Below are 144,179 nucleotides of genomic sequence, written 5' to 3' on the forward strand. Positions count from 1 at the left end.
GGATATCCGCCATGTTCTCTTAGGTCAAATAGGTCAAATCGCTAATTAACCAATCAAAAAGCTGGATGATGCCAACGTGTTCAAATTACCATAGCTTATTTAAATATGTTAATGTTATTGAACGCAGTGCGAAGAGATTGATGTTGTAGTACGATATTTTGGCTTGGATTTTGATGCGAAAACGGCATGATTTTTTTTTAAATAAAAAAATTAGTTGTTTTTAAAAAATAAACTGGTCATCTGAAGAATAATTTAACATTGTTCACAGTGATAACAGCTCATTCTCGAAAGGAAGCTTACCCGCTCACGCTAGTCACGATAAAAATCATACACGTGTACTCTTGAATAGACAGACGTCAATGACTACGGTAAAACTTAGACTCTATTTTAGCCGGCAGGATTGATTGAAATGTCCGAAAAATGACGCCAAAATACACCTTAAAAGTCCCATTTTATTTTCTTAAATCCCACTTTATTTTTTAATCCAAGGGCGAATTTACGGCAGAATTTGGTCCCTCAAATAAGGGACACGTGAGCTTTGATTCTAACCGGATACATTGCACTGGGTCGGGGAGATAGTTTGCTAAACTTCCATGTATCTTTTGTCCAATGGGTACCTGTACTTCGAACATTCGCAAGTTTTCCTAGGTAGTGCGAGACAGCTTTTTCTTTTGACCTATTAGTTTTGTGCTGACCTCTTCTGCGCGTCTTGATGTTTTGTTTTGCTTGTCATAATACTCACTGATTGATGACTTTGTTTAGATTTTGAGTTACAACTCGGCCACGACTCTAAAAACATGTCACATTTCTAACGCCAATTATTTAAAACCGGTCGAAATTTTGGAGTTTTTACGGTACTTTAGATATCAGTGTGAAAGCTTAAAATTGGTTAATTATGCAAATTAGGTAATTAATATGTACAGATTGTAACCCACAATTATTCAGGTCTGTCTATTGTCCTACAGCATCCATGTACATTCATTGATATGTGATGTATAGTACCTGAGATATCAGTGTGAAAGTTGGTTAATTATGCAAATTAGGTGATTAATATGCACAAATATTTACCGGAAACTAATTGGGTCTGCATAATTCTAGATTCATTGAAATGTAAATGATTAGTACTTTAGATATCAGTAGAAAAGCTGAAAATTAATTATGCAAATTAGGTAATTAATATGCACAATTATTTACCCTAAAACTAATCAGGTCTCTGCATAGTCCTAAAGGATCTATGTACCAAGTTTCATTGAAATGCGATGATTAGTACTTGAGATACCCATGGAAAAGCTGAAAATTAACTAATTATGCAAATTAGGTGATTAATATGCACAAATATTTATCGAAAACAATCAATCTCTGCATAGTCCTTGAGTATGTAAGTACCAAGTTTCATTGAAATGTAATGCTAACTACTTATATCAAATGCTGAAAATTAATTAATTATGCAAATTAGGTAATTAATATGTACTGATATTACCATAAAAACTATCAGGTCTGTGCAGTGTCGTATGACATCTATGTACCAAGTTTCATTTGAAATGTGATGATTAGTACTTGAGATATCAGTGGAAAAACCGAAAATTGACTAATCATTATGCAAATTAGGTAATTAGTATCCACGGATTATTACCAAAAACTAATCAAAACCTAGCATTAGTTCAGAGCATCTATGTACCAAGTTTCATCAAAATCCAATGAGTGGTTCTTTTGATATCAGTGGAACAGTCATAGAACAGCTAAAAATTAGCTAATTATCATGCAAATTAGGTAATTAACGAGCATGGATTTTTACCAAAACCTAATCAAATCTGCGCATTGGCCCAGAGCATCTATGCACCAAGTTTCATCAAAAACCGATGTATGGTTCTTGAGATAGCAGTGGAACAGTCGGACACACATACACACACATACACACATACACACATACACACATACAGACACACTAACTGCAAAGACTCCCATTTTGTGCTTCGCACATGGGAGTCAAAAATGGCAACTTTCACTTTTGTGCAGATGAACGAGTACAAACTGAGACATTACCAAGCTATAAAAAGGTTAACAAAATAAGTACTGTAAAATGAGTAATTTTCACTGGGTTTAAATTTCGCTGATTTACCTCTTCAGGCATATTCAGTGGGTTTTGAATTCACGGTTTTATCATTTAGATAATGTGTTCTATGCTAAATTTTACATATTCACTAGGTTTTAATTTATCGCATTTTCTAGTCGGTGAAATAAGCCAAAATAAAACCCAGTGAATAATTAACCCCTTTATGGTAAGTCAATTAACACCTCTTTCATATGCAAATCAGTCAGAACACTAAAAAATGTTCTGGGAAAATTCATATACCTCATATACCATACACCTCTGTAAAAACTATGTTCTTTTATTGTGTTCAGGGTTTCCTCTATAATTTTACTTATCGGTACTCTTTTTTAGAACAAAAGCATTCTTTATCTTCATAAATATTCATAAATTTTAATATCAGTTGTATCAAACCAGCCAATTAACAAGCAAGGTGCAAATTAACATCATTTGAAAATGTTTCAATGTTATACAATCAGCCAATAAGAATCGCTCGTTTCAGTTCAAATTGGGAATTTATGAATATTTATAAAGATGAAATGCATGCTTTTGTTGCGCCTAAAGTACTGTAAAATACTTTATCTCGCTTGCAACTTATTTTCGCTGACGGAATGTGATTCAGTTGAAATAAAATCCACCAATGTACCTTTTTTCCTATATTTTATATTCAATCAGTGAAAATAAAATCTATAAAAAAAATTTCCAGCTAAAATAAAGTATTTTACAGTACTACATTTTAGCTTGCCACCTGTGTGACTACCTTTATAGAAAGATCACCATCTGTCTAGAGTGACAATTAAGAGTAATTGACAAAACACAAAGAAGTCAGTATAGTACAAAGATTGAAGTTTGAATCACTGTTTTTAGATGAAAAATATATTTAAAATGGTCGCCTCACCATTCCAATTGGGAATGCAATTGCTGCCAAAAACCAATCCCGAAATCTGCAAAGTCTTCTTCCAAATTTACTTCGTTTGTTACATGACAAAACCAAATCAGTTAAAATGCACAGCCCAAAATAGAATGTCTGGAAATTCTGAAATAGAAAAGACAAGACATGAATGTCACAGTCCTTGTTATTTAATTATAAAATACTCATGTTAAAATAATACATGGAACATCTGCAAAAAGGTGAATTAATATGTACTCTATGTGGGTACAACTCATCATAAAGTAATTTCCCTTAATCTAGTATTGTAGGTACTAATAACTGAAAACTTCCATTGATACAAGTGCATCCAAACAGTCTCATACATGCTCAAGAAACTGCATTCATAAATATGAGTAAACATTTATGTATTTTTAATAACTTGACTTCTTTGTTAATTCAGGTCTTTGTATATTACCAGGACCTGTTATTTTTCAGTATTACCACTATAATTCCCATCCCAATGTAGCCCTGACACCCCTTTACCGTTTCCACTGAGATTTGTAATGGTATAACACATTTATCCAGTAGCCATGACAACTGAAGCCATATTTAGACCACATGTGTCATTGTGCCTGGCCAAAATTCATAAATATAACTGCAAAGTGTTTTCACTGATCTTCAACTTTGAGATCTGGTATTTCTGTGATGGCTCTTAATAATGGATGCTATTTTTACAGTTTAAAGATAAAATATACAACAACATTTCCGACCATTTTTTACAAGATTTTGTTTTCATGTAAAACCAAACAAAAATCAAAGAAAGCTTAGAAAGAACTCCCATGTGCTGAGAGTATTGGAGACACATTAAATATAATTCGAAATTACTTAGCTGAAAACTAATTATGCAAATCAGAAAATTAATATGACCAGATTTGAGTGTAAAACTAATGAGGTCTGCGCAATGTAACAGAACCAAAAAATTATGAATTATTATGCTTATTAGGGAATTAATATGAACAGATTTTTACCCCAAACTAATTAGGTTTGTACATTGTCCTAGAGCATCTTTGTACTAAGTTTCATTGAAATGGAATAATTAACACCGCGAAAACTCCAAAATTTCGACCCCTCTAAAAATTTGACCGCCTATTTATTTGCCGGGTTTCGGTGTTTTATTTACCTCCAAATTTTCGACTCCACTAAAAATTGCCGACTCATTCTTATTCGAAAATTGCGACCAGTTTTAGTTTTCCCCCAAACGAAAAAAAAACCGATGTGAGCGTTCAAACGGGACCTTCCTCAAAGGCATGAATCCGGGTTTCTGATTGACTGAGAGATTTTTATTTTATTGGTAACGAAAATATATTCTAAATAAACGAAGTTTCAAATAAAAACGAACACAAAAATCTCGGCATGCTGCGTTTCTGAATTGTTGATTATTACTGTACTCAGTAGTGATTATAATAATGTACACAAAATAAATTTGTTGAATGGTTATGAAATACAAATAAAAGTCAACTTAGTTTCATCGTAAGCGAATGATTCCGGTCTCGTATAAACGTTTGATGCTGTAGGATATCCGCCATGTTCTCTTAGGTCAAATAGGTCAAATCGCTAATTAACCAATCAAAAAGCTGGATGATGCGAAAACGGCATGATTTTTTTTAAATAAAAAAATTAGTTGTTTTTAAAAAATAAACTGGTCATCTGAAGAATAATTTAACATTGTTCACAGTGATAACAGCTCATTCTCGAAAGGAAGCTTACCCGCTCACGCTAGTCACGATAAAAATCATACACGTGTACTCTTGAATAGACAGACGTCAATGACTACGGTAAAACTTAGACTCTATTTTAGCCGGCAGGATTGATTGAAATGTCCGAAAAATGACGCCAAAATACACCTTAAAAGTCCCATTTTATTTTCTTAAATCCCATTATATTTTTTAATCCAAGGGCGAATTTACGGCAGAATTTGGTCCCTCAAATCACCGGTACGGTGCTCAAATAAGGGACACGTGAGCTTTGATTCTAACCGGATACATTGCACTGGGTCGGGGAGATCGTTTGCTAAACTTCCATGTATCTTTTGTCCAATGGGTACCTGTACTTCGAACATTCACAAGTTTTCCTAGGTAGTGCGAGACAGCTTTGTCTTTTGACCTATTAGTTTTGTGCTGACCTCTTCTCCGCGTCTTGATGTTTTGTTTTGCTTGTCATAATACTCACTGATTGATGACTTTGTTTAGATTTTGAGTTACAACTCGGCCACGACCTTTGCTTTTACCGTGAAACATGAGGAAGTTTACGTCAATTGACGGACATTGCATTTTTTAAAAACTAATGAAGCACACTGTCTATCATCCCCATTTTTTTTTGCTGATTTCTATTCTGAAAAATTCGACCGTCCGAAAATGCACCTTAATTTTGACTCTAAAAACACGTCACATTTCTAACACAAATTATTTAAAACCAGTCGAAATTTTGGAGTTTTTACGGTACTTTAGATATCAGTGTGAAAGATTAAAATTGGTTAATTATGCAAATTAGGTAATTAATATGTACAGATTTTAACCCACAATTATTCAGGTCTGTCTATTGTCCTACAGCATCCATGTACATTCATTGATATGTGATGTATAGTACCTGAGATATCAGTGTGAAAGTTGGTTAATTATGCAAATTAGGTGATTAATATGCACAAATATTTACCGGAAACTAATTGGGTCTGCATAATTCTAGATTCATTGAAATATGATGATTAGTACTTTAGATATCAGTAGAAAAGCTGAAAATTAATTATGCAAATTAGGTAATTAATATGCACAATTATTTACCCTAAAACTAATCAGGTCTCTGCATAGTCCTAAAGGATCTATGTACCAAGTTTCATTGAAATGCGATGATTAGTACTTGAGATACCCGTGGAAAAGCTGAAAATTAACTAATTATGCAAATTAGGTGATTAATATGCACAAATATTTATCGAAAACAATCAATCTCTGCATAGTCCTTGAGTATGTAAGTACCAAGTTTCATTGAAATGTAATGCTAACTACTTATATCAAATGCTGAAAATTAATTAATTATGCAAATTAGGTAATTAATATGTACTGATATTACCATAAAAACTATCAGGTCTGTGCAGTGTCGTATGACATCTATGTACCAAGTTTCATTGAAATGTGATGATTAGTACTTGAGATATCAGTGGAAAAACCGAAAATTGACTAATCATTATGCAAATTAGGTAATTAGTATCCACGGATTATTACCAAAAACTAATCAAAACCTAGCATTAGTTCAGAGCATCTATGTACCAAGTTTCATCAAAATCCAATGAGTGGTTGTTTAGATATCAGTGGAACAGTCATGGAACCACTAAAAAATAGCTAATTATCATGCAAATTAGGTAATTAATATGCACGGATTTTTACCAAAAATTAATCAAATCTGCGCATATGTTCAGAGCATCTATGTACCAAGTTTCATCAAAATCCAATGAGTGGTTCTTTAGATATCAGTGGAACAGTCATAGAACAGCTACAAATTAGCTAATTATCATGCAAATTAGGTAATTAACGAGCATGGATTTTTACCAAAACCTAATCAAATCTGCGCATTGGCCCAGAGCATCTATGCACCAAGTTTCATCAAAAACCAATGTATGGTTCTTGAGATAGCAGTGGAACAGTCGGACACACATACACACATACACACATACACACATACACACATACAGACACACTAACTGCAAAGACTCCCATTTTGTGCTTCGCACATGGGAGTCAACCAGACTGTGTTCCATTTCTGTCACTGATGCAGATCAAGGTCATGACGTCACTGAAAACCCTAGCATTACAATCTCAACCAATTATTTATTCTGAGTTGTTCTCTTAGTGTTGTTGGGAGAGGTAATTTATGATGAAAATCGTTAAAAAGACACACTTATGATTTTCAGATCTGGAAAAAAAAATTATGTGCATATGTAACACAGACTTGTTCACAACCTGCTAAGTTTCATTGACATCTGCAGAGTCCCTGGGAAAATGTTATGCTGCGCCTGAAACGGGGACTAAAAAGAGCAAACACAGTAACTCAGAATGTGATGTGGGCAAATGAAATTGGTAAGCTAGCGGTGGTGGTGTGCCATCACAGAACGAGCCATCTCAGCTCTCAATTTCTCTAAAGTTTTATTTATCATTACTTAAAAAAGAAATAACTCAAACGATTTATTACATCCATAAAATATGTGTCGCAGACGAAACGTTCCATATTTTGAATAAGCTCTTGGCATTACTTGCATGATAGGTGTCAGTTTGGTGTAAAGCAAACTTCAGATAGTAGAAGGGAGAGATCTAATCATTGGTGGGCCTGATGCAAACATCAATTACTGTAAAATACTTTATTTTCACTTTTGGGTTATTTTTATTGAATATATTTTCACTGATTTTTGACGAGTTGAATGTAAAATTTGGAAAAAAGGTTTATTCACGGGATTTTATTTTCAATGAACCATCCCTTCAGCAAATATAAATTACAAGGGAAAATAAAGTATTTTCCAGTAACAGGAGAATATCTGAGGTGTGTTTTTTATGGCCGTGGCCAAACAAGAGTCAAACAAAAGCTAAAGTTAGGCCAGGTTCATTCATAGATGAGATTGAACAGATCCCTTCATCACTAACCTGTTTAGATGGTTGGGCTAAATCTTGGCTGAATCTGGGCTTACTACCAGTAGTCCTGTTTTTAGGGCCTGACACTGCTCAAGCCTAACGCATTACACTGACAATTGAGCAGCTTGGCTCCAATAAAATTGTGTTGAGTATTAAAATGAAGTAAATTTCATTTGAGATTATGATTATTACCAGGATCTTAGAATTTATGCAAATTATTTTATTTTGCATTTCATCAGATAGAAAAGGATATGTAAGAGATCACATATTTATATCAAGATTGGTAGAAATCGGTTGACGCATATTTCTGAGAAAATAATGCTGAACAAACACACGAATGGATCCAATCTGATTAAAATTTAGTCTAAATTCATGGCCGCTGGCGTACATGCACTCTAACTGTGCAACTACCTACAAATATGCAAATTTTGTACACTCAGCAATCAGTTAGAGCTTGTGTTGCAGGCCGCATTTTACAATGACATAACCTGTTTTCAGTAAGGTGTACACTGATTGGTTAACAAATCCTGTCAGAGGAAGGCTGGTGAATGCAATTTGCATAGACAGTTGGATAGATTTTATAAGTTTGAGGTGTTGTACTCCGACGATCATTGGGAATGATTCCAAACCATGACGCACAGTCCTGTGTACAGGGTAGAGTCATGGCATCAGGGGCTCCTCATTTGATACAGGAGGGAAGGTTGAAAGATTTTATGAAAAATGACAGTAGTATGATGACAGCATAATGCACAAGAATCGGGAAAATGCGAATAACAAAATTTACATCATGCATAAAGTATGTGAATATTTACACAGACACACAAATCCGGTTACCCCTCAAAAAAAATGGGGGAAGGAGCTAGAAAATCAAGCTGAAACCTTTTGTCAGACATCAAAATTTGCCCCCCCCCCCCAAAAAAAAAACCAACACACACAGAGGAGATAGCGTTTCAGAAAGTCTAGATTTCAACATGTTTAAGCATGACCCTGGACCCCCCTAGTGAGGTCGCGTTTTCCGCGCAAGGTTGGCGAGCAGATCTCGCCCCTCATGCAAAATTTAGTACCGCCGTCTCTGCACTGGGACGATAAACGAGAAACCACTGCGATGAAACTAAAACAACTTCCATCTTGGCCAGATAAAACCTATTTGTCCCACTATTGTCTCATTTGCATCAAAACAGTGTGACTCGAAGGGAAATCCGGAAGTTCAGGGTTAATGAACAATGTTCGCAGTGCAGTTTCGTTGATGTTTGTTGTACCGTAATTGTAACTTACCAGATTCCAGGTCGTCAAAAATTTAGCATTTCCAGCAAAAGTTTGAGGGAGATGGGGTCTGACAAAATTTGATTCGTAAATTTGAGCACATATATAGATAATAAAGAGTGCAATGTTTACGATCATTAGCAGAATGGATGGCGCCATTTTAAAAATCATTAGCATAATTTGAGCACTTCCGTTTCCGCTTCCGATGTTGTGTTGATATGGTTAATACGTTCAGACTCTGAGTTGGTTGCCCAACCAGTCAGCTGGCGTGTGTACGTATTAACGTCAACTCTCAGTGAAAAGGCCATTGTTTTAATATGGATGGACTTTGATTGATCATTAGAAACTGTCGGCATTTTTTTTGGAGGGGGAGGTGCATTCTCCTTCCCAGAGTTCCTTGCGGTTAGATCACCGAAAGTATCTCTGCCACCACACACCGCCATTTTGTGGTGAAACACCACAAGACTTTTACTACGCGTATTATTTGCGTATTTTTGTTATTAGAGGGATCTAGTGTTGATTTATTACTACTGGAAAACAAGTTTTAAAATAAATGCACTGTCAAGGGTGAAATAGTTATAATTTCAGAAGAAAATAATTTCATGCGGCGGAATAACGGTTGCTAAGGTGTTAGTCGGTTCATCAAGCTGACGGCCCTGTCGATCGCTAGGCGAAGACATATGAAGAAAGGAAAGCACTTCGTGGTATTGACAGCGAACACGTTCTATTGCCACTCGGTTTGTGCTAAGGAAAGTAAAAGTATGAGCTTCTCACTGAAAACAGCCAAAATCCACAAACAACGCGCACGCTTTCGTTGGGTTCGAAAATCGAACACCTGCATTGCAATGGTTTGGTGCGCGTTTTTGAAAGTCGTACCACTGTGATGCATTGACCAATCAACGACAAGCATAAGATCGCGTGGTGGCAGAGATATATTCGTGATAGAACTCTGCCTGGGGAGATTGGGGGAGGTGGTCACCCAGAAAACAAAACAACACACACGTTTGATAGAAGAGAGATAACAGCAAAATATTCATCATTACGAATATTAAAAAAAAAAATTATTTACACAAAAAAAAAACTTTCTATCTTCGGGTATTTACATTCCAGCGTACTAGACATAATATACTGTGAACGTATTATTTATTCGGCTATTTTTCACTAAAAAAAAATGAATTCCGTGTATTAGCTATACCGGACTGGGCAAAATTTTGCTTGTTGTTAGAGATGTAGTTGTAAAATACGTCACGTATAGCTTTTATGGGGACCTCAATCGGAAGACACGTATCCGGGGGGGGGGGTTTATAGAACTTGCCTAATGGGGACGTGCCCCTAAAATGGGTCTCGTTTTTTTTGAATTTTAGGTATAAGTTTCGGTCTTATTTCTGGTCAAGACAAGATTTTTTCCGATTTAGTATACTTATGGGTCCGTATATAAGCGAATATCTCCACCTCAGATTCCGGCCTCAGATCCATATATACATCAACCCGGAAATTAAACAAGGCAATCAACATTTAAACGGAGATTTAACACGGAGTAGAAGAGGGCGCGCATTCTTCAGTGAAACCTGCTTCTATTGGAGATGCTCTTCTAATAGAGCAAATATTTGCAATAAACAGAAATGGTACTTTGGCATAAATATGGGTATAGATTTTGTCACTATCAAGGTATAAAAATGGTCACACTTTTGAGCACTCAGGGGCATCTCTCAACCCAGCTATGTATCAACTGCCCCCCCCCCCCGTATGTTGTTAGCAAATTGGTCGCTAAGCAATGACGACAACGACGACCGCTCCCGACATCTCATACCAATACGTAAAACTTCACCATACTGCACTTTTATGGACGAGAATTCCATACAAATATTATATCACTACTGCCTTTGTACTAAGCGTTCGTTTTAGAGTGAATCAACTAGCATTCAATACAACCATAACACATCAAGACAATTGAAGGTTAGGTAACACTTGCCAACTTTTCTAAAATAACATGGACTTTAAAACTGGTACAATTAAACGTCTTCGGTGCCCTAGACCCCTGGATGACCACAAACCATGGTCCTTGTGATACTGACGGCTCATATACTTGACAGTATGAGCAAACCCTCGTACTGATCGATTAACTCGTACTGATCGATTAACAGTAAAGTTCACAAGCCTGGTCGTTAACTTGAACTCGAACTTTGTACAAATGCCAGAAACGTACTTGTGTTGCAAATAAATGTTTCTGTTTCGCTGAATTTAAAGATCGTCACACTAAGGAACCCTGGCGTTTCCAAGTGTCACGCTCATTAGTCCCACTTACCAGGTTCCAGACAGTCAGTATTTTATAACGCCCTCCGAAACTTTGCGGCAATACGCCTGACCGATAGAGCGAGGTGTCGTAACGCAGTGAAACAAAATCTAACCAAAATAAACTGCAATGAAATACAACTTGCGCTCGTGTCATGTCAGCCAATATAGAAGTCAAATATAGGGTATATAGACTGGAATGCATCGGTTTAAAAATAAACTTGTTGTACCCGTTGCTTATACAGTATAAGCTATTTATAGCGATATGTACTGGCTTAAAGCACGTGAGTGTAACATGCGCGACGTATTTCTCCGTTCCGTACTTGAAATAACTGGGGGGAAAAAACAATATTTTGTTTCTTTAATAGTTTCCTTGAAATTCCTTGAGAGAATTTGATCGTATAAGTTGCGCTTTAGTGACGTTGGCAGTCGTCAGAGGGCGCAACTCAGCAACCTTCCCAGGTTAGCCTAATTTTTCGTCCAGGTTACGCAAACCCAAAACACAAGATACATACGTTTTACACGTTTAGGATTCGCGAAATTCTAGGATTCTAGACTGAGATAACGTGGTCGGCCATTTTAAAGACTTACCATGTTCCAGATAGTGAGAAACTTTGCATTCCCACCAAAACTTCGCGGTCCGACAGCTCTCATCATGTCGTCAGCCAGGATTGTCATGTCGTAATAAATACCAAAGGCGTATATGACAAAGATGGAAGTATGGGAAAGAAAACGGAAAATATACTCGGACGCCATGGTGGAAATCACGCTGACCCTCTGAGGTGCAATGTCGATCTGTGCAGGTGATTAAAATATTGTTTTTTCCCGACCTTTGGTCGCTCCATGCGGGTACAATATTTTGACCCGAGCTAATCTATGTAAATTATCTGGTCATTTCTCCAATCTGATCAAAATTCGATTATAGTATAGGCTCAATTTATGTATATTTTTTTTTTCAATTTCCATATTTTATTCATTGTCTAGCTGCATGGCGACTGTTGCTACATCTGAGTGCGTACACTAGACGTAGGGACTTCAACTCGCTTGGCAGATAACACTTACACTCGAGAGGCACTGTAATCGACCCAAAAAAACGCACGCCAGAGGTTTCTCACAGATAGTGTAGCATTTATTTCATAACCGACCCACCACAATGGTCGCAAACTAGCCCGCCAACCCTCCGTCTCCGGCCGGGTTACCAACAATAATACATTTATCTTTATGACATCGCGTGACGACGGTGACGCGCTGCGTGTCGACTATGGCGTTTCTGTAGTATTTAATGAGAAGTTTACATTTCTCCAATTTACCATAGCCATGTCTGAAATATATTGTATGGAGTATATGTATTAGTAGATAAGGAGGAAACGTATGTTATTGACTTAATGTTTCCAAGGAGTGCATTTTCACTTAAACTGTAGAATAAGAATACAACAATAGTGAACCGCGACGCAACCAGCGTAACTGACAAGTACCACATTTGCACATGCGCAAAACAGCAAACACCTTTGGGGTGAATCAAGATGGATGTATGTGGTCAGAACCTACGGGGCAACGAAGTCCGGAACAAGCATTCATCTCTTGACACTTCTCATCACCGATATTGAAAATAATATAATTACAGGCATATTACGTAACAAATGATATTTCAACTCACGATCACAACATTCAGAGTCGTCTATGAATATCTGTTTTTCGTACAGAGAGTTACAGCATGTCCAGTTGAGGGCGGCCACGCAACTTTCCGTCTATTGGCAGCTGGATGTGTGCTGCCGAGATCCGATAGCATATACGACAACAATGGTGTGGAATAGGTAATGCAAAACGAACACCATGTCTGCGACCTACTTGCCTCGATTAACCGCATCCATGACCGCATGATGAAGTTTTTGCTAGACTTTGTTCATTACGTATAAAGTACATTGACACCTACGTACATTATGTAATCTCGTTCCTTGTGATAAAACATTGATATCGTAAATAGATGGGTGCGATCCCAGCTAAAATAGATTTACGTCGTCCATGAAAGGTACTAACGGACGTTAGTACTTTCCATGCTTCGTCTCACCATCTCACGTTTATTTGTTTTCCTTTTGTTGAGTCTGTTGACATGAGTTGTTCGATGGTACTTACATTTTTTTTCTCAATTTTATCATTATTTTGTTCGTATATTTTTAATAATTTTTGGTTCGTCATTATAATATGGTCATTCGTACAGTCATTGTTTAATTTTTTCCAATAATTTCCTGCGCACCCTTTTAAATTTAATGTTTTCAGTCACGGTGAATTTACCTACATAAGTTTCACGAAACATGCCTGCCCAGAATATATTAGGAGTACGTTTTTCTTTACTCTGTGTTCCGTAGTGACTTTCCCCCCTCCCCTCCCTGGGAAATACAGTTCAAAATATTGCCTTTAGAATTCAAACTAAGCGTGAGTGCCACGTGATATGGAGGGGGGGGGTCTTTTATCGACTTACCAGGTTCCAGCTAGTGAGAAATTTTGCATTTCCACAAAAACTAGGGGGTCCGACAATCTTCCTTAAATTGCCAGCTATCGTAGTAGAGTTGTAATGAATCCCGCTAACGTATATGACAACGATGCAAATGTGAACGAGAAGACGCCAAATATACGCCATTCTGAAAACTGACTGTGCCAATTGAACTGAACAGTGAACAGTTCGACCTTTGCCCAAATAACAATACACAGAGGCGGCGGCACGAATTTTAACATGGGGGGGGGGGTCTGCTCACTAACTTTGCGTCGAAGGCGCGACCTTACTATGTGGTCTGGGGGCATCCGCCCTCTCAAACATTTTGAAATATAGACCCTATGAAACGCAATTTCCTGTATTTTGAGGGGCTGACACAAAGGGTTTCAGCGTGATTTTGAGGGGCGACCACCCAACATTTTTTTCGGGCAGTCACCCCTCTGCACCCTGTACCGCCGCCACTGGTACAATCATATACACCGTCGGCGCATCCTCTACTGTATGAGCGCCACCTAGAGCAAAAAAATGAATTGTATGTTAAATCACTAAATATCTAAATTAAAAGCCTCCGTCAGTCTGAACTTGAAAGGCTCTATTTCATATTTGTTAGACGAGTTATCGAGGTATACCCTGACTCGCGATTATCGTTTGTTTAATATTCGAATCATAACGGTGCGACGAATGGGAGAGCAGGAGAGATACAGTGAACAGATTGTTGTGTTGGAGCAAAGACTATAGAGTCTATATAGTCTTTGGTTTGGAGGTATCAACACCGACCCGGCTTATTGTAAACGAAGAAACGAAACGAAACGACCCCTGAGCTGCCAGGAAATTAATATTGATGGGAACGGCGGATTTATATACTTCTCCGCGATCGAGGTGAAAATGACATACATATATTGTTGCTTGTTGGTACACATTCAGAGTGTAGTCAGCATAAACGTCAGTTTATAGCTCCGGCAAAGGGTTAAACAACAACTGCAACGTACTCACCAAATTCCAAAAAGTCAGGAATTGCCAAGCGCCCCCAAATCGGTGCGCACTGGGCATTTTAGGGTTGACATAGGTAGCACGGTACATGTAAGATAAAATGTAAATTACAAACACCGCCAAGTGAATACAAATCAGAGAGGGATTCATCGCAACGGAACCACGGTGGCACGATATTTAAAGCCCAATACACGTACTTCCAGGTTTGTGACCTATGACATGTTGACCTTTGACACGAAAGACAAAAACATTTGAATCACTGATCTGTTTTGAAATCATGATCTTCACGCGAGCACGGTTACTAAAAAAATCTTTTTTAGTAACCGTGACGCGAGGGACCACTCCATCCCGGAACATGCCAGATATATACGGTGGCGCAACACATAGGAATGCAGTTGGGGATTGGGATTTTTTCGTCTTCAAAAGCTCAGATCCGTCCCATTTTATAAATTGGCGTGTCTCAGAATTGCATTTATTATGGGTGGAAATACACGATATGACATCTTATGACATCACATACAACAATTATTATGGCCCTTAACATTTATCGAAATTGTTACATTTGTCTATTAATTCGGAATAAGAAAAAAACAGCAAACTGAAAACCTTATATATATATTTTTTTATATAAATATGTCTTTTTTGAAAAAATAAATAAATAAACAGCACGTTTTCATATCATTTACGATTCCAAAATCGTGTTTGTGCAGCCACCCCACCTCAAAAATGTCAAGAGTTTGTATAACCATTCATAATGCCAGTCTCATTGTCGGTGACCCGAAACAAACGTTCCTTGGCCGGCGAAGATGATGCGCGGCATAGTGCGAGGCATAGTGACGAATAATGCCGTGAAATCGCGCCCTCTAGCGTACATGAGCGAGGCCCCTATAACATTGTATGCATTATTGGTAGTAGGCATTTCCCGGGCACTTTAAAGGGATGATATATAACAGAATTGATAGTTTCTTTTGAACAGGAACGGGTATTTTTATTTCTTTTTCTAGCTCGTTGTTCAAACTTTGACGACGATCATTTTCTTCATGAAAAACCAACCAACTTGAGGATAGTTACACATATTGACATATTGAAACACTTGTTGTTTTTATGCCCAATATACTTTGTGAATTTTTGATCTATACTTACCAGATTCCAAAATGTTATCATTTTCAACTTTCCAAACCCTGATCTAAAACGCTTTCTCAATCTTGGCGACTGTGTGCTAAGATTAATGGAGAGATCGTAATAATACGCATACAGATATACAACGATTACAGTCAGGTGAAACAACAAGGAAGACCAACGAGTCGCCATATTGTCAGAGTCGCTTGAAGGGCACGTGCAGGCAGGGCAAAGGCCATTGATTTCAGTGTAAGCTTATCTGGTTCGGGATCTCCGTATAGAAATCATGTTGGTTGGAAATAAAATTGAACTTTCCGTCTTCTATGCTAAACGACATGACATAAAATGAAAGATGATTTTAAATACGAATAATATGAATTTCGAATTCATGAATAATTCCTACCCAGACTACTACATTTTACCACAGTCCCTCTATAGATAGAGGGACTGTGATTTTACGTTAGAGATGACGTCAAATCGGCAAAACAAATGTTTATATACTGACATCCGAGTTACACCTCAGACAACTAATAAAGTTACTAACTGTCTGAGGTTACACACACTGGTCACACCCGGCGCGAAGTTGCGATAACGGCTTGCATAACTTTCAGTCTCACGTTTATGACGCAATGCTGATGATAATGTGTGGGAAAGCTGGCGTGACCCGGGCCTTGGCCTATAAATAAAGCATGGCAGTCAGAATGGTGTGACTCAAGTCAGCCTGAGTGTGCCGGGCAAAGACGGAAAGTTCTCGTATCTACCCTTCTATCAGCAAATTTTCATTAACACTTAACGCAATCCTAGAAAGAAGGAATGTTTTTACAAATAAAAAAATCAGAAGAAAAAGAACATTGAGAGAAAAGCAAACAAACAAATCCGAAAGAAAGAAAATATGCAATATCGTAACAAGACAGGAAGTAGTCCCAGTTTAAATCCAGGGTCTGTGGAAGCACGGTTACTAAAAACCGTGGTGGAAAGATGCCAGCGGTGACAGTTATGTACTATGCATTCACACGCCGAGAAACGGAAAATTGAAAAGAGGCGCCGGAATTAAAATTTTTCGCATTTCTCATATTGATATATTGATTTATCACATTTATATATTTATTGAATACATTATCATTATTTCTACAATTATGTAGCAAGATATTGAGCAAACGATGTGTGTATTGGATTAGTTAGTGTATAATTAGAATAGTAATAAATACAATACATTGTTGCTTCTTAACGAACTGCCTTGCAATATATGGGAGTACTATAAAATGACAAAACACCCGGCAACGCATCCTACAAGCTTTGGTCCTTTGTATAGGATTTGGTTGGTTCCATAATGAAGTAATGTAGAGTACTTTATTTTCACTTCGAATTTATTTTCGCTGAAATGAAGGAATGATTCAGTGAAAATAAAATCCAGCGAATATACATTTTTTCCCTATATTTTACATTAAACTTGTCAAAAATCAGTGAAAATAAATTCCACACAAAACACCAAAAATGTCTTTTCAGCGAAAATTAATTCCAGCTAAGTAATTCGTATTGTCCCACACTCCCAGTTTCTTGGAAATTTAGGCATTGCTGTAGTTACATGTATTTTAGAGAATTTAGCCTTGCCAGTTTTAGACTGATTATGTTCATCATTGTTGCCAAAAATTGACGTTTACCAAAAACAAGAAATATTTGAAGCAGGTACATTAATTTTCATACATTTATTATTTAGTTTATTTGAAATTTCATTCAAATTAAAATATTCTTTTACCAAATACTAGTATACCCAAATCAGAGAAGGGATGATTTTCAAAAAGTGTTGATGTGAATGGTGGTGCTTTTAATTAACGATTGTAGTAATCAAGGAAATGATGTTCATTTTATGCAAACTAATATACAAATTTACTCATAAATTATGAAACAATCAATTACTTTAATTGCGAGAAACTAAAAGTCATACAAAGTCTGCAACTACTGTTTATTCTGAATGTAAGCATGCCAAACAAAGCACGAATATGTTTTTGACACTGAGAAAAAACAATCAATTCTAAAATACTCACCATGAAACATACTAAAATAACAAAAATAGCAAATCGCATCTATTGTGTCTCCATGGTAACCGAAACCTGGTCTTTCCAAAAATATAATCGATATTTTGTCAGTGTCTGAAGGACAAACTCTTCTAAAAAACAAGTAAATTTGTTCATAAGCTGCTATCTGACAATGAATGATCATTGAAAACATTCCCCTTTCCATGGCAAAAAAGTTTCAAACCTCCAATTTAATCAGGTTATCCTTGCATAAAGGCACACTCCAGGGGATATCTGATCCAGGGCAACACCTGAAAATGTCACGAAAATTCGTCCATAACCGTTGATGATAAATCACTGTGTGTATTTTTTTTAGTTACCTTGCTGACAAACAGATGAGCAAACAAATCAACTAACCAATTCAATGCCAACAAAAAAACATCATATTTTCATTGGTGGAGGTAATTGTCATTATATAAAAACATGCCAAATAGACATTGTTTTTTAATTTTGTTGGTATTTAAAAAAACACCGTTAATCATGAGTTAAACTCATGGTCGGAGCTAGAAGATACATTTGATAATTACAGGTTCCTATAGAGCATGGTTACTAGTATATACTAGTATGTCGTATGGGACTCATATCATGGACACGGTGCGTCGCCCGCTGCGCTTTGGAAGAATGTCGATTACACATTGCAACTTGGTTACAAAATGAGAGCTGAAAAAGATATATAGTTTCTTCTTCAATTCGACGTCTTCTCTGAACCCCCCCTCTCTACCACCACCACCGAGAAGCGAGAAAAGGAGTATAATCCCTCGGGGTTATTTCGGGGTTATAGACGAGTCTGGAAAACGGCTTCACAGTGCGTGACAGGGGTTGTCGTCAAAGAAAATGTTCAAACAAATATAGTTTCCAATAGTTAGCTAACTGAACACCCGTAACGAATGATATTCAAGCTATTTTCGAGTTATCTGTAAAATGGTGGTTTTCAAACTCGGGTACAAGAGAATTTGAGTTTGTTTGTGTTAATAAGTTATTTCCTTTTTGTAATGTATAACTTGGAGTTTGTTTTTCTCCGGGGGAAAAACAAACAAACACACTACTGTTGTTTCGCTGTGATTGTGAAAACGGCTTCCCTGGGCCTGTAAATATTTAAAAGACAGGCTTATTTATTGGACATGGGCCAATTTTAATTTCCGTAATCACAATTGCTTCCTTAAATGCAAGAGATAGTGGTAGACACGAAAATGGCGACACTTGTGTAAACACTAGTACATTGTAAAGAGTGTGTGCTCATCGACCCCTCCAATGATGGATAGCAACGTAATCTTACAACCCCGTAACATTTGTTGATTACTAGGTCAACGTGGGTCAATTACAGCGCCTCATTTGCATAACAATCTTTGAATTTTATGTATCCATCCACGCCCGCGTAAATGACGTGAGTCGCAATAAAATAGTGCAACTGAATTAAAAGTTTAAATACAGAATCGGAACGAATTTGAATATAAATCATGTTGGAATTGTATATGTTTTATTCAGAACTGGAACAGAAACATCATAAATCAATTACATTTATTAAATACTTCCAAAATGCGTGATTGTTAATGCTGTTAAATGATGGAGATTACGAAGTTTCACAATATTTGAAAAAGTGTACTTTTCATTGGTAATCATACAATTAGAAATGAGTCGTCAGATAAATTGAATATTAAAACATAATATAATTAAAAAAATTAGTTTTTTTTTTTAATAATTCAGAATAGAATGGTGAACTTCATAAGTGTGCTTATTTCTCCCAGAATTCTTTAAAAAAATAGCCAAATCAAATAACAAATCAGTATCCTGTTCATTTGTTGTGGCTTTCCCTGGGGGTTGTCCTCGGTGCGGAGTGATACACTGTAGGATCCTCGTGATTGTTACCGGGATATCCGTCTAGCCTCGGTCTGGGGCGTGGTATGGATCCAACTCTACTGACGTCATTACAATACATGGTTTTTGTCTTCGGTAAAACCGTCGAATTTCCACTAATTTCGAGCCAAAACATAACTGGCGTTTTCAACAGAAGACATTTGGAATGTCAAGTTCTTGAAAATCTACGCCTATTGGGTGTGTAACGATAGGATACTCGACACATTGACGGGGAATTCCCAGTGCGTAGCTGCATGTCGTAGCTATGCCACGTCAAAAACAATCCAAACCTAAACGTCTCGAAGGTAGGTCATTTTTCACTCTTTTCCACCCTTTTAAAAGTCCACCTGTGATAGAAACATTTTCGGACATTCAAAAACCGTACCACTGTACCTTTTTTAGATGCCAATGTCGGGCATTTGTTGGGTAAAATTGGGTGAAAACACGAGGAATTTCGGGGAAACACCTCGCTCGGTGTCGTTGGGGTTCCCTCATTATATATTCACAGTTTTTATCTACCAGCTTTCGACAAATTGTGGCCAAAGTGCAGGGTCTCGTGCCCTAATTTCAGTTAATACGACTCAGTTTATAACCCCGTTGCAAGAGTTTGTTATTTTCAGCACGCTGCATTGCCCAAATTCAGCGGCGTAAGGGGAAATCACCAACAGAAATTCGTTGGCCGATTCGGGAAAGCCTTTTTATAAAAAGCCATGCAGGACATACCATTTTACATATCAATGGCGGGGGGCACACCATGCTTAATGGAGGGACATAGTGACGCAGCAATGTTTTCATTTTCTTCAGCGTTTTACAGTAAACACGAGCCTAATTTCAAAGTAATCAAATTAGAAGTACTGAAGTACAGTTATTCAGTCCCAGAAACAAATGTATGCCGCTTATTAGGCTGTTTTGAGAGAAAACGCTTTCGTGATTCGAACTGGGTTTGTTTTGCAATGTTTGGACCTGCGCGTTGCACATACATTACTCATTTCTATAGAAAAGCCCCAAACGGAAATTAATCATCCCCTGAAATATTTTACCTTAAAAAACGAATCTATTTTTGAAGTGATTCGAATAGATTTAATGGCTTACAGTTTTGTAAATACAGATGCATATTATTTGTTTAATGTTTACGTGCAAGACTGGTCTATACAGTGTGAAGAGCAAGTCTTTAAGTTACCGGGCGGACGAGTTTATTTTTGTACTAATATTCTACTTTATACGTGAAATATCGGCCAGACGCCTACGTAGTTGATAAATTACATCTCATTTATTTTTAAAATTAAACTTCTCTTCCGTCTTGCGAGCGTTATCTTATTCTAGGTCACCGCGTTGTTGTTTTGGAAGTACGCGGGGGTGTACATTCAATGGCTGCCATGTTGCACACAAGGAGGCAGAGAGAATCCCGGTTTGTCACCTGTCAATCTCCGTTCAGCGGCTTTTTTGTAATGGCCCGCCCACATCCAGACATACTGAGGGAATCCCATATTCCGCATAACTACTACAGATTGTTTGAATGCCTTTCCACGTTTATGTATGGTTCCACCAAGAAAAAAAATATTGCATTTCTGTTATTGTGTCAGTCAGGGTGGCAGCATACATGTATTTAAAATGTTACTTTGGTCCCCTCCAAAAAAAAAAAAAACATGATGAAAGTCCTTGAAAATTTGTATGCATTATTAATTTAGTTTAAATTTAAATAATATTAACAGAGTTGGTGTAGTATTAAGGGTGCATAATAGTCTTGTCAATAACACCATTTTAATTGCATAAAACATGAGTGCAATACTTAAGATAAGATTTGGGGGTAGGTTAGGAGTAATATACATGTATTGCATGGGGGTTCATTTGTGGTTTGAAATATTGTCAAAATAATAATTACTTACCAGTGTAACAAACTCCACACCCTTGTTGTATACAAACTATGCCTATTTAACTACTTATATTTCAATCACAAAGTTGAAATTTATTCTTCTATAACAACATTTATAATATAATTTTGTTTTGTTTAGTCTAGATTTCTCCATTATGACCTAATAATTAGCCTAGACAAAAAAAAATGTTTGTTGCCACCTATTATGTTGCTGTAACTTGCTATTCAAAAATGACTTCACCAGATGCTGTGATTCATGTGAAAATACTGTTTTTCTTCACACGAATGCTGATTTTGGCAAAAACCTTTCAACCTTGCATGCACGATCACATACAAATAAGCTTGTAGCTGCTGTTACTAAAATATAGTGTGAACTGAGTGCGTGAATCCAAATGATAGAACAGCCACTTAAACCTATACAGTAGTATCAGTACTAGTATACATTTGTATGTACATTCGTATGCAAATCATGTACAATGAAGACACTCCAGGTATGATGACTTCTAAATTCTGGTGGTTTTAAATTCCCAGATGATTAAGTAATATTGTCTGATTATTGTCATTTTATGGCAGTCCTTGAAATAATATTTGCCAGACTTTATTCATTCGTGTTGAATTCATCAAACATTCAGCTGACTGTAATTTAAATAGTATCATACTGACCTGCTTTCTAGCGGTATAAATTTAGCTGAAAATTAATACATGTTACCATGGCAACACTGTTGCTAGTTAAGTATGTCTCCTCCTGTTCATTGTAATACATGGAATTAATTTTCATTTTAACTGGTTTCTATTAAGTTTATTTTCACTGATTTTTGATGAGTTGAATTTAAAATATAGAAAAATACTGTAGAATACTTTATTTTCGCTTGGAATTTATTTTCACTATTTTCGCTGAAGGGATGATTCCGTAAAAATAAAATCCAGCGAATATACTTTTTTTCCTATATTTCACATTCACCTCGTCAAAAATCAGTGAAAATAAATTCCATAAAGAACGCCCATAAAGGCAGCAAAAATAAAGTATTCCACAGTAAGTATTTTCACTGGATTTTATCTTCACTGATTCATCTTTCTCTATCAAAAATAAAGTAGTACAAGCATATACAGTACTCTATTTATCTTGCCTGAAACACCCTGGCATAAGGTATTCTGGATTGCTGTCTGTTCTCACCATTGGTGTTAGTGTCAGTTTCATGAACTTATATTTGCAAATATAAAAAAATATACTATTCTAGAATTTATCTTCTTAGGCCGTAGAGCTAAAAAAAGAGCTCCACTATTTTTCATTTTTATTTTGCATACTATAATTCCAAGTAAGTGTCTGTCCTCACAATAAAGTTTTGGTAAAATGGTTGTGTAGCAGTTTCAAACTTTTAAACATGCATGTGTTTGTTTGTGGAAATCTTGAGCTTCAATTATTCTTTCTACTGAGTAGGACCTATATTTCCTGTTACAAATATTTTTTTCTGATTTAGTCTGATTAACAGGTCTGTGTGTTCGATTGGGGGATCACCAACTATCCAAATTATTTTTGCATAACATAGCATTAGTCTTGGTCGAAAAACGCCAAGTAAAACTAAAAACCAAAATAACAATAAATAAAATGTGGAAAAAAATCACTATAACATTCAACGTAATAGAGTTGGTTAACTTGTTCTATATCAGTGTTCTCCCCGGAAATTTAAACCACTGTGACGGTAAACATTATAAATATGCATAACAATTGCAATCATTTGCATAATTATTTCAAACAGAAATTGTTATGAGTAACATACTCAATTACATACTGCACAATATTATTCACTTACCCCAGTACAAAACTCTTATCGCATTAAGAGTATTACAACTTCACACAAGTTTTTAGCATTTTATCAATTTGATTTGAAAAAAGTCAGCAATGGCACAGTGGAAATAACCCACTGTGCCAGTTTGAATAATGACTGTGGCGGTGTCAGACCTAAGTGGTGGTTAAACAGAGCACTGTTGCATTACCACGCCTCTGAATCATTGTATGCCTTGCAGAAGACTGCATTTTTAATCAAATTACTTGGAGAACACTGAAGATGCTCCTAAGCTGTGAAAATATGGTCTAAATAATGTGTACTGTAAAATGAGTAATTTTCACTGGGTTTAAATTTCGCTGATTTACCATTTCAGGCATATTCAGTGGGTTTTTAAATTCACGGTTCTATCATTTAGGTAATGTGTTCTATGCTAAGCTAAACTTTTACAGTATTTCAAAACGTATGCATCAAAACTGTATGAAATGCTTCCTCAAAACTATGTAAAAGCCATAAATTCAAATGTGTTAAATAATTACACATACTGTAAAGGGGTTAATTGTTCACTGGGTTTTAATTTAGCTTATTTCGCTGACTGGAAAATACGCTAAATTAAAACCCAGTGAATATGTAAAATTTAGCATAGAACATATTATCTAAATGATAAAACCGTGAATTTAAAACCCACTGAATTATGCCTGAAATGGTAAATCAGCGAAATTTAAACCCAGTGAAAATTAGTCATTTTACAGTAATTTACTGATGTTTCATGTCCAGTCAGCATGTCTTGCCATTAATCTTTCTGAATCCTGCCACCTTCTCAGACATGACTACCTACCCATTAATTATTTATATCTCAAGTTAGATGTTTTATCAAGTTAAATGTTTTTTTTACTCCATGAATTTATACAAACAACATTGATCATGTTTTCATAATTAATACTGTTTCTAAAGAGTGGTGGACAAGACATGTTCATGCATATTCAAATTTTATGTAAATGTACATGTATGTGTTGTACATACAATGTACATATGTCACATGGGACTCGCATCATGCACAGCTAGTCGAGTCAATCACTGCCCTTTGAGTATGCAAAGTTGAAATCTACCATGTGATCAGCTAATCCTATAAAATCTGTGCACTGTATACGGTGCATATGATTTGTATGATTTTCATATACTGAATTGATATCATAAGTAATTTTAATTTTCACTACCATTATATTGACAAACCTATATTCATGGATTACTCCATATGAATCGCATCTGGTATATGGCTCTAAATTAGATTCAGTAACTTAAATCCTGTCGTAATTGAATCCTGGGTAAACCTTCGTGTAACACCATATCTACTCCTTTTTCCATATCAAAGACCTCTGGAATGGTCTAGCTGTATGAGCTACTGTAAAATACTTTATTTTAGCTGTAATTAATTTTTGCTGGAAAGACTTTTTAGGTGTTTTGTATTGAATTTATTTTCACTGATTTCTGATGAGTTGAATGTAAAATATAGGAAAAAAGGTATATTGGCTGGATTTCATTTGCACTGAATCATTCCTTCAGCGAAAATTAATTCCAAGCAAAAATAAAGTATTTTACAGTAAGATCTTTCAGAATTGATGCAACATTTTGATTTTGATGTAGTAAACGGTGGACCATTTTAAACTTATCTGTATAGGAAAATTTATCATCACCATTGTCTAGGTGGAAAACAATGTTTACATATACATGTAGATGGAAAAAGCATTAATAACGTGCTCGTACACCTTAAATTGTATTTATTGTATGCAGAATCATTAAAATATGACTTAATTTCAGCATAGAGGCATCTGTCATTTACATCAGCTCAAAATACAGTACAAAGATTGATCCAGAGAAAAAAATCCTGCTTTAAAAAGTAGGAAAATAGTTTAAGCAGTTGCTCGCCAGATTTTCTAATGGTCCCCCTCTAATTCTTGGGAACTGTGTATTATTTAATAAATAAGGGGCTATATAAATTGATAAGAAAACATGTTTTTATTGGTCTTTTTTGTGGTGAAAAAAGAATCAATTGGTATTATAATTTGTTAATGTTTTTGTTATTGCCCCGGTTTCCTGTATCAATATCATATGGCTGGAGCTGTCATCCCTATGTTTGATTGGTTTAGTCCAGGCTTTACAGCTGATTGAATTTCATTGGATTTCTATATTTTTTCTCTGTTTGTTGCTGCAAAAAAAATTGATTTTACTCCATAATTCTGATCATAGTTCCTATTTTTACGAGACCTCCCAAAAAAACGATGAGAGGTACATAACAGGCGTAATGATTTATAAATTAATCTAGTAAAGTAAATTCTGTGAAAAAAGATGTTCATGTAAACCTGCAAGTTTGCTAGAAAGTTATCATCTGTCACTAAATTTTTTATTACCGGTAACTGCTTTTTAAGTTGTGATAATACTGTATCGTCAGTATCTCCCTATACAGCTGAGTTAAAGCAAAGCAGACTCAACTGTACATAGTTTTGTAAACTGATATCTATACTAAGACCTTCAGGGAAAGGCTTAGGAATTGATAGCTTACCTGCATTAAAATTTCCAGACGTTTGGATAAAAAAAGGGGAAAACATCAACTACGAGGCAATTTTTTTTACTAATTTCACGGTATAATTTTTTTTATTCCTAGCACATTTCAAATTCCATAAATAGTTAAGTGCATATGTGAAACTAAAATTCCTACTTCTGCAGTCTTGGATACAAGTTTATATATAATTCTACAATATTTCTTCTTAGTTTTACGTCAGCAGACACGTATGGTTGTCATCAGAGTTTTGTGTCAATCTGTGCCACAGGCAAGGATTGATGCTACTCTTGTTGTTTTCGACTGTGTCTGCCTATATTAACCTCAGAATTTCAGAGTGTTGCAAAATCACTAATTTTCACTGGGTTTAAATTTTGCTGATTTACCAGGCATATTCAGTGGATTTTAAATTCACAGTTTTATCATTTAGATAATGTGTTCTATGCTAAATTTTACATATTCACTAGGTTTTAATTTAGCGCATTTTCCAGTCAGCGAAATAAGCTGAATAATTAACCCTTTTACAGTATATTTATCACATGTATAAAGTGAAACTACAAAGTGTTGAAACTATATAAATATGTCATTGTGCATTCCTATTATGGTGATTTTGTTGGCACCACGATGTTTATATTTCACACGAACATCTTGCATATAATGCGTAGAAATTCTGCTTGTTCATGTTATTTGCACCAATTTGCTAGGATTTATTTTTTAATTTCCACCAATCTTTTGCGGGGTCTGAATAATAGTTCTGAAAATAAACACACTAGCTGCCAACAGGAATAATAATTTTTATGTCACAGTTATTGGACTGTATATAAACCTGGAAGCTCCGGGCAACCTTCAGGTAGCATGTACAATGAACAAAACTCAGCAGTATATGACGTCAAACTATGTGATATGCATTCTTGATGTGTCCTGTATTACGTCACACTGTGAAGACACACACGTTATGCTTGTTGTACATGTACGGACTGATGACTTTTCCTTCGGTTCAGTCTCCACTTTTTTTTTCCTGAAAAAAAAATTGCAATATCAAGCCAAAAAAATAGTGAGAAAAATGTTAACTTTCAGTTAAGCCTAATCTCACAACAAATTGGATTAAAATTACAATGAATCGATAACAAAAGATAGATTAACTTTGTAAACAACATAAGCAATAGTGTCCCATGATTCTTTGGTGCAATCCCTGGGCTTGGAAGTTTCCCCTTTAACCCTTTGAGCAGCATTGTCAACTTTTGGCACCATCCACGAAATATCTCTGTGCCTCTTGCTCCCGACATGAAATCTTGATAAAAGTTGTCAAAAACTAAAAGCCAGATACTGTCTGTATGATTCAAAACTATGTTGAAATTTAAGGAAAATGTTGAGAAATGTGTAAAAATTTTAGCTGTATATTTGGCGGGGAAAATATCTGGCAGTCAAAGATTTAAGATTTAAGATTCAACAAGATGTGTGTGACAACAATTACTCGCAAATTGTTTGATGTGCAATATGTCAGTGCCTACAATAAAAACATGTCTGGTCATCTAACCCTAACTTATTTTATAGGGGCATATTATCGCATTTTTTGTTTGTTTGACCTTACAAAAACAAAAACGCTTGTATCTGGTAAAATATTCTGTAAGCCAACAAAGTTGAATACTATAAACTATTAAATTTTCACTGCTAGAAATGTTTGCAATTATGGGATTTTATGTCATTTGTAAAGACTAAAATTTAGTCATAGTTACTGATACTTTGTTTTAAGACCCAAAGAAATTGTCACTGTTATAGAATAAACCATTTTCCATTCACTGTGGGAATCACGTGTTATGCGTGAAATCGAATGTAAAAACAGGACAAACAAAGGTCATAGCAGTGGCGTCAAACATCCCGTGGGATTCGACAAACGCGAACATATTTTCGGGGGCATTTCCAAGCTTAATAATGTGCTGTACACATTCGATGATAGACAATTTCGATTAAGTGAGGGTATTTGGAAGCAATATTCCTCTGTCAAAGATCAGCCGGTCGATATGAGCTATGAAATAAAGAAATTCGAGTTCAAAATCAAATCGATCGATTTTTGCGGCAGATGTTCAACGTGCATTTTTCATGCAACTCGCGAGATCTCACAATTGAACAGAAAATCACCTATTTTGCGATTTCCTTTGACTGAAAATTTGTTTCTGGTGATATTAAAGCAGTTTAACTATATTTACTGCACTTACACATGCACCCAACATGTCATCTTTGAGTCACTTAAAGGAATGTGCCTGATTGGCTGCCCAACCCTAACACCTAACAGTCAGGCCAATCAGAAAACAGCTTGTTTGTTTGTTTGTTTGGCGAATCAAATTCTGCCTTGTATATCTGCTTTGACTCAACTGTCATTATGTGGTGTTTTCTAGAAATCTGCAGGAATGTACAATTTTTTAGGGAGATTTTACGAGAGCTTCAGTTGTCAAACCAGTCACGTTACCTTAAAAATTCATAAATAGTTATAAAATCAACCTTTTTTTTTCTGCATCTGCTGTATTGAGAGTAATGCACTCTGAGAGCATTTTCAAAGTTTTGTTTTTATTTTGAAATATTCGATCGTCAATGATTGCATTCATTGCAGGGGAATAAAAACGAGGATTTGTCAGGATTCTGTCTTGTCACAAATGTCTGTGGAATCCAACCTTTGTGAATCCATGTGTTGCTACACAATTTAAAAGCGTTGGCAAAAAAAGTCAAGCACACAATCAAAGTTTGGAAGATGCAATGATCGCCTGCATTCGTACATGCCGAGAAACATTGAAATTTGAACGTCTGTACATTTTCCACAAGTCACACAAAATCAGACCAACAAATATTTTGCATAATCTTTCAAAGACCTGACTAAAGCTCTGTGAATGCTCTTAGAGTACAGCCTTAAAGCCCTCCTAGAGATTTCTCATCTTGAAATCCTTCCAAAAATATTTTCAATTGAAGTGTTTCACTGTGTATGGAAAGGAGCAAATACTACATGGTTTTTTTACACAGCAGTTTAAATAATTGACATTAAGAATGTCTAATATTTATTATCTGTCTATCACCGAAAGCGATATTTCGAGACAAATCAAAGACTTTGATGTATTGTGGAATCGCTTTCTTCACATTTTTTATGGATGTGCAGCTAACAGCAGTTCATACAATGACCAACTGCAAACTTGACTTCTATTTTTAATACCCCCCCCCCTAAATCTCCTTTATAAGGGATTATCCAAACTAGGGAAGGGAAAGCTGGAGGGTTTTGATAAAAAAATATTGTTGTGCGAAAAATAATAATGTAATACCGGTATGTAGCACAAATGTAAAAACGAAAATGGACACCGATCCCAGGCTTTCTGGATCTACAAAACATCCTCTGAAGAAGAAGACAAACATTCCCCCTTTCTACTATATGTGGCACAGTTCACCAATATGCAAAATTTAAAATGAAAAATGTGTCGGGCACATGTTTGGAACTGACATGCAAGATGACTATAAGGAAAGTCTTTGGTGGGGGGGGGGGTCTTAGCATTTTCATTCATCTCTGTCACAATCACACAGTCCCACAAGTGTCCCAGTTCTATGAGCGTGTTAAACATAGGACTTTAATCAGACTGGCTTAAAGTGTCCTTGTATGCGATTTGAAGATTAAGGTATATACAGGTTACTGTAAAATGACTAATTTTCACTGGTTTTAAATTTCACTGATTTACCATTTCAGGCATATTCAGTAGGTTTTAAATTCACGGTTTTATTATTTAGATAATGTGTTCTATGGTCAATTTTACATATTCACTGGGTTTTAATTTAGCTCATTATCCAGTCAGCGAAATAAGCAAAATTAAAACCCAGTGAATAATTTACCCTTTTACAGTATTCACCCACCCCATTGCTCTAACCATAGGATGAAAATGTTTAACTGCATCACACTTCAAAGGAATAAAATATTGTCCTTTGTATTACGTACCATGTGTTTGATGCGCCGTTCCATGCAACTCTAATCTCAATTATGTTCATAGTAAGTCAAATTTTCCCCAGTCAGGGCTTTTTGCTGAGGAAAATATAGTTTTAGCCGCACTCGCTACAGGGTTTGAAATAGAATTTTTTCCTTGCATGCATAGTGTGCATGTTGAATTTGAAATTTACCTGCACTAAATTGTTGTGAAATGCACCACTTTTAAAGTTTAAACAAAATTTACGGGTTCTCTATTGATGCGATCACGAAAGAATTTGCTTTTTTTGAGTTGTCTTACAATGTTGGTTGAACTTAATTTAGGCTTAGTGAATATAATGAGAAAATGTTGTGTTAATTTCTACATGCACAGCGTGCACATTATATTTTGAGTTTACTTGCACTAGCTAATAATCTATGTGCATAGTGCAGTGTGCACCCCAGAGTATTTCTACCCCTGCGCTAATAATATCTTTTATTTCTTTGACTGGTTTATCAATTTGGGGAGAAATGAAAATTCATGAATTTGTCCGAAAATTGCAAAATACACATTGTTGTGGGGGTGATATGTTTTTTTTTTAAATGATGACCATTATGATTTTCACCAAATAATTCATATTTTGTATTTACTATTATCCATTGGTGGTGAAATTGACACAATTTATCTAACCAAATCTTTAAAAAAATGACGACTGGCAAATGGTATGCTGAATCATTGGAGTTTTATCAGAATATTGTTCTTCAATGTCAACATAGTACTGTAAAAATGTCTTTTCAGTGAAAATTAATTCCAACTAAAATAAATTATTTTACAGTACTACATGTACCTGTTATCAATAATGGCAATATTTGCCCATTGTCAGAGTACATGACATAATTGTAGATAAAAAAACGCCCATTATTTGTCTAACTCTTTGTTCAGTGTGTCAGTCAGTCAGTCAGTTTCCAAGATGATTCAGTTTCAATTCCCTTGTACAAGTAATTCAAAAATCTGTGAACCAAAATGAAAACACATAAACTAACTGTAACCAGTGCTTGGTAGCCTAGTGGTTGTCGCATCGGACTCATGGCAGGTAGACCCAGGTTCAAATCCTACTTTAGGCTGAACATCAAAAGGGTTGACCCCTACCCTGGATGAGTGTGCCACAGACTCAATGGTAAGGCCTATTCCACTGTCCGAGATTCATTCACTAAGGAATGCGATTTGGGGGGAACCTTGGTTAAGGTCCGCAGGTGCTTATGTTCGACCGAGCCTGTTTGACGCCAGGATAGCGCATTAAATTGTCATTTGATAGGGAGATGGCTACACAGCCTAGTCATGTAGTCACAAACATGAATATGACTTCTGTGGCAAAAACACACTAGTACTTGCAATTTGCACATACAAAAAAAAGTCAGGAGAGACAACTGTGGCATTCAATGTCCGGAACTGTCGCCTGGCACAAAAAAAAATAACTAACTGTCTATCATTTCGGGATCAGTGAATATTAATACTCAGGTACGCATAACGTAATTTCTTTTTTTAGCGTGTCTATTCTTGCATGAGTTAAATAATTTGATTTAAAGGGTAGAGGTCCTTATGTAGTGTAGGGTGTAAATAAACAATGTATTTCACCATACCAATATGCTATTCAGTCAGTCGGCAAATCGAGGACATTATTAATGCAGCATCCTTAAAAGTGTAAGTCTTGATGAAAGTATGAAATCTGATTAATTAAAATCCAATGCAGTTACATTGTAGAAGTTTAATTTTTTTTTTATCACCATAGAACTATTTTTGTGAGTACCGTATTATTTGCAGTTTTTCAATTTCTCATATGTGACTGAGGTACGATGTATGAAAAACTGAAAGAGGTCAAATAAAACCAAAAACGGTACATGTAGATAAACAAAAATTTGAACTAGCAAAATATTTAAAAAAAATTAGAGCTGTATGTATTATGCTCTTAGGGAAGGGTAAATAATGTACCTCTGCCAATTTTATTTTACTGAATCATGTCAACAAAGATGTTATGCTAGATACAAGTCTTGTGGCAACATTGTACAATGCTATTAATAACACATATCATTTACTGCTTTTTATGATGAAGAGTATAAATAGAAAGAAATCCAGTTGGATGCTTGTTGTTGCCGAGGCTTCCCCATGCCATGCTTTAACCTAATATGGAGAATGAATCCTGTGCTATGAAAGTCAGCCTATTTTTATCATCAGATTATGTTGCTCATGTGACTACAGTTGACATTTTTGTTTTGTGATAAATCAATATGGTGTTGTCCTTCAAGAAAAAAAAAGTTTTTGCTAATTTTAATTTATATTTGTATATACAAGTAATTTAAATTTGGTAAAGTTCAAACCACTAGTCTGCGACATTTAAAGAATGGAATTATTTTTTGTATAGACTAATTAAACTAAAAATAGTACTATTCCTCTGCCATTATCATCTTTTTTTCATATGAAATTACAATTTAGTCAAATTTGGAGGAAAGATTAAATTGACTGTTTAAAATGAGGCTCTATTATCGGCCCACACTGTTTTAATTCATGTCATAAAGCATGTTTAAAAATAAAATGAATGCATTATGGGAAATAGTGCATGTATTTCCCTGTGTCAGTTGTCAGTTTAAGAGATTTACCTCTATGTTGATTTTGTTGTTGTGAATTTGTTGTGGTGTGTTGGTGAAAACATGGTTATAGTGTGAGCTGTGAGCTGTGTATTGTTTTTTCTACTGCAGTGTTCTCCCAGAAATTTAAACCATTGTGACGGTAAAAATTTACATACTAATTTGCATAACAGTATTTGCATAATTATTCCAAACATAAATTGTGATATTTAACCTGCTCAATTGCACAATGCACAAAATTATTGACTTACAAAACTACCGGGTATTCATGAGTATTACAACTACACACACGCTTTAAGTTTTTAGCAACAATTTGGTTTAACCTTTTCACCACTAGACTACCTCACCCAAGTTTTTTCTCATATTCTTCAATATTTCTGGAAATAAACTAATTTCGAAGCCAACATATATGTGTCTGAGTCAATTTTTAGTTTTTACTCAAAAAATTTGGTTAATTTCCCTCAATCTTCTGAAGGAAATTACATACTATATACAGGACTATTTTGTGAATTTGTGATAAAAAGAGGGAACTGGTGGTGGAAAGGTTAAAAATCAGCAATGATGCAGTGGAAATGACACTGGTATTTAAGATAGTGACTGTGGCAGAGTCAGATCAGTGTGGTGGTAAAACAAAGCACTGTGGTAATACTGTCACTCTGTATCCTTGAAAGAACATTGCTGAATGACCATTGCACTGTTCATTAAGCTGTGATTTATATGAACACCTGTGGTGGGCAATGGAAAGTGCTGGAATTCGAGAGCAGGAAGCAGAACTCTGGGCCCCCTTTATCCATTAACAAAAAATCATTCCACACTTTTCTATGACCCTCGTATCTACATTAGAATTTTATGACACTTTAATTAGCATTTCCAATTAAAAAAAATAAATTTACACAGACATTATGAGCATATTATCATGCAACAAGCAAAATTAAAACTCATGACTGCAGAAAATGCGCCTCGCTGCTGTAAGCTGAGCACACTGTCCCCAAAAAACTCTGATTTAAATACTGTGTAGTTAACACGCTCTTACAGGGGCTAAGATGTACTTGCGCAATTCAAAACTTCATACCCCTAAAGCTATCATATCGTGGTCCCTATGCAGGGTTATTTGTACCAGAACTAGAAATTGGTGAAAAAAAGTTCAGTGAAGTAGACATGGAGTGTTTAAAAATTTGTTGACGATTGCTTTTAAAGGTCGAAGGGATTGCGGCCTAGTGTTGCTAAGGGAACTGCCCTCGAAGAAAAGTTTATTTCCATCACAAGCAGTGACAACAAACACACTGTTTACTGTAAATGCATAAAATATTTGCTGGTTTTTAATTTCGCTATACTGTAAAATGACTAATTTTCACTGGGTTTAAATTTCGCTGATTTACCATTTTAGGCATATTCAGTGGGTTTTAAATTCACGGTTTTATCATTCAGATAATGTGTTCTATGCTAAATTTGACATATTCACTGGGTTTTAATTTAGCAGTTTTAAAACCCAGTGAGTAATTAACCCTTTACAGTATTGCTTGTTAAGTGAAATACCATGAACATGTTCAAAGAATAGAACTCATTATTTCCCTGCCAAATTTATGAGCTTAAAACCCAGTGAAATTGCTGGAAGCATCAAAATAATGAAATTAAATGTGAGTGAAAATAAATGGTTTCCTAGTACATAAGTTATCTCCATGGTTAGAGTGATATCAAACAGGCTTGATAAGAACGTATTAGCATGCAACAGGCGAAATTCAAACTCATAACCATGACAAATTTGTCTTGTTAATTTTATAATACTGTAAAATACTTTATTTTCGCTTGGAATTAATTTTCGCTATTTTCGCTGAAGGAATGATTCAGTGAAAATAAAATCCAGTGAATATACCTTTTTTCCTATCTTTTAGATTAAATTCGCCAAAAATCAGTGAAAATAAATTCCATACAAAACACCTAAAAAGTCTTTTCAGCGAAAATTAATTTCAGTGAAAATAAAATATTTTACAGTAAGTACACAAGTAAGATTTAATGATTTATTTGATGTTCACACAACATGTACATATTTAATAAATTTATTCTGTAGGAATGATATTTTCAATGTAGAACAACATGTATTGCTCTATTCACTGTGCTTGAATACCAGTGTGGTTGTCATGTATTTTCAAACACCCCTTTGTTATAAATGGTATGACCCAGCTGCAGGTTTCAATAGTAGAGGTCAGCCAGCCTGGTGGCATCAAAAGGCATTCATTGGTCAGTTCTGTACACTCATTATTTATGAGTATGATTTGTTGGAACCATGCCAAGTCACTAGCACATTCATAATAACTACTCAAACAACTGCATATGTACGCTAGTTTGCTGATAATAAATATAATTGCAATTCTACAATCAGTTACAATCAGTTGTCATTTCACTAACACTGTCACACATAGTTATTAAGGGAGAGAGGTATCACTTTCTTAAAGTTGAGGTGAACGAACTTGGGTACTATTAGTCATTATGCAAATTAGGGGTGTTTCCTTGTACCACTCCAGTTTGTATACATGTACACACAGTGCTATTCATTACGTCCTCTTTAAATGGGGTCAAACTAAAACCAGCAAGCTGTTTGTTTTTTTATAGGGGAGATTATATCTGGGACCATTATTATTTCTCCTATTCACTGTATTTGCTCTATTAGAAGCGCAATTCCAATATAACCACATATAAACCAAAAATCACATTTGCTGTATAATAAATCATTAAAATATTACTTGTTTCATTAAAATCATTAAAATATTTCTATGTATCAGATGGTGACTTCTGCTCTATTAGAAGCGCAGTTCTAATAGAACCACTTATAAACCAAAAATCACATTCGCTGTATAAGGAATCGTTTAAATATTACTTGTTTTGACCATAGAAACACGTCTGTATTGTATGTATGCACATGTGCTACTAATAGAGCAAATATGGTACTGGAATAGTGAAACTATGTAACACATGGTGATTTCTGTCACTGGAGGTTATGTTGTATTAAAGGTTTATCAATACAGTTTTTTCAAAGTTTTGGGAATTTTCTGATTACTTATAAAAAGATTCAGGTCATTGCTACACATGGTATAATATGAATTAAAAAATTGGTGTTTCCATGAACCGAATTTTCAATAACACACAGAATCAGTATGCACAACAAAAGACAATTTTTAATTTATCCAAGTCCAGCTTATTTGAATTTTGATAAACTCAAATAAACATGTTTTTGTTGCAACAGTACTATAATTTTTCTGGACAAATATTATCCTAAATGTACGAGTTGGGGATTTGTAAAAGAGTAATCACTTTCACTTAAAGACCACCTCTCTATAATGATAATTTTAATAAAATCTCTTGGGTGGTCACTATACCTACACATTTACCTAAATTTGCCTGTACATACATGTACAGTGAAATACTTTATTTTAGCTGGAATTAATTTTCGCTGAAAAGACTTTTTGGGTGTTTTGTACGGTGTTTAATTTCACTGATTTTGGATGAGTTGAATGTGAAACATAGGAAAAAAGGTATATTTGCTGGATTTTGTTTTCACTGAATCATCCCTTCAGTGAAAAATGCAAAATTCAATTACAAGTGAAAATTAAGTATTTTGCAGTATTAAACATTCAACAAATTTTAACGTTTATTGTTAATATCATATGAAGTTAATATATAAACATAAAAATGTCAACATTCATTTTTACTTCAACATTAAAATGTTAAAAAACGCACCAAAAAATGACAAATAATTGCTCAACTGTGCAAAAAGTGAAAATAAAAGTATTGATCAATATTGAGTATATACTTGTGTTTTATCATCAATTTATTTGTCTGCTATGAGTGCCATCATTTTTTCTGTCAAATATCCTGTCAACATTTTCCTGGTTTTGTGTATTTTTTTCGTTTATTTTTTTATTTCTTGGGTCAGATAGAAAATTATGATCGAAATTTTGGAAAAAAAATGGGGGTAATTAGTGTAAAGTGACAAAAGTGGACTTTTGGGCTCAAAGGTTTAAACCCTGATCTCAAAACTGAATGTTATGCTGAACTGAACTGTTATGCAAATTTATGGAGATTGCTAATTTGCATACAAATAGTTTTTTTTCCCAGGATAGCACATCGATCAAATATATATGTTTACGCTAATCATAATGTAACTAAATATAGATACAGTGTATCAAATAAATGCGATAGGAAAATAAACTTGTTTAAAAGGTCTATTTTCTATCTTCTCCTAGTGTCATAAATCTAATTATTAAAATTAAAATTAGTAATGAAGTTGTAAACACTGCCATTCCTCAAGTCTCGAGGATTGATAGCATTCTCTATAATTCGTAAAAATTTTGGTTTTGAAAAAAAAAAAAAGGTTCCACATCAGTATTTGGAATATACTGTATGCCAACATAAATGCATGCTTGTTGCATTCTGGCATAGAATCCTTCAAAGTACATGCTTAACTGAGTTAATTATAGGGCTGATTAAAAACACACCACCTTGAGTGTGGGAGAATCAGTTTTTTACACATCGTGTTTTATTGACTTTTGCGAATTATGATCATTGTAAAACCCCAGCTTCGAAAGTATGTTTAGAGTTGTAACAACAATAAAATACACTGGCAGGCGAGAATATGTTAGTATAAAAATACAGTAAAACAATTATATTGACTAATGTGTGGTGGAGGACAATGTGAACCTGTACTGCCTTAGTGTATACATTCCAGTATTCTCACCATTGAACTTATTATTAGACATCTGTCACTGTAACACCATGAGTTACAGCGTGCCATAATTTCGTGATATTTTACAGGGTATTTTCATTCTACCATATAAGAAAATGTGTGTAAGCGTCCTCTAATAATAAAAACAAACATGGCTGCCACCAGGGTTTGACCAGACTCCACATAAAGAAGTTCGCTGATTCTGCTCTAAACGTTTTTGCATTTGGCATTCCCATGATGTATCGTAAGAAGGAAAAGATGTATAATAATAAGGTTATCACGAGAATACCTCAAAGTATGCACTCAGACAGTACATCGTTGCATTGACCTCCACTGCGCGTCAGTTGATACTCTCGCTGTACTGTCTTCGTGCATACTTTGACATATCCTCGTAATAACCTCATATTATTATACATCTTTTTCCAGCTTGTAATAATAATTTGATGTGAGATAACAGCACAAAATGGCAATGAGAAACACTGCGCTGTGTGAACATTTCAATTTCTATCACATACTATAATGCTTTTGCATCCGATGAAAATAAAAGAAAATGTTTGCATGTGTTGTAAATGTCATGCATATTTTCTAAATACCGGGTACATAACACTTTTGAACACGTATCTTTTTTATCCATTGTAATTTTAATCCAGAAAGTAAATTTGTTGTGAGATTAGGCTTAACTGGAAGTGCCCCTTTAAATTTTGTAAGATGTAACTATGTGTTGCTATTTCCATTAGATCCCGTTTTTGATTTGTCTTAACTGAAAATTCTACTTATGTAGTTACATGTACCGGTACAGTGTTTTCCTCAGAAACATAGCATACAGTATTGGTCAATTTACATAACATTAGAATATTTTAATCACCTATATTGTATTCACTGTTATGCTAAATTGGTTCTAATGTTTATCCAAAATTAAACAGTTGGGAGCCCCTACTCTATAATGCCCTGGGAAGAACCCTGATGTACAATTTACTGTCAGACATCATACTTTGCATATCATGTAATCTATTCTAGTGATAGCCATTTATCTTTTCCTGGAATTGGTAGTATTCTTTCTCTATAATTTCCTGGAAAACACATCTCATAACATTTCTACTTACCTGCTCGTGCACTGAAGCCAAATGTTGTAAAAAAAATGTGAATATTAATTAGCTAATTTGCATAAAACATTTGTGTACCTCTTGTATTTCATATCAAATAGCTCCTCATATCTGCTGTACCCACTTCTTTTGTTTTTATAAATAGCCTTGCACACCACCACCCCACAGCTCCTCCATACTGTAAGTGTGTAAGTGTGCCACAGTTTTCCGTGCAGTGTTCATTCAAATTCCATATGGTTCCATATCAAAAATGCTGTGGTGCGACTTAAAGTGCCATTTAATTTCCTTAATTCAATATGCAGAAAATGCATTTTTAGAATTCCAGTTTCAAAGGAAAGTGAATAAAAGACAAAGTGCATTCCTGTAGACAATAGGAATTATTTCTTGCCGATAGCACCTCACAAAGGCCTTTATGAAATGGTTGTATTACTGTAAGTCAAGTGTTGCACTTTATGTATACATGTATTTGATAACTTATCCTGTTAATTTTCCAATAGGTCAACTAAAGTAAATTTATACCTACTATGCAATCATAAACAAACTCACAGTTCAAGATAAAACAAAGTATTCTATTCAGTTAAATTTACCTTCAGAATTCACCACTTCTTTTGTTATAGTTCAGTTCCAAATTTTGGCAGGTAAATACAGTGAAAATTGCATTTTTCATTTACCAAAAAGTCAATTTCCATATTGTCCTTAAATATACAACATTTAAACAATCTATAACTGTATGGTACCACTATGTGACTGTTATATGAGATATTTGGTGGTTTAAGTGTGTGTGAATTGTAGAAATTTTAATTAAATATCAACGTTCACATTTTAAGGCGTTTCAGTTTGTTCTGACGCTGGCGTTTGTTTTGGTTTGCGGTATGATTGTGCGTTCAAAAGTGTTTCAATATGTTTGAATTCATGAAGATTCACTTCTGTTCCAATTTACTGTTACCAGCAGAATTTGAATTTAAATCAAAGCAGAATGCATGAGAATTCAAATCATCACATTTTACAGATTACTGTTAGTCCCATGACCCCAATAAAGCTCTATGAATGGCAGTGTGCAACTTTATTATACTCTGTGGTTATTTACACAGTCATTTACATCAGACACGAGCCCCAACATGTCTAAGGCATTGCAAGATACATACATGTACCGGTAGTGTTCTACCCTGAAATTAAAAACACTGCGTCGGTAAAAATGTACATACTAATTTGCATAACATTTGCATATTATTTGCATAACCTTTTCAAACAAATGTTTATTTAAAACTACATAATAATAATAAAAATAGGCATCAGAGCACTTTGTTGGTGTATTTTTAGTTTGTCCCATTCCAGTATAATGATTACCTACTCAATTAAACAATGCACAAAACTGTTATTGCTTCATGACTGTTACAACTACATACATGTTTCAAGTTTTCAACAATATATCAATTTGATTTAAAAAGTCAGCATCAGCATAGTGGGAATAAACTACTGTGACAGTTAGGATAATGACTGTGGCGGTGTTAGACTGGTGTGGTGGTAAAACAAAGCATTGAGGAAGTACCGCCATGCTGTTTGAATCCTGGGCAGAACACTACCTATATGAATCAGTATAGCTGACTCATACACTGATATTGTGTATAAATAGTCTTATTTACTTACTAGTTACTTTTTTTTTTATATTTCAGAGCAAAGAGCAAAGGTCACAGGTCTGATCCAAGATAAGGATGAAGTTAAGTCAGGTATGTGTAAAATAGGTCATACATAAAGGTCACACATTATGATTCTTCTAGCAATCATGTTCATTACTGTAAACCACTGAATTTTAATAATTTTATGGTATTCATGTCGCAGAATTCATTGACACTATGTGTCTTATTACCCCGGAATACTGTAAAACCATTTATTTTCACTAACATTTAATTAAACTTTTCTGATGTCTTGAGCGTATCTAGATTCTAAGATCACAAATTTGCGAGGGAAACAGTGAGTTCTATTGTTATTTGAAATGATCCAGTCAATTTGATTTAGCAAAAAAAGCTACATATCATTTTAGCAAATTTGGCTCAATGCAAAAGTTAACACAATCTTAATTTAGCTAAAGTGCCAACAATCACATTGTAAGATTATACTTTCTTTTAGCTACAATACATCTTTAATCAGTCTAATTACAAATTAGCAAAAGTAGCTAAAATAACATGCTAGCTTCTTGCATTTTTTGGAGAAAATAATTGAAAAAAACTATCATTCGTTAGTGAATCTATACTTGATGAAAGTACCAGGATGTGTGATCTTCAGGAGTTTATGGGTAAGGCATGTTGTTGTACTTGGCCATTATTGTCACAAATTGTGAATATAAATTACTGTAGCTAATTTGCAAAATTTTTCCATTTTTGCAAACATTTTGATAGCGACCTAAAGGCAATGGTAAAGAATAATCCATACATTTTAGTATAGAAAATGTGGAAGAAAAAATATTGTGTTTGAAAGGTTCATGTCCATTTTCTTTATAGCTACTGATACATGTGTAATGGTGAAATGTTTTGAAACTGTCGTTCACATTTATTTGTTGTTTACCCCTGCAGGTAACGGGAAAGATGATGTTGAAAAACCTGCAGCAAAAAAAGCCAGGTTGGACATGGGTAAAAAGACTAACAAAAGGAAAGCTAAGAAAAGCGAGTCGGTGAGAACAACAAGAAGCAAAGCTGTTAAAAAGAGACTTAAATTAAAAGAACGGACACAGCCACAGAGAATTGCAGTGACTGCTAGGAACAATGAAAAATTGTCAAATAAATCACAGAGATCGACCAAAAGTGAGGTGGCAACTGTTGATGATGATTCAGTTATCGATAAATATGACTTGATTAAATCTCATAACTCTAGATCTGCCAAGCTGTCAAAAACTAAGGATAGTCCAGTTAAAACAACAGAGCAGAGTCCTCCGGCACCATCACTTGAGAGACATAGGTCCATGAGAGAATGTAGGGTTGGGAATAATTCTGATACTGAAATGCCCATCCTAGAGCCAGTTGATGCTGAAAAGAAAGATGCAGAGAACTCTATGAAGGGTGTAAAAGAGGAGCATGTTGAAGGGGGGAAAACAACTACAGAAAATATGACTGCACATGAAGCATTGTCCAGAAAGTTTGCTTTAGAGGCATTGCTGCAGATAACACACACTGAACTTCATACTTTGTCTGCACAAGAGCAAGAGGAACAGTTGTCACGCCAACGCATTGCTCATCGTCAACAACATTTGTTGCAACAACGACAACTGATGATTCAACAACAACACCAACAGCAGCAGCAGCAGCAACAACAACAACAACAACAACAACAACATCAGCAAAACATGCAGCAAGAGGAACACGTTTGTGGCAACGTGGAGGAAAATGCTGAATCAGAAAATTCAGCTGCTACAGGTAGATCATTTGTGAAAGTCTCTGATAGTGATAAAGGTATTGTGAAATACCAACTGAAATCAGAAACTCTGGAGGAGCAAGGGTTAAAACTTGTGTATACTGCACAAACAGGTGATCAAATCGAACACAATCCAATAAGCTATGGAGCTTATCGACCAAGAAAATCAAGTAAGCCATTGGATCCAATGAGAGAGGTGCTGAAAAAAGACAACAAACCACCTAAAAAACCAGGCAGACACATTTGTCAGTTTTGTGGGAGAGGATGTGCTAAGCCAAGTGTTCTAAAGAAGCATATTCGTTCTCACACAAATGAGAGACCTTATCCTTGTAATATATGTGGGTTTGCCTTCAAGACAAAAAGCAACTTGTACAAACACAAGAAGTCACATGCACATGCAATCAAGGCTGGACTTGCACCAAACTTGGATGAAGCTACTAAAATAATTGATTACCCTGACAACATTGATGATTCAGATGGAAGCAGTGACGACGAAGATGATAGTGGCACTGAAGGTAGTCCGGAAAGTAGTCATTCACATTCACAACTGAGACGATCTGAATGTGAATATGATGACCAAGTGTGTGAGAATCTTATCTCATCAAGTCCGTCTTACAGACACTATGTTCCTGCTCATTGTATTCCAGAACGTGCAGTTCCTGTCTATCTCATGCCTGTAGCCATGCAACAGGATGGAAAACTTATATATGATACAAGTATTCCAAGTATAATGGGAAAGGAAAGGAATGATGATGTTAGGACAGGTATGATGCAAAGATGTTATCCTTCGCAAGCTGTTGTTCCTAATGTGAAATATTCTGATGTTGTGATGACCAAACAGAATGAAGGTTCAACTGAAGTTCAAAAAGAGAACTCTGAAATTACACAAGAAACAAAAGAATGTGATGATGTTTCTGAGAATCATGAATCTGAACAGCCTTTATCATCCTCTGATAGGGGTTCTTTTCATCATGAGAACGTTGCTGGATTTCAAATTGATATGCAAACTGGTAAAGCAGTGCCTGTGACCCATAATCTTACTCCCCAGCCTACCTTACCTACAGCTGGAAAACTCAGTACATCAGAGGTTTCCAGTCCAGGATCAGGTGTTGCCACACCCACAACCCCAAAAAGTATTGATAGACAAAGCCTTCATGAGCGGATTAAGCGGTTAATCTCACAGAATGAAGCAATTGTGGATAATCCAATGTTAGAAAGTGTCAAACCTCGTAGAATGTCTGGTCCAAGAAGAGAAAGCACTGACAACATAATTATAACCACTGAACGTGGAGACGGAACTGTTTCAGTGACAACAAAAGGGAAGAGCAGAACTGGTGAAAATGCTGTGAAAGATGGGAGAAGTTTCAGTTCAGAGTCTCCTTTGTCGTCAATTAAGGAAGGCAAACCAAAGAAGGAAAGGAAGAAAAGAGAAAGAAAGCCGAAAGTTGCTGAGCCTGTTTTGCCAGTAACTCCTCTCTTTGACAGCAAACTTGCTGAAGAGATGCAAAGACATATGTCAGAGGCATTAATGCCTGGAAAGAAAGATGTCATCAGGAGCATATTAATGCAAGGAAGGGAAGAGCCCTCACCACAGGCTTTTGTTCCGCCTATTGCTGCTGTTCCAGAGTCAAACACAATACATGAACAAATGCAACTGCATCATAATTTACAACCAACAAGTACGATTCAAGTGATGGATCAAGAACATCAAAGTAACACTCTGATTATTTCTCCACAAGAACATTATTCTACAATTTCCCAGGAAGGTGAATTTCACCAATCTAACTTGCCTTCTCCTGGAAGAGAAACTAAAAAGATTAAAAAACAAAGGCGGTCACGTAAGGAGAAAAAACACGCAGTGGACATTTCACCAGTCAGTGAAATAGCAAAAAATGCATCTGATCATTTTCAAGAAGCACATCTTGAATTGTTGGTCAAGGTTAAAAATAGAGCAGGACAGAATATTGCGGCAAAATCTTCAGCTCAGGAAATCTCAGTGATTCAGCATACTAATACCGCTCTTACAAAGAACTCTGATTATTCCATATCAACTGAAAATCCCTTACATATTGATCCAGAATCTTCAGCGACTATTAAACCATCCTCCACAAGTAGTGCCTACTTGCAGCCTGTTGATAGTACAGTGCAGGAAAGTTCACCATCAGCTTTGCCAATATTGAAATTATATGAAATGGCAGGAACTAAGATAGAAAAGGCTAATCATGTCAAATGCACGAAACATTCTGAAAGTTTACTGGTTCCTGAACACAAAGCCTCTGTATCTGAAAATAATACAGAGGTTGCATCAAAGGAGTGTTCATTGGAGATTCACTCCAAGCAGAAATTGTCAGACGAGTTCAATAAACATAAAATATGTTCTGAGGCTGAACCTTTAATTACAGACTACTCCAGATTACAACCTTTAAATATCTCAAAACCTTCTCTATCGTCTGAAACCATTACAGTAACAAGCCTATCTTGGTCAGGCATCACAAATTATTCAACTGCACAGATGCAAGTGCAGTCACCTAAAATTACTGACTATTCACAAATTCCTCCACTTCCTGAAGATTTTGTTTATAAACTTTCATATAAGCCACCTATGGTCAGTTGTTCTTCACCTTTGACATCAAGAGGATTGAAACGCAGCATATCACTAGAGTCAACATTGGCGCCAACACAGAAAATAAGGTCCAAATTGGAAATTCCAGTTTCTTCTGCACTTGCTAAAGAGTTGTCAGCATCGTCACATCTTGCATTGTCATCGGTAGTGTCATCCCCTTCAATTCCAATCCCATTAGTTGTTTCACCTCGACAATTGTCAAGCAGTCAGGGCATAGCAGCTTCAACGATATCACCTACAAATGTTATTTCAGGACAAATACTTAGCATATCCCCTGTAAAACCTGCTTCACCATTAGGAGGGCCTGTGCCACCTAAACTACTAGTTCTCAGACCTAGCGAACCTATTTCAGTAACTGCACAGAAAGTTGTTATGCCTGGAACGCCAGTTGGAGCGATTGTACTTGCTCATGTTCCATATACTAATTCTCCTGCTACATTGGAAGCCATGTCACATGTAACATTCTGCTGTTTACAGAGGCCACAGCCAATGTATGTTGTACAAGGAGCTAACCATGCCATCTCAATGTACTCAAATTGGAGAGTCAGTCATCAAAACACTAATCCTTTAGGGATGCCAACGAAGGTCCTTTTGTCACTGTATAACACATCAAAACGAAGACGGAATGGACCTTTCTATGTCAGTGCAGCAATCACACCAAAGGGTGTTGGGAATTTGACTCATTCAAGCCTTTGGAACTATGATTATAATGTCAAGAGCCTGGAACAAACTGTCAAAACAGAAGTTAAAACTACCAGCACTACTCCAACGTCAGACATTGACAATTCTGAAAACAAAGAGGAACCTCATACTAAGGACCATTATACCAAAGAATCCTTGATGCAAGAACTCATTGAACAAAAAATTAAGGAAAGGAAAATGAAGGAGTTGATTGAAAAAACAGAGCCTAGTCGAATACCCATTTTCAGAGGTGGCTACAAATCAAATGAGGAATACATCTATGTCAGAGGCAGAGGGCGTGGGAAATATGTTTGCGAAGAGTGTGGGATCAGATGCAAGAAACCTAGCATGTTAAAGAAACACATTCGGACCCATACTGATCTGAGACCTTATCACTGTAACTTCTGTAACTTTTCCTTCAAGACGAAGGGCAACCTAACTAAACATATGAAGTCCAAAGCTCACAACAAAAAGTGCCTTGAAAATGGTGTAACTGTCACAGAAGTGGACGGAGAAGCAGTGTATGATGACCGTGTCATTTCCAGACTAAGTCTGTCTGATGATAAAATTGAGGACCATCAGTTCTCGGATGATGATGATGAAGGTACTGATTCTGCAGAATCTGATTCGGATGGTGAACACGATGACAACTATTCAGAACAACCAATGGAAATTGACTCCTCTTCATCTGATTCATTATCGGCTAAACTCAAAATTGATCATGAACCAACCCATGTTGCTATGGCTAAGCCAGATGGATCTGATCCTGATATCAAGGAACTAACAATTAATCCATCATGTGAATATACTGCACCATGTTCTCAGATTACGCCAACTTTGGAGCAGTCTATAGCCACAACTAAAATTGTAGCTGGGCATAACTTTGGACAAGTGCAGATGCAGATGCCATTAATGGCACTAAGCACAGATGCTGTTCATGATATTGGAGAAATAAAAATACCAGGAGCAATTGATAATACCAAAAAAGACAGTGGCAGACTATGTGACTTGATTGTTGCATTAAAAACTAGGACTAAAACTCCTGAAAAACAACCTGGGGACAAAGAAGCACTGCCAGAAGCCGACAAGGAGCCAGTGAAAGAACGAAAACTTACAAAGTCTGAAGTTGTTGGGAAGCTTTCTCAGCATCTCAGCAACAAATATCAACAAAATTTACAAAAACAAATGGCTGATAGACAGATGATTCAACAACTACTTCAGCAAAAACAGCAACAGGATCCTTCTCTGAGTGATACAAGGTGGCTAACAAACTTTACAAGCTCTGGCTACTCATCTACAGCAGTGGTGCTGACGCCACAAAAAGGTTCAAATGCATCAGCAAATCCTCTTCCAATTCTAGATAAATATGGGCACATTACCCCTCCTTTACCTTATCTATCTAATATGTATGCTTACAGAGTTTCCACAAGAGTTAATGACTCAACATTTGGTCAATCACAGATTGAATCAGAACTTATACAACCAACACCAGTTACCGTGTTGCCAGAAGCAATGTCTACGATTACATTGCCTTCTGTAGTTACTTCAACCGTATTTCCTTCAACTGAAGAAAATAATCCTGACATTAAAAACAGCGTAAGCTCAAGTGCGGTAAAATCTCAACTCTCGATGCCCATGGCATCTCTCAGTAATTTTGCACTTTTCCCAACCAGCAGTGGATTGTCATCACAGTCAGCATCAGATCACTCAAAGATGTTGTACACTTCAGCATCTGGGACACAAACAACTTTGGTATCAAGTGCAACTGTGGCTATAGGCACCAGTAATCTTAAGCTGAAGATACCATCTCCTGCTGCTAATGTGGATGGGGGGATTATGAAAACAGGAGGCTCGACAATTACATCCCTTTTGAACTTGCCTGTTGCTCCAGTTCTCTCGTCAGTTCCACAGTTACCACACAGCATGAAATTGAAATCTCCTTTGCAAACTATCTCATCAGTTTGTGTTAATCCAGTCAGTTCAGTTACACAGACACCCAGTTCTGTGTCCGGGTTTCTTCCCAGCATGTCAAAAGTAATTGTACAACCTGTCAACACTAGCTCAGATGCTACTCAATCACTTGGCATTGGATCAACCACTGTAGCACATTCCAGCTTCTCACCATCATCTTTCAGTTTCTCAGAAGCATCAAAGCCGGTAAATTATCCCCACACACTGTTTAACTTAACACAAACCAGCACAACAGCAACACCTCAATTCAGCATCCCACAGCCTGTGTTCAGCTTCTCTAGATCGGCAACCAACATTTCACAACCAACATTTAGAATAACTGGAGTCAACACATCAAGCAGTACTCTACAGTCCTTACTCAGTGTTGCTGGGATGAATGCACCAGTGCCTCAAAGCAGTTTCGCACAATCTATGCTGAGTTTTACTGGTATATCCACACAAGCAAACATTCCCCCATCTCTATTAACCTTGAGTGGGAATGGAACTAATTTCAAACCCAACAATGTATCAACACATAATCCACCGGTTATGACACCAACTGGATTTTCCATTCCCAGTTCCTCCCCAAGGCTGTTTCCTCATGGTGAAGTTCCATTGGCACCAGCATCACCAGTTATCTCATCACCTCGGCCCAGATCTCGTAGGAAAAGTTCTACAAAAGAAGAACAAAGGAAAAGTGCATCTCCAGAAATTGTGGGTGGATCACTTTATCACATGATCCCTGAACGTGGGAGAGTGACTGTTAAGATGGAGCATGCAGACATAGATGCTCGTATTCACCATGAAACTATCGCTCAATTAAGAATTCCAAATATGTCACCACATTTGGAAAGCACTCTGGGAGCCAATGAGCTGTCACCAGCAAGTTCTGTTAATATGCCACCTGTTAATCCAACTTCACAAGCATCAGTGAGGTCAAAGGTCCCACCTCCACAGTGTGAGCCAATATCAGACGATGAAGTATTTGATGAAAACAATGATGGATATACTCCAAAAGAAAACAAATTGCAGGAAATTAATTACACCTCCAAAGTTAGAACATCACCAAATCAAACCAAGTCTTTGCCGGCAACTACCCAAGTAGCTTCTGCCATGCCTGTGAAAAAATTGTTTACCACTGGATCTATGTCTGTTATCCCACCTCATGTACCTCTAACAACGGATCCAAGAATGGTACAACCACTGCATTTTTCCAGTTTACCTCACTCATGTTCTATTAAACAGTTACTGTTGTCACGACCTCCACCTCGTCAACTGAGCCCGGAGGAAGCATTACCAGGACGCTTCCCAAGTACAAGTCATCAGGCAGAGGCTATGTCTGCTGGACAATCAGTGCATGGATTTGGATACCCTAGAATGTTTGGATCTGATAAAGGGGGAAATTTCTCAACAATGCCACGAACATCATCACCAAAACTGCATGTTGCAGAAACAGACGAATCGTCAAAGGATACTCCTGCAAACAGTGGACTTAAATGCAATGTCTGTTTTCGGGACTTCTTGAAGCCAAGTCAGCTTCGGATTCATATGAGAATACATGCTGATGACCGACCTTTCACTTGTCGGGAATGCTGCATTTCATTTCGTACAAAAGGTCATTTACAGAAACATGAACGATCGCAGTCTCACTTGTCAAAAGTGGAAGCTGTGGAATTGCCTTCATCGGATTGTCAGGACCCAAGACCCTTCAAATGCAAAGAATGTACAATTGCTTTCAGAATCCCAGGACACTTGGCTAAACATCTACGATCCAAGTTACATTTGAATGCTTTAGATAGACAAGGAAAGGGTAATACAAAACTAGACGAGGATGATGACGATAAAAGTCACTGTTCAGATTCAGATTTATTGGTGTTGAGTCCGGGAGAATATTCGGACAAATCGATTATTAGTCCCGAAATTGAGTTTGTAGAAAGTAGGACAGAAATAGCACGTTCCAGCATCAGTAGTGAAAAAACAGAGACTGATGAAGTGAAATGTGAGACAGATAAGGAGAGCCAGGCAAGTCATGAGAAATTAGTTAATGAAAGTGTGCCTTCTGCTGTGCCTAGTCCTACTGCAGTGCAGCACCAAGAAAAACATTCAACAGTCTCTCAGAGACCTGCTAATACCTAAGCTATATAAATAGTGCCTGCCATTGCAGCTGTGTGTTTTAAAACTCTGTGCATTTCTAAATTACCTTATAATTGATTGATTTTGCTTGATGACATTTTCTCTACGAGTTCAATCAGTTGCTTTTGTATACTCAACGTGGTAAAGAAAAGAGAATTTTTCCAGATAGAATTTTTTTTATTTAACACAGAATATGGTTTTAAATATCAGATGTATAGCAATGTCGCTTAATTCCTCTTAGCTGATCTTGCATTCTTAGGTTCATTGTAACTTTTGAATGATACTCCCACCACGCAAAATTTCACAGGAAGCAACTTTGCTATTTTCTCCAAAAAAGGTTAAAGGAAAAGTCAAGTCTAACAACTTAATAATCCCAGACGAAAGAGCTCGGCAAATGTAAGAACATGCAAGTTACAGCTTTTTCATATCACTTTTCATTCTCTAGATATTTAACTTTTCATTAGTTTATGTAGTCCACCATCTTGGTTGTTCAGCAAAGGATTATGGGTAAAGTATGACATCATATCCTCTGTTGTCAGAAATTGAGAAAATGATTTCATACTGATAAAAAGTTGAATATCTAGAGAATGAAAAGTGATATAAAAAAACTTTAAATTGCATTCTCCTACATTTGTGAAGGAAACATTATGTTGTTTGGCTTGACTTCCCCTTTGAATTTCATATTATATTTATATAAAATATTTTAAAATCTATATAAATTTCAAATGACAGTTGAAAACAGCTTGACCAATCATTTGCATGCATGGCTGTAAAGCGACTCTGATAAAGGGCATTGCGTAATGGCTTCTATGACCAATGAAGCATATTTTTTTGGGATTTGAATGAAACTGGGTCTTCCAGGATAAATGTCATATCAATTTTTTATAAATTTCCGTGCAAAAAAAAAAAAATGTATTCATGCAATTCACTGTATTAGAGCTGCATTCTGAAATCAGTCATTGGATTTTTGGAGTGTTAAGTGAAATTTGGTTCGAATTTGTGGTAATTGCTAGAACTATTTTAAAATTCTGTATTGTGCAAAATTTCTATTGGCTTAAATTGTTCAGATCAGATGCAGACATTTGTGAATCTATGTGTGTCCGAACACAAAAGTCCTCGCAAATGGAATGTAATTGACATTTGAGCATTTATAGTATATATTTCTTGCAATTAACACACATTCAAACCATCAGTCTAGCACAATGTCAACAATACAGCTTAAAGAAGGATCACAGACTGCAATGTTAAGACATCAGTAAAATGTTCACTGCTAAACATTCTCGCAATTTTCCACATCATAACATTTTTCAAAATATATCTTGAAAATTACTGTATTGTACAGCTTACTGTATGGTACTCTATTAGTAGTGTATGTGTTTATGTATAACAAAGATGTCGATGGTCAAAATAAGTTGTGGTGAAAGACAAAAAAAAAAAATTAAAACACCTCAGTCGGCATACCACTTTGTTTTCAATATCGTTACATTGCACATGTACAACCATTTTATGCAAATTCCAATGCCTGTGGTGCTTTAATAAAGTTTGAGTTGACTGCTACTAGATTCTTCTGTCTGAAAGAATGCCTTCTATATTTTGCATAGCCATAGTTTTCAGTTGTGATTTTCTAGAAACATCACATATTTTTGCATTTTGAGGTATTCCAGTATCTTTATTTATTTATTTCAGTAAATTTTAAATTTTAACTGTATATCTAAGCAACTGATAAAACTGGTTGGAGTCAGTTTTCATTTATGCAGATTGAACATGTAAATTATAAAATTAATTGACACCTGAAAAATGTGTCGCAATGAACTCAAATAGACATTATATGGAACAGAAGGACTTTGTTTTGACATGTGCTATACAAACCGAAAACAATGTGAACTGGCACTCGCATGGAACTTGAACCTGGACTTGCAAGCAGTACAGATATATTCGCCCAGAAAGAAAAGAAATACTTTGAAATAATCCTGGAAACTAATTACCTTCTGACTATCATGGTGGTCTGTATGTATGTTACTGTTGTCAGCAGTGGACAGATTTTTACAGAGGAACGCAAAGATGACACCTGGAAATATCTATCATGGTTTGCAGTTGCATTGTGCAAGATGAACACAGTCTTGGTAAGTAGGATCACAGCTATGAATGGTGAGTCCCACACAACACGAATGTGGACCATGGCAACCAATTATAAAAGATTGCTAATGTAGATGTGAATTACAGTATATCTTTCAATTATTCTAGTGTCATTGTCATTCTATTTGATAACTTCGTCATGACCTCTACTGTAAAATATGTTATTTGATGTGCGTAAACCTCAAATTTAATACAAAATCCATGTAGCTTGAAAGCTTGCAAAGTCAAGGTTCATTTTACCTATCACCATGTGCTAACTAGAAAAAGTTACGTCGTTGTGGGTTGTGTCCGGAAAAGTAAAAGAAGATGAAAATCCATAATCTTACATTCACATCCGCGTTTTTACACTATGAACAATGTGAATATGGTGACCGCTGGATAATGGCACATTGGCGATAACTCTAGGCAATGTTTCTGTGGACCATATATTTTTGTCTTTTGCGAAAGTTTCAATTGAGCAATAATTCTGGGCCATGTAAAAAATCATAAAGTAATATATACATAATAACTTGTTTGAACCAACCAGTACATTTCAGTATAAACTGTCTGAAAATTTGGTGGTCTGAATAAAATCTGATGTACCGGTATTGTATTTTACTTTTTTTTTTTTAATTATTTTATATTTTTTATGTTTTTTGTTACGTACTAGTACACGTACTTGTGATTCGGTATATTTTTAACTTTGCAATTACCATAAAAATAAAAAAAATAAAATAAGAAGAAAAAAAAATGAAAAAAAAAAAGCCAAAACTGGGATCTTATTTTAATCAGATTGAATATGACAGTGACAGTAAGTCCATTTATGTCAGCATAACATGTTCGCATCAGATTTTCTCAAACACAAAAAAACATATCTGTACAAGATAAAATGTTTTTGCATTGTTCTTGTTTATTGAAATTATTAAACAACATTTCGGTTTGAAAAATTATGCCAAGTAAGGGACAACGTCAAAAGATCGATGTCGGATAAAAAACTTATTTCCTTTAGTTTGGGGGTGGGGGGTTTTGACCTCAAAAAGTTTCCATCCTACAAAAACGATTTTATTTTTTAATGAAGTCAAAAAAATCTTGGAGTATCTGTAGTTCGTTTTTTTTCTATTATCCAATCATGGATAGAAATAACCAAAAAGGAAAAAAAACATCCAAGACGAGAAAATGGTCTGGTTCGAGTGTAAATCTGTGCGTCAAATGAGGTGCATTTGTAAAATCTTTTTACACCCACCCAACAACCAACTGCTATGCAATACTACTGTCAGATTATCAATTTGTATTTAATGGTGAATGTAGTCTAACGCCATGACCAATATTTATCAATTAAGTTTCAGTGGGGGGTAGGGGGGTTTGGAAAAAAACTAAAGGAATTAAGTTTTTTATCCGACATCAATCTTTTGACGTCGTCCCTAAGAACTCTGTATAAAAGCTTCATAAAACATGTTTAAAAATAAATTATATAATTGCAGGAATTGCAACTGAGAAGTTCACAAAGCAAGATGGATCAATGATGGTGTGCACTGCTTTATGGATATCAGAGATTCATGAATGAATACAGATGGTCTGATTCATCTAGCAAAATGGACCTCTTACTAGTAGTGTATCATGAATTATGTGATACCAGAGATGGTATGATTCATGCAGCCAGAAGAAACAGCTTTGGATTATGTACTTTCATACCACGGACAAATGAACAAGACATTGAGTATAATCTGCGACTTGAATATCATCAAGAACCCTGTTCTGAAATCAAAACCATGTAGAACACATTTATATTTAAACCGATTCTGTCATAACTAAACTAGGCATGTGAAGTTTTTCCTGGCATTGTGTGTGCTGCTCTGTAATTCAAATACAATGTGTAAGCAAGAAATGCTTGCAACTCTTGGTCGTAGTAAATACTTTACGATTTCTACATTCTACAAGTCATTGGTTACGTTGAACCCTGAGAAATACTCAGGTTTTGTTCAATATTAATATTAAAGCACGGTGATCGTCGTGTTGCGCATGTGCGACATTTGTGTTGATCAACATTGATTTTCCCATAATCCAATGCGCTCTTCAAATGGAAATCACAAGTACGAGGTTTGACCTGGGCACGACTTGCACTGAATACCACCGGTGACACCTTCGATACCTTTCAATCAACTAAAAATTATTAAAGCTTCGAAATGTCTGAGTTTATACTCGTTGATCTGCGCAACAGTCAAAGTCGCCATCTTTGTTTATATAAGACCTATATATCTCGCGCATACATTCTGATTGGCACTTGCTGCATGTCGCAAAATTGTCATAACTGCATAGCAGTTATTACAATACGTTCTCCAGAAATGGACACAGCATTTTGATCATTTATTTTATTTTAATTTATCTCATCTCTAACAGCTTTAAAAGTTTGTAATTAGGAAAAATACAGTAAAATCAAAATTTTCACTGGGTTTAATTTTAGCAAATACTCACTACATTTTTAAAGCCACTGCTTTGTGAAGGAAATATTACATACTACAATTAATAACTGAGTAAAAATCTTGTATTGCTGCTTTATTTTTCAAATTTTTTTCAGAAATTGACACTTATAGCACTGTTCTCGAACATGTCATTAATTACGACTTACTGTAAATTACCGTACTCACAGAATTCATTATACACAAGCAATCTTTCAATGCTCTTTTGCAGCAGTTCGAACCAGTCTTCTGCTTACTGCCAAAGTATTGAAAAAAAATTAAAAGAACATTTTGGGACCATCTTTTTCTTTTGCAGATGCAGCGCCCTCAGTGGTCAACATTGAGTGAAATTCTAACTTCTATTCTAGTGGCTTGTGGCAGTATCATTTATTTCGTTTTTATTTGATTTTTGTGGTATCCACTAAAATATGCTGAAATAGTCTTGACTGTCGTCTATGTAGATTTACATATAAACAGTATGTATTTAACAATGTCATGTGTATGATACTGTAAAACCATTTATTTTCACTATTGTAATATTTTGAGCTTATTCACGGGGCTTTAAGTTCACAAATTTGCCAGTAGAACAATTAGTTCTTTTGCATTTTCACCTCGATTTAAATTAGCGGATTTTATTTGTCAGTGGAAATAGCGAGTGAATAATTAATATATTTACAGTACATTCTTGATTTACTTGTGTCGCAGTTGATCCGGTGTTTGAATGTTTTGTAATTATTGGGGCAATGTATGGAAGGTTGTGTTAAGTTGTGTTGATATGGATTGATAATGCTAAAACATTTCAAAAAATTGACATTTGACTTTCCTATATGGTATCAGGTTTTCATTATATACAATGGAAGGTTGTCTCTCCCATAATGCATTGCATATATGCTCAGTAACATGCTCAGTGATGCAGAATTTGAATTAGGCTTAAACCACCTTAAACAAACATAAACTTGAACATTCAAGTGGCAGGCATTGAACACATCTGTTGGAAGTAATTAAATTAAACCAAAAAATTAATTTCACACATATTTTACAAGAGATTTGTATATATTTTGTCAGTTTGAGAGTTATATAATTTATGTTTGGTAACCATTAGCAACCATAAAGAACTTTGATACACGTTTTTTTTTCAAGATCTTGATTAATAAATAGCCCACTAAAGTTTCAAATGTGGAGATTGTTTGTTAGTCTATATTATAAATGTAAATACAGTGTAAAATTTGAAAAAAAGACGAATACAATTTTGAGGTTTGTTTAACTCTTTGTACAGATTTTCAGGAGTTATTAAATCATGTTATAAAACATTTATAGAATTCTTGTTTATTATTTTTTTGCTATTTTACTCAAGTTGAAAAGATTCATGGTTTTGCAATTAAAATGTTTATTTTGAAGAACTAAAAAAATCGTCCCATCTTGATTGAAATGTTGTCTCATTTGCATAAATTAATATTCATGAGCAATGAAAAACTTGTCTTCGTGCCAAAATGCTTTTAGATAGCCTGCATGGTAATTGACTGATTCCATCATCATGAGATAAAAAAGTGTTTTTTGTGATGTGTTCTTTTTTTAAAACTGAAAGTAACCACAGTTTATTCTTGTGATCATAGCAATTTACAAAATTCAGGAAGGATGCAGAAGCATGTTGACATTTCACTCTAGTACTATTGTTCAAATTTGCGCATAATATAATAATAAGTGTTATCAGTGACAAGTTACTAAATTAGTATGCATTTCGAGAAATCACCATTAGGAGTAATTTTGAACGCAATAAAATCGCATGTAGAACTCACTCCAGCAAGAAACTACTTGCGCCAATCTGATTAAAATCTGATGTAGTGTACAGGCTTTAATTATTTTGGCTATAAACTTATTTTAATTTAATTTTTTATTACTTTTGTTATTAATGCCTTTTTATTTTTTTATTTTACTTTGATTTTGATTTCATGTTTTTTTTTTAATTCCGCCCTACCTACATCTGATCCGATGCCTATGTAAGTCCCGTTCAAATCTTGCCTAAATAACAACCAATCACAGCCCCCCCACAAAATAAGTTTATAGCCAAAATAATTAAAGCCCGTACACTACATCAGATTTTAATCAGATTGTACTTGCGCCAAACTGGTTGTTGCTACAGTAAACACAGTATAGGGCCTGTATATTCCTATGTAATGTTTCTATGTTTGGGAATTATTTTCTAAAAAAATCACTGAAATTATTTCATCTATTTCTAAAGGAGATGTTGTTGCTTCGATGATGGCTTACAGATGACTGACTTCAAAACATTCCATTCAGATTGGGCGGCACTCTCTCATGCCGATCCTCTCTGCAATCTCCATTTTCTGCATGCCTGTGTTAGGTCTGCATGAGCTGAATGGAACAAGGTAGTTACTTTTTCCCTCTAAAAGTAGTTCCAGTAGTTGTTTTTCGAAAAACCTGATAGTGCACTGTATACTATCATTTGTTATTATGGTATTGTATTGAACAATTAATTTTTTTCCAAATTGATTTCCTACACAATTGTATTCTGCTGAACTGGAAGCACATGGTGCCCACTATGGCAGAAATGGGTATAGGCAGTAGCAAGGTTTAAATGCTCATTTACATAAGGAACTCTCAGAGAATCACTCTCCATCCCAGTGTTCTTGGTGCAGGCAGGCTAACACTTCAACCACACATGACTTTTCACGCTATGATTTGCCACATATCAATACGCAGTTGTTATTCAGTTATTCAAGACAGCGACCCATACCCAGTTTGCAAGGAAACTATTAAATCTTTCTCTTCCCATACACTTTCCATAACTTACATCTGCTTTGGTTTCAATTCCATGTCAGACTTGTATTCATTAAAAGTTCCCGTGAAGTCCGACATATTTTAATATAGTTCGGGTTTGACCCTACCAATGACCCTTGATTTGCATAAATGTACAATCAAGCTGTGGCAGAGGTGATGATTTGAAAAAGCGCCATCTTGCGTGGAGAGTGTCAGAGAACACTTCTAACAATTATTTTTACATATGGTCTTGTTATTGTGCGTGAAAGTGCAATATTGTCAGTTTTAATATCGCTGATTACCAAAATGGCAATGTGTCTTCACTGAGTGGCATGTTGCAAAACCAAATTAGTGCTAGCTCTAGTCTGATTATGACAACTTCTCATGTGAATGAAACCATTGCTCAATTAGCCTAAAGGTTCTTTTGGAAGTATATTTCATGTTGTGGCTTCTAAGGACGGTCTTTGTTGAGATATACATCTGTCCATTCATGTTTTCAGGTTTCTGCCATTCTGCAACAGAGAATTACAATGAAATTGAAACCATAAAAGAATCGAGCAAGAAATTAGAAACATCACTATGACAACAATTGCAGGCTTCTTTTTCAATCTTCATCTAATTCCACGGAGTCTCTTGTTACTGATTCAGATGACTACATCCAATGCTGATGGAAGATCTGTGGCATTAAATTGATAAAAACGTGCTATTTTGGCCCATTTTACCTCCGCCTCAGGCCAAGCATGTACCAGTGCCTGTAACACTGCCTACATGCCATTTCTGGTTGAGCACTTTCTCTTTAATCGCAGGATGAATCTCTCTCTAGATCAACAACTGCTCGCTTTCCAATTTCAACATCAGCATCCAAGCATTCATCAACTTATTCTGATTGGGTCAAAGCTGTACTCTTTGCTTATTTCTCCTAAAACACTTGGATTGGTAATTGCATCTGGGTGATATCTCTGATGAAGAGAGGCCTTGTTGATGTATCTATCGCTGCTTCAGGCTATTGATCATCATGTTCAAAGCAATCAGCGGAGACAAGTCATGAGTCATGGGCCATGAAAAGTCATGCTGAGACAAGTTAGTTGCCCAGAGCTGTAAAATCAGTTATATCCATGTTACCGTGTCTGTCACTGACTCAGTCATATTCACTTCTTTCTGCTTTGTTCTACTTTCCCATCTAGAAGAGAAACTTCTGTTCAAAACCTGCATTATATTGGTCCTGGGTACAGCAACAACCAGTACACAATGTGTTGGAAAGATTTTTTGTGGCAAATCACACACTCACACTTATCTGGTCTAAATACTGACAAACCACATCTTCTCACTGACTTAGCCTGGGCTATACAGTAGTCTTACCACTTCCTCACATAGTTTGTCAAATATTCCTCCATTGTCTCCACTATTCCTCCATTGCCAGCCAATTACTGTGGAATACTTTATTTTCGCTGGAATTAATTTTCGCTGAAAAGGGTTTTTGGGAGTTTTGTATGGAATTTATTTTCACTGATTTTTGATGAGTTTAATGTGAAATATAGGAAAAAAAGTATATTCGCTGGATTTTATTTTCACGGAATCATCCCTTCAGCGAAAATAAATTCCAAGCGAAAATAAAGTATTCTACAGTAGCCTGAGACCAATTCACTTCTTTTTGGCAGAAAAAACAACAAAACAAGCCGAAATCCTAAAGAAAAAGGCCAAAGACCCACCTCCTGACATCTGTTCATTACTGCCTGCATTGTATTGGTCCGGCATAGTTTGTCAAATATTCCTTCATTTTTCCAATATTCTTCCATTGCCAGCCAATTAGCCAGAACCCAATTCACTCAATTTTGGCAGAAAAAAAAACAAGGCAAAATCCAGGAGAAAAAGGCCAAGGACCCACCTATTTTTTCATCCTAAAGCACTTGTAATAGTAGGTGTGCACTGTATTCAGAGGACTTTGATGTAATCAAGTCTTGTCACATTTGTGCTGCCAATGAAATAAAGGATATTGAATGTAATGTTGCTATAAAACATTTCATTGTTGCTATCTTGCTACTGATTCTGATTCTGTTTGGGTGACTCTGCCTTTTTGGATTGAACTGACATTGATGCTAAACATTACATATCCAACTCAGGTTTCATGTCAGCAAACATCTTCGATAACATAACAAGATGACAGATGTCATCATTGGACAGGTCAACTGGACATCACCCATTGCCTGCTATTATAGCTGACAAGTATCAGTCCTAATCTACTTTCACAGCAGATAAAACTTACAATGATAGAGGAAAGTGGTTCATTGCAAACTGAAGAACTCACCTCCATCACTCTGGTTGTCAGAACCCAAGTAAATCAAAACAATACAAGAGTGCTCGCACCTGAGATATTAGTTGACCCATATATTCACATGCTATCATAAGTCATGTTGTGAATCAAAATGCTTGTATAATTGTATCCAAACAGTGCTATTTGATATTTTTTTGAAAATGCTTCACAACACACGCTCGCCCTATTACTTGAGGAAACTGACTGATCGGTGGTACACCTGGTTTTATGCATACAATTCTTCATACATATAACAGTTTAAAATCCATCTTTATAGTTGGCACTGCTTCTGGTCCATCCAGCATTGTTTCTGTGCCAACTCGCACTCAGGTATATATTTCATTCTCCGTCACCGTTTGTAAATGGTAGATACAACTCAATTATCGATTCCTGGCCGCTACAACCACCTGGTGGCTAATGATGGTTAGGCCACAGTTCATTTACTGAAGTATCCATCTGAATGATATCATGGCCACAGAACTCGTATCTACAGTACACAGAGGGTATCAATTCAATAGGCCGATCTTCGACAGAGGAATAGTGCTTCCGAATACCATTACTTAATCAAAATTGTCATCAAATGTGGACAGCACATAATTAAGCATGGAAATGTACCCCAAAATACTTTCGCGTTTGTCGAATCCCACGCAATGTTTGACGCCACTACGACGCTATGAATTTTGTTTGTCCTGTTTTTACGTTCGATTTCACGCATAACGCGTGATTCTCGCAGTGAACGGAAAATGGTCTATTTGCAAAATCTTTCTCATTTATAGCTTGCCTATGGTGCTACTGGTTTCCACAAAAAGTATGCCAAAAGTATGATGACCGGATTTTGTCCTTTGAATGATGGAAAAGCTAGTTGAATGTATTATTCACTAGTGTTCCTGCTGTTGCTAAGTTTCATGGTGAACTTGAAAAATTCACAATTGGAGCCAATCTAGTGTACCTGGTGATTAAATTAAACACACCGAGTACTATGTTACATCTCCTATTATAAAACACAGACACTCTGAGACAACTCACAACGGGGAAAAAACCACATGACACTATGCACCGTAGACTCGTGCATTAATTTAACTGGTGGATGCAACATCATCCTTCAAGACGTGATTCTTACAGGAGGAAGCCAAAACAGTCAAATGTCTAGAATCTCTCCCATGATGAAGCACCTAGTGATCCATCCCCTTCTCATAGTGTCTGTCCTAACACATGTATATATAACCCAGGGCGAGGAGTATGAACAAGCTAGCCTTCCTAGTGGTGTTACTCCTAAAATTATACCCAGGTTAGCTACCCACCGTTGTTTTATGGTAGCACTTCTAACATGTGCATAGTACCCAGGACGAGCGCTAACTTGGACAAGCTAGATCTTCTGGCACTCTCTCTCCTGGCATATGCCTCTTAATCAGGGTGGGGAGATAACTAGCTGCAGTTCTGCAGTGTAGCTCACTTAGTTTCGCTGTCGGTTATTTCGTTCGTCGTGGTGTTAACGCGAAACCATGGTTTAAATAACCGACAGCGAAACCAAGTGAGCTAAAGAACTGCAGCTAGGTGATAACTGGTTAAGCAAATAAGCTGAGCTAACATGTTTCATCATACATAGACTAGGGGGCTCACTAGGGCTCACTAGGGGGCTCACATTATGACCAAACTAGCTAGCGCGCTCCTATTGACGTGGCCATTGGTGGGCTGAGTTTGTCAATTGATTTGTCAATATTTTATTTGCGGGCTGAAGGGGGAGCGCGCGTTACAGAAATGCTTGTTTCAGCTCAAAGCGCAAGGTTGTTAGATTAATTTTCAGTTCATGTTATTACTGAATTCATACGACAATGAGAAACAATAGACAGATTAGTTGTTCAACTCTTATCTGCTGAAGTCAATATAAAAGTACATGAGACTGGCAGGGAGATGGTCGTCGCAAAACACTTGTTCGAATTTCATGTAAACAAACAATGAATTTTACACGCGTTGTGTACGTCGTTATGAGTCCCATATCGAACAGGACGCGGCGCAACAACCAACTAAACGCCTATCCTATTTGCCATTCAAGTTCAAACCTAAAACCACACGTACAAACAGTTCGATGGTGTACTGCATTTGGTGGAGCGATGTTTTGTAGGCGGGGCTGCAACTAGTAATGTCTGGGGGATCACACTATCAGACGAGTGTTTTGATATATTTGTTTTTTGGGGCTAGCATGTTATTTTAGCTAATTTTAACTAATTTCGCCAATTCAAGATGTGGCTAATTAAAAAAAAATATTGTTTTACAATGAGATTAATGGCACTCTTGTAAAATTTAGGGGTGGCCATTAGAAAACCTGGGTGGGCGATAGCAAAATACCTTTTTTTCTTCACTTATTTTTGTGCTATTTTTTTTCTTCTTTGTGAAATACTTTTTCCCCAATGTTTAGGCACGCAGATTTTTTTTTCTGGTATTGATCCCAATCTGATTAAAATTAGATGTAGGTATGAGGCTATTTTTTATGACTCTTCATATAATATTTATTTGTATTTTAGTTTGAATATGTCGATTTTTTGTTTTTTCTTGCCGTTAATCAGTTCTTAGAAAATCGTGTCCCAGTACTGATTAACGCCAAGTAAAAACAAAAAAATCGACATATCCAAGCTAAAATACAAATAAATATTATAAAAAATATCAAATATAAAATAATAATAATAATAATAATAATAATAATAATAATAATAATAATAATAATAATAATAAAATTGGAGCCTCATACCTACATCGGATTTCAATCTGATTGGTATTGATCGCAGAGTTCCTAATGGTCAACCCCTAATCTATTGCATTCGTTCTGCAAACTGATTGTCAGTTGCTCGTAGTCTAGTTTTTAATAAACAACCCTACAATGCAATGTGTGTGCATGGTCAATAACGATGAATTATACCAGCTCAATAATTTGAATGTACCTTTATATTTTGGGCGATGTCACTGCCGGTCAAAGCAAAAGGAATGATCGCATTACGTTCAAGCAAATCATGGAGGGCAGCAACATTCATGTCGTTTTTTATCTGCAATTTTGAATTGAAATTTACCTTTTCTATAAGTTGCGCCCTCTTGCGACCAAGCGCCTCTATGACGTATGGGTGTAACCAATCGATGTCGCAAAACTAGAAGTTACTTCTATCGAGTAATGGTTTTAATATGTCAACACAAACTATTTCGTGAAGCAGATGTGAATAATATATTTACAGAGAATGAATTTCCTCCAGCCACGAAAGGTTCAAATCTTCGGGCGGACATCCGGGCATTTTCACCGCTTGGCAACCCTCGCGGTGAAAACAAAGGCCAAAAACTCGCCGAAAACGGTACTTTGGGATGGTTGTTGAGACTCCTCTGAACAGTGTAACAAGATTATCCCCACGTGTGTAACATATATAAATTTAGTTGTTCGGGATTACTTCAAAGTTGAGTTTGTGTTGTTTTCTCGAATTTTCACCGGCTCGACCAGCGTTCCACACAGAAATGCATGTACAGTGGTGCGCGTTTTAGCAACTTGGAACGTCTTATGACGTAGATCCGCCCCCGAGGATACGTGACACCGAGAATGTATCCATTTAGTATATTTAATAAACAACAAGCATAATTATTCACAGCATACTGACAATTTTAATAATTTAACAAATAACAAAAATACAATATTTATCAGTGTATTCCTGAAAGGCACCGTTGCGTTACTGATGATTCGGCAAATGGTATTGCATCCGCCACCGAGGGCGTCCTTTCAGCAATACTTGACGCTCGTCTGTTTGTGCTTTGCGCAAGACGTCATGAACACTCATAGACCCATGTAGGGTTCATGGAATAATGCAAGAATATATTTGTGATATCGCGTGTGAATCCTGAGAAAGTAAAAGTTGGGCGTATTATGGGATGTGTTAATATTTCCTTTACAAACGGGCGTACATAAAGAGAGACTAAAAGAAGTCTTTTGAGAAAAGCATACGTTTCGAAATTGTGACGTAGCCATCCCTACCCGAGGAAGTAATGACACGTCCCTAGAGCTAAGACTAGTAATACATCTATTGAAAGTAAGCCTCAAAGACCCGTTGGATTCGTTTTTTGTTTTGTATTACATTGTATTACTAGTCTGAGCCTAGACATACTGATGTTGGTATATTTCCAAGGCGATTCGCCGACTATAGACTTCTACATCGATTATACTGTCATGGTAGTTTGTTTCTCTTTTCAAAACCACATTTCAGACACAAAACGGGAACGGTCTCAATGAAAAAAAAAAGGTTCACAAACCAAAACATGACACACAATTTACACTTTCAAGGAAATGTATACCATTGGTGGGGTGGCGTTCAGTGACACCCGTCACTGTATTACCCACAATCCCTCAGTACAACTCTGGCCCACACCCCCATAAGATGCGTAAGTTTTCCACGAGTCGTACGATCATGACGTCACCCCATTTTTCTGTGACGTACGTGTACGCACTTATAGTTGCGCCTCTAGCGACGAAGTCTTCTAAGACGTACTTGAATGAATTTGTAATCGTCTTCCATAAAAAAAATCATTTTATAATTTAGTGTCTGTTACATTGTCATGGGATTTTAAAAAAATGCTATATTCCAAAATCACGTACTATCACGCAACTAAACAAAAAGAGCAAGTTGTTTCGCTGGTTCGTCGCTTGTGTAATAAATGCAGAATTCATAGAACGACATTCGACCATCTACGTCATAGAATCACATATTCGTTAGAGGGCACTATTTATCTGCGTAAAGCAAGGTAATACATCGTTTGGTAAAACTTTTACAATACATTTTCAATTACGCCACCAGTGGCGACAGTTCCGATATTCGGAACCCTACATTGGATGTGTGAACGTGCCGACAAGTACATTATGTAAAATGACATTAGAATTTGAAATACAGAGACTGCGCATACAAATCATAAGTTATATTATATTATATATATACATGTATACACACAATTCATATCATGACACCCCTACTTATGTGCGTTGATTGGTCAGCCGTTTCTCCTGCATTTTAGCAAGATTACGTATCCGCCCTCGTTCCACGAACACACCACGTCGAAATTATTTCTTACTTACTTACTACTCAGGGTTGATATTGTCACATGACAAATGTATCCCATCCATTGACGATTTGAATCAGGATTGAAAAGTAGACACGGAAATAATTTGGCGATTTGCTATTGGCTAGTAGAGCAGTATTTTGAAAAACAAAATTGTCGATCTAGCTCGGTCAGCCATGATAAATTGTTGAAAACGCCACAATTCGCTCAACGCCCTGTTGCTGGCAAATTCAACTACGTCCCTCATTTGTGCTTTAAGTACAATTATCTACTAACTGTACCATCACGCCAACATTTATAGAAAAGCTGCAGTGACGTTGTCATGGGCAACTAATGATAAGTTTCATGGAAATCGGAAGGCAGTATTAAAACAATTCAATTAAAAAAAGCACCTTTCAGATAATATGATACATTCAGTGAACATTATCGCTCAAACTTCGTACATTAATATTAGTCACACTTCACTCCAAAACGGTTTATGATCAAGGGGTGTAAGCGCCCTCAATGTCGAATGAGTATCCCACCACATACTTTGAACAGCAAAAAGACAACCAATTTAAAATACTGAATGTGCAAACAAACCTTATTGTTATTGAGAATCAAAATTTTCACCGATTCATGTCAAGTTTGTCGAATTTTACGAATGAGTGCTTAAAATTGATTCATTTATATCGCGCCATATTAGGAAGTGCACCGGTGAGTCATTGGCGCGTGACTGTACAGTCTAGTCAGAGCGGTGAATCAATGTTGAGAAAGACATGTATGGATTAATAAAAGTGCCTTGTACAATTGTCTCGCGACACCACATTTAACATGGAAATATCATCACATTTTATGAGTAACTTGATAATGCATATTTATAACGCGAGTATGACATTGTCTGCGATACTGGCCAATAGTTTAATCCGTGGGTATTCTTGATAATTTAATTGATAATTATGTATGTACAGCTGGTGAGACGATATCCGTTAAATTGACTATACATGTAAAGATTATCATTGGAATCTAGGCGACCAAGGTGACGATTTTTTTTTTCGAAGATACATTAATGTTATGTGTGTGTGCACAGTTTTCGGCTATGGCGTATGTGATTGGCTGTCGATCGGCCTCGTTCCAAGTATTTTATTTCGAAATTCAAAATGGCGCTTCTTTTGAGTCTTCCCTTTGCATTCGATTCTTTTTCACAAAACTGCGACTTCGTGTGACATTTCGTTTTAGAAGTATAATACTATTATATCCTGTTTGTAGTCGCTGACTTTGATCCTCCAATTTCTTCTTTAATTCCCCGATAACGCGTCTGAGTCGCTCCTTTCGATGTATCGAGAGTTGTTGTTGGAATTTCACTTTTTCTTGTGAACGTATCACATCTTCTTCCTGGGCGAGCCGAATTTTCTCATCGACTTCGGTTTTCTCTTCACGGAGTCGTTTTACCTTCAGTTCAAGACTTTCTCGTATCTCCACGATGCTTCGAGGTTTGGAGGCGTCAAACGAAGGATTCCGACTCTGTCCGAAGAACGTCCGATTGTTGTCGAGATCGAAAGAATCCGTGGAGGCAATGTTTAAACAATAATCGGCACAATTCGAATCGATAGACTCGGTTGAGGAATACCTGTCTAAGTGGTTCTCGTTAATTTCACACGAAGTATAGGAATTGTCGTCGAATTCAAAATTCAAATCATTTTCGTTATTGTTTCCAGATTCATAGGGCACGGTATAGCTATTGGAATTAATTTCGGACCACTTCTCCTGCTTGTTTTCCACCTCCTCAGTGGGATAAACAATGAGGGAATTGTCCCACTCCGGTTTTTGCAGCTTCTCCACTGTGACGTCACTGTCCATCAAACTCAACAATCGCATTTTTTTATGCACTTGAACTCCGCTGTTACCAAGAGCGACCGTATTCAGTCTACTCTGTTTGACTTGGTCGGAAATCAGCAGTGGCCTTTTTACGTCTTCTCTGTGTTTTTCTGCGTCCCTATTTTTCCAAGATATCTAACGAAAAGAACAAAATAACGTAGTTAGTAGTGTGTAATTTTAACAACAGACGATAGAATATTATCATAGAATCAACTTGAATATGGTATCTTTATTTCACAAACGTTAAAGGGCGGTAGTCGTCGCGTTACGCATGCGCGAGATGTATGGGTCTCATATAAACAAAGATGGTGAGTACAAACTGAGACGCTACCAAGCTTTAATTATGTATTTTTAGGTGATTAGAAGGTATCAAAGCAGTTACCGGCGGTAATTAGTGCAAGTCGCACCCGGGTCAAACCTCATACTTGTGATTTGCATTAGAAGAGCGCACTGGATTGTGGGAAATCAATGTTTATCAACACAAATGTAGCACATGCGCAGCGCGACGACTGCCGCCTTTTAAATTAAAAGCACGATGACCAGGCACAAATATCTAACTTTATTTATTTTAAATATTTACATTTATTTCGATAGCAAACAGTACAAACAATATATACGAATTAATATAAACATTTGAAAACATTTATATATTGACTGTGATACGTTCTAATATATGACAGTTGAAATTGAAGGTGAATCTCTAAAATTGAAATCGTATATGAAAAGTTTGTGTAATAAATTACATTATTGGCAGCAGAAAGTCTCGTATAATGAAAATGAATTTTACTAAATAATGTAAACTAATGGGTTGTATATTCTGGAATCTGATTCTATAACGATTTACACATAAATAATGCACTGTGACACGCTATCAGTTTCTCCATGAAATGGCTTTTGTAGATGCTTCCACACATAAGATCGCAATAGTCAAAGCGAGGATGATTAAACGCGTTATGCATTGTTAACGCTGCATCTAACGAAATATATCTTCTCAAATATGATTCATATGTTGGGTAAAGTTACGATTATTATCTAAAAAAAACACCTAAATATGTATCCACAACTTTAGTCACGTGACCATTCGTGATAATACGACTGTCACCATTACTATGACTACTGTTGAAGAATGCAATAGTTTTTCAGAAATTAAAATTCACAGTAATTATTTTAATAGAATTGTTTCAAACCATATAAAATTATATATTTTCTGAAAGCTCATAATTCACACTTACAACGACAGCTGTACAATCGAGCTCTTTTTGGTCGCAATCGTGTCCAGTAACGTGGCAAACTTAGAACACGCCCGAGAACTCGAAACTTCTATGTTTTTATCATGTTTCCCGAACTAACAGTTATAAAAGCGCTGCCTCCCAGTCACGGCCAGGCAGGCGTCTGGATATATGTCTGTTTCTGATGCAAATCTACGTGCATCACTGACATCAAGATACAATTTTATTTACCCCTTGAGTAAACTGAGTCACGATGGTCATGACAACCAATGATTTCAAATTGTCTCGTTGAATACTTATACTGAATATGTTGATAATGTTAGCAATGACCGATCGAAACATAATTATCATACCAAAATGTCATATAAATTATGAAGATTCTTCTGTTAGGGAATTACTTTCTGACTAAGCCAGACAATTTACCATAATGCCGTAGGCGATGATCAAGTAAAACTGCTTCCAGAAACCAAATTCGTTTTCTGAATCAATAGAACACTGGCAAAGTAGGATTTAGTGGTCGTTAGCGCCGCGTCTAAAATTTCACATTTGAAACTAACACTTTACAGTGAGAATAATACAAAGTGCCCCCCCTCATCAACGTCTGTGCTTTTTAAACCAGATTGTACAATGCGGAAAGAGTCATATTTAGTGTTAGTAATCTGTAAACCGAGCTCCGGTGTATCGCGTGGCCTTTACGTCTTGTTTGAGTACTGTCTGGCATACTCGAGTACGTAAGGATGCTCAGCTACTCCGTTTGAGAAAGCACCACGCCGTTAACGAGCCGTGTCATCGATTACACTACCAAGCTCACAACAAATGCCGCTCCTCGGGTGTGTGCACAAGCACTTAAACGCGGGCACACCATGTTATTGAGAATGATAAATTATCTGCGTTTCGTAGATTAGCAGATAATTGCTATCTATTCGTATGTAAATTATTCAGGTGCCATTGCACCTGTTCGGATTGGTTAGTGGCTAAGTAGCCAGGTGCTCATGAGTATATAGTAAGAAGAGTGTTCTATTGTATTCAGTCTCAGTTGCAAACAACTCACGATGTATTTTGTATAAATGTATAGTTTTCTTAATATGGATGACGCCCGACGTCCACCCCTAGTACATCTGACATTGCGTCGGGTACATGTTTCCAGATGTTTTTCTCCCTTGACGGGTTTTTATATCTGGTTTTTCCTGGGCGGTCGATGTATTCGCGACGGGGTTTTGGCATCAATTTCGTGTATATTTACATATGTAGGGGGGGGGGGATAAATAAACGTAATAAACGCGTGTGGCTCCTGGGTTCTGCAACCACCGCATACCGCATGTCATGCTTGTTGTGTAATTTGTATGAATAATTGAAGTTAAGTATAGATTGGGTACAGGAGTTCTGGCAACAGATTAGGCTGTACCCAATTATTGGACCAATCATAGCTCGTATTACAAAGCGCTTCCCTTTTAAGGCGCTCTCCAATTGGTTAACAATCACACATGGAAGAGATTTGAATAACCGATTGATCAGATGTATACGGTTAGAGGCGATGTACTCCTATAACATAATTACAAACGACTAAAAAGTGTACCGACATTGGATTTTAACCAGATTGGTTTGTACTAAAAACGTTAACAGAATTTTAGGAGAAAACAAACCGAAACTAACAAACAATGTATCACAAATGCGGCAACAAAAATGTATGACACATACTGCAGGCACATATACTACAGATAAATGCGATTGAAATATATGTTGTACTATAAGGGCAACTCAATTGACCGCTACGGGAAACAATGAGCAGTAATTGCGTGCACACTCGTAAATATAATTAAGCGTGACATTCACGGAGATAACTAACATTCAAGTTCAAGTCGCGTTCAGATGAACAATTGATTAACTATTTTACTGTATCTCCGAGTGTGATTTGATTTTAGGCATGACAAGCTTCGCATGGCTGAAATAGTCGGCGTGATTCACGGGGAGTCATCGGCCATCATCGAGTCACACGGCGTCATCCCCGTCGAAGCAGGTTAACCAGAAATATAGCAACAAATATAGTAACTCAATTCTTAGTTCGGCTGCGCCACAGTCGTCGCTCAGCGTGCTTCGATGTGAGTCCCACGCGAAGCATACAACGCGTGACATCTACATTGTTTGTTCACCTGAAATTCAAACACGCGTTACGTAACGAGTTTAAAGCGCGGTCGTCATATTTTTACCCGAAATCACAGATAAATAAAATCGCATTGTGACTGTTTATAATTAAACGTTATTTTTAAATTTGCCGGAAATTTTTAAAAAAGCTGGACCCATACGTATTTACGATTTGTCGTGAAAAGTAACCTACTTAAACAGGCAACACACCCTCAATATTTGACATTCATATGGGAGTGTCAGTGGCCTGCAAATGACTAACCACAGCGGAAGTAGTTACAGCGAGTAAACAGACACGTGACACATTCTTATCCGGAAGCATTTTCCCCAAAACTTTCCACTCTCGATCAAATCATTAACAATTCAGATCACGGTTAGATGAACGAGACATATACCTTCAGACAAGCGTCAATTTAAAATTACCTTCCGAAAAAAGCCACACAATTTTTATGTGTCTGAGGACGGGGAAAATTTGAATATATTGTTCTCGGGTATAAGTGTGTGGGGGTAATGAAGTAAGAGTGTTACAACTGTACGCGCCTAATAAACAAATATATATACTTCGTTGACAGGCACTTATTTTATCGCTCAGCTGAATTAGACACTTCAACTGGCTTATTTTTGAAGATTCTCAAGACCGAATGTCTGTTTTTTTTCTATTTAATATTCCCTACTCTTCATAAAACCGGGAGAAGTGGCAAATCAATATGAAACGCGCGTTTCGAATCGTAAAACATGTGCGCCCGTGATATAAATAATAAACTCTCTGCTGATCGTTCTCCAACTAAAATCAATTGCAAAGAAACATACATTTAACGTGTACCAATCTTCCCACGCAAGTTATCAGACACGGCATAAAGGCGATATTACTAAATATTTTATGTTCATTATTTTGATGTAATTATTGATAAAAAAAACATATTGATAAACATTATTCATTTAAATGACACGTAGTACCCTCTCAAAGGGCGGTAGTCGTGGCGCCACGCATGCGCGAGATATATGGGCCTCATCATTGACCGTTGCGCAGATCAACGAGTATTATCTGAGACGTTTCCAAGCTTTAATTAGGCATTTTTAAGTGATTGGGAGGTATCAAAGGAGTCATCGACGGTGTTCAGTGCAAGTCGCGCCCAGGTCTAATCTCATACTTGTGATTTCCATTTGAAGAGCACATTGGATTATGGGAAAATCAATGTTTATCAACACAAATGTCGCATATGCGCAGCGCGACGACCACCGCGCTTTAAACGTACCGTATATGTCGCTTAATACAGTTTATGATGTATTATAAAGTAAAAATCTTTAGGCGATATTTTGCAATTTTCATCATTCGAGTATTAATCCATCAACATGTTATCGAAGAAATACTATAACGTGTTTTAGCGAAACTGTCTGAAAACGTAACGGAGATTCTAGAGTATCATGTTAAAATTCGTCATTTAAAAAAAAAACAGTCTTGTGATATAAATTTCATTCAGATTCCCGTGGGTTGAATTTCCTCTGTTGACATTTGCAGTTTCATTTTCTGCCACGAGAATCACCAGGTAAAGAAAATGTATAATCAAAATTATTATGTAGTTATTTTAAATTAGATAACGTTATCTCCCACAGTTCACTATATTGTCATATTTTATGTGTGTCATTTTATGCAAGAGCGAATCCTAACTGAGTTCTGAACTAACATTATGTCGCGTCGCATGTGGGCGAGTCGTCGGACCGTATTATCATCATTAAAGCGGCGGAGTTATTACCTGCGCATGCATCAGATGGCCATAGCGTGTCAATGTTTTCAACCAAGCGCCTACCCATAAGACTTTGCGTTTTTAGCGCGTGTTGCCCCGCACATCACAGCACAGACACATATATCTGATTGACCGCGTACATCAAAAACACGACGTTTGAAAATAAAATATTAAAGCGGAGGAGTCGTCACCTGCGCATGCGTCAGATAGCCATAGCGTGTCATTGTTTACAAACAAACGTCTATCCATGAGCCTTTGCGTTTTTAGCGTGTGTTGTTATCGTCGCTTGAGACTCAATTTCCTCGCGTGCGCAGGTGACAACCTTCCCGCTTTAAATTAAGGCAGATGCCAAATGACTAGTTTGGCGTATTGGGTCAGGAGATCATCGAGGTTCACAATCTAGACTTGTGCGCATTGATACCACGCCGCAAGAGTCAATAAGATTGTGCCTGATTGGCTATCCAACCCTAACACCTATCAGTTAGACCAATCAAAGAGTAGCTTGTTCGTTGACATTTTTTTAGATGCATCAAATTCTGTCTGACACATGAGGTCGCTACGACATCTGCATCTAGGATCCGTTACCAAACAAATCACGCGACAACAACAAATTTATTCTAGAGAGAACAATTCTTGCGACAATATACGACTGAATCGTCATTCTTGCGAAAAAATGTAAACTAAAATGGCTTGACAATATTCAATCATATTAAAGCTGCCTTCTGTTACATCCAAAAATAACTGGCAATATAAAAAATAGTGAAAACAAGTTATACGACATTCAATTTATTTCACACTATAATAAAATAAACATAAACACAAAATAATGTTCATTATATACATTAAATTCATTAACAACTTTAATCTAACAAAATGGTTGAATATTGTGCAAGAATTATATGTTGAGAACCTATGAAGCACCACTGAAAATATTATTTAATTTTCAATTTATTTTTTAAAACCAGATGTTAAAAATAATGCAAAACAACAAAAAGTACACAGTCACCCATGATATTTAAATTGATAAACCTAGATCATCACGTACGAATCTGAAAGATGAAGAATCATGATATGAAAAGGCTTCACAAACCAGATGATCACCGTCATTGTACTCTGTCTATATCAACAAAAATTCATTATGGAAAAAACATTAATGAGTGAATAATTTTCAGTATAGATTGAATAAGCCACACAATATGCAAATATTATTGTAATGTGTGTGAGTCACCTGCTAACAAATTTGAGCAGGTGGTTATAGAGTGTACAGAGGCCTCATATATTCAAAGGTATTATTCAAGTGTTGGTTAACCAGATGAAGGTATTATTCAAGTATTCTTCACACAGTCGAATGCAGTATTCAAGTGTTGGTCACATAGTCGAAAGTAGAAAACTTCGACTATGTGTTGGTCACACATTAGAAGGTATTATTCAAATGTTAGTCACACATTAGAAGGTATTATTCAAATGTTGGTCACACATTCGAAGGTATTATTCAGGTTTTGGTCACACAGTTGAAGGTATTATTCAAATGTTGGTCACACATTCGAAGGCATTATTTAAATGTTGGTCACACATTCGAAGGTATTATTCAAATGTTGGTTACACATTCGAAGGTATTATTTAGGTGTTGGTCACACAGTTGAAGGTATTATTCAAATGTTGGTCACACAGTTGAAGGTATTATTCAAATGTTGGTCATACATTAGAAGGTATTATTCAAATGTTGGTCACACATTCGAAGGTATTATTCAGGTGTTGGTCACACAGTTGAAGGTATTATTCAAATGTTGGTCACACAGTTGAAGGTATTATTCAAATGTTGGTCACACATTCGAAGGTATTATTTAAATGTTGGTCACACATTCGAAGGTATTATTCAAATGTTGGTCACACATTCGAAGGTATTATTCAGGTGTTGGTCACACAGTTGAAGGTATTATTCAAATGTTGGTCACACAGTTGAAGGTATTATTCAAATGTTAGTCACACATAGAAGGTATTATTCAAATGTTAGTCACACATTCGAAGGTATTATTCAGGTGTTGGTCACACAGTTGAAGGTATTATTCAAATGTTGGTCACACAGTTGAAGGTATTATTCAAATGTTGGTCACACAGTTGAAGGTATTATTCAAATGTTAGTCACACATAGAAGGTATTATTCAAATGTTGGTCACACATTCGAAGGTATTATTCAGGTGTTGGTCACACAGTTGAAGGTATTATTCAAATGTTGGTCACACAGTTGAAGGTATTATTCAAATGTTGGTCACATATTCGAATGTATTATTCAAATGTTGGTTACACATTCGAAGGTATTATTTAGGTGTTGGTCACACAGTTGAAGGTATTATTCAAATGTTGGTCACACAGTTGAAGGTATTATTCAAATGTTGGTCATACAGTCAAAGGTATAGCGCACGTGTTGGTTACACAGTCAAAGGTATTATTCAATTGTTGGTCACACAGTTGAAGGTATTATTCAAATGTTGGTCACACATTCGAAGGTATTATTCAAGTGTTGGTCACACAGTTGAAGGTATTATTCAAATGATGGTCACACATTCGAAGATATTATTCAAATGTTGGTCACACAGTTGAAGGTATTATTCAAATGCTGGTCATACAGTCAAAGGTATTATTCAAATGTTGGTCACAGAGTTGAAGGTATTATTCAAATGTTGGTCACACAGTTGAAGGTATTATTCAAATGTTGGTCACACAGTTGAAGGTATTATTCAGGTGTTGGTCACACAGTTGAAGGTATTATTCAAATGTTGGTCACGCAGTTGAAGGTATTATTCAAATGTTGGTCACACAGTTGAAGGTATTATTCAAATGTTGGTCACACATTCGAAGGTATTATTCAAATGTTGGTCACAGAGTTGAAGGTATTATTCAGGTGTTGGTCACACAGTTGAAGGTATTATTCAAATGTTGGTCACACAGTTGAAGGTATTATTCAAATGTTGGTCACACAGTTGAAGGTATTATTCAAATGTTGGTCACACAGTTGAAGGTATTATTCAAATGTTGGTCACACAGTTGAAGGTATTATTCAAATGTTGGCCACACATTCGAAGGTATTATTCAAATGTTGGTCACACAGTCGAAGGTATTATTCAAGTGTTGGTCACACAGTTGAAGGTATTATTCAAATGACGGTCACATATTCGAAGATATTATTGAAATGTTGGTCACACAGTTGAAGATATTATTGAAATGTTGGTCACACAGTTGAAGGTATTATTCAAATGTTGGTCACACAGTTGAAGGTATTATTCAAATGTTGGTCACACAGTTGAAGGTATTATTCAAATGTTGGTCACACAGTTGAAGGTATTATTCAAATGTTGGTCACACAGTCGAAGGTATTATTCAAGTGTTGGTCACACAGTTGAAGGTATTATTCAAATGTTGGTCACACATTCGAAGGTATTATTCAAACGTTGGTCAGACATTCGAAGGTTTTATTCAAATGTTGGTCACACAGTTGAAGGTATTATTCAAATGTTGGTCATACAGTCAAAGGTATAGCGCAAGTGTTGTTTACACAGTTGAAGGTATTATTCAATTGTTGGTCACACAGTTGAAGGTATTATTCAAATGTTGGCCACACATTCGAAGGTATTATTCAAGTGTTGGTCACACAGTTGAAGGTATTATTCAAATGACGGTCACACATTAGAAGATATTATTGAAATGTTGGTCACACAGTTGAAGATATTATTGAAATGTTGGTCACACAGTTGAAGGTATTATTCAAATGTTGGTCACACAGTTGAAGGTATTATTCAAATGTTGGTCACACAGTTGAAGGTATTATTCAAATGTTGGTCACACAGTTGAATGTATTGTTCAAATGTTGGTCATACAGTCAAAGGTATTATTCAAATGTTGGTCACAGAGTTGAAGGTATTATTCAAATGTTGGTCACAGAGTTGAAGGTATTATTCAAATGTTGGTCACACAGTTGAATGTATTATTCAAATGTTGGTTACACAGTTGAAGGTATTATTCAAATGTTGGTCATACAGTTGAAGGTATTATAAAGGTGTTGGTCACACAGTTGAAGGTATTATTCAAATGTTGGTCACACAGTCGAAGGTATTATTCAAATGTTGGTCAGACATTTGAAGGTATTATTCAAATGAAGGTCACACATTCGAAGATATTATTGAAATGTTGGTCACACAGTTGAAGGTATTATTCAAATGTTGGTCACACAGTTGAAGGTATTATTCAAATGTTGGTCACACAGTCGAAGGTATTAATCAAATGCTGGTCACACAGTCAAAGGTATTATTCAATTGTTGGTCACACAGTTGAAGGTATTGTTCAAATGTTGGTCACACAGTTGAAGGTATTATTCAAATGTTGGTCACAGTCGAAGTTATTATTCAAATGTTGGTCACACAGTTGATGGTATTATTCAAATGTTGGTCACACATTCGAAGGTATTATTCAAATGTTGGTCACACAGTCCAAGTTATTATTCAAATGTTGGTCACACAGTTGAAGGTATTATTCAAATGTTGGTCAAACATTCGAAGGTATTATTCAAATGTTGGTCACACAGTTGAAGGTATTATTCAAATGTTGGTCACACAGTTGAAGGTATTATTCAAATGTTGGTCACACAGTCGAAGGTATTATTCAAGTGTTGGTCACACATTCGAAGGTATTATTCAAATGTTGGTCACACAGTTGAAGGTATTATTCAAGTGTTGGTCACACAGTTGAAGGTATTATTCAAATGTTGGTCACACAGTTGAAGGTATTATTCAAGTGTTGGTCACACAGTCAAAGGAATTATTCAAATGTTGGTCACACAGTCAGATGCAAAGAACTTTTGCAAAACAAACAAATTCCTGAATAAAAACTAGCTTCGTGCTATATAAAAATCTCACGATTTAACCAAATTTCACCCACCGATCAATGACGAATAACAAACGTGGTCTCTCTAAACGGGTATAAACGGGTTCGGAAAGTACAAATTAAGTTGTACTTTTCACTGATGCCCCGCGGAGAGACATTTATGATAACATAGTAAACTACTTTGTTACCAAACGCTTCAGCGTGGTATTAAGAGTTTGTTTTCAGGGGTGGGTGATACCAAGGTGGGAAATGGATGCACATATGGGGTTAATTCCTTGAATTGCAATATAGAGGGTTCAGGCTGAAATACAATATATAGTGTTTACATGTTTAGTCTGATATTTCTGTGGTATTCTGCTGCTATAAGTAATGCACGATTTATTCCGAAATTCAGTATATTGTGTGTATTCCAGGGTTATTCGTTTTTTGCTGAAAACACCCCTATTTTTTAGTGGCAGAGTTTGAATAGTCTCACTCCCACCGGGAAATCTGCATTGTTGCTTGAATGTGAGTTAATTAAACACATTTTCCAGACCGGCGAAAGAGTATGCAACAGCCAATTTTAACAGCCTGTCACGTGATTTTAGTCTGAATGTCAACATGAAGAGGCTAGTCCATTTTACGCAGGAGTAATTGGGAGTAGAATATGTGAGGGATAGTATCAACAGAGATGTGTATAGTGAAAAGTAATATCTATCCTTCATTTACATCTCTGAGCATTTCTGTTTTAGTATATTGGTTTGAAAATGTTGAACTTGCATGATTTGCAATGTGTTTTTTTAATGGGACTCCCCTATTGATCGAATCCCGGGTTTGAACGAGAACGGCACACCACGTGATTCGTTTGAATACAATGCTGATGGCAAACATGCCGTGTTACTGCGGTACTCCACTGACGGGATGACTTACTGCATGCTACAACTTCGCTTGTGATGTTGCTTGTTAGCCATGGATTACATGAATCTTGATTACCAGTCAAATGTTGCTCATTTGACGTTGGTAATCTTTATTTGGAACTGAGTAACTTCCTGGTACTTCGTACTATGATAAAAATCAGTCAACATACATCAAGTTCTCACAATCGTAGTATTCCATGTGATGTACACCTAATATGCCAAAAATGTTGCTGAACGATTTGAACTGAATAAAAATAGCAGACGAAAATTTGTTTACAAAATAAAAATACTTCGGTTGCCAATGAAAACCGGTAAAAAAACAAGCAATATGTTTTCGGCTGTTATCATGGAAGGGACATGAACGTGAAGCTAACGTCTGTTTATAACTAAAACCGGGCACCTTATACGAGGTTTGCAAAATAACATGGCAGTCATTAGAAGTCACTTTATTTTATTGTTAGGACGTATTCAACCGTTAAATGTATAATTTACAATCGTTTTGCGATAGTATTTTCTAGAAAGTTCAAAGCTGCGTTGGGATTCCGTTGACAGTGGTAACAATGTCGGCGCCGGTGATCTCTTACCAGTGCGCAACGTAGGGCAAAATAAAAGGCATGATCATTTGGGCACTGCTATTACAAGACTTTGGCTGTTGCCATGGTAGCGGTGGGTCAGGATTGTTTTTCCAATTAGTGATGGTACGACCTGCCTGTCAAGTATGAACCGTGACAAAATCAGCCAAGCCAAAAAAAAAAATCACAGAAGAGTTAAAAAGCCATTCCTGCTGAACAGTTACTTTAACTTCGGGGTCAACTTTCTCATTAATGAAAAAAGATATCAAAAATTCAAATAGTAACTTTTTGCCCACACTCCAGCCGAGGACAATGAGCTATGTCTGAGGTGTTGTATCACAGGGAGTTGGACAAACTTGTGCATTTTAATAAATTATTGAATAATAAAATGTTATATAACTTTTCTTTTACCCCCTCCCCTTCCTGGTATCTATTTCAAGTATTTTTGTCAGGTTCAAATCGTTCACCAGCATTTTTGGAATGTTAGATGTACATCACATAGAATACTAGGATTGGGAGAACTTAATGTTTGTTGACCACCTGGAATCTGAGTTTTATAAATCTTGAAGGGCTCTCGGAAGATCCACCCGCTGCCTGGACCCGCAGTAAAATCTCCGATTAATATGGAGCCGCAACCATCAACATCGATATACCATGAGGTTTCTGCTGGAGACGTTGCGGCGTTACTCAGTTCCAAATAAAGATTACCAACGCCAAATTAGCAAAATTTAACCTGTAACCAAGACTCAGTCTATCCACGACAAGCAAGCAACATCACAAACGAGGTTGTAGTGTGCAGCTCACGAGTCAGCGACGACCGATTTCAACGAAAGTCATTCCGTCAGCGGAGTACCGCAGTTGCACGGCATGTTTGCCAATGTACAGATCTGTGGAGGAACTTTTAACTTCAACATCAACCGTGTATCATAGTCGCCCAGTTTAAGTTCTGGTTCTGTCGTGGTCCCAACTAAAGGGCGACAGTCGTCGTGTCGCGTCCTGTTTGATATGGGACTCACAGCGACGTATACAACGCGTGTAAAATACATTGTTTATTTACATGAAATTCGAACACGCGCTGTGCTACGACCACCGCGCTTAAACATCCACGAGTTATTTATTCGGACAATGACTTAAATTAGACGTCTGATTATTTTATTTTCACACGTACAGCGACACGCGTTCTACACTGACAAGCGTTGCTAGGTCGCAGCACTGTCTTGGAGCATATTAATGGGCAATTGGGTTCCCCGATCTAAATTTCTATCCCGGTTTGTTGCACGTTCTTTTTTTAATATGAAATAATCAAATATGGGACATGTGTATAATAACAACCCCACACCCTCCCCGTGGCTTCGCTCGTGAAAGTACGGCAGCAGGATACACCGCATCACTCGTGAAAATAACTTCCATACGCAATGAAAGCCACGGGGAGGGTATCTGTCATAATACTTCATTATCACTGAAAACATTTTCCCCTGAAATAAATTCCAGTGAATATGCCATTTCCCTCATACTATATTGAGACACAGCGCAGTGAAAATTAGATTCACATGTAATGCTTGAAAACATGTCAGCAAAAATAAATTAAGTGAAATTCTACGTGACTTCATAATAGTTGGAAATGAACACATTACACCCGACCCTACCACTCCATATACAATGTAAACTACACCCCAAAACATCCTTTCACCCACAGTTACTACCGTGTTTCACCAGTGTATTCTATTTGACGTCAGGAGAAATTGAAATAAACAAATTAATTATAATTTCAGCCTCTAGTTGACCACTGATTAAATAAACTACCTCGTCTTTATGTCAACTTGCAGTTATTCGTTGCCTACATCAGTGACTTCAAAATATATGTTTCAATCCCAGGAATTTCACTCGCTGTTAATTGCATGGGAGTGGCAGTCTTTAATGAATTTCTATTGTCATGTCAATTTCTTGCGATTACTCGAACATTAAGCTGTAACCACATACCGCCTAGGTGCTGTAATTAAATCCTGGTGTAAGCACCATATGAACTATGAACAATGCATGTGAAGCCAGCTGTGGGGTATATTCAATCCTGTAGATTTCTCATTGTTTGGTAACTATTTGCTGCAAATGCAACAAAAATCAATATAAAAAATATTACCCACACAGTATTCTACAGGTTACTTGTATATTGTATATAAATTGTTTAGCATGCTGATTATTAGGAAGCATGACCTACAAGTCATATGACTCACTGGGAAGTGTCAGCACTGATATAGAATTATTGACTGACATATTGTACATGAAGTCAACTATAATCTTAGGGGCTGAACATTTGAAATCAGGGGGTGCCTGGGAGAGCATTACCAGTGCATTTTGTATCGCGATGTCTTGTCTGAACATTTTTTTCTTTCTTGAATGTGCCAACATATTTTCCCTGCAACACATTTCATACAATTGTTTTTCTTTTGATATCTAGCATATTTTATTTTTTAAACAAGTCATCCAGCCACCCCATGAATTCAACTGAAATACTAGTTATTTTGAGCGCCATAATTTTTTTGCCTGTTTGTATGTACTTTCCCTTTTTTTGTTTCGATATTTTTTGGATAAGACATTCTCAATCAAAACTTTTGCGTGAAATCGAACATACAAACAGGACAAACAAAAGTCATAGCGTTGAGTGGTGTCAAACATTGCGCGGGATTCGACAAACGCGAAAATATTTTGGGAGCATTTCCATGCTTAATAATGTGCTGTACACATTTGATGATAGACAATTTCGATTAAGTCAGGGTATTCGAAAACAATATACCTCTGTCGAAGTTCGGCCGGTCGATGTGAGCTACGAAATAAAGAAATTCGAGTTCAAAATAAAATCGTTCGATTTTTGTGGCAGACGTTCGACGCGCGTTTTTCATGCATCTCGCGAGATCTCACAGTTTAACAGAAAATCACAAGCGTTATATACCTCGCTATGAGTCCCATATCGAATACGACACGACGCGATGACCACCGCCTTTTAACATTTGAGAACTTTTCTTTTTCCGTGTGCCTGTAAAGTAGAATTACAATAACTCGCACGTCATTATGGCTTAGAATTCCCAAGGGGGTTAGAAATGTGTGGGAAGCTAAACGGCGGTGCGATTAGAGTGCAGCACACACTGCAAAGGTGAGAACGTCAGAAGCAGTTATGAATATATTCCATTATTCACTGTCTTTTATGGGTGATGGATCCGAAATAGAATAATGGATGTAGTAGACACTTACGTCAAAGAAAATGGACAACATCAGTGAAATCAAGCGTGAGAATGCGAACAGACAAATTATAAAAACTGCCTGTGTTTATTTTGACATCTATTTGAGCAACGGAATCCAGAACGTAAGAAACAATGACTTCACCGTGTTATATTTACTACGAAAACGCTGACATAAAACACCGTGACGAAGCTATGCAAGTTAACATTTCATTTCACATGCAGGATTTTTCACAATTTATTTTCAACCCTCCATCTTCATTCATAGTGATTTCAAATAAAAATTTGTTCAACAATATATTATATGAAATAAAAATAGTCTTTTATAGTTCTTTGCAAAAACTAGTATTTGATTTACTTATAATATAACCTGACGACAATTTTTGTATTCACATTTTCCCATTTCTTTTACTTTATACTGTCGTCTGGCATTTTTTTCTTCTTTTTTCCCCTTCAATATCGTCTGGCCAACCCCTGGTTTTAAATAGGGAAGCCCCGTATTTATTGTGTCGGCAATGTATTCGTCTTGGCCAGGTGTTAACACACCTAGGTTTGCAGAAGACGTTATGACATATGCATAGTCAACCTGGGGAACACTTTCACGCGCATATTATTAGCAAAATAAGACAAACAAACTCTAGTGCGCATGAGCTTTGAATTACCAGTACGTATGACTAATCCAGGGCGCATGCGTACTAACGTTGTTAAAAATTAATTGTTTCTGCATATGTATGATCTCAAAACCCTTATAAGTGTCGAAATTGACACACTGGTACTGTAATTCTATACTAAATTAACATAAGTTATTCAAGCTGTTAGTTGTCATTTTAGCCAACATTAAAAAAATACAATTTTGAGAAATTTTTAGTAATGGGTGAAATGTAACATGATGTTGTATGAAAAACTGTGACCTAGCACCGAGTGACATTACAAACCGTTCATTCATCAGTGCGTGGACACAATTTGAAAATAATTGCCCGTTATTAAAACTCAAATGCTGAACAATTATAATAAATAATGGCATTAATTGGAACACGTTCCGAATAATTAAAAAAAAGTATTGGCAATGATCGACCCCGAAGCTCATTATTTCGCAAATATTATTGACTTACCGCCCCTTCAACTGAACCGTAGCGCCGGTCCATGCTCACCGGCGAACGCGAATGAACATGTACAAATATCCGCTCTTTATGATCGACCGCGTACAATACCAGTGGCGATCAGTTAGGCGAATAAAAAAAAAACAATTCTCATTCAGAAACAGTGTACCACGATAATTAATAGATGCCGTGTCTGAGAGCAGAAATGTCTCATGATGTTGCGAGTGACTTGTCTAATGTGCGCATGCGTGTTTTAGTTAGTCATCGCTTAATCATGGCTTTAAAATATGTTTATATTTTTGAGGTATTAATTGTTACATGACAAACTCGTTGACAAAGCTAGAGTAACCATTGACGTTGATATGAAGCAAAACATCACTTTTAACATAAGATACAACTCATCCATTATTCTGACTTGGACTCGTAATTAAAGCGGATCGTAAAATCGTTTATTTGATAGTTCTTAATTCATTTCATTTACGTTAATTTAACTCGAAATCATCGAGTAAGTGACATTCCACAGCATTGAGTAAATCCTCGCAATTTAAATAAACCGATACGGACATTTACGTGATTGATATTGACTTCTTAATTATTTGACAAACGCCGTCGCCATTTTGGATAAGATAACGAAGCTATGGAATAGTTCGTTTCCATTTATAACGAAAATTAATTCATGTGATGCCACAAATCACGTGACAAATCGGCACAATTCGTATATATTGTACTGTATTAGACTAACTGACATTGATGAGAGCTTTATTATAAATGAATTCATTCTCTGGAGAATAGTCAAAAATATTCGAATTAATTTATGTTTCAGCCGTATGATTGTCCGCTATTTTCCCAGAAGAAAAGAAGTCATTTAATCACGAAAACTAGCCACGTACAGTACAGGTCCACACACAAAAATCTTCCATTATGATTCTATCAACGGCTGCCTCTTTGAGGCCCGGCCTCGAACATCACCGTTAAGTCGAGCGACTGTCTCGGGATATTAGGTTGCAGATGATTAAAATAATCAAAAAAAAAATAATAATAATAATATAAATATTTTTTTCATCTTGTTGTGTGAGAAAGAGTGTGTGATTTTAGTACATATTAGTTTTAATATTTAACGCTTACAGATGTGTGTCGATGCTATCTTCTGCTTGCGACGTAGCCAAGTTTATCGCGCGGAAATTCCATCATTAACGGTAGAGGCAATATTAACCAATGCGTTAGTGTTTTACCACAACGGACACACGAGATACATAGATGACTTTCGATATTGATTGTCTCAACGTTAAGAAGACTCAAAAGGCGTATTTTGTTTTATCAACACAGTATTCCTGGGAAATCTTATCGGATGAACTTAAAGGCAGAAAATTTACAGTTCACATATTCACCAAGCGGCGCCTCACAGAGTCTTAAATGTCACAAAACGTACAAGGCGGGCTGTTCCAGACAACAAACGGTAAATCTGACAACAATTGTTGTTGCTATGCTTGCTAAATAATGACCCTAATCATCGCGGTGATATTAAAAGAATAATTCTAATAATATATAACGTATTTTACCTGCAGGTATATGGCGCGAATTCCTCTGAGCGTCTTCGACTCTGCCTAATATGCTAATTAGTTCTGCGTCATGTGGCTGTTCCGGATGACTGCGCAACGTAGGCAGGCTCGGAACTCAAATGGCGACGGCTGTATTATCAACACTGCGCACGATACATGAGCAATCTTAATCGACTCCGAAATATTCTGAATATAATTCAGTTCCGATTACTCTGACCAATCACAGCGGCGATACTCAACCTTTGATCTCATTTACATTTTTCATTTCTTCATCTTTTCTTAGTAAAGTGGTTTTCGAAATTGCGGTTTGCCCCCAGACGTAAGAGTGGACTTCAGTCTGCTTTGATGTTTTGTCGCCGTTAACGCCATTTTTTTGACGAACGGTTAATATATTTTCCCCTATAAATCGTCTGCGACTGTTTGGGCGGCAATATAAACGGGAACCCTTGGGACTATTTTTAGATCCATCTACCGAAGTTCAATAGAATATCTTTCCACGCATTCACTCTCCGGCAGCCAGAAGTAAATTATTGATTAGTGTGTCCGTTGCTATAGCAACGAGAGGCCCGAGACGAGGCAAGATATCGTCTCACCAAAGACAAGAACATTTCAGTCGCCGTCGTAAACTGACATGTTTCCACGGCATCATCAGCATTTAGGACACATATTCTTGTTTTCCTTGTTGTGGTATGATTCCCTTGTTGATGTGGTTCATTAAACCACATACTCTAAAGTTAATTAAACATTTGTATAATAATATATATATAATTTATATACATATATATATATATATATCATAAACACATTATACAAATAAAGGTCACGCTGTATACCATATTATAATTTAATTTTAATTTAAATTCTGCCTTCACCTGGCGAAGTCGGTAATGTACTACATTGTATTTTTGTTTTCACTCTCGCAATTTTAACTGGGGTTTTAACATCCTACAGGACATGCATTTCGGTATTTATTTGGATACCTGTGTTCTAAACACGTGACTCTCGCGACGTGTTACAGATCCCGCGTTTCCCTCCTAAATCACTGTCACGTGACTACAATATTTACCTCGCTAACACGACACCATTTTACAGTGAACAGCTCGAGTCAGCAAAAAATGACCCTCGGGGTTGAACTCCAATAGAACTGACCCGACATGGCCCGAGTGTCTAGACCCCTCCCCATCTCAATCAAGGACGTTGTTCCAGCTCGGCTGTAAACGAATCGGGTTTAACTTCGACCCACGTGCACCCACAGCCGTATACAATAATATAAGATGGCGGGAGCAGCAATTGTTAACTTTTATAAAATGCTGCTGTGTGAACCTAGTTTTCATTTCGTTGGACTGGCTTTCCCAGAATAAAGCTACAAACCATACAAATGCGCAATAGTACCCTGGTACGCGAAAAGTGCAATGACTTTTTCTAAGCAGGTGTCATCTTTTTCCGTTTTCCGAGAAGCACCACAGAGAGACGTCACTGAAGCATTATGGTACCCGAAGGATGATTGATAAATGTTATTCTAATAGTTATTTTAAATTCGAGTCAGGCTGAATCAGGCGCAAACAAGCACCGTCAGATTGAAGTCGAGCTAATTATCGCGATTTTTCTTGAAATAACGTCATATAACGAAATTACGATTGAGTTGTAAATCTACGGCGTGGGCGCGGTCGAACAGTATGTGGCTTGCGTAGTCGTTATTGCCACGACAACAACAATTCTCGGAAACTCACTGAAATACTGTGCTCTGTGCCCGACTGTCTTGAAATGTAGAGAACAATTCTGACTAGGTAGGGATGTACCTCTATAGCTTACAAAAATATCCAGGTTACAAGCTGCTGAAATTTAGCGGAGATCTTATAAACACACAGTAGCAAATTTATGCGAAAAAAAGCTCTCTGAAAACAATTTTTTAAGCGGCAATTTAAACCTTATTTTAAGCATCTTTAATAATTAATTTTGTTTGAGATAATAAGTTGATTTTTATAGAGCATTTGTCGTAAAATAAAAATAATGTTTCTGCTGAAACCATGATTTTTTTTAATTATCTGTATGTATATACAGGACGCATGCGCATTATAGTGTTTTCGAACGAATTTGTTTTTCAAAACAAAAGGTTTATTTTATGAAACATCATACCCGAATATTTTGTCAAGATACAATATCAAAAAAAAAAATGTTTAAAACACAGTCCCTCAACACTGGGGGAATGTGTTTAAACATTAATGATGTAATCAAAAATAGGATTAGATCAAACGTGATTCGATTAAGTGTAAGTTGAAAATGAGAAAATTGTTGGAAAGAAATCAGAACTGTATCCATGACATCATAACTCCTCGGTCTACTCGCATATACCACGTGACAATATTCGATAAAACAGTGTAATATTATTTCATCATCGATTTAAGGTAATTGGGTAGCAATGACCCGACCTCACAATGAGTAATTATTCTACAGTAATAGCCAATGCACTTTTAATGATGAATCTCTATGGTTATTGACGACAGGGCGGCCATAACTCATCACGCCTTGTCATTGCATTTAGGGCGTGTTACTCGTCTCATGCAAGCATGTCACTCCGCGAATGACACAATCACAAACAAACAAATTAGTGCCGACAAGGCGTCCGCGCTGTGACACAAACCAGGTTACATCTTATTATTAATATAGTGCCAAATATTGAAAAGTGGGAATAATTTATCAACTGTATGTAAATCATCAAGCAAAGTCGCATGTGGGAAATATGAGTTTTTCGACATACAAAAAATGAAACAATAACCAAGTGCAAAACAAGGTCAAATTGGTGAGAGAATGATACATGAACCCCGAGGTACACAGCCAAGAGCTGATGCCTGGGTTGCCATGGTAATATATGTCACTGGAACATTAGACGTGATGGCAGGAGAGATAGAAACTTGTTGTGGTGCAACATGCAAGTCTCGTGGCTCTCTCGTTCTCAACGAGATCTCGGCGGCAACACTAGTAATACATGTACATTTCTTATTTAAGGCGGGCAGCTGAATATCTCAACCAATCGGCTGATTTATTTATGTCACTCATAGTATTAACAGTGAATGAAAATATTTTTAGTGGCTAATTGCATACAGTATACAGCAACAACTCGTTGCTGGGATTATACGTTACAAATATAAATTACGTCAGAGGTACATTACTTGGGGTTTGCAACTCGCATAGTACTGTATGGTGACATCATGTCAAGATCCCATTCAAGTCTCTTCTCGTAGATAGCGAGACTGAGGCTACGACCTTCTGACATGACACATATCAATGTTCAAGGTTTGTGATGAAAAAATAAAACTTTTCTTGTCACTATCATAGTGAAAAATGTAATACATCGAAAATGTACAGAAAATATAGTTCTCGTAATCCGTCATATCGTGGGCAGCTATTTTGATCCACCTGGACATCCCAGTATCCTAGTTACCTCGGGCATGCGCATTCGCATTTTTCTGAGTTGGAACGCTTATGCGAGAGCGAGATTGTGACGGGATCTTGGTATCATGTCACCGTAGTTGCAAACCCCAAGTAATGTACCTCTGATTACGTACATTACAGTATTTGACACAATGTAAATTTTATGTCTCAAGTGATTTTTTTTCTTTGCTCTAATTTGGGTTAGATTAGTTTACTTTCGTTTTCTGTCAAACGTTTTTTTATATGTATAGTTTTTTTTATATGATTCTTCCCGTGTTTTCTCTATGCTGATTTAAAAAAATAATACCAAACCCAGAGTTTCTAATGACCAAACCCTATACGCTTACATCCCAATTTTTATAATGGTCAAACCCTAAATTTCTAGATGGTGCTTCTGTTACTGCCAATGATCACAAGTACAGACGCGCTACCAAAAACGGATACACACATTGTTTTTAAATACTAGTAATGCTGTGAAACAACGTACACGTACGTATGCGGTTTAATAAATTCTCGTCCATCGCTGCCGTGTAGATATATACATGGTTATCCCGAGAAGGCGCCGCTATGCAACATCGCATCTTAGAATGCCAGACAATATGATTTAAATATTAACCTTACATATTAAGAATAAATTAAAACCCGACGACGCCGAACCTGTTTATGGTTGTAAACAGAACGTTTTTGTCACTTCTGATCAAAAACTGCATTATTTATAGATGAGAATTGATTTTAAGATTACAACCAATATGTGAGTAGACGTTGAAATTTTTTCTCGATAACGCGCCCATCATGTGATGGAGATAACGGCAATAGCCAGCCAGCCAGCCAGACAGACAGACAGGCACATGACGGTCTTTGTAGATTTCAGACAACAAGCGCTAACACGGTTATGGAGTGTTCAAAACAATACCACCTATGCTGACATAATAAAGATATATTAATATAGGACATGTGTAACTCCCAAATTGTTGTACGTCTTCCACGACGTCCGTTATTATAGAGACGAATTTGAAATTCTTTTCCTGTCCCGGGACGAGGAGGAAATTGTTCTCTTTGTTCTGTTGCGAATAAAACACTGAACGAGAAAGGGTGTGTTGACATACGTTAAGTGTTAGAATAAAATAACAAGCAAACTTAATATGTTAACGGAGAAAATGATTCACCATCTTTTTTTCCCAGTAATTATACAATATATACTACCCCTGTTTTAGAAAGCGGGAATTGTGCCGGCAAAATATAAAGCATCACATACCTGAAATGTCCTCATCTTGCATCCCGAATCACGTGACAACATAAAATGAACAAACCTTGCCGCACTTAATAGCAGTCTGATGTAGGTACCCTAGCTTGATACGAAGAAGCACGACACGCGGTAGAAGGTCTTTAGAACTATGGAGACTGAACTACAGTGTACGACAATGATAACTTACAGGGAACGAAAACAGATGTTGACACGCGCTGCGATGACTCTGGGGGGCAGGTGAGAGTACGCATTGTCATTGGGCGGTCGCACCTAGTACATACCTTATTACGTTGCCGGGCGCCCACGGGTCGTTAAATAATTGAAGGCGCCGAGAAGGATGTGATCGAAGACAATCGCTGAAAATAGGCGTTGGCAAGTGGAAGTAACCGAATGGTCTGCGCAGACAGTGTTAATTTTTCAACCACAGGTCAGCGTGATCAACCACGCCAACTAGACCACAGCACGCGCGACACCTCCTACGACAGTGTGCTACGATCCGTTCAATTAATTTTGTAATATCAATGTTCTGTATTAACTCGATAATTGATTTTTTTTTTCATTCCATTTCCTTGACCATAAATTAATTTCCTCCCGCTATTCAGACATCATGCAGTTTAGAATTTCTACGTATAAAGTTGAAAAGTTAAGAACATTTTATTAATACGTCCCTGACATCCGGATGGTGGGACTCGCGCCATTGAGCTTACTAATTCCATTAATTGCGATGTATCTCCACTATATGCATAAATTAAATTGTATTCTCGTATGTAATTTAATTACTGTAAAATTACTAGTACTAGTATTTTTAAAATTGACAAATTGAATGCACGTTGTTCACGCTAGAGGGCGCACTGAATGTCAATTTTCAAGTTACTCAGTCGGTACTGTAAAAGCATTACTCTGTGCATAGTCTCTGAGATTCGCCGATTAGGCAGTGAAACAATGAATTATATTGTGATTATTATATATTATATAATTCATCAGCGAACATTAATTATTAATTACTGTGGTAATTATTTGCGACAGTACCAAATCATTTTTAGTGGATGGCAGGGACGGATTCTCCACCACTCTAAATTAGAACACATTACTATCCCGCTTCGTCTGTCCCTAACACCCTCCCCAAAAATGGCCTACTACTAGCTGCCAAATCATTTAATTCCAACTGTAAATATTTTTTATTACAACATATGTCTTGAGATTAGCCACATAGCACACCATGATATTTTCCAAAAAAGAGCGTGTGTTGTAAATGCTGTCAGCGTTCACGACGCTCGAATTCGAAAGGAAACCGAGATCATTTTCCCGGTAATTTTGTATGTTTTAGGCCAGAATTAGATCAGGCATTCATGTGGTTTTAAAGCCTTTTTGTTCATCCAAGGAACGACCTGTTTTCCGGACTATGATTAATCACGATGGTGGAATAAGAAACTTCGGATTTTGAGCACGATTTTAAAGATCATTATTTATATCCAATGGAGGCAGTATTGTCTGCACTCTTCGCCAGTAACCTTAAAGCGGGGAGTCGTCACATGCGCATGCGTCAGATGGCCATAGTGTGTCGATGTTTACAAACAAGCGTCTACCCATGAGCCTTCGCGTTTTTAGCGTGTGTTGTTATTGTCGCTTGGGACTCAATTCCCGCTCGTGCGCAGGTGACGGCCCCCCGCTTTAACGTATACAACACGGGTAATAACAGAAGTTAGTTCAATTATTTTTTAAGAACTACACAAAAACTACACAATTACGCAATAGTTGCATTAAAATAAATTCTTTATGTCGAAGAAATTTAAAATTTGCAGTTGTATTGTTGTGTCAATCGTAGCAGCCACCTCCATCACCCCCCCCCCCCCAATAATTCCTGCTGCACACGGCTTCTGCACATTTAGATCACCGGAGCAATGACGATCTAGATGGTACATGTCTGGCCGTGTTTTGTGCAACTTACAAGAAAATATGGTCAAGACAACGTCAGTAAAAGGAAAATTAAATAAATTGTCTGTCGCAGTACACAATTGAAAAATTGAACCGAGTATCTAACCACCCTTTCCAGGCATTTTGCCTGGCCAACCTTTGATTGAGATGATTGTCTTCAAAATGAAACCCGTGTGACGGTCTTTTTTTTGTACATTGTAATTGTTTGTTAATTATTTTCTCCAATGACTACGCCGTCGGCTAATAAAGGACTAGCTATGATTGGCTGTAGCTTATACGAGATTTGTTTGGCATTCGCAATAACCAAAACTTTAAAAAACTATCAAATAAATAATAGATCCAAATAAAATGAAATAAAATGAAATGAAATAAAATAAAATAAAAAAGCCCAAAACTAGAATCTTATTTTAATCAGATTGGGCCTTGTACATGACTGGTTACAATAAATATGGCCTTGAACTAAAGTTGGCTAAAGTAGAAACGTGGTCATCGTGATTTAACGAGCTTGTTAATTGGTTGCAATTAAATCCTTCTCATTGGCTGGCTAATTCTCAGTCAGAGCCCAACATTGTTATCAAGCTCAGTTATTTTCCGACACATTTGTTTTCGGGGTCATAAACAAAATCTTTTATCGCGGTTCAGTTTGATTTTCTAGGAATTGCTACTTTCACGATTCGCTTCCCCTGGAATGTCTTGTCCTATTGTCTGCCTATTATGCAATACTTTACAAAACCAGGGGTCTCGTGGTCCCTGGCTGTATTTTACAGTCACGGCCCAGTTGGAAAATTCGTGAATACAAGCAGTGAAGTAACTAGGGCACAGACTGGCATACCCGGTATGCATTCAAACGAGTCCGAGTCCCAGGGCCACGGCACGCCAATTAAAATATTACGAAAGTTGTTTTCAATCAAAGTTAAATCTAAGTAACTTTGCACAGTTCGTGCGCGAAACGCCGGCTACGAACTCAGCATTATATAGTATCTGTTTAAAAAAATATCCGTCTCCGCTGTGGATGCATATTAGGCACGACGTGACTGGCAAAATAAATAAACATGATATTTATGTAAATCAATAATTCATAACACTGAAAACAGTTTTTCTTCTCTTAATTTTGTATTATGGGTTTGATTTATTGATTCCGTTCAGCTACAGGTACGGGGGAGGGGGTCTGTGAACTTGAAATTGCTGTAATTGCTATTTTTAAACAGTTGAGCGCCCATACCCCCTCCATTAGTTGGTATCATACCAATATGTACAGACCACGTGACTTACATCATGTGTTGTACATGTACCTTATTTTGTCTCCACACTGCAATTGTATCAATTTAACCGCCACCCCCGCATATTTATTGGTACACCCCTTACTGTACGTTAGAAGAGACGTGGCAATTGATAAATGTATACGGTGGTGGGGTACATGGTTACAGGGAGTGGACCCCACAAGTACATTAAATGGTTCAGTCTTAGATAATAATCTACGCTATCAATATTTTTTCGACAACAACTTGTATAATCTTGCCATGTCCAACTTACCTTGTTATTCTCGAGTCGGTTTGGATCATAGTTCTGAGACATACCTAAAGAATATGGCGATGTCGTCATTGTTACAGTGCACTGAGACCTGTCATGCCCGGGTTAGTGCCGTCGTTCTTGATGAATAACATTCAAATCGCGGCACACAATAAAGTTTCGTGTAATTTGCTTTCGCGGAGAAAATCAACAACCACTCGAACATCTTATATGGAAACTGGCGTCGGATAACATGGATACACTCCCGCTCTGTTCGACGTTGTTATTCACTCTCGTGGTGATGGGCTTTCTGAATGGCGTGCCCTTTTGACAAACCTCAGACCACAGAGACAAAGCTCATTACAAGGGGGTAACGTGCTTTTGTATGGATGTCACACGGTCACCTAATTTCAATTGACCCCGTCATTGTATGCCCAGTGGTTTTCCCTCAAACGTTGCGTTAATTGGTTTTTGTGACGTCATAAATCAGGATTTCCATTTCACACCAAAATCCTGAGTTGTTCCTTGTATATTCTTTAGCTTTCATCCCAGTTCAATTCAGTATAGGGTGACTAATGGTATATTACTAATGTTACCACTGCTTCCGGACGAACATCGAACATTACGTATTTCCTAGGTTAGTTGTGTTTAGCATGCCACCGATGTAGAATTTGAACCGCTATGTATGATGGGATTTATTGTAGTGAAGACAAATAATAACCTAGTCGATAACCGGCGCAATTTGTCGGGTCAGTATAATAAATTTGACTTTTGGTCATGTTAGTCAAAATTTAAAGAGCGTTCAATTTTGCTGATAATAAAATACTACTGTGTAGGGATCGATTGAAAAGTTCGTATGTTATAGACATACATGTACCTCCTTCAATAAACTCGTGTGCTGTAAACCGGAGGTTACATCTGTGGTGTCGCGGTATCACGAGAATGTGTGTGGCTTGAACAATGACGCGAGATTAAATAACGTACAACGATTTTCAACACAGAAAACGATACCCTCTTAGAAATATGTGTATTGCCGGTATATGCACACTTTAGAAATAAATGGTCCAACATGTACACACAATGGTTTTGAAAAAAAAAAATCATAAAAAGCAGAATTTTAACCAAAGTGTCAACAACAGTGAAAGTGTATGGCCATAAAAATGATAAGATGCATTTGTTGGCTGTAAATACTACATTTTAATGTTCATTTGCTATGACGTTGGATCTTAGACGAAAATGGTCGCCGAGATCTCGCCCAGAGCGAGAGATCCACGAGACTTGTACCATGGTAACACACGTCGTAGATTGAGGTTTTGCCTGTCAATCAAAGAGGTCAATTTGAATGGACTTTTGTCCTTTGGGGGTCAATCGATGGATCGTAGAAGCAAACGGCTATCGAGATCTCGTTTAGAGTCAGATACCCACGAGATATGAAGCATGGTGCAAATCTCGCGGCTCTCTCACCCTCAACGAGATTTAGTCCATTTGCATCCAATGTCTATTCAAGTTCACCGCTCTAGCATGAAACATTAAACATAGATATAGGATACCTATTTAAAACATTATCGGCACAGTGTTCTTTACACTGCAAAGACACTTTCTTATACTAAAACTACTTATTTTCGATTGGAATTATTTTTCGCTATTTTCGCTGAAGGAATGCGTCAGTAAAAATAAAATCCAGCGAAGATACCTTTTTTTCTATATTTTACACTCAACTCGTCAAAAATCAGTGAAAATAAATTCTATACAAAACACCCCAAAAGTCTTTTCAGCAAAAATTAATTCCAGCTAAAATAAAGTATTTTACAGTACATAACTTTTTAAGTCGGTGTTTATTTTCTAGTGTATACATTGTTAGATGACTGTCGTTGAGTTTTTTGATGTGAACAGGCCATTTCTGATATTAGCCTGAGGTAAAAATTGGAGCAACGTGTTGTAATGTTAGAAAAACTATCAATCTTAGCTTCATTGACAGACATGTGTACACAATTTACTAGACAATTACTGAGTCTATATAATGAGTACTAAATATATTCACAATCAATTATGTTCCACATGTTATTTAAAGCGTTATTTTATTTTATGCGAAACACGCTCATATGCATTTAATGTGATTATTGTTGAAGGCTGTGAGGTTTGCTGAGGTAAGCACCTGATATTTAGTATAGTTGATCTGGCTAGTTTAGTGATGCATATGCGTTTTTAGAAATGTCCATGTTATGGTTTGGATAGTTATTTATAAACTTAGAATGTACAGACTTGTATTACAAGATTTATTAATCTGTGACGATAGTCATTGTTAGTAATCCGTGACAATAGACACAAGCTGTTAACCTGTGATATTACTCTGATGTTAAAGCGCGGTGGTCGTCGCGCAGCGCGTGTTCGAATTTCATGTAAATAAACAATGTATTTTACACGCGTTGTATACGTCGCTATGAGACCCTTATCGAACAGGACGCGGTGCGACGACTGCCGCCCTTTAACCAGAAACGTCTAATTTGTTGTTTATATCCGGTCACAACAGTGAGATAAAATTCATTAGTCATTTTGTCAATATGATTAATACTTAGTAATGATGAAATGAGTAAGTTGTATATGTATTGTTTACTGAAAAGTTTTTCTGTTCATTATTTAGATTTGAATGGTGATCACGTACTAATCGCACTTGATACACCTTCATACTACCGCCACCTAGCGGTGAACATTTAAAATCTTTATACTGTTTTCGCTAGAGGGCGCCTGCGTTATAATAACGATTTATTTCAACCGTAGGGCTATATTATTGTGTTTAATGACACCCCATACGGATAGAAATGATTACACTGAAAACATTTCCTAGGAACTAAACTCCATTTCGTTGTAAGAGTTTTTTTATAGTTATGATTGCGAGAAACAAGTACGAAAACTTGTCCTCTGTCTCTCTCGTGTACGCACCCAACATCTTCGACAGTCAAAGGCCATTCATTCGACCATCACCTCATTAAAGGCAACAAAGCCACGTGTGACAAAACAAAAACACGCGTGATCCTGACGATGTATATACGATAATGAAGCACATAGTAAACCAGTTATTACTAATTATTAAACTTTTTAAAACTCGGTATATTGAAACATTTTGTCAGGAATTACATCTTTGAAAAAAATACAAAAAAAAAAAAAATACAAAAATATATTTAATAATTGGACCTATACAAATACATGGGATCCAACACGTTGGAATTGATTTTACCAATTCACTCATGTATCCACATGGAGATTGTGAACCACATACTTGTAAGCTCCTACTTGCGGGAATAAATACATAAACACTTGTATTCACATGAAGTGTGTAAATAGCAGATGTATATTGAAGTAGAGATTAAAAGGAACTTGTATTCATATGGAGATTGGAAATCATACAACTGTATTCACATAGAGACCGTAAACCAGATACTTGTGTTCATATTGAGATTGTAAATCACACACATGTATTCATATGGAGATCATAAAGTACACACTTGTATTTATATGGTGATTGGAAACCACATATTTTTATTCATATGGAGATTGGAAACCACATATTTTTATTCATATGGAGATTGTACATCATACAACTGTATTCACATAGAGGCCGTAAACCAGATACTTGTGTTCATATTGAGATTGTAAATCACAAACATGTATTCATATGGAGATCATAAAGTACACACTTGTATTTATATGGAGATTGGAAACCACACACTTATATTCATATGGAGATTATAAACCACACACTTTTATTCATATGGAGATTGGAAACCACATACTTTTATTCATATGGAGATTGGAAATCATACAACTGTATTCACATAGAGACCGTAAACCAGATACTTGTGTTCATATTGAGATTGTAAATCACACACATGTATTCATATGGAGATCATAAAGTACACACTTGTATTTATATGGAGATTGGAAACCACATACTTTTATTCATATGGAGATTGGAAATCATACAACTGTATTCACATAGAGACCGTAAACCAGATACTTGTGTTCATATTGAGATTGTAAATCACACACATGTATTCATATGGAGATCATAAAGTACACACTTGTATTTATATGGAGATTGGAAACCACATATTTTTTATTCATATGGAGATTGGAAACCACATATTTTTATTCATATGGAGATTGTACATCATACAACTGTATTCACATAGAGGCCGTAAACCAGATACTTGTGTTCATATTGAGATTGTAAATCACACACATGTATTCATATGGAGATCATAAAGTACACACTTGTATTTATATGGAGATTGGAAACCACATATTTTTTATTCATATGGAGATTGGAAACCACATACTTTTATTCATATGGAGATTGTAAATCATACAACTGTATTCACATAGAGACCGTAAACCAGATACTTGTGTTCATATTGAGATTGTAAATCACAAACATGTATTCATATGGAGATCATAAAGTACACACTTGTATTTATATGGAGATTGGAAACCACACACTTATATTCATGCGGAGATTAAAAAACAAAAACTTGTATTCATATGAATATTGTAAGAACAACACTTTATTGTTATGGAGGCTGGAAATCACACATTTTATTCATGTGAACACTATACACATGGATATTATAAACTACACACTTTTATATGGAGATTGTAAATCACACTCGCCCGTTCAGGTAAATGCGACAAATTATGAGTTGGACTTTCAACGTTTGATCATGTAAAACCTACATGTACTCAATTTCATTGAAATTCTGTAACCTGTTGGTCACTTGGGATGGTTTAAAATTTTCTCAGAAGTAGTCTGCATTGGCCAGACAGTTCGCCTCGGTTCGGGTTATACGACTGCGTGACGTTGTTCATGCCAACGAGAGAATCGTTTAAACTCAAATCGCGCTAAACGTTTTCTGAATTCACAATAAATAAAAACTGTTTTGTTCTCGATTCTATGATATTTTTAAATTATAATTTATTGAAAGATCTTTCAATATGGTAGCAGTGTGGATGATTTTGATGTGGTATTACTATGGTATATTGTCAGTTGTAATATATAGTCCTAACACCGTGACACTTACATGGTAATCAAAGTAATTGTTTTAAAACGTCAGCATCCTGGCTATGATATCGTTATCAAATTGAAATATTATTATTATTATTATTATTATTATTCACTTTGTAAACATGGGCAAATAATGGTGGAACAACACACTGATGTTATTGTTTGCATATACACATGCGTCCACACTATATCTAATTTCAAATCTAAGTGCAGTACCAGCCTTTCTCTGTTTTTCAATTAAGGTGATCTAAACATAGTATCTATTATTGGAAACATATTGTCATATTTTAACAAAGATCCATGAGTAATAGCTGACACTTTTAGCCAGTGTGTCTTTATAAAGGATGGATGCACGCACTATAAAATTGGGTTGGTAAATGGGCACCCAGTCCGGGACGAGGCACAGACGCAGATGTGACGCGGCATTAACAACGAGCACAGCTTCCCACAACGATCGTTTATCGTGTACTCACATCCTATCTCATCCCGAGGGTACATCAAGTCATTGCCAACTTTCTTACGTATCCGCTTCCGAGCAAGTTTAGGTATTGTATAACTGTAATTTCTACTAATTTGTATTATCGTAATCAGTGTTCATTTCTGTGACGTGCGACGAATATTAAAATCAATGTTTATCAAAACAAATGTCCGAGTCGCACATGCGCAGCGCGACGACTACCGCCCTTTAATGTCTATCAGCGTTAACGACCCCAGGAACCTCGTTCTAGACAGCCAAACGAGTGATTGCAATTCCCCGACTACAAAACTATATTGTTGCATTCGCATATTCCTGGACTGAAAACACAATCACACTGCCTTAAATCAGACCCTCATTCTCCTAAACGTATTAAGTGTTTCCAGTACTAAATGGTGGTTGACTTTCCCATGTACTGTGTTTATAATGTTTACTGTTCTATTTTTGGAATAAAAAAACCATACTTTATGCGACGATGATGTTTTTTTTTTTTTAGATTTTAGATTATCCTCTATAAGAGTCCACTAAATATGGCGTGAGAAGTACATTTTCTACCAATAATCATCCAACTATTCCGTGCGTAATTTATGTCTGACCATACGTATCGGCCAATCACATAACGCTTTTTCCAGAAGACGTTTTATCATGATGATAGCCGCCATACGATTGGCTAAGAATGAGTGTAAATTTTGTTCGATATTTCATGTTGATTAATACACTTAATTACTAATTTTTTTTAAAGAAGTACTTGTCAATTAAAATCGTTGTCTTATCGCACACAAAATATTCTTCTGATAAAATAGGAAACTTCGCAGAATGCGTTTGCGCGTTTAGTTACCGGTACGTACTATTTATTCAAAGCACACGCGCACTCTCGTTCATCGAGCGAAAAAGGCGACGACTCCTTCGCTTTACAAAATACAGTAAATAAATATTATAGAAAGAATCCGCTACAACTTTTGTATATTTTAGGAGATTTTATTTAACATTTCCACTAGGATCACTGACTTACCGAATAGTGACCCTATTCGTGTAGCTATCTTAGAACATAAATAACGTCACACCATTACGCAAATGTAAAACAAATGAAAGAAGGCCACTCAGTTTGACAGAGGTCGATGTCCTACTTTTATTGTATATCGTTGCAACAAAATGTTACGGACCCATTACGTTACGGACCCAATACGTTTTTATGCTGATTTGTTAAATTTTATATTAATGCTCTCGCCGTATAGTGCGTGCTAGAATTTTATGTCAACAAACAAGTATTTTGCATAAACAAATACAAGTCGTTATCACGTGTTTTAGTTGGAATGTATCCGTGAATGCCCGTTATGTATCGTAGAAGTTCATACATTTATTACCCAACGTTTTGACATGTATTAACAGTCAAATGAAGGCCGATACTTCCCTCTGCTAGCTTGTTGTGCTATAATTATGAATTATAAGATCAAATCGACCGCCACTGTCACCGTCGGCGTCAATTCGTCGCGCGTTTTTCATGACATCGGGCAGTTAAGTATTAATTGAAACTGTCACCGTTTCACTACATCACTGGAAGTCAGGCTTATTAAAGCGGGGGAGTCGTCACCTGCACATTCGTCAGATGGCCATAACATGTCATTGTTTTTACACAAGCGTCTACCCATGAGCCTTTGCGTTTTTACCGTGTGTTGTTATCGTCGCTTGGGACTCAAATCCCGCGCGTGCGCAGTTGACGAACCTCCCGCTTTAAATATACAAGGTAGACTGTGGTGTTATATGCACGTGACACGTCGACGTACAGCGCGTGCTCAAATTGTAAACAATGTAATTTCACACGCGCTGTGTACGTCGCGCGGGACCCATATTGAACACGACGCGGTGCGACGACTATGGTGTTTTAACAGCAATATACTCTTCGGTAGTCAACAAACTATCAAATAAAACGATTATAGATTTTTTTTTCTCAATTCAGTAAGCATAATACAAGCCCGTTATACATGTCCCACATGGATCAGTTTTATTTACATTCTACTTGACGATCAGACGGGCTCAGAATACACGACCCGTGGTAAGGCCAGCAATTTAGTTTACGCGATGTTTTGAAGTTTAAAAAAAAAATGCGTGAATAATATTACTACAAATAATTATGAATATTATAACTCATATTCACAATTTATACAGCAGTTTATCAAGTATTAATCCACTGCAATTAGTATGACGTCATGAAAATTACATTTTGCCTTTGAAGTCGCGCTCGTGTTTCATACTCTTATTCCTAAGGGTAAAATACAGGGCGGTATTTCTGTTTTACCGTAATCCCATAGCCTTGGCGGCACCTGGCCATCAAGTAATGTTTTACAATTTAAGAACGAAATCCCTTATCTGATGCGTATCCTTTCCCATTAAAGTAGTTTTTAAATCTGCAGTGAAAACATATGAAAATGATTTTATAATTGGCTGTTCCATTTGGTAATCGCGCCCAGGCTACGTAAGCGCACAAACGTCGTGTTGCGTAACAACTCATGAATGAGACCACAGCCTTCCGCGCAATTGAACCTAAAATAACACTCACTTCATGCACGTAATATATAAGATAAAAACATTGAGCGCACATAGAAATATAGTTTGTGACGGCGGGGAGGAGTTGGAGGGGTTCGCTTCTTGTTCATACTTCTGATCTTGAAATTGTTTCCGCGACTCAAACTAACGCGTTGTATATTCTGATTTCAAATTGACTTCAAATACACATTGGCGTTACTTCTGTGTCTAAAAAAAAAAAAAAAAAAAACTTCTCTCAATTGATTGAAATTATTTATATTCGAGCGATGCGATCTTTCGCAATGTCTTGCATATTTACATTGACATAGGAATTCTTTTATTCTAAAATGTCGAATAACAAAAAGTGGGTGAATAATCACGATTTCTGGCGAAAGCTTATATCCTTGATTATGGGGACGCACGTAAGAACGTGAACTGGCTTCGGGCGCAAACGTTTATTTACAGCACAAACATTGAAAGTAGACACCAGCTGATGCCAGCGATAAATATCTATATATAAAGTGGTAGTGCTTGGCAATCATTTAAAATAGTCAAACGTGTTGACGAAAGCCAGTGATACTTTTTATCTATTCAGATATTTTTGATGAAAGTTTCCCGAAACGTCTTGCTATTTAAAATAATGTTAAGACGACGATTATGCACCTGTCATCTGTAACACCGACCCAAGTCAGAGAATTTTCCTTAATTTTCCACAATTATTCATTTCCCCATAAATATAACATTACATAATCTTTCCAATCTGACAATGAAACAAATATTCAGGATGACATCGCACTGATATATTTTCGGATTTTCGGATGACCTTTACTTTAAACCCCTTCCAGTGATATATTAAAAGTTTTGGAAATTCAAGAATTACAATTTTATAAACTCTGCAATCATATTGTGTTTGTTATGCGATAACTATACGTCAATTCGACACATCTCTGGTTTAGAATAGCTTCATTTTATAAACAACGACAGCTGTCGCCATCGAAAGGTGGTGTTCGTCACGATAAGCATGTGCAAGGTCCGTCTGTGTTGATAAACATTGATATTCCCACAATCAAATTCGCTCTCCCAGCTGCAAGCACGGACGAGTTTTTACTGGGCGCGGTGTGCATTAAATACCGAATTTGGAATATTCATTGATGCGTTCTAATCATCCTAAGAAGTACCGTCTCGTTTTTGTACAACAGTCAAAGTCGTCATCTTAATTCTTTTGTACGCAATCCATATCTCGCGCATGCGTAGCGCAACGACCACATCTTTGACTGTCCTAACTGACGACAATTAGATTATGTTAGTTAAATATCTAATATTTTTTTCCACATTCATAAATAAAATATATACAGTTATCATGTATTTAACTGTTGCATTTAGATAAAGTCAAAATACCCCATTTTCTGTTAATCTCTGTGTGTGCATAGTTGTGTTAAATGGGGAACGCGGTCGGGACCTGTTCGTGAATGAATTCGCAATACTAGTATACATTTACATGTAGCAATTCCTGTAATATTGGGCAACCAGGAAATAGAATATGACGGGTACAGAATCCGTGCGTATACAATGCTATTCTTAAATGCCCAGCAAAAGCTACATTGCCAACGTACTTGACATTGGATGGACATCCAATTACACAATGTTTGTGTGAACACATTGACAGGGGTGCCGGTGTTTTTTTTTTCGAAAGTCATATACATAAAACAAATAAACATGTGACTCTCCATAAACATGTTCACAAAATATACCAACCTCTCCCAGAATAATGTGTAATAAATTGACCCCCTCTCCCAGAACCGGCATTAATGATTACAAATAATACATTCCATTTTTAATCGCATAACCATTGATTAAGAGATCAGAGTGGACTAAGTGTACAAAACAAAAAATTAAAGGGCGACAGTCGTCGCGCCGCGTCCTGGTCGATATAGGACTCATAGCGACATATACAACGCGTGTAAAATACGTTGTTTATTTAATACATGAAATTCGAACACGCGCTGCGCGACGACCACCGCGCTTTAACACTAATTCCTATTACAAGCCTTAACATCAGTTAAACGATAACCACGTGAATGATAATCATTATGCTTCTAGAGCGACATGTTATTACTAAAACAAGAGTTAAATTCTTCTATTCATCCAAACTTCCAAACCTCAGACCTATGAACAAGGTCTATGACTGAACTAATTGTAACTCACCATATGAAATCACACACTGACGATACTATTAATTTTTGTGCAGTATTAAAATAATATGAGGTTATTACGAGGATACCTCAAAGTACGCACGAAGACAGTACAGCGGGAGTATCGACCGGCGCGCAGCATCATGGGAATGCTGAAATCCAAAAAAATTAGAACAGAATCAGCGAAATTCTTTGTGTGAAGTCCGGTCAAACTCTGGTGGCAGCCATGTTTGTTATTATTATTATTAGAGGAAGGTTACGCGCGTAATCATTCCATATTTGGAATTCGCATTCATATGGTAGGATGAAAATACCCCGTATGGCGTTACGGTGACAGATGTATAATAAATATCCTGCCCTAATTTTCTCGCCAATTTTATTCTGAGAATACTCGAGAGTTTTTACCTCGTAGACAAATTTATCCATAATGTAACTCATCTTCAAAGACAAACAAAGCTTAATTTAATTAATTTAGTAGTTCCTCTTACATTCATAATCCGCGGTTAATTTCTCATTACACGTCCACAGTCTCATTGCTTTGACATTGGCAATAGCCTTATTCTAAAATTAGCATTGGATTTTATTATGTTAATATGACTTTGGGACAGGTTGCTGAAGCGTGACTCGTTTGCAGCCTCAGCTTAACCTCGACTTCTCTTGCATAATATACCATCTTTCTCTACCTACCTATTTAATGCCAGCATTTTTACAATATATCCTTATGCTCAGTCTGTTTTTAAGTTTCAACTCTTAGCTTGTTTTATTAATTTCAGTTTGTTTGTTTGTTTGCACGTCCAGTAATCCTGCCCAAAGTTTTACTAAAATAGACCCACATGTTTCACGTCGTACTTACATATTAAGCAGGTAATCGGTTTTTTTCCCTCGAGATTATAACATTACATCTCGTAGGGTATATGATTAAATGTAATACAAATCACAAAATATTATGATTTTAACATCATTATAGAAAATATATATATATAAGTTCATTTAAATCTTGGCTTTCCATTATCAAACTGGCACCATTCCTATCGCACAACTTAACTCAGTCCGAGGGAAACCATATTCTAGTGACATCCATAACTTATATTCTCAACCTTCACCGAGTAGCCATCTTCTGGTGGTACCATTCAAACACCATCAGACATGACCTCGAATCGTGCGCGTATAAATTAAAGTTCGAATCGTGCGCGTATAAGTTAAAGTTCGAATCGTGCGCGTATAAATTAAAGTTCGAATAATGCGCATATAAATTAAAGTTCGAAAAGTGCGCGTATAAATTAAAGTTAGAATCGTGCGCGCGTATAAATTAAAGTTCGAATAGTGCGCGTATAAATTAAAGTTCGAATAGTGCGCGTATAAATTAAAGTTCGAATCGTGCGCGTATAAATTAAAGTTCGAATCGTGCGCGTATAAATTAAAGTTCGAATAGTGCGCATATAAATTAAAGTTCGAAAAGTGCGCATATAAATTAAAGTTCGAATCGTGCGCGCGTATAAATTAAAGTTCGAATAGTGCGCGTATAAATTAAAGTTCGAATAGTGCGCGTATAAATTAAAGTTCGAATAGTGCGCGTATAAATTAAAGAATATTTTTAGAAAAGCCTGTTTTTTCCAGGGAACTATCTTATCCTCAGAACTTTGATATTTAAGGTAGCAGAATAGTTTTTTTGGCACTTTTCACATTTTTTTTGAAAATCACACGAATAGCTCCCTAAGGCATGCTACATGCATTGGTGTATTTATTTTATTGAAAAAAAAATATCTTGTACAAGTAAACTTGTTTTTTTCTTGTTTGCAAACAAATTGCCAAGTTTTTGTTTATCCAGTGTACACCCAACTAGTGCATCTCATTAATATGCATGGTTTACAAACATAACTGAACTGAGGGTAAATAGTTTTAAGTTGGGCCACTTTCTTTATTTGCTATTTACAAACAACTGATAAGATATCTGTTTGTAGTTTACACACAGCTGGTAAGATGTGTGCACTGCTGCTTTTTTAGATGAGGAAGTATAGCAAAAACAAAACAATCGCTTTTGAAACACAACAAATTTTGAATAAACAAAAAAGTACATGAATGTACCACTTCAATGTAATTATGTGTTAACAGAATAAAAACTTACAATAAATTTCTGTAATATTTTTTCTTGGCTTTGTCATTGAAAGGTGTCGTTTTCTTACAGTCCAGAAGTAATGCAGTTACATGGAGGGGGGGGGCTCCCTTTCCATTGCATGAAAATTCTGATAACAGGCCACAAACTACATGTAAAGGTTGATCAATGATAAGAATATGCTTGGACCTGGTTTATATGATCCCCATGTCAGAGGAGTTTTCACCAAGTAGGCATACTTGCATGCTTTGGTTTTTCTAAATTCCTAAATTATGTTACATGTAATAAATCTGTCTGATAAATACTTGGTTGTTTTATCTAATGTACTTATGCGAACAAAATGCACGGCAACGAAATAGTAGCGTGCCAGTGTGGGCCAGTGTTTCACGCAAGACAAGGGTTGACTTTTTCGTACGACTTTGGTAAAAAATAAAAGTATCATCTAAAATCTAGGTAGTTTTTATAGATGATAACAGTGAGTCCGGTTACAATTAAATTTTGAAGAGATTCATCTACAAGTATAATACCCGAGGTTACTGCGACGGTAAAACTCTGTTTTGCGGGATTTAATTGTTAATAGCACAGGAAATGCTACATGCCGGCATACACCACTGGGTCACATTTTACAATTATTTCATTCACACCAATTAAAAAGCAGGGCAGCTTTTTTCATTAATGTGCAAAATATGCAAAGAAGGAGAGGGTCATCAGTATTCTTTAGTTTAGTTTAGTTGTCATTAACTAATTATGGACGAGATAGTAAGCACGCGAAAATTTCCCCCAAAAAAAGAAAGCGAGGAAGAAAGAAGAAAAACGTCAAAAGAATGATCACTCCTGTCAAAAAGATGTTGAAAGAGACGATGCTGGGTTCGCACAGAACGGATTTCCCCGTCGAAACTAGTGTCAGCCATGAAGTGGGCGAAGAAAGTTTTACCATAAATCAGACTTCGATATAGTGGGTGATACTCCTGTTCAAAACGTTCGAGAGATGTCTGTATCTCGCAGGAAAATATTGTTACCTTCCGACGTAGAAGAAGAAAACGAGAGTGAATGTCACGACCGATCGTTTGAAGACGGAGAGATTCGACTCGTTGACATGGCACTGTTGAATGGCGCCCTAGAAAAAGTGATTTGTCAATTTTGCAAAGTAGGCAATATCTCAATAGTGGAGCGCAGGCGTCACGGTCTGGGCAGTCAGCTTGAAATCCTTTGCACGCAAGGCGATTGTATTCGATCGAAACTGAGCCCGGTGTTCGGTTTCTGACAATTACCGTTGACCTAATTTTAAATAGCGTTTCAGTGAGTAGCGCTACGATGTCGCCGTTTGGTTTTTCTTACTCTTGGATACGTTGGCTTCATATCCGTATTTACATTTTTGCGAAATTCTATTGCGCTTTTTCACAAACCTCGCGCAAACCATCGATATACACAAACTTTAACACCAAAAAACGTGCTTGAAATTTGTGATTTTCGGAAAGGAAAAAAATACTTAATGCAAAAAATAGAAATACGGATTTAAACTTCATGACCTTTGCTTCAAAACAGTGTAAAGTTGTTGATCGCATGAATGACTGTAGAGATGACAATTAAAATTTTATTCACGGTCGTTAAATTATCAGCCCCGCTGATTTTCAGAAACACGTGACGCTAAAACAAACACAATGTTCACAAAATATTAATAATAGGAAAATACAAGTCAAGAGCTTTCTAAACATATATAGATTGTATGGTTTCTTGTAAAATTTATTCCGATTATAGGTGTTTACATTTTTCATGCAAAATAACTATCCTGCTACCTTAAGCTTCGGTGATGATGTTGGCCTGAATTAAGGGTCAAAATGTCTTGGAAAAATGCAAGAAAGTTTGGGAAAAGGTCTGAAAAAGTCTTGGAAATCATTTGGCAAGTTCTCAATGAAAGCGCAACATATAATATTTTTTTGAAAAAATACCTTCTTCCGAACAATCCAACGTACCCAGTGTTCTGAATGTTTTATCCAAAGTGAGATTGATGCTTGCACCAACTACTGTTTTATTGTAATATTTGTGCAAACACTTGAATTAAAACGTCTCAGATTGTGACAATGTCCAAAGACAAATATGAAATGAATTTAAAACAATATTCAATAACTAATCTCAATCAACCAAATACTGTAAAACCATTTATTTTCACTATTTTTATTTTTATTTTCACTAATTTCACAAATTTGTCAAGGAAACAATAAGTTTTATTGTTATTTTACTTGTTAACGTATATTTAATTAAGCGGATTTTACTTATCAGCGAAATTAAAGCCCAGTGAATAATTAATACATTTACAGTAGTACTGAAAAAAAGCTCTTACATTATATTCCAATTCCTTGACATACTGTATATTGGCGCGTTTATTTATGAATGACACATTTGATGGCATTGCTCAAATTTGACGCGCGAATACACAGACACGAGAACACGATTCAACGGCACGCGCGGAAATTGAGTCCCAAGCGACGATAACAACACACGCTAAAAAAACAAAGGCTCACAGGCAGACGCTAATTGTAAACAATGAAACGCTATGGCCATCTGACGCATGTGCAAGTGACGACTCCCCCGCTTTAATACTGAAAAATTTCCGAGAACGCAATTGATTTGCAAATATTCATACAATCAAGTACATAACATAAGAAAGCTAAGCTCCAAAAACGCAAATAAAGTATCACCTACAGGGGTAATGTTAATAAGCTGTTATGTTACAGTATTATATAAAGTTATTAGTAGTTTACACATGTTGTGATCATTCCCTCTTTGGAAGCGTAAGTTACTGTACCTCCCGATGCGCTTGCACTAAAATTCGGTCCACACCCCTCAAAACACCGCCGTCCCTCTTATTCGAAAAAGCGCAGCGATACGTGTATAATTAATAAGGCACATAACCTCTTACATGTTTCAGAATTTGAAAATACATCACAAAGGGGGAATATATCACAATCGTAAAATATTTATTATATTTTCCCATGAGAAATTTGCGAGTAATAAGTTACAAATAATATTTTCAAAATATATAAGTGCCAGCTGAGACTATGCATTTACGAGACGTTGTATGATGCGTTGTTTTCGAAAAATATCGACTGCGTATTTTACCATGGAAAAGCGTGCACGTGTCCCCAAATAATGCCGCGTTCAAATTGACGCATATAGTATAATATGTTTTCTCAATGGTCTATAGTTACTTTCATGATACACTAAAGAAGTAAATGTGAATTTGAAAAACTGATTCACCCTTCATTAATATTTGTGTACATACATACGTTATAAATTTTACCTAAGTACAAGTTCTCATTTTATGTTGATAGTTTGTGCTTTACTTATGCTATGTTTATATATATAAAGTCTCAACTCCTGATGAGTGAGGTACTCCATGTACCTTACGAAACAGTACTGTGGAGTCAAATTTACTCATGTAGTCGTGTCTTAATTTTGCTGTCCACGTATATTATAATATATTATATTTTAATTTGCCTTATTTAATTTCAATTACGTTATGATATTTTTGGGTCTTTACTCTTTTGTTTTTAAACTATCTTTGGTAATTTTTCACTCAAAGAATATTTACTTTTCTCTTTTTTCTGTATCGTGTTTGAAACACTTAGCCCCATACGGTATTGGGTAACCAAAAAAACAAACAAAAAAACACACGACCGAGTGAGATTTTTTTTGTTATTATTATGTTATTTTTGTAGTTCTGTGAAAAATAGTTTGGTGGTTTGTAATTGCTCTACATCATGTGTAACACATACAATCATAACTTATGCGAATTAATATAATTGATAGGATACGTTCGGTTATCATGATACTAAATCATATTTATTTGCGAATGATTTATCGCTTGCTCTGAAATATTAAATTCACACTAAAATACTTTATGAGCTTCCTTTTAACCCTTCGCGTCCATGGAACATATCTCGTGAAATCATGACGCGTATGAGTCCCATGTGACATATACAACGTGCGTCAAATAAATCTTTTTGTTTACACGTTGTGTGATAATGTTGGTGCTTTAAACCGGGAGGGTCGCACCCACGCACGCGCGGGAATTGATGATAACAACACACACTAAGAACGCAAAGGCTCGTGGGTAGACGTTTGTTTGTAAACAGTGACACGCTATGGCCACCTGACGCATGCGTAGGTGACGACAACCCCCGTTGTAATGTTCTGTTATTTGCTACTCACTTTTTAATAGTTGAAGATTTCAACATATGCAGTAAAAGTTGAGTCATGAACCGAAATCGATAGTTCGTGGGTTATGATTGTCGCCCAGCAGCTAATTTGTTTTTTCATCTAATCTGGAACACATAAATTCCCGTCACGCAACGCGGTATCGAACCCTGCTGGCAGAACACGCTCGTTGCTTGGACGTAGTTGCTGCAAATGACATTTGAATTTAGAAGCAAGTAGCCTAAAACGCATCGGGGAACGACTGGTAATCGCTGACTATACTAATAGAAATGCATTGACTTTTGATTTATTAAAACGACCGTATTCCGGAATCGTTTATTGGACTTGATGATCCCCCCTCCCCCCAGGATGCTTAAAGGGCGTCAGTCGTCGTGCCGCGTTCTGTTCGATATGGGACTCATAGCGACGTATACAACGCGTGTAAAATACAGTGTTTATTTACATGAAATTCGAACACGCGCTGCGCGACGACCACCGCGCTTTAAATCTCGTCGCGCAACCAAATCCACGGAAATGTTCGACAATGTTCGGCTGTTTGCATACAACTTGACCTGATCTTTCGTATACTGTTGTTGTTGCATTTGGCATACAGCAAATACTGCCATGACACCTTCGCCAGCCATGGCGTGTTTATTTGGCCATCGCCTCATCACTACACCCGAACTCCGCACAGTTCGATACGCGTTACTTATCATCACTGCACAAAGCAGCTTTGCATATAACTCATTTGCATATTCGAATGTGTTCGAACTATAAGACCCCGTCGGTTAACACAATTACGCTTAAGCCACCGTGTTACTTCAAAATCTGAAATAACTGTTCGGTTAATTAAATTAAAACATACATGTTTTACGCTTGGAACGTGCAGTCCTTTCAAAGTTATCAAGACATTAGATTATACAATAAATTACTAACTTTATAAACTTATTAGAACCTGTGTGTTCTATAAACTGTTAGACGCGGAGAATCGAATCCGTTCAAGCTAGAAATAGTATTGAAATATTCACCAGAAAACAAGACGAACGAGGTTGTTAGGAAATCTCTTCGAGTAAAATTAGTGTTTAATGTTTCTTTCCCCATCTTATGTACATAAACAGAACGCTGTTTTCCCTAGTTTTAGTTTATCACGTGCGCCATTTCACTACAATAACATTACCTTGCAAAACATAGTCCGTGATAAAATGGTTCGTATTTACGTTTCTACTGAAGTCTGACATTAATAAATAGTTCGGATGTCACATACGTTATTTCCACTTTCTGTAATACGTTTTCAGATGTAACAACTACAGGAAAATTGTCGTGCGTAGTGAGGTGATTGACCACAAAATTGAAGGCTGCCTGTGGCAGAGGCACTATTGCGTATTGCGTAAGGCGCAAAGGCCTCTGGGAAGGAGATTGCACTACACCCAATCTCCCAGGCAGAGTTCTATTCCACGAATATATCTCTGCCACCACGCGATCTTATGCTTGTCGTTGATTGGTCGATGCGTCTCAGTGGCACTACTTTCAAAGGCGCCCAACAAAACATTGCCATGCAAGTGTTCGATTTTCGAACCCGACGAATGTGTACGCGTTGTTTGCAGATTTTGGCTGTTTTCAAAGTTAGAAGCTTTTTTTTTTCTTCCTGTAACACAAACGGTGTTGCAGTAGGACGATTTAGTCGTCAATACTAGGAAGTGCTTTCGTTAGTTTGTAATTCTTTGCCTGGCAATCGACAGGACGGTCAGCTTGATGAACCGAGTAACATCATGGTAACGGTTATTACGCAATGGAATTATTTCGTTTTGTAAATTATAACTATTTCACCGTTTTCAGTGCGTTTGCAAAAAAAGCATTATCAGCTATCGATGAAATCTTTTAAAACTAGTTTATCAGTAGGAATAAATCAACACAAGATCCCTCTCATAACAAAAATACGCAAATAATTGGCGTAGTAAAAGTCTTGTGGTGTTTCACCACAAATTGGCGGTGTGTTGTGGCAGAGATACTTTCGGTGATCTAACCGCAAAGAACTCTGGGAAGGAGAATGCACTACACCTTCAGAATCTGATATCCTCGGGGGCGGACATCCGGGCATTTTCTACCGCCTGGCAACCCTCGCGGTGAAAACAAAGACCAAAAACTCGCAGAAAACGGTACTTCGGGATGATTGTTGAGACTCCTCTGGACAGTGTAACAAGATTAGCCCTACGTGTGTAACATATATGAATTTGGTTGTTCAGGATTACTTCAAAGTTGAGTTTGTGTTGTTTTTTCGAGTTTTCACCGGCTCCACCGGCGTTCCACAGCAGCGCGCACAAAGCCCTTAGAAATACGTGGTACAGTGGTGCGCGTCTTAGCAACGTAGAACGTCTGTGACGTAGCTCCGCCCCCGAGGATAGCCAACGTACATGTAAGTGCGCCCTCTCTGTCAATACAAGAGATATTTTCTTCAAAGCAGTGTCCAATCAAATTGCTCGTTATAGCTGCATCCCGGGCAAAATAGACACGTCTACAGTAGAAGATTTTCATTTTACAATCGGTTACTTGAGGAACATCGAATTAATTATATTGAATTCAGCCTATTTATTTGTTTCCCTATTTTTACTACATCCACATTAACGAGGCGGAGGCTCCGTGCTACACGTCAAAAGAACGGACGCCTGGAGTCAAGAGCTAATGCGGCGCCGGCATCGAATACGCACTAATACAAGATCAAATAATAGTATGCAAATAGTTCGACAACTAGGCCACAGTACTAGACATCATACCGAAGACAATCCCGGCAAGTGAGAACTGTAGGAAAACTGAAAAAAGTGCATCAGCGATTCTTCGCGACTGGCGACACAACCCAACATTTGCTGGTTTACGACCGCAGTTGTCACATGTTAGGCCAATTCTGATTGGACGCATCTTTAGCGGCGCCTCGAATCAGATCAATGCATTTCAATCGTGAAACCGTGAGATTTCGACGATGCTGTTTAAAGAATACATCCCATAATACAACTTTAAGGTTGATAGGTGCATTGATTACCGATCGATTTTGACGAATAAGGTTCAGGAAAAGTAATTTGATTAGGCATTGATTCACAAACAAAAACATCGTCTTTGTTTGAGTAGTTTTTTCTGTTTACGTGTCGCCATTAAACGGTGAAGAATGCCCGTTTTACCCAATAGTAACCCATCCGTCTACAGTGAATGAGGCAGCCTTCAATTTTGTGGTTAATCACCTTTTCACGCACGCCCATTTCCCCCACAGTTGTTCCACCTGAAAACATACAAAAAGTGGGGAAATTAAACTATTTATCGATGTCTGACTTTGGTAGAAACGTAAATACGAAAAATGTTATCGCGGACTACGTTGTTCAAGGCAATGTTGCACTTACAAACTGGGGGGGAAAAAACTTTCTGTAAGCGTATATAGCAACATTAAGTAACATTAAACACACAATTCACTCAAAAGAAGTTCCTATCAATCTCCGTGTATCTTGATTTCTTGTGAATATTTTAATATCATTTCTGGATTTCTTGTGCCCAACAGCCATTGGATACAAACATTCTAGGTCACTGGTAGCATAGTGGTTGTCGCATCAGACTCATGATCGGTAGACCCAAGTTCAAATCCTACCTTAGGCTGAACATCAAAAGGGTCGACCCTACCCTGGGTGAGTGTACCACAGACTCAATGGGAAGGCCAATTACACTGGCCGAGATTCATTCACTAACGAATGCGACTTTGGGGGAACCTTGGTCCGCATTACAAATTGTCATTTGACAGAGTTATGGCCACACAGCCCTGTCATGTAGTCCCAAACATGAATATGACTATGACTTCTGAGCACAAAATTTGCACGTATAAAAAAAAAATGTCAGGAGAGACAACAGTGACACTGAATGTCCGGAACTGTCGCCTGGCACAAAAAATATTTAAAAAAACAAAAAAAAAAAAAAACCTTCTAGGTATATAAAGTTAGTCATTTAATATCTAAAATCTAAAGCATAAATAACAATGATTGAATTTTTCTTACGCAAACCAGACATATTTTAATCTAATTGACCCAACATTTCATTCAGATTCAGGGCGTAAAACGTTTTATTGAACTGATTAAAGTAACCGGGTGACTTGAACATAACCCTGTTAACCGACAGGGACTTGTAGTTATTTGAATATGCAAGTGAGCCGTATGCAAATCTGCTTTATGCAGTGATGATAAGTAACGTGTATCGAACTGTTCGGAGTTCGCTTCATCCCCTTGAAAATCAATTATGGTTACCATGGTTTTGCGTGTTTTACTAGCGCTAAATATACCGGTTTTTGTAGTTTTGTAATATGAAACGACTAGATGGGCAGGAAATGTTTATCATATCTATCGACCTAATCATCAGATGCACTCAAAACAACTGTACTCCACGTCCCCGAGGGCGTTCTTTTTGTAGCGTAATTACGTACAGGTGTTCCAGGTGATGTAAAGGTCCCCAACCGACGCGAGATCTCGCCCCCTGGAGAATTCCTGCCGTTGGTGGCAGCTGGTAATTTCAAATCACGCATGCAGCATCACCACTCGCAATTCTCCATAGCTTCATTTCATTAGCATACACAATGCATCAATTTATAAGAGAAAAAAAATCATCATTAATAATTTGTATTGGATGATTGGTCAGTTTGCAGTCGCTAATCGATCACACTGTGTGTTAGGAAATGAGGTCTCCGTATTATGCTATCGCAACAACTACGAACATTCAGCGAGTTCAGCACTTAACGTGATATGACATAAAATGCGCACGCGTTATCGTCTGGGACATTATAGGCCTACTACTTCCGTCTCCTCCGCTTCCATTTTTTTTCAAGAATAGCTATTTTCTGTACAAATGACAGCCCCCCTTCCACATAGGTGCAATACTGATCGCAAAAGATCCTAATCATCCGATAGCCCGCCAAAAATGTAGTCACCAACAATCACAATGGAAGAGACACTCACACACTATTTGGCTGTTCAGTGCATATACCAGTGAAAACATCGTTGTTTAACTCTATCAGGGACATTTTTTGTGTGAACCTCTTCTTGTATTGTATCTATAACCAGAACGTGCAATTTTAAATAGAACTGGCATTAAATAAGTCAAACTTGATTGCTTATTTTGACGAAGGCAGCCATACGACGTCACCTGGGATTGTTGTGAATTTGCGTTCCGGTTACTCGATTAAGAAACATAAATCACTTTTAATGAAAAACAATGATCACGTCAGACAATATGTAAATTGTATTGGGTTTCATAGACAAAAATCTGATAGATGCATGTGCTGAGAGAACTTCGCTGAAACCACAATTATCTGTCAATAGTTATTTATTCAATAATAGTCTATTAATACAGAGGGGCACAGACGGATAGTGCACGCGTGGCTAAAATGTGCTGTGAACGAGTAAATCTTCGATTCAAATTTCCCGTGACCAACACCCGCGCTCACCGTAGTTCTTGGCCTCCTGGAATGATAGTCCACTCTCACGTGGTCAGTTTCACGTCTGTCTTTGGTGATGTAATTGCACACATGATTTACAGTGGATGCATTATCGCACTGCGTTGTGGGTATATGAGACGCCTACCTAATCTTTCCTTGTGGAATACCTACTTCACAGTGAGTCTTGTATCATTACTGTCACCTGACAAGTAAGTATCAAGAAAGTAACAATCAATCAATCAATCAATCAATATATAAATATCAACACTAACGTAAGCTGTACTTAAAGTATAATATAAATTGAGCCCCTGGGATGAGGATGTATACGCTGACAGTCGCAATGGATGATCTATTCATCAACTTGTAATCTATTTTTATTAGTCATCTTAATTTTTATTTTGGACTTTTTTTCAAATTTAGTTACGTCTGTGCATTTGTGTTGTCAGTGACTATTTAGACCAATCCTCTGTCACTGGGAACGAAGCTTTTTTTAGTGTAAATATAAACTCAAATCATCATCGTCTGCCTATCGGTTCCTGCGCCGGGACGCTACCGAGTGTTCAGGCCGGCGTACCCATAGAATACATTAATGATGGAGACGTCCCATACTCGTGGTGTTCGTGCCCTAGACGCAATGGTAAGACCAAAACCACTGGGCGATTGAAAATCATATATTTACAGATGTTGACTTGGAACTTGTTCCGGGCCCTGGTCTCACTGGCGCCTGGATTATTCATTAAATTGTTATAATGCCACCATGACAGGAAGTTGTCCATGCAACCAGGTGACATTCAATATCCGGAATTGTCGCATGTTAAAATGAATTAAAACCAAAAATAAGTCACGTGATATTTGCAGGCCGATCCGCTGAATGAGGTGAAGGAATACACAGAGCAAAGTGGCGCAAAGGCCAGTGGGACAAGATGCCAGGTATAAGCTCACAAAATGATAATAAAGTTTCACAAAATCCTGCATGTAAAACATTATTTTTAGCTGAATAAAAATTATATGAAAATAGTACCAGCTGGTGGGTTTTCCATCTGTTTGCCCGTATTTTGATGGTAATAATGATACTTGCGTGACAGACGAGGCATGAACCCTGTTATCTTATTTATACATGTGTCGTCCGTCTACAACGACATTTACACAATGAACGGAGATTATCTTGTCGGAGAATAATGTTGACAGATTTATTTCATGTCAGCGAGTCTGTGTTAAAGGCGGTGGTCGTCGCGTCGCGTCCTGATCGATATGGGACTGATAGCGACGTATACAACGCGTGTAAAATACATTGTTTATTTACCTGATATTCGAACACGCGCTGCGCGAAGACCACCGCCCTTTAATATGCGTGAGATGATACATTCAGAAATAAATTAGGTCTCAATTGTGGGAGGGGTCACATGTATTTTTTTTAGATAGCATTTTTTTTGTAGCTAATTTTGCTAGCTGGTGCAACTTCTGCTTTGCAGAATATTTCCCACTTACGTATTAAGCCTGAGCCTGGGTTGAACTTCTATATTTGATTTCAGGATTCTGTTAAATAAGATTTTTCATGAAGTGTACAACATCCAAAGGCATTATGATATTTAAGGGGTCTGTGATATGTTTTCTGTAGATCATATAATAAAGTGAGAACACAGAGAATTTTTTAGATGTAGCTAATTATGTATCGCATGTATCTTCCCTTACCATGTCTTCTGCGGAACGTCGTCTGTAAATCACTGTACATCACTAAGGCTAAAAAAAAAAAATGGCAATGATTTCACCCAGTACCCACGTTCATTTCATCATATGTAACTTTCTTCCTTCCTGTGTTATAGTAAGTCCACCGGCCTTGTGGGGCAACGTATGACAGGTATGGCCCTAAATCACAGATCTTTTACGAGGACTATGTCTTAACAATCGTATATCTCGAGAAAAAAACGCCGTAGCCATGTACATGTGTAAGTCAACCGTGATAGATGTTATTATTGCAAATCATCAAGTTTAAAAGCAAGCGAGAATACCACGTATAATCAAATTTTATTTAGACTCGGTAGCGACTGATACGATTGGTATATGCGATGTGTTCAGAAGATTGCGCCAACAAGATATGTTTCTGTTCCAATTTTCTTTTAAAACAAAGCGACTGTTTTATGTCAAAGAGAAACATTAAAAAAGGCGATCTGCGCATGCGTGAACAATATATTACATCACACAGGCACACCACTCCTTTCTTTACTACAAATAAAAAAAGAAAATTTCTGACGCACGGGCCTTTAGAACTGATGTGCGCGCCAATCAGCAGATCTGATTTTAGTCTTGGACTTAGCAAAACAATTAATACCACTTCTATGGATAATCGCTTCAAAATTGAAGTTATAGTATCCCGGACCTTTTGAACTTATGACATTGTGATCGGCTAAGTCTCGTGGAATTATAACATTGATCCGACAATATATAAATTTGATTGGCTTGCAATTAGAATTAATTCCACAAACCAAAGGCATACTTATCCTGTCTTTTGATCAAAACAAAACAAAACATTAAATTCTTTCTCCGTGACAACATTTTTTTGCCTTGAAGGGGGGGGGGTCAACAAAACATGCGTGACTAGTACCACTTTAGAATGTGGACATATTTAATCAGCTGTGACATTATTTGATGCTAAAAACAGGCCCAAAATTAATTACTTCTGTGCTTGTCAGTATGCCAGTCTTTTTGTTAACCGTGAAACTGGGTATGTGTGTATAACTGACATCATATAAAACAAATGAAAAAAAAAAACTAAAAATGAAATTAATATGTTTCTAGGCACCATATTGAGACATTTCCTTGTCTTAGTTACCTAAGACAAGGAAATGTCTCAATGGTGAATGCCAGAAAATTTCAAAAATGCGTTTTTTATTGAATTTTTTTAATCAGGCCACTGACCTTATTATTTACGAAAATGAAACATCATTATAGAAATATAAGAACATTTGTCTGGGTATCTAACGTGAAAAGTCAAGAAGAGTAACGCGCATGCGCCAGTTTAAGGATGATTTGTGACATGTGCTTGACTACTGAAATTAATCAACGGCTGTTGAAATAGACACACTTGAAACTGAGGTGTAGCAAATACTATACACTGACTGTATAGTGTCTTTGTAAGTGAAATGACGTGAAATGTGACAACCTGCTGCTTAAACGGCGTTTTTTTCATTGTCTACACAAATATAGCTACCAGATTAAGTACTTTGCGAAGTATAATTTATTGAAATAAAATTTTCTTAATCATATTTTATAAGACACAATAATGAAGATAAATACATAAGTGAAGTAGGCATACTTTTTCAATATATTTAAATCTAGATCTGTAGATAATGGGATATTATGTCACTTTAGACGAAAATTAAAAAAAAAGAAATGTTAGAAAATGTATGCTACATCTCTTCGAAACGTACACAGTGTGGAAACTTGAACTAAGATTGAGAAAAAAAAAATGCGCAATAACCTACACATTTACCTTTACTGTATGTCCATACATACACTAATATTTTTGCATGAAATACCGGGTACGACTGTCACAGTCTATACAGATGATTCTCGTCCTCGTTGTGGGCTTGGCGCAGGTGTATTTGCGAATCTGCCTCTGGTCCACGAGAATACACTCCTCAAGAGACACACGTCATTAAGGATAATTGCAGAGACTGGCCGCTCAATGCAAAGTACATATGTCTGCCTAAGTCTGCAATTAACATCGTCCTATCTGATTCGGTTTAGCAATTATCAAAGTACTTGTTTTAATTGATCATTCCCAAATGATTGTTCTAGGAGGTGTATTAGCGTTCGTAGTGAATTGGTATTGAAATTTACCCACAATTGATTAGAAAAGAACGTGTCATGGCACTAAAAGGGAGATAAAAGCCAGCGGTGAAAAAGGGGTCATAAGCTATTTTAGTTTCACCTTCTCGTCACGTTGGTATTATTATAAAACCGTATTACAACTTTGCGATTCCCCACTTGATCATAGCTTGTAAAAAGTCTTTTAATACATATTATCCCGCAACATAACCTATAATAGCCGTTTCAATGCTCACAGTCAATTCTCCCTGTCAAGCAGTTTACGTGTCAACAAAATTATAAAAAAACACACAAAAAAAAAACGAAAATTAATAGTGTAAATGAGAGCAATTTATAAATAAAACATTCCACTAATCTTATGGTTAAATTTCCACTCTAGTAATTTTTATGTGGTTAGTGTTATGGGCTGGGCATTCCTCGTCGATGTATTAATATTTGATTACGTGGTCACAGATGCCTTTCTCTGTTTATTCAAAGTGGAATTCAGACCTGATCTTTGAGATGAATTCACTACTCAAGGGATGTCGCACAAGTAATTTGAAACGAAATTATGACGTCATGCGTTCGTTTAAACTATCTAGTTAACTACCACGAATCACGTGACAGTGGGACAAAACGGTGACAGTATTTCACAATTTACGGGAAGATAGGGAGCTTTTTTTATGACACCTGATTCCCAGTCTCCTCGCGTGAAAGAAAATTATTGGAGTGGTTGTTTGAATACACAGAAAGGTAAGGTTGTATTATTACATCTTCAAAGTTTCCCCGATCTGACATAATTAGCGTGTACCAGTACCATAGTGCGGAGATTGCGAAACCTACCGAGGAAACCTACCTTCGCGATCGTTTGCTCTGCGCGCTGGTTTTCTCTAGCCCATCTTACAAAGTGCCACGTGTGTAGCGCGTGTATACGGCGTACCTGCCCGGTAGACAGAACCGTCCCACCGTTTCCGAGTGTTTACTTTCCGATTCCAAGCGTAGCATTCTATGAATCTTAGATATTAGCGGCGTTGACACAACGATGTCCGATAACGAAGACGATTTTATCAGCGTAATGTCACGTATGTGTCGTGTTTCCCACAATAAGGCAAAAAGGAGTCTATAATAATATTTAAAGGGCGGCAGTCGTCGTGCCGCGTCCTGTTCGATATGGGTCTCATAGCGACGTATACAACGCGTGTAAAATACATTGTTTATTTACAAGAAATTCGAACACGCGCTGCGCGAAGACCACCGCGCTTTAATGCTTTACACAGTGATCGCGTCGCACCGAATCCGATAGGTGTCCCACGCGGCGTACACAACACATGTAAAATACTGGCAATCACAATGAATGATTTTTCAAATTTTGTATCGTCTGTGCATGTGTGCTGTCAGTGACTATTTAGACCAATTTTCTGTCACTGGGGACGAAGCTTTTTTAGATATAAACTCAAATCATCATAACGGTTCCTGTGCCTGGCCGCTACTGAGTAATCACTTACAATGCGACTGCGGCGTTTTAATTAATCGCTCTCTCTATATATCTATATAATCATGTAAAACATGTCTTCACTCGCATGTTATTTTAGCTGATGCAGCTAATTTAAAAGAAAGTATACTCTCACAATAAGATTCTGTTAATTTGTGCATTGAGCCAAATTCGCTAAAAATGACATGTAACTATTTCAAAGATCAAAAATCAATCGATGTCAATCGATGCAATCATCGTTAAGGATTTGTTCATAACCCCTACATAAGACGAGGCCAATACTCTCTTCATTTGTAAATAACACATAACGTTATATGGTATGGTATCCTTTTTATGATTTATAGCGGCATTAAATATAAATAACTTCACATCGTTGTGTTAGTATTATGTGAATTATACATTAGTCATGTCACGACTTTATTATTATATGCCAAACAATGAACCACTCACTGAATTTACTGTGTGACTACGACTGTCCTTATTTTTATAAAGTATTTTACACGTAGTGGGACGGCTATGATATGGAAACCACGAAATATATGAACGAACATCGCAGCGTAGTGTCCAACGAGTGGTATTGTAAGGAGTGGCAGCGGCACAGGGGGAGGGGGGTCGCCCCGAACAAATGTTTGGGGGCGTCGGCTCTCCAAAATCAAGCTGAAACCCTTTGTGTCAGCAAAATTTAACCCTCAAAATGCAGGAAATAGCGTTTCAGAGGGTCTAGATTTCAAGGGGGGGCATGCCCGGACCCCCTAGTAAGGTCGTGTCTCTGCTGCCTCTGGTAAGTTATAAATCAGTTGTTTATTATGTGAATTTAAAATTGCATACCCAACTCACAAGTGGAGGAACGAAAACAGAAACGACTGACAACAATCGACAACACAGACCACAAAACAAAATGACAAGTACACCACACTGCCCCGCAGTAAGTGAAAGATATATTGACGCTATGGCAGGCATGAAGTCATGTAAAATGTTTTGAAAAGAGCTGCAATGCTTTGAGACTATCCTATAACCATTGAATGTTATTCCGAACGAAAGTGATAATGAGGACTAAGAAAAGTTTTTAGTGATATATGCTATATATTATCATTTGAGTGGACAATCGAGGTAAACCTGCCAACCAATATATGGATGTTGACGATTATATTCAATAAATAAATACATGATATATATATCTGATATGTCAGTGTGAATGATTTAAATAAAACGAGTCATGTCATGACATTCTGACAGGGTTCTCGTTGATCAATAGAAATAAAACTGAAATGAGTCAACTGTTTTGAATTAGCACATGTGAAATGATGTATAATTTATTTGTAAAGGCTGATCGCAATTATACACTGCAAGTTAGAGATATAGCCTTAGTACAACATTCGTTAATTAGATATGACCGTCAATCGACCATTTTGAATCCGATAGCAGTTGTCAGACCCTGTTTTCGAACGACAGGACTTTGATACATTTTAACATTAAAATAGCCATGCATGTCATATGTGATCTCCAAACGACTGCGCGTGTTCAATGCATGTACACAATTTGAACGAAATCCATGCAAAAACGACCGAGATGGTGACAAATATGTCGGATTTGGATGAACGTATAACATTTAAATGACCGCCATTCGGCCATCGTGTTTCTGTTCGTAAAACGAATTGTCGTGTATGTGTATCCCAACATGTATGATGCATGTGTGAAATTTATATATGATCTTCTCGGCGTGTCCAAACTTTTATCGGGAAGGAAGCACGCACGCACACACGCACGGAGGCCAATCCATAAGTCCCAGTTTTCGGGCACCAAATTTTCGCCAACTGGTAAACCTTGAATGTATACATATATCAGCCTGAGTAATGTCTCCTTCATTTACTTATTGTTTTATTCACGCTTTACTATAATGAGATTTTTGGCAACCGCAATTAGGTCAAGAGAAATTTAATTTTTACGAATTTCGCCGTTTAAGCACATTCTTTATTTCACAAACAAATACACTGAACAGGAGTTATAATCTTTGTGTGATTAGAATACATTTCTAGTGCTCGGCCATTCTGCTATTGCTTGACCACAAAATAAATCGTGTGCAAGCTCTGGGCAACAAAGCAACGATTTGATTGGTCGGGGATTCAGTTATATTCACCTTCAAAATGATTTAAATTTTTCCCCACTTGTACTTTTATGCGGCCGGTGTGCCACTGTACTGATAATAATTATTATTATTCAGATAACTGGTAATATAAAATTGCATGTCGTAGCCATGGTTACATGTAAATGTAAATTATCCTGAATTGTGTAAAGCTCATTTTTTCACTATGAGACTTAATTGACATTTTTTCTTAATTACAGGAAGGTAGTTAATGAGCGTTTGTAATTGTTTTCGTTTTTAGAATTATTCATTTTCATAGTCCTAAAAACCAATCAAACGAACAGATATCTAACATACTTTAGTATTATTCCGTTTTCGCATTCCTGCTGATTTCGAAAAAAGAATCTGCACAGAAAAACAATTTTGAAAAATCCAACAAGAAAATTACCGAAGTAAACATTCTAAAAAAATTCACATACACACAAAAAAGCCCCTCCCCCTTAAGAGAAATTGCGTCATGAAAATAAATTTCGCTCAAAAAATGCCAATAAATAATTGACACAGTCGTCCTATCACGAGTTTCAAATGACCAAAACCTAAGTTGCGTTGTTTTTATAAAAATCCAAGCTGAAAAAAAGTGAGCCCAAAAGACATTTTCCAGAGCCCCATTCAGCATGCTACTACTAACGACTTTTCAATGTTTCACTGAATCAACCACATTTCGATTTTTATTCATTCTGATATACGACGTACATAGACTAAGATGTTCAAGTAAAAAGCAGTTGAAGTAATTATTGATCTGACGACAAACACCCAGTTTTCAATGACGCGATGTTTCTTGGAATGCCGATTAAAAACAACAATGAAAACAATTGCCACATCGTCAGCAAATGGCGCCAATAGAAAAAAAAAACTTCATTTGCCTGACTGAAATAAATTCGGATATTAGTTGTCGGCGCCTCCCCAGCCCCAGGCTTGTGTTATATTACACAAACATATATGCCTTTGTCGGAATCTGTGTCCGTCAACAGTACAATGTAAACTGTAACAATAACACTTGTATTTTGTGCAAAAAAATAAAACGTGAAAAGTAAATCAATAAATGCCAATTATAGCGGGGACGCTTAATTTTCCCTAAAACCACCGAAGATTCGGCAATCGTGAATTTAAGAGTCACATGACAGTTTCATCCATGTACATAATAAAATTTTCCTTCTTAACTTGTTCGTAGCTAGTCGTGTTATATTCATCAAAATAATCGTCCAAAATCATGGTTAATTTATTTTAGCTGTGCCGCAAAAATGCGCATTGAGCGCGACAATGCGCATTATGTGCCTCCTTCCTAAAAGCGCGCCACCGCGTGTGTCGTGTCATGTACTCAACTACGTACGCGCGCGACCGTGTGCGTCATGTACCATTATCCTGTGAGAGCGCGACCGAGTGAATCATGTGTTGATGCAGACTAGAAACCCAATAAGGGTCATCTGTCTTGGGCATGCATTACAAATAACACATCCTACTCCAGATCATCAAACATGCAATATGGAGAAGAATACATGAATTATGATTTAATGATATCACGTGATCAAAAAGTTATTCTTGTAGCAAACAAGTTTTCAAGTTTTTAATGCGCATATACATTGGTTGTTTGACAAGTACAATCACTGCACATGCTATTATTAATTACAGTTTGTCTTTGATCGGATACTATTGCTATTTTATATTGCGATAATGCACAATCCAATTGTATTACTGAAATACAGCATCAAACAATACTTTAAAAAATGTATTTTAAGGCTCGTTGCTCTCCATAAAAATCTTTGGTTTAATAGATTGAGCAAAAGAAAACAAATCTGGACAGCAAATAGGCAGGGAAACCTCATTATGTAAGAGAGGATGGGATATTAATGTAAAGATGTGGACAATGGAATGTTGTCACACAGTATGGTAAATTTTATAAAACAAAAAAAGTAAGCAGAAAACTGATGAGAAGGTAACATGTATCTTTTTTTTTTCTGACCTATGTTAATAAAAGTTGATCATGAGGCATCACGCTCTAGGAGGGGCTTGGGTTGAAAAACCTATCACAACCAAACCAGAAAAAACTGATGGAAGTCTACCATTGATGACAATTTTGGCCAGGGTATGGACTGGCGAGGGTGCCATTCAGAACGGCCAGACGTTACATTTTTCGAGGATGTCTAAGTAACTACCCTTAGAAATTCATTCATTTTAATCCCCGGCTAGTTGCCAGTTTGGGCGACCAACAGTTTTGTTAACTTTTACATGCATTATGGTGGAAACAGAGTGTAAATGCCTTACTTAATATATTGGCAAATTACATGAAATTCAAATTGAGGCATTTGAATATCCACCAGTGGTACATGTGGACCCAAGTGACGGCCAGCCAAAGGCAATTCAAGGTAACTCAGGTAAGAAAAAAGCAGACCTATGACCTGACATAACTTAGTCCCAGGCTGTCAGATGGGGTCTTGGCATCTCTGTGACTGCATCTCAGAATGAAGCTTCAGCTGAATGCCCTCAGGTTATGCTATGGTGTAACTAGAGTTCAATTGGCGGTTTGTTAGAGGAGCTTCTTAGAAATCCAAGGACTGTGATTGCTAGGCAACCACCTTTCCTAGAAGGCTGCCTTGTGTTGAATCCACTCCCATACTTCATATTGTCCACGAGTTTCCATTTATATAGAAAAAAAAACACCACCACACCAATAGCCCAGCACTGTGTGCACCTTTTCATAATGATTGCAACATCACACATATCGTCAACCTCTCAAGTCCAAGTTGTAGTCAATGTCATGTCTCTATCGAAGCACCAATACCTTATACCGAGCAAATACCTTATCATTATCACATGGAGGAGCCATTGGATCTTCCCCATACATGCACATCACTATTTTCGTTTCTACTCAGAAACTTGTCAGTGATATTCATGTAATCGGGGATATAAACTAATTAGTATTATAGCTGATATTTCACTGTGCTGGCTTTTCAAACCTTCTCAATCGAAACCTTTGCTTGATGAAGGATGGTTCTTTAATCACCTGTCTTTTGCAAATAAAAGAATCGATGCTATCAACATCAAGCATCAGTCTTTTCCTATTCTGTCTTATACACACAGCAGCAATACAATAGCCTCTAGGACATTTAACTATAAAAAGGGCATATATATATATATATATATATATATATATATATATATATATATATATATATATATATATATATATATATATATATATATATATATATAGACTTAAAAAAATAATTGCAGGTGGGCCAAAATTTAAAGAGCATCATAAAATCAATTGGCAGTTGAACCTGAAACTTCAGTTGTGCTTCAAATGCAAATGTCTTGTTTCTGATAAAGCTGCCAATACTATTGTGTACGCAGGTGATATTATTATGAATATTTAATCATGGAACTTGACTTAATTCTGTCTACAATTCCTAGCTATTCACAAGTCATTCATGACAACATTAGGGATTTCCACTCTAAAAAAACTAATTAATTGGACACCTAATCTGCATAAAACGCCATTTAAAGCCAGGTTTATAGCAAGTTCATCTAAGTACCCAACCAAAGAAACTTGGGAGGCGAAATCAAGCAATTTCACCTATATATCAGATATTGATGATGACGTACATTTCAGCAATAGTCCTTCCATCAATAATTATCTTCCTGTGATATATTCAACTGAATTAAAAATCCACTTAAAATCATCTTGCTGTCCTTGAAGTTAAACTTTCCACTAAAATGTATGACAAAAGAGATGACTTTAATTTTACCATCATCTATTCTCCCAATGATGTCCCTCTTTTCCTGCCTATGGTGTATACATTTCTCTTTTCAATATGCTAGAAGTTGCAGTGGATATGAAGACGTTGAGAAACGCCATAGACTTCTGCTTCCAAGCTGCTAAATCAAGTTTTTAATTTCGATATTCAATCATTTCTATGGCAACCTGCAAAAAATCACCAGGACAGATGATCTGATTGCTTTAACATCTTTTGTCAGGGTCCCTTCATGAATTGACTACTCACATTGATGTATGGTGGGTGCTACCGGTAAAGCAGGATACGCTCACTTATTTGCAAACACTTTATAGTTGATTTCCCTTTGTGAGAGATAATTCCTACCCTGCTTGGTGCCTTCCCTTTCATTTAATAGGGTTTTGCCAATGTGCTCACCTTACTTACTAGTGTTAATAAAACAGAGTTTTTATCAGACATCCTGATACATGCTGATCCCACTTTGAATTTTAAAGGTATAATGTACCAGCTTGCTGCCTCCACATCAATCTGATTAAAATCTGATGTAGTGTACGGGCTTTAATTATTTTGGCTATAAACTTATTTTAATTTTATTTTGTATTACTTTTGTTATTAATGCCCTTTTATTTTATTATTTTACATTGATTTTGATTTTTTTTAATTCCGCCCTACCTACATCTGATCCGACGCCTATGTAAGTCCCGTTCAAATCTCGCGTAAGTAACAGCCAATCACAGCCCCCCCTTTATACAGGCTGTCGGTTGCTTACTTTTCAGTGTATACGGACAATCTTTCTGTACATTATATTTTGCTCACTTGAATAAACCATTAATAGAAAATTGCTAGTATATTTTTATTTTCAAAAGAAATTCCACAGCATTTTACAATTTTTGTCATTACATTGAATATTTTTTTCACTTCCAACAAATGTGTACACTTCCAGATACATCTTTGCCAGCCAAGGTTCGTTCATTTAATCATCGCTTCAATTTTACATCACTGAGCATAATTATCTAGAATGGAAGCAAAGAAATAAGTAAATCGTAATGATTAGAACACTGTAAACAGCTATAGAAAACAATGCAAACTGATTTTAAATTGTATAACGGTCACCGGCCCACGGCATCGATGCAGAAAATTGGAGCAAAATAATATTTCTTGATCAATTGCGATGTGTTCCAAATAAAAAAATATTTTATTCTAGTTCAAATCAACTCAATTACTTTAATAAAGAGTTATTATATAATGTACAAAATGTTGATACAATTTGATGAATATTTACAGCTACGGCTTCAATACCGTAGACGATTTTGGCTCGATCGTCAACAAAACATCACCCGTCTCCAGGGCAGGCGACTGGAAAAAAGACACTGGTGTTCGGTCGAACCGGTGGAAACAAAATCGTCACTCCCAGAATAACTATGCAAAATAACGATCTAAAGTCGAACCATTCGAGCCACAATATTAACATAAAAATAACTTTCGTTGCATTTGACAATGATAAACTTACCGAAAAGCCGTGTCATTCTCGGTCGCTAACGTCGGTATAATCCGCCATTTTATTTGAGTCTGTTTGCAACCTGACTCTGCCCGGTGACATCATCATGTGCGCTATAGAAGGAGGTCTGTGATTCGTTGACTAAAATCGTCGATAGTGGTCTCGTTGAAATCTCGTTACATAGGCATCGGGTCAGATGTAGGTAGGGCGGAATTAAAAAAAATCACAAAATCAAAATCAAAGTAAAATAATAAAATAAAAGGGCATTAATAACAAAAGTAATAAAAATAAAAATAAGTTTATAGCCAAAATAATTAAAGCCCGTACACTACATCAGATTTTAATCAGATTGCCTCCACATACAACCTGGATGTATCTTACGAGAAAGTTAGCTGTGCTGCCACAGTTTACAAATTACATGTCAACGTTCATGATTGCAAAAATCTCTGTCATAGAACTGTGAACACATTTTTGTTGGAGGCATTTCTCAGTTTGGATAGGTGACCTTGCTGTGATGACTGTCTTGGATATTAGGTAAAAAGAATATTGCATTAAATGACACAAGCAATGCTTGTCAATTTGTCAGCCAGTGTTGACTTTTCTATTCCACGTATAATACAATTTTATAACGTTTTATATGCAAATACCAAGGATGAAAATACATATCCTGGCTAGGCGTCAACAGGGGCATATTGCTTCCATGCAGTGACTTTGTCCACCTCCATTGAATCTGTTTCACACTGACAATTGTTACTAAAAAGTGAACTCATCCACTGATTACATGTAAGGATGCACAACATCAGGGTGACTTCAGAACCTAGGAATCATTGAAACAGTGCAACAAACATAGGCATCAACCTAAAGGTTATTGATGTACAACCAATAAACGTGAATTCGATTCGATTCTGGTTTGTGTAGATCGAATATAAAAAAAACAATTGTGACAGATATAATTTGGTGCCATGTCACATTGAAGTTGCCTTTAATATTTGAAATAGATTTGCTATTGTGGTCAATCAAGTGATACAAGTGATACCCACATGGTGATGTGATTTTGATACCAATGGGTTAGGGCATTACATAAAGCAATAACCCAGGCATAACTTTGACCATAAGACTGTAGTCACTTCGAGTGCAGGATTTGAGGTGGTTGGGGCTACACTGTCATAAGGGGATGGAAAATAATAGTATATAGTTAGCCCAGCCAATGTGGTCAAACTTTTGCATTTATTAGTATCATTGTCAACAAACTATTGAATTATCGATCTACAAACTTTCAAATAAAAACTCGCTGAAGCAGCTAAAAAACAATACAACAAATAGATGCACATTCTTACTATCAAAGTACTTCATCAAGTAAGATTTTGCAGATGTTTATAGATGTGAGGTGATGATACTGTTGGCAGCGGTGAATAAAGGCGCAAACAGATCTTAACTCTTTCTGAAAGAGGTGTCTTGCATAGACAGATTTCTTTAAATTTATGGGAGGTGGAAGCCTGTAGAAATTCACCCTCGTTAGTAGTGTCTGGGTCTAGCAGAAACGTAATCAACAAATTTAGAATATGTGTTGTTGACGTTGATGATAATGAGTCACAGGATAGGTGATAGGATTGTGTCCAGGCATGGGGTCTCTATCTAGATAGCTGTCTGTAATTCTGCGAAAGTCTGATTTACTGACTCGGATGCACGGGACCAGTCGGGTCTCTGATCTCTGATCACTGCAATATCACCAGGTTTCAGAGTCACTTTTCAGATGGAGGTCTCTGAGACTGTCATGTTGTTGAGCGTTGAGATGCCAAATATCTTGCAACAATGTATATATCTTCATGGACCTATATCCCACAATCACTAAATTAAGAATGATGTTCGGTACACGTGGTACCTGTAATGTAGCCTGAGAAGAAGAAGAAGAGGACAGTTTCTCCCAATGAAACTTTCAACCATGATTAATATTTTTAATCACGTTTCCTAGAGAAACTTAGTCAGAGAAGAGACTAAATAATAAACTAAATGACGTAATTTGAAGCTAAATTCGTCTCTGGCAATACATTTACCTGAAAGGGTTCAATCTAATGCTTTTGAATGTGAGGGGTTCTTCTAGGGCCACGTATATTCCCATTTTTACCCGATTTAAAAGTATTCCTAGCGTAATACCCATCATGTCTGATGTTTGCTAACACATTTCAAACTGGTAGTTTGACTTAGTTGATTTTAGAGTCAAATTTAGGGCACGGATCCAAGTATGATTGGAAGAATCAGAAGCTTTAGTGTCTTTAATCTCAAGCTGGATATATCCTTGGAATTTGATCACAAAATTTAGGATTGTTGGTGGAATGTGAAATGTGGAGTTGAGAGTGATCTTGATTTCAATTTTTACGAGACTTCAAAATATCCACGTCTGATTGTTAACACTAGTCTTCTAGAAAAAAAAAGTATTTCTGAAGGCTCATTATATATATAGTAGAGAATTAAATACCCAGCAGCAGCAATAATTACTTCATCAGTAAAACCAAGATATTGATCACGATACTGTAATTATTATGCAGAATTTTAATATTCGAATTTGATCCCATTGTTTAAGGACTGAACATGGGACAGGCAGGAAGTGTGACAACAGATCAAGCTGCTGACACTCGAGCCTTCCATGGGTCTTCTCTGAAAAACAACAAAGGAGAGCAATAAAGAATAATATTTCATTCAGGGAATTTAAAGAATGGTCATTAGATTTGAGTTAAGCAAAAATAAAGTAATATTCAATAACTTGGTTCTATTAATGTTGAGATATATATTCAAAAAAAAATTACATTAAAAGGAAAGTCACGGCTAACATCATAATACTCCTCGATGAAAGAGCTCGGCAAATGTAAGAACACACAGACTCTGTGATGTCATACTTTACCCATAATCCTTTGCTTGAGAATCAAGATGACTGACTACATAATATTGATGAAATGTTGAATATCTAGAGAATGAAAAGTGATATAAAAAAACTGTAAATTGCATTCTCCTACATTTGTGGAGCTTTTTCTTGGGAGGTCATGGTGTTGTTTGGCTTTACTTCCCCTTTAAGATACATTGCTTGTTTACAAAATAGAATGCGCGCGTGCGACGATTGTGGCGTTGGTGGCGTGCTCTGGGCTTCCAAGATCACTGAATATTCGTACTCCGTTGATGAGTAGAAAATGGCATAAGTTTGCATTATGTTTCGTATTATTAATCCATTAGCATTATCAAGTCAGTAAACACATGATAGGATATCAGATTACATGCTAATATCGCTTGACATAAATTTGTGTGCAAACAGAAAAGACATCCGTATGTCAATGTGCTGTTGCATGTGTTTATCGTAGCATCTGTTTATATTTGGTACAACGCAGATATTTTAGCTCCAGAACTACATAGATACCCCCACCAAAACGAATACGCAGTACATGTACGCTATGAGTTCATAAGGACGAAGGGTTTCCACGGAGGATTCAAGAATGCAAGGTAAATGCTTATATTCATAATTTTTCAGACAATTGGTAAAACTCGCATGACATAATCTAATTATTTTAGTTGCTTTGTGTGGTGTTTATTATGGGGTATTTACGATTAGTATACAACACTGAAGTTTGAGGGAAACAGATTCTCTGAATTTAGCACAATTGCAATCTATTTTGAAAATATGTTATTATTATCAGTCACGATAAGCAGTTTGTTAGATTCGACTGCCAGTTCGTACCCTGCTTACAGGTTATGTGAACTTCGGGGTTACGGGGGTTATCCGTCACAAGCCACTCGGTCGAGGTCGAGATACAATAGCGCGGTGACGGCAATGAGCTAGAACAGAAATGACATAGTGTGTTACTTCAACCGATCCAAGAATATTGAATGAGCATGGAAAATACTAATAACAGCTCCATCGTCAGCGCCGCGATGCGCGGGGAAGCAGCTAAAACGCGTGCATCGTTCAAACGAAGACAATTCCCCGACAATCTAACGCAATTTTAAAAATACAAATCATGTTTCAGAACACAGCACTCTCACGCTTCACTTATCACACGTGTTTTGTAATTCCAGTTGAAATTGGTGTGTAAATATGGTTTACCTAGTGTCGTCTGGGTGTATCTACTTATTCCATTAGACACCGGAAATGAGTTGAGGTCGGAAACTTTCAATGAAACATAGTGCCAATGAGTAAACAGTCACACTAAGGGATTTCCAAATAGTATTTCAACATGATTGATGGCACGTGAACTCAGGACGTTTCACAGCTTTTCGCAATTTGTATGTTTTATACAAAAAGATTGTTTTGGGTCAATACAGTTTGTTCTGTGCGCCATGGTCCAATGTTTTCCAACAGGAGCAAGGCTCAAAATGAGGGCATAAATACAATGCGAAATAGTCGATATTGTTTGATATAATTTGAAATTTGCAAGCGATTAATTTTTAAACAGTATCGTTTGTGACGGTGTCTGTCGTATTTATGAAAACGATATCCGCCCGTGATTATTAATTTATGCGTGATGTCATAAAACTCCCTAGACGCGGACGCCCAGGGAACTATTTTTATGTAAATTTGACTGTCTGTTGCAAACCCAATTAGCCTCTACTAACAAGACTAATGATAACACTCGGATAACCAAGAGGATATGTCAACTGTAATAATCAATCATTAATTCATCAAAAATTTGCAAAAGCATAGATGAGAGATGATTGAACGATCCACCCCGTATATGAGTACACGTCACAAACAGGGGACTGGGACTGATTGTCGTCTCGGATAACTCGGCAGTCCGAATCCCGCCCAGACCAGTACATATGTAGCAGACTGCAGTCTCTGGTCAGTGTCGTGCATTACATGCAATTCATTGTTTACGGGCGTCCGGAAAAAAAATTGGACTTGTTCCGCGAATGATTCAAGATGTTGACATCAGAGTAATGAATGAAGGCACACGTTGTGCTATGATCATATCTGATAAAGGTAAATGATCGACGAATGAAAACGTTACTCGGGGTAAGTACCGCATAATGCTTGGGTTACTATTAAGCAGGGTCGTATTTCCTTGACTTTTAAAATAAGGTTTCATGTTGTTGTTAACAAAATCTACATAAATTACTTTTCATACAACTCGGGTAAAACAACCATAAAAACGGTTATTTTCATTATAACATTGTGTCAGATCATCACCGAAATGAATTCATTTTTTTTATAATTACTTGACTATGAAAACTGTATGTTATCATTTCCATTTTTTTTTCAAATGCGGCATTATTCGACCGGTATACGATAATTTTCCATGAGCGTTATTTGACTATTATATGACTATTTTTTTCTACATTTTTTCACCATTCCTCCAACATTGTCTGACCATCATATTATTATTTTTACGACCTTTTTGAACACGTTTCAAAACATTTTTGATGATCTCACATAATGAAAATGTCATTCTTTTCGTGTGCGCTGATCAGATCTGATGCCTCACACTGACAGTAGATGACCTACTCTAAAGAAGTCGACATTTCGAAATTTCGCTTTTGGTAGATTTCAAATTCCCCATTTTGACCGAGACGGAAGCGAGGTACCACAATACACGTAAGTGTATGTCTATCTTTTTTTTTGCAAGGAATAGTTTACCCGATGCGCATTTCGGCACGTTCGGTTGTTTTTACCTGTAATACTGATTCAATAAAGAAATGCCAACCATTATTCAAAAATAACAGTTTAAGTGCATTTTTGTCCAAACACGAAACAATTTTGCCATTACTTATATTATACTATTTTAACAACACTATGATTTTACAATAGATAAGGTCATGAATAAATATTTTCTCATCGGGACTCTTCAGACAAATTGATGACGAAATCCCCGTGACATGGTTGGATACTAGTGGCACGGATTTCTTCCCGGGATTGAGATAGTGGTGTTTTGTCACAGTACGTCATCAAACTCGCCATCTTATTCGTCGTAAAATTATAGTCACGTGGTGCAAATACAAACATACAACTGATCGGTGACCATGCGAGTCGCCTACAATCTTCAAACAAGCCTACGCTGCATAGCCCGCGCATTGTCCCGTACTCGGGTCCGAGAACATTTGTACGTTGCATAATCAGCCCGTACTATTTCGTTGCCAGTCGTCAAAATAACAATCTATCGCGCCACCGCTTGAACAGGTAGACGTTTAATTTGAAACAACGCGAAATATCGAAAACGTTGTAGTGGCGCTATTCAGTTATTAACTTCAGACGGTTACACGCCGTCATGAAGTAGCTGTGAACGAGGCCAGGTCGAACACGAGAGTGACCCGGTAACGATGTAAAAAACAACCGCCATTAACAAAACAAACCACAAGCAATAAACACATTTTCTATCGTAATTACGTCATATTTGAGGAGAACGAGATTTGTAAACGTTAAAGGGCAGTGGTCGTCGCGCTGCGCATGTGTGACAATTGTGTTGTGAACGTTGATTTTCTCACAATCCAATGCGCTCTTCTAATGAAAATCACTAGAATGAGGTTTCACCTGAGCGCGACTTTACCGCCGGTGACTCCTTCGATACCTTTCTATCACCTAAAAAATACCTAATTAAAGCTTGGTAACGTCTCAGTTTTTACTCTCTACAGCCGAATTTGCCATCTTTGTTATATGAGACCCATATATCTCGCGCATACGTGGCACGACGACTACCGCCTTTCAACCACCGTTGCTTTAGCTCACTGACAACAAATCGATGATGTTGACAACGTCCCTCCATAGAGGGACTGTAATGTTGATAACCACACTAAATGAGAAAACCATTAATTGTTGGCAACTTTGAACGTGACCGGACGTTGAACATTGGACACTGCTATCAGAGCACAGAGTGAATATACTACCTAAAGATTATCAGGTCATAGCAATAATTACTTTGTCATTCACGGCTGAAAGAATGTTTTATACTTTATATTAAAGTATTATTTCATTTTAGACTGCGCCCATCCGTTGTTTCAATAATTTAGTAATATCATTTTCAGAATTGTTTTTGGCAACTTTTTTTCCAGTGGTCCCGTAAATGCTGCAAGAATTCATACAACGACGTGAATTACGTTTGTTTGAGAGTAACATCGTATCGGGAGTGACACATAGGTTTATTGACATCGTCTTGGACACCCATGAACACATGTCTTTTCACTAAATTTCAGACAACTATCAAAGACTAAATAAAGTGAACAGTGGTCTTCTTCAACAGCGTCGTCCCCCGTACCTGAGAGTTCCGGACGCCCGTTCTATGAGTCGGTATTCGCTCCATTTTTATCTGAACACACCTTATTCAAAGCGTGTGCGTGAGACAGCTGCGATCGGTATTGCGGCTTTTTTTTTTTTTTTTTTTTTTACAAAACAATAACAAAGTACTAGTAGTTTTTGCACGCCAATGCTAGAACGAACCCGTCATTTCGAATAGTGTTTTAACAAGCGCACATCGATTATTGTCTGTGTTGATATACCCCAGACCATTCGTCCCGGTGTTATCGCTATCGCCACACGAGACTCAAGCTTGTCTCCTATACAATTTGACTGCGCACATCCAGAAAGTAGATGTAGCTGTGATTGGTGGAATACTAATGAGTTGAGTGTCAATCAAACGCCCACGCTATCTTTAGTAAACAAAGTCACGTGACACGCGCCATTTTAGTTTTGATTACTAGTAGTTCATCGGATCGGAGTGTCGGTGCTCGCCATCCATAAATCAAATCAAAATGATTTCTAATTGGAAATGGCATATTTTCATCAAACTCCTTTTCAACATCATGGTTGTTAATGTCCGTCACGTCGCTAAGTACATTTGAACTGCGGTCATCATTGCAAATTGAATGTGAGAAAGTTATGGAACGTCGTTTTGAACTTGAACGTGGTCGGGCAGGCGATTTCAAGGCAGCACGCTTAACCCTTTCGTTCACAGGTTGGGAGATATTAGAATGACTGACAATTTCACGCAACTGTTTTACATTATTGGCGGATTTTTCTGCGCTATCAATCTTTCTCTTACAAACTAGACATAGATGAGACGACAGAGTCGCTCCTTTCACAACGTCGCACTGGATCAAATTGGAAAGACGATTTCCATAAGTTATCCCTCCTGCTTTTCCTGGCTTGAATAAATTCACACACGACTTTAACTGTCCACAAACTGGAAGACTACACGAACACAGTCTACAATAGTCGTCCGCAACAATATGTATGTATTTCTTCGGTGTACTGATGCACGAATTCACCGTGACACGGTGTTTCTCGGGTGTCGCCATCGCTGAGAATGCCGCCGGCGCAATTTTTCACCCAACTCGCGATTCTGTTTTGCAACATTTTATCAATATTCCCTTTGACAAAATCGCCGACAAAAGCACCGCTTTGCTGATCTTTTGTTCTATAATTCTTAATGCAAACACCGACCCTAGTAATAATTAGTAACGTCGCCTAGTACATATGAACGGTCGTCATTGCAAATCGAACATCCTTTTGAAATTTGGACGTCGGGCAGGCGATTTCAAGGCACCGCACTTAAATATTAGCAACATATTTTTCTGAGCGGTTGTTTATTCTCTTTCAAACGAGACATAAATGTGACGACATAGTCGATCCCTTACCACCGCTAAGAATGCCGCAATGTTTCGTTCGTTTTGCAACATGCCACAAATCGTCGAAAAAAACACCACTTCGACGGAAGCTTGCGTAATAAGGGGGTTAAAACAAGAAAACAAATGCCATGTTTAATACATATCGACCTATTTTACTTGCGAAAGATAACGGAACATGAACTCGTTTCGTGCGACTTCGGAACCCGAAGGAACACACCAACAACGTTGAATTTACCCGCTATCTTCCAAATATGGTATATTAATTTATTCAGTTGTTTATTTAGAGTGACGTCCGCGGTCGAATGCGATTGGCTATCGATGTCAGTGCAAAGGTCATATGAATATTAAAATTAAGTGGGCGGAAGGAAAATTGTATAGGAGACAAGCTGGAGTCTCGTGTGGCGATAGCGATAACACCGGGACGAATGGTCTGGGGTAGTGTTGATATAGTAGTCACAAAAAAATCATCTTGTCAAGATTACGCTTATGCTTATGCTATCTCAAAATTCGAGACAAATTATGCCAATTTGCATATCCATGTAACATGATTGGCCGTTGAATTGACACATTGAAGGTAATGTTATTAGAAGTGTGATTTGCTTTCCATGACGTTGAATGGGCGTTACGTAATTCCCGATTGTTCAATCATGGCAGGTTGCTTCCATTATTTAATAAATTACTAACCCACTCACACGCGCATGCGCTTTGAATTACTGGTATATACTATTAATGAATAAAAATAAATATATTATTAGATAGATTTTACAACTTACATCCACAACTTTAAGAACAAAATGAAAACAACGCTAAACGAGACATTTGTCATTCGAAACATGCATGAAACAATGTAGCAATATAATAACTCCACCAAGTGGATAGGATATGGGTGGCCGGGTTCGCGTTGGTTGTCTGGGTATGTGATGAACGGGATGCCAATGAATGGACAGTTACATTAGATTATTCGCATGCCTATTTCTTGGTACCAGATCTAAACGGGTGGGTAACAAAAATGGATGACTGGTTGTGTACAATTGTGGGTGGCTAGGGGGCGGGGTGATTGTTGGGATGTCCATGAATGGATAGTTGCATTATTTTTATTATGATTTTCCTGCACATGTTGCGCATCCCATCAGCGTTTCTGTCACGTGGTTGATTTGCATACAGTAAACGTGTTGTTGTAAATCGAATGCAATAAATCAAATCTTTATTTCATTTGAGTGAATGTGAAATACTTTCCAGTACATTACTGCCTTTAAAATTTGTGACAAGAGTATCGCGGTTGACCTGAGACTTCTCAATACATAAACAGGGATCTGTGAGAAAACAGCATAATTGCATTACTCAATAAAAAATAAATGTCGTGTGTGTCCAAAATTTTCACTCAAATTATTGGGTAGGTTACTCTCGACGCGTCGTATACGCGATGTATACAGCGCGTGAAAAATACAATGTTCGTTCAACAAATTTGAACGTGCGCTGCACGACGTCTGTGGCGCTTAAAGCGGGAGGGTCGTCACCTGCACACGCGCGGGAATTGAATCCCAAGCGATGACAACAACACACACTAAAACGCAAAATCTCATGGGTAGGTAGATGCTTGTTTGTAAACAATGACACGCTATGGCCATCTGGCGCATGCGCAGGTGACGACTCCCCCGCTTTAAACGGCGTTCATAAACAAGATAATTACACGGCTCGGTCATTCGGATAGGTTGATAAGGTTGTTATGGCAATCATTGCTTTTATCTGTACATCCATCCGAATCCATCCAAATAAGGGTAATACCAGGAATATAAAGACCTGCGAGATGCCCCAGGGCGCATTAATATTTATAACTGCGTAAAGTGGTTTGTGAATAGATTTGATATCAATACACTCGCGCTCGGCTCACAAAATCGTGTACATTAGACATGAACTCCGTGTATATCAGCAAAACCGAAATTTGTAAAGCACAAAAAAGACCGATTTCCTTACACGAAAATCGGCGTAATACATCCTCTCCGCATTTGTTTGATTAAAGATATTGGTACTAAAAGGTCATATCGATTCCGTTGAATTGTTGACTTATTGGAACTGTGTGGTGTTATTTTATTGCATATCGATTACCCGCGTTCTTAACAGTGTGCGGTGCATTGTGGGAGGCAATTCCCCGTGTTAGTTTGAGATCTACGTACAACTGTATGGTTGTAGTACCGAATGAACACACGCTTATGGCAAGATGTTATGATATTAGCCCATTTACGCATATTTTTGCATGTTCACCTTTACACGGATATATAACATACATAAATATACAAATAAAATGTATAAATAACAGACTAATAACGAACATATAAACACGCAACACGAACTCACTACTACGGCAAATGTGCCTCTCCACTATCAGCAGGCGCATACCTCACTGAGATATGCCCTCACCCGCAGAGACAGCTCAGAATACCGTGAAACGAACGCGGACATAGAGCGATTAGATGGACATGCGATGGACAAGTCGAATATCTTACGTCACAAACATGCACAATGTATTTGTGGTGCATACATGGTAATGTACCAAAAACCTCACCTGGTGCCCATTGAGATATGTTCATGCATTCCGCTTATAACGTAATACTTATTAATAATTTTTACATGATGTGGATTGGGTTTGCCGGCACATCAGTGGCCATCCAGATTTCTCGTAATCGGGAAAAGTCGAGAGGGCGCTGTATACTTATACCAATCGACTGTCATAGAGTTGATATGCCATGTGTGCATTATTTCTCCTCAATATATAGGTCACGCAGCTGTTTAACTGATGGTTATGGAAATTAACGTAAACTTTGCAAATAACGGTAAAATACAATACACATGCATTGTTATTGTGTACACATATTCATGCACAGGGACATTGTTTATTTTGGTATTCATTCTGTGACGTCACCGTCATCGACGGGTTATCCACTGACTGCTTTTATATTTATAAAAAACGAAATTATTTTCTTATGCTTCTCTCTCAGGTTCATTTTATGACAATATTTCGAATTAATGTTCTCTCATTTAACGTGCAATTTGTTTTTTCCCTTCAAATCACAGGATTTCGACGAATTATGTATCTCTAAGAAGTTGTCTTTACGAATAGTTTCATTAATTTTTCGTAAAAAAAAACTGAAGCTCTCAATCTTGTTCTGAAAAATTATATATTTACATTCTATACGTTTAATTCATCCGATGTCAGTTTGATCAACAATGTTAATTTTGACTTATTCAAAACGGAAGTAGATTTATTTCGGTATCATGTATGCAATTCGAACACCTTTGGAATTACAATCAGTATTTTTTATTTCCTGATATATTTAAAATTCAGTATTAATTTTAAGTTCTTCTAAACCCTGAACCGATTCAGCAAGCACCCCCCCTCCCCAGAGGGCCATGTTTCACAAGCAATATCTGATGATGTATCACAAAATACAGTTGTTAAAGCGGGAGGGTCGTCACCTGCGCACGCGCGGGAATTGAGTCCCAGGCGACGATAACAACACACGCCAAAAAAGCAAAGGCTTATGGGTAGACGCTTGTTTGTAAACAACGACATGCTATGGCGATCTGACGCATGCGCAGGTGACGACTCTCCCGCTTTAAATGTAAACGTCTGGTAAATTATAAACTAATTGTACTCGCACCATTTATTGATTCAATCCGAGTTGCATCATTGATTTCACGGTTACGTCACTGGGTATGGCCGTGTGATTCAATTGAGTGTAACATCGAGTCATTGACAGTTTTAATTAAAGCGCTGTTGTCGCCGCACAGCGCATGCTCGAATTTCATGTAAACAAACAATGTATTTTGCATGCGTTGTACGCGTCGCTTGGAACCCATATAGAACACGATGCGCATGCGTCACGAAGATTGTTGCGTACACGTGCGCTACGTAAGAACTTTAATTTTAAAATGTCAATTCCACCATTCATTGTTGTTTTCATCGCGTAATTTTTGTTCGACAGTACGTTTATTATTGTGGCAATATTTCACGAAGTTTGTCACTGTGTAAAACAATCGCAATAGATTGTTCGCATGCAGAATTGTCCCTTCTTTCTCGCTGCATCTCATCCAGCTACCCAATCCGCAATACTGATTAGTTGTGTTCGAATAAAGGAAACCCGTCTGCCCGATCACGTGACAGTCAACTGTCGTATTACGTTTTCCTCTTTCATGGTATTCTTAGTTCAAATTTATTGCGGATTTTTGGCGCAAGTGATTTTATGTCCATGGTGTTGTCATTGCTTTTACCTCACATACAAAGATGACACACTGAATCGAATCGCGATCGGGGGTAGAAACATCGGTTCATTGTTCTTATAGGTATACATAAAACTATTGTTGTATTATAGCTTGGAGAATCATGGACGCATGTCTTCTAACTAAATGAATTCTAATAGGCATATTCTTGAACGTGTAGCTAAGTTCTCTCTTTCTGCGTTCATTCTGTGGATCGAAGCTCAACTGAAATACGTACGTCTTATTTATAGGGGAGAGTCGTACCCTGGCAGCTGTCGCAAAATGCTATATACTAAAACTAATATCTAATTGTATGAAATAACACTGGGGCACTACTTGAGTGGCAAAAACAAGGCTCTTTTAAACTTAAAGCGGGAGAGTCGTCACCTGCACATGCGTCAGATGGCCATGGTGTGTCATTGTTTACAAACAAGCGTCTACCTATGAGCCTTTGCGTTTTTAGAATGTGTTGTTATCGTCGCTTGGGACTCAATTCCCGCGCGTGCGCAGGTGACAGCCCTCCCGCTTTATTTCAGTTTGTGTCTGAAGTCTGTTACGAATAATATGTGGAGCAGCCATTTTGCCCTGCGTGATCTGTAGTAATTATCTTACCTATGGTATTTATAACTAATTTACATAACTATTATTAGGACTACCGTCCGCCTATAAAAGTGGAATTATTATGAGACTTTAATTATCACAACCACCATATTACAACACACACTATGATGCTGATGTTCTATGCATATGTTGTCAAAATAATGGCTTCAGAATACAAATCACCATCTCAAATGCGGACAGAAAACGTTGTTGTTAGTGCATTTCACGACTTTGACTTTGAAAACCTGCAGTATAATCAACATATTTGTTTTTTTATCCAGATTCCTTCTGAATGAACTATCGATGTTAAAACGTAATAATAGATAACGCGTAAAAAGTCGTAATTTGTCCGTCGTTGTCGTGTACAATGCACGCCTGTTAACATCTTACAACATTACTTGAACATCGGATCTGTAACTTATTCGTCTGTGTTGGTAAACAGTACCCCAAGACTAGTTGCATTTGGTTACGAGATATTCAAAGCTTTCCATGGCGACACGCCTCCATCCAAATGGAATCGCCCTCGCCTAAGCCTTGAGCTGAATTTACAGTGCACAATAATATTATATATGCAGGTTTACATGTATTTTAGTACGCAGTGAAGTTATATATAAATAGATGGCGCAAACAACGTGACGATTGCAGCAACAAGTGCGTTCTATTGTACGTTTAATTTTACGGGATTGTCGAACAGGTCGCTATCAATTGCCACCATATGGCCATATTTTAAACGCTGACTTGATGGGTTTTCGATGGAAATAAAAAAAAGTGGGGTCATACAGAGTTGGGTGATAAATAGCGACAAAAATGCATATTTCACACACAGCGACATTATTAAATCTATCACCGTCGGGCAATTCTATTGGTGGAAATTCTAAACCCGGAAATGACGTACATATAAATTTAAATTGTAAATATTATTAATATGTTATATATTAATATGCCATTGTTTTAAAACCGAAATTTATTGATAAAATAGGTAAATAGGTCACTTAAAAATAATAATATCATCAGGATGAAACGTGCGAAAATTATTAAATTAGGGCATGTAAACTGTTCATCGGAAATTGTTATTCAAAGGTAAATACGACGAACATATGAATTTATTATCGACATTTTATGCAACACGAAGTACTAGTATATGATCGACTGGTGACCTTTGGCGTGGTGTCTGCCGCGCTGGCGGTATTCTAAAATAGAAGTATCAAATGTCTTAATCGTTTTCCGCACCACAGAATGTTCGTGTTATAACCTGTACATGCTGGTTTCACGATTTGAAATTTATTCGATTGCTTTGTTTATGACCACGGCGATTCGGACTTTTGAGTACGCCACGTGAGCGCTCAGTTTGGAGGTAAGACAGACGCTAAGTACTATAAGTAGATCGAGTTGCGAATTCATCAAATAGGGGTAGTTTGTTTATTATCATTCTATTTTAGTGTTCCATATTATTGCCTTCTGTGTTTGTCTTGAATATTGTCTGGGGATGGGAGACGGGGTGAGCCTCAGGGTCGATGTCGTAATGTTGAATAATTGAAATTGACAACCCCTTGTTTATACTTGAACACAACTACAAACAAAAAATGATCGCGAGTGTGGAATGAATTCATACACTGGACAGCTAGCTGCAATGCAAACAAACTGTTCATAGCAATTATTAGTAAATAGCTGCTGTTGACGTTGTTTTACGTTAAAAAAAATAATATTGCTGCACCGGGAGACAGTTTCAAGCATTGGAACGGTCATTGAAACATTTGACACAAGAGTTACTTGTATATTATAGTGTATTTTGTTGCAGAAAACACATGCGGGAACTGCGTACGTGATTGAACTGAGTTACCAACACGTTCCGACAATTATCCAGGGTTCATCGAAGTCGCATATGCAAATGAATGTATTTCGGCCAATAGTGTAAACACCCTTTCACCTCCTTTGTGTTGTGGCACACTCACCCAACGTCGGATCGATACTTATTTTTACCCTGGTACAGCCCTCATTTTTGGTTCGGCCTTGTTGCTAGCCTGAGCACGTCCCAAAACACACGTGACCTAAACAAAAGTGTTACTCCACGTTCTCAAGGCCACTTCGGGCACCGTTTCGCGCGACGTGTGTGCCTAACGTGTCGGACAATCTTTGCAAAGGGTAAGTTTTCTGACAATTGTTAGATTTGCCACGGCCACCGTGACGGCACTGGTGCTTGTCCATTTAGGCGGTGAGAAAGTCGGCATGCGTATTGTATTAATTGTACGCATTACTAGTAATTAAACACACATACCCACTTGCTTACCATATTCAAGTTGATCCAAAATACTTGAAATTGCTTTTTAATTGCCCAGGTCCCTTAAATCAGACAACAACATACGATATTGAAATATTTCACTTGTATATGACTTATGATGATTTGTTACAAATTCGTGTTCGTTCGGTATAATATATTAGAAAATAATGATTTATTCGAATTTAAAAACAAAACAAAAAACACACTGTCCCTGAAAACATATTTTTCTTGCCGTGTGTTTTTTTTTTTGTATTTTTATCGCAATTCCTCGCTTTCGGGCTTTTATTCTTGGGCATATTAAACGGGTGTTCCGTGATTTGTGTGGCGTTTATTTGATAACACTGCACGATATTGGACTAAGTACGATCGACGACGTCCCTCGCATAAAACAGCATCGAACATATGGTGGTCGCCATAAATTATTCACTGTTCGACGTAGTGAACAAAACAAAATCGAAACTTGCTTGTTTGTTGAACATCTCCTTAAATCCTAACATTCCTCGATGTTTTGATAGTTAACAGGTTCGTTCAATTATACGTTTTTATTGGGGAAGATTTTTTTTAGATGAAAAGCAACGTCGTTCTTTTTGGGCCCAGATTTCAACCGGCTGCGCTTCCACCTAAAATCAAAAGTGAGAACCCCGGGCATCTCATGATACAAGATATCGTTTTAATTGTATAATGTCCCTTTCGCACCAGAGTACCAAGAACGTGTAACGTGTCATCATGCTTATTTCCTGGGCTCGCGGAAGCATACTAATTTATTTTGACGATTAGGCCACTAAAGTCTGGTTTACGTGGCTGAAGTCAAGTGATGTTGCAGGTCAGCAACTAGCACAACATCGCGTTATTTGTGTGAACTCGTTAATGATATGCATAGCCCGAAGGCATACGCGGTTGTTACGTAACACAACACGTAAAGTTGCTGTTACGTAAACTAAATTTAAAAATGTGTTGTAATCATTCGGGTTGTCAAGGAAGTCCGGGTCGAATTCACGAGTATCTCTTGTAAACCTTGTATAGCATCCACCTTTTCAATATGCAAATGATATGAGAAACAAATTTAAAAAAAAACTTGTGCTTACAAGTCTTAGTAGGGGATTTGGATTATAACACGATCTAAATCCAACGTTAAGCCTATAAACGTTCCATTGTTTTTAGTGCCAAATCCCTTTGTTAAGTACAACAACAAATATTTCTTTGGTGTTTGTGAGCTCTTGTGTGATTGGTCAATGCATGGACAGCTCTTCCACTTCCGTGTTTTACTCCCTATCAATTTGGGCCCTGTTTAACCATAGACAGTATAGTAGTATAGTAACACCATGGAGGTAATACGATTATTACCTCCATGGTAACACCAAAGTCAAACGCCGTATGCCCAACGCAAGCTGGGCTGGAATATTATAATGAGCAAGTAAACAATGACGTGTTATTTACTTCGATGCGATGTCACTACTTTCGTATCGAACTACTAGTATCTTTCCCCAAACGAGTCGTTTTCTTTCCGCAATACACATCTTTCGAACACACAATAGTTATCAGATGTAAATATTACTTTTAATATATATGTTCCTGTCTAATTGAATAAAATTATAAGTTAGTTTCAGACGGCAGTAATGTTTCCGTACATACTATATTCAGTTTGTACCACGTTTTCGACAAAATATTTGAATATTTTTGTTTTCATGATGCATGAATCATCTTATTATGTTATTGTTTACCGACTATGCACGTTTTTTATTGTTCTCTGCCACGTATTTTTTTTCAAACAGACTTTGAATCCGTATGTTCTCCCGTCTGTCACCATCTTGACTATAGCTCACACTCTTTCAACCGGAATTCATGTCTAAGGTTGTACCCCGTTTTCGACAAAATACTCGAATTTTAGTTTTTATAATGCATGAAACTTCAAATTTTGTTATTTTCACCGACTACGCTTGTTTTTTGTTGTTCTCTGTTCTCTGCATTTTTTTTAATAGACTTTCATTCCGTCTTCCGTTTTCACGTCTGTCGCCATCTTGACTACACGACCAGTCCTTCAGCCTGAATACACGTCTACCTACGTTATACCCTGTTTTTATTAATAATTTTAACAAAATAACTCGAATACTTGTGTATAAATGAGACACGATTGTCTTTATTATTTTATTTTCACTATTTTCGGTTTTTGTTAGCGTTTCAAAGGGTTTCTTTTACGTGATGATCAAGAAAACGCAAATCTTCGCTATTTTCGATGTTGATGCCCGGGCTCTGAATCACACACACATAGTTGTTAACATGAATTGCTGTGTCTACTGCGTTTGGATCTTCTGCACTATCATTTCCACCGTCATCAAAATCCGAAAAAAAACATCGAGCAAATCATCTACACACGGGAACTCGTGATCATCTAGAATACCGCATTTCGCGAGAGTTCACGACTCTCGCCGCCTAAAAACAGAGTTTTCAAGACGACACTTTCTTCATAGTAAACAGATGTACCCGTAAACCAATTTTGACAGGAAACAGAAGCATGGTTTAGAAGCTAATTTTTTTAAAATCACTTTTGACCAAAAATACACAT

General features: G+C 36.9%; 3 protein-coding genes and 2 long non-coding RNA genes across 6 annotated transcripts in view; 2 read left to right on the forward strand and 3 right to left on the reverse strand.

The window, feature by feature from the left end:
- LOC102805605 (androgen-induced gene 1 protein-like) overlaps window positions 1-9,058 on the reverse strand; it is a 14,731-nt gene extending 5,673 nt beyond the window's left edge. Inside the window, exons 1-2 of the mRNA XM_085507674.1 lie at window positions 8,909-9,058; window positions 2,988-3,125 (exon numbers count right to left, since the gene is read on the reverse strand). Coding sequence (XP_085363800.1) covers window positions 2,988-3,125; window positions 8,909-9,055 — 285 coding nt within the window. The 5' untranslated portion in view covers window positions 9,056-9,058. The remainder of the gene's footprint in view (window positions 1-2,987; window positions 3,126-8,908) is intronic.
- A 10,748-nt stretch (window positions 9,059-19,806) lies between these two features.
- On the forward strand, window positions 19,807-49,491 carry LOC100371237 (human immunodeficiency virus enhancer binding protein). The gene is given in 3 exon segments (NM_001185008.1): window positions 19,807-20,022; window positions 40,002-40,055; window positions 40,899-49,491. Coding segments are annotated over 3 exon segments (8,319 nt in total). The 5' UTR covers window positions 19,807-19,982; the 3' UTR covers window positions 49,124-49,491.
- A 243-nt stretch (window positions 49,492-49,734) lies between these two features.
- Window positions 49,735-55,001, forward strand: LOC146734505 (uncharacterized). Its single transcript, XR_014931617.1, has 2 exons — window positions 49,735-51,243; window positions 52,717-55,001. It is a non-coding gene; the product is annotated as an uncharacterized LOC146734505 (long non-coding RNA).
- Window positions 55,002-62,393: 7,392 nt separating this feature from the next.
- On the reverse strand, window positions 62,394-83,714 carry LOC144343717 (uncharacterized). 2 transcript variants are annotated; one of them, XM_085507987.1, is made up of 2 exons: window positions 83,071-83,714; window positions 62,394-65,851 (listed from the first exon to the last, which is right to left on the reverse strand). In XM_085507987.1, exon 2 carries the CDS (start codon window positions 65,714-65,716, stop codon window positions 64,994-64,996), a length of 723 nt encoding a protein of 240 aa, XP_085364113.1. In that variant the 5' UTR covers window positions 65,717-65,851; window positions 83,071-83,714; the 3' UTR covers window positions 62,394-64,993. The 2 variants fall into 2 exon arrangements, with proteins under 2 accessions (XP_085364113.1, XP_085364112.1); XM_085507986.1 differs by lacking the exon at window positions 83,071-83,714 and adding an exon at window positions 81,524-81,590.
- A 41,507-nt stretch (window positions 83,715-125,221) lies between these two features.
- Window positions 125,222-126,011, reverse strand: LOC146734506 (uncharacterized). Its single transcript, XR_014931524.1, has 2 exons — window positions 125,893-126,011; window positions 125,222-125,395 (listed from the first exon to the last, which is right to left on the reverse strand). It is a non-coding gene; the product is annotated as an uncharacterized LOC146734506 (long non-coding RNA).
- Window positions 126,012-144,179: the final 18,168 nt, after the last annotated feature.

Source organism: Saccoglossus kowalevskii, chromosome 14, assembly GCF_978046115.1.
Source record: "Saccoglossus kowalevskii chromosome 14, keSacKowa6.1, whole genome shotgun sequence".
Lineage (NCBI taxonomy): Eukaryota > Metazoa > Hemichordata > Enteropneusta > Harrimaniidae > Saccoglossus > Saccoglossus kowalevskii.

Bases quoted from the DNA above. Each gene is read 5' to 3' on its own strand.
- LOC144343717 (XM_085507986.1), bottom strand. From the start codon at position 81,556: ATGGACCGGCGCTACGGTTCAGTTGAAGGGGCG. The intron at 65,852-81,523 runs GTAAGTCAATAA...TCTTTTCGTTAG, and splicing joins ACGGTTCAGTTGAAGGGGCG to ATATCTTGGAAAAATAGGGA.